At 52.1% G+C, this 121,489-nt stretch overlaps 6 protein-coding genes and 1 long non-coding RNA gene across 19 annotated transcripts; 5 read left to right on the top strand and 2 right to left on the bottom strand.

Annotated features, from left to right (window-relative positions):
• Positions 1–4,644: 4,644 nt before the first annotated feature.
• Positions 4,645–11,383, bottom strand: TMEM221 (transmembrane protein 221). Its single transcript, XM_067730171.1, has 3 exons — positions 10,841–11,383; positions 8,480–8,565; positions 4,645–5,114 (listed from the first exon to the last, which is right to left on the bottom strand). Exons 1-3 carry the CDS (start codon positions 11,158–11,160, stop codon positions 4,645–4,647), a joined length of 876 nt encoding a protein of 291 aa, XP_067586272.1. The 5' UTR covers positions 11,161–11,383.
• Positions 11,384–15,126: 3,743 nt separating this feature from the next.
• LOC137222245 (uncharacterized) lies at positions 15,127–20,411 on the top strand. The gene is made up of 3 exons (XR_010942390.1): positions 15,127–15,186; positions 18,929–19,028; positions 19,566–20,411. It is a non-coding gene; the product is annotated as an uncharacterized lncRNA (long non-coding RNA).
• NXNL1 (nucleoredoxin like 1) lies at positions 16,445–19,899 on the bottom strand. Its single transcript, XM_067733169.1, has 2 exons — positions 19,558–19,899; positions 16,445–16,786 (listed from the first exon to the last, which is right to left on the bottom strand). The coding sequence occupies exons 1-2, from the start codon at positions 19,881–19,883 to the stop codon at positions 16,456–16,458; spliced, it is 657 nt and encodes a 218-aa protein (XP_067589270.1). The 5' UTR covers positions 19,884–19,899; the 3' UTR covers positions 16,445–16,455.
• Positions 20,412–26,956: 6,545 nt separating the features above from the next.
• Positions 26,957–58,544, top strand: SLC27A1 (solute carrier family 27 member 1). Of its 6 annotated transcripts, none has more exons than XM_067733173.1 (13): positions 26,957–27,098; positions 28,925–29,092; positions 44,677–45,071; positions 45,198–45,359; positions 45,455–45,524; positions 46,261–46,376; positions 46,449–46,558; positions 53,360–53,569; positions 54,730–54,856; positions 54,946–55,083; positions 55,161–55,325; positions 55,729–55,875; positions 57,122–58,544. In XM_067733173.1, the coding sequence occupies exons 2-13, from the start codon at positions 28,926–28,928 to the stop codon at positions 57,277–57,279; spliced, it is 1,965 nt and encodes a 654-aa protein (XP_067589274.1). In that variant the 5' UTR covers positions 26,957–27,098; position 28,925; the 3' UTR covers positions 57,280–58,544. The 6 variants fall into 6 exon arrangements, with proteins under 6 accessions (XP_067589274.1, XP_067589277.1, XP_067589276.1 ...); XM_067733176.1 differs by lacking the exon at positions 26,957–27,098 and adding an exon at positions 27,617–27,727; XM_067733175.1 differs by lacking the exon at positions 26,957–27,098 and adding an exon at positions 28,077–28,212.
• Positions 58,545–64,441: 5,897 nt separating this feature from the next.
• PGLS (6-phosphogluconolactonase) lies at positions 64,442–70,504 on the top strand. The gene is made up of 5 exons (XM_067733184.1): positions 64,442–64,911; positions 68,479–68,586; positions 69,044–69,145; positions 69,447–69,587; positions 70,148–70,504. The coding sequence occupies exons 1-5, from the start codon at positions 64,624–64,626 to the stop codon at positions 70,283–70,285; spliced, it is 777 nt and encodes a 258-aa protein (XP_067589285.1). The 5' UTR covers positions 64,442–64,623; the 3' UTR covers positions 70,286–70,504.
• A 135-nt stretch (positions 70,505–70,639) lies between these two features.
• On the top strand, positions 70,640–91,838 carry NIBAN3 (niban apoptosis regulator 3). Of its 7 annotated transcripts, none has more exons than XM_067733179.1 (15): positions 70,640–73,679; positions 74,983–75,113; positions 78,113–78,238; positions 78,867–78,981; positions 80,840–81,007; positions 81,608–81,723; positions 81,807–81,911; positions 82,134–82,296; positions 82,938–83,128; positions 84,575–84,733; positions 85,781–85,897; positions 85,978–86,085; positions 86,883–86,994; positions 88,969–89,052; positions 90,565–91,369. In XM_067733179.1, the coding sequence occupies exons 1-15, from the start codon at positions 73,625–73,627 to the stop codon at positions 90,627–90,629; spliced, it is 1,815 nt and encodes a 604-aa protein (XP_067589280.1). In that variant the 5' UTR covers positions 70,640–73,624; the 3' UTR covers positions 90,630–91,369. The 7 variants fall into 7 exon arrangements, 5 of the variants coding, with proteins under 5 accessions (XP_067589280.1, XP_067589278.1, XP_067589279.1 ...); XM_067733181.1 differs by lacking the exon at positions 90,565–91,369 and adding an exon at positions 91,441–91,838 and having other exon boundaries at positions 73,569–73,679; positions 88,969–89,067; XR_010942391.1 differs by lacking the exon at positions 90,565–91,369 and adding an exon at positions 86,186–86,294 and having other exon boundaries at positions 70,640–75,113; positions 88,969–89,006.
• Positions 91,839–92,498: 660 nt separating this feature from the next.
• COLGALT1 (collagen beta(1-O)galactosyltransferase 1) lies at positions 92,499–113,297 on the top strand. Of its 2 annotated transcripts, none has more exons than XM_067733182.1 (12): positions 92,499–92,804; positions 94,110–94,220; positions 94,937–95,054; positions 100,229–100,363; positions 101,510–101,714; positions 103,154–103,273; positions 108,164–108,240; positions 108,314–108,420; positions 108,688–108,820; positions 110,319–110,446; positions 111,265–111,471; positions 111,700–113,297. In XM_067733182.1, the coding sequence occupies exons 1-12, from the start codon at positions 92,542–92,544 to the stop codon at positions 111,965–111,967; spliced, it is 1,872 nt and encodes a 623-aa protein (XP_067589283.1). In that variant the 5' UTR covers positions 92,499–92,541; the 3' UTR covers positions 111,968–113,297. The 2 variants fall into 2 exon arrangements, with proteins under 2 accessions (XP_067589283.1, XP_067589284.1); XM_067733183.1 differs by lacking the exon at positions 92,499–92,804 and adding an exon at positions 93,083–93,281.
• The last annotated feature ends 8,192 nt before the right edge of the window (positions 113,298–121,489 follow it).

The raw sequence follows: 121,489 nt of genomic DNA on the forward strand, positions 1-121,489 counted from the left end.
CAAGATTTCCATCTTGTTGCAGACTCTCTCTTGTTGGCTACAATGATGCACACTGCCCTATAGAGAGGCCCACATGTCACGGAACTGAGGGCAGCCTCTGGCCAACAGCCAGCAAGGAACCAAGGACTTAAGTTCCACAGCTCACAGGGAATTGAATCCTGCCAACAAACACAAAGTGAACTTGAAAGCAGATCCTACCCTGGTTGAATCTTTTTTTTTTCTTTTTTTAAATTTATTTATTTATCTTTGGCTGCATCAGGTCTTCGTTGCTGTGCATGGGCTTTCTCTAGTTGTGGTGAGCGGGGGCTACTCTTTGTTGCGGTGCGCAGGCTTCTCATTGCAGTGGCTTCTCTTTGTTGTGGAGCACAGGCCCTAGAGCAGGCAGGCTTCAGTAGTTGTGACTCGCGGGCTCAGTAGTTGTGGCTCGCGGGCTGTAGAGCACAGGTTCAGTGGTCGTGGGGCACGGGCTTCGTTGCTCCGCGGCATGTGGAATCTTCCCAGACCAGGGCTTGAACCCGTGTCCCCTGCACTGGCAGGTGGATTCTTAACCACTGCGCCACCAGGGAAGCCCTTAAAGTGTTTTTAATAAAGTGTTCTCTGGGGGAAACGGGCCCCTTGTTTGCTCTGAGCAATCTCCCTCAAGGTGGCATCTGACCTTCTGTTCTAAATGTCACCAGCACAGAGGACCCCAACTCCATCTGCCACTTTCAGAAGATTTTACCTGCAGAAGTAAAGGTGGGAGATCAGTGGGTGTGATGAGGGGGCAAGAGTGGTGACCCTTGTGTGAGTTAGGCAGGGTGTTGGCTCATGGTGGGCATCCAAAAACCAACAGCTCTTCTCAACCACAAATAGCACAGTTAAGTGCTTTCAATATCCCGTTTATGCCTGCTGTTCCAAAAATGCCACGAAGCTGGAGCAGATGCTATCTGTGCCTCCCTCCCCTCCACAGCAAGTACCTGTGACCCTGCCTGGGGCCTCCTGTGACCAGAGGAGCGTGTCTAGCTGGTGCACAGGGAAGGCTAGAAGTGTGAGGGGTCAGTCCCCCTGGGAACAGCTCTCAGCTAATGCCTGATGGAAATAGGAGGATAAATATCCCAGCCCCCTCACCCCTGGGCTGGGACCAACTGCCATGTGTGCTCTATACTGTCTCCCTGGGGTGCCCAGGGGGATCGAGCCCCCGTTGCCCTTAGCGCCATCTGCCCATTGGCGCCCCCTGCAGGGTTCCGGGGCTTCCTGGGGTCACTTCCCAGGTAAACCACATCTTGGCAATCATCTCAGCCTTTGGTTCTGATGACCCTAAACCAAGGCAACATCTTTTTTATAATTAATTAATTAGGTTGTGTCGGGTCTTAGTTGTGGCATGCGGGATCTTCATTGTGGTATGCGGGATCTTTTCGTTGCAGTGCATGGGCTCTTCGTTGCAGCGTGCGGGCTCAGTAGTTGTGGCGCATGGGCTTAGTTGCCCCACGGCATATGGGATCGTAGTTCCCCGACCAGGGATCAAACCTGGGTCCCCTGCATTGGAAAGCGCATTCTTAACCACTGGACCACGAGGGAAGTCCCCAAGGCAGCATCTTTAACAGATGTGTCTACACCTCAAAATGTACCAGGATGCCGACAGCTACTTATGTCGGTGAGGCCCGTGGAGCTAACGGAGTCATTGATGCTCTCCGATTTGGTCCTCACAGCTGTACTATGATGGGATTGGGGGATTAGCCCTATTTTATAAAGAAAGAAACTGAAGTGCAGGTCGCATGACTGCTCCCTGAGCCAGGTCTGTCCAAGCTTGCTCTTGGAACACAAAACCCTCATCAGGTGCCCGGGACAGGGAGCAACCAGAGCGTTTGGCTCCAGCCCTAGGACCAGCCTCTTCCCTGCTCGCCAGATTCTGATCAAAATACGAAGGTGCTCAGCACCCCATCCAGGGCGGTGTCGACAACAGGGCCAGGTTTCAGCAGGGACTGTGGGCAGCGCTTCCAGCCAGCCTCCCACGTTGTAACCTTGCAGACTTTCCAGGGCTCCAGTTCTTGGTCCCAGGAGGACGCGCAGAGATCAGGGATCTCTGATGGGATGAGGCTAGTGAGCACGTAGGGCCCACATTTAAGGAGGTGCTCGCTTCAAACTTGGGGCCCACCTGCACGTGAAGGAACCTGAGAGTGAGTGCCTCCTTAAATTTTCTTTTTTTAAGTTGAGGTGAAATTCACATAACATGAAATTCACCAATTAAAAATGTACAGTTCAGTGGCATTTAGCGCATGGAGGATGTGCAACCATCACCTCTATCTAGTTCCAGAACATTTCCATCACCCCAAAGGAAACGTCATCCCTATTAGCCATTACTCCCCATTCCCCCTCCCCCAGCCCCTGGCAACCACTGATCTACTTTATATCTCTGTAGGTTTGCCTGTTCTGGACATTTCATATCAATGGGATCATTGGCCTTTGTGTCTGGCTTCTTTCAATCAGCATTATGTTTTCAGGGTTCCTCCGTGCTGTAGCATGTGTCAGAGCTTCCTTCCATTTATGGCTGAGTAATATTCCACTGTATGGATGGATCACTTTTTGTGTATTCATTCATCTATTGATGGACATGTGGGTTGTTTCCACCTTGTGGTGATTGTGACTAGCGCTGCTGTGAATCCACGTGTACAAGGATTTGTCTGAACCCTTGTTTTCATCGCTTTAGAGCCTCCTTAAATTTTGTACCCGCACCCTAGTCCTGGCCTTGAAGATTAGGCCTAGAGGTCTAGCTTCTAATTCTCCTGACCAGTCCACCAGGTACTCCTTGCACACAGCCAGCTTGGGTCCTTCCTCCTCAACTCTCTTGCCCACCCTCAGAGTCCCCAGGGCCTCCCCCATTCCAGAGAGTTCTCAGAAACTGGAGTCTCCAGTGTTTCCCGGGCACTAGCTATGTCCCGGTGTCCTACGTGACAGGGTTATGGGGTTCCAGCCATCACCACCGCCGTGTGTTCTCACATGAGTGGCCTTGCTTTTCTGGCCTCAGTTTGCCCATCTGTGAGTGGGGTTGTCCTAAGGATTAACTAAAGCTGGAAGTGCCTGGTGTGTGTCTGCAGTACTAGGCATGGGACACGACATTCATTCTGACTCGATCCTCTTCAATGATATTTTCATGCTCACCGAGAGCCTATGCTTCCTGGGCACCCCTGTGACAGGTGCCATATGGGAGGAGGAGGTCTGTGCAGCCTCCCAGGGGCTCAGGAAGGAGGTGATCCAAGCCAATGGGGCACCCAACTCTGTACCTGCTCATCAGAATCCTTACCCAAGGTCAGGTGTGGGGACCAGCTTCCCTGCTGGGTGCTGCCACCTCTCTGCCCATGGAGATGGGTCCTGGGGGACTTCAAGCCACTGTGTGGCTGAACTTCCTCCACCCCTGAGTCCCTGTGTGGCCCAGGAAGGGACGGCTTGGGAGACTTCCGGGGACATTTGTCCATTTGGGGTTGGAGCAGGGACCAGGCCATCCCCACACCCTGTGAAATGTATATGCGTGAAGATTTGTGGCTCTACAAGGGGCACACTCTCTGCCCCCTGACTCCTGCCCTTTCTACCCCCACTCCTTTCACTCCACCCCTCATCCTGGGTCTGCACTTGGCCACGCAGCACATTTGGACATGGCTCAGATGACATGGAAATAGTGACATGGAGTTTATTTTCAGGTTGTGCAGGACAGGGGTGGGGCCAGGGCCTCTGGAGACCCCCTGAGGCTCTGAGTTATCCACTCCAAGCCCTGTCAGTTCCAAGAGTCCCAGACACTGGCCATCAACCCACCTTTTCCTGCTACCAGGTACCCCGACTGACAGAAGCACAGGTTGACACGCCTTGAGGACCTGCTACGCACAGGCCCCTGGAATGGCTCACACGGAGTCTCACGGGAGCCTTAGGAAGAGGGACCGCTTCCATTCCCATTTTACAGACCAGGAAACTGAGACACAGAGCGGTGAAGCCCTCAGCCACAGGCCCACAGCCAGGAGTCTGGGTCCAGGCCTCCAGGTGCATCCATGGCCCTGGGCTGCTCTGAGCTCCGCACACACAGGTTTCAAACGCTCACAGCCCGGAAGGAGTCGCAGAGTCTGAGACTTGCACTATCAGCAGCATGGGGGTTACAGGACCTGGGTTCGAATCCTGGCTCTGATGCTCAATACTGGCCGTGGGACCCTTGGTGAGTCACTGCCCCTCTCTGGGCCTCGGTTTCCTCATCTGTAAAATGGACGGAGATGTTTAGAGAAATGCTGCCTGAGCTCTCCCCTCCCCTCCTGCCTATACCAGAATCTTATTCATTCTGGGCAGCTACATTTCCTTGTCTCATCTGTATTGAAGTGTGGCCACATGACTCTGTTCTGGCCAATGGGGTATAAGCAGAAGTGTCCCAAGGCCTCCCAGGAAAACTTCCAAAATCTCCTGAGAAGTCCTGGCCCTCTGCCTTTCTCTCTGAGTGAGGTAAAGGTAAAGGTTGGAGCCCTGGCAGCCTTTTTGTGCCATGAGGCAACCTTGAGGACACACGTCAGGGATGCTGTGAACTGAGAGAGAAATCAAGTTATACTGCTACTGTGGTTGAGCCTGGAGCTATCTCTACAAGGGTCCTCTTCCTGCTGCCTGACCCTAGGTCTCTATCCTTGATCTTTGGGCTCACACCAGAGTGGAGTCCTTCCCTGAACCCCCTGGCCTGTGGCTCAGGATGCTACGCATCTCATGAGTGACCTCTTCCCAGTGCCCCTCACTGGCAGACAGTGTCCGGTGCATGCGGAATGCAGGCAGGCTGCCCTCCCGGCCTCCCCCTATGGCTGCAGGTGTTGTGGCAGTAACCATGGATCTGAGGGAGTCCCCAGGTTTTGGGTAGGATGAGTAGGGGGTCCAGTGATGGGTACCCTGCTGGGGCTGAGCCCTGGAGCTGGCCTTGGAGACTTCAGAAGGGCAGACAGGGTCGTCTTCAAAGTGCGGTGGGGACAGCTCATGGAGGCCACGGCGGGTGGCCCGGGCGGCCCGGAGTAGAGTGTGGGTCAGCGCCGCCACCAGGACCAGAGCACCCAAGCCAAGGATGGAGGCAGCTGCCGCACCCGTCTCGATCTCGAAGAGAAGCAGGGCGTAGATGGATAGTGCTGGGGAAGGAAACGGCTCTTATTCAACGTTTGTTCTCTCACCCCTGGGAGAGCTCCCCCACATGGAGAGCAGTTATAGAAAATTGTACATTATGATAGGCACATAGACTAACGCATCTAACCCTTTCACACCCGACAAATACATCATCATCACATCTGTTTTACTATAAAATGGTAAATTGCGTGTTATGTGTACTTTACCACGATTGAAACAACTCAGATCTCAGGCTTTCTGAATCCCTGTGATTGACCTTGAGTGAATCACCGTCCCTCTCTGGCCTCAGTTTGCTGATCTGAACAACAAGACAGTTGGCGGGGACTTCCCTGGTGGTCTAGTGGGTAAGACTCCGCCCTCCCAATGCAGAGGACCTGGGTTGCACCCCTGGTCAGGGAACTAGATCCCACATGCATGCCACAACTAAGGAGCAGCAACTAAAAATCCCGCATGCCGCAACTAAAAAGATCCCACATGCCACAACTAAGAACTGGCGCAGCCAAAATAAATAAATAAAAGTAAATCTTAAAAATCAAAAAAGACAGTTGACGACCTGGCCTTGAGGACCTGTACTGGTTCTCTGTTGCCCTGTCCGATGTCCAGTTGGCACCACCATTCTTTTTGGTGGGGACTGTGCTGTGCATTGTAGGACATTTAGCAGCTTCTATCCACCAGATACCAGTAGTACGCTCCGCCTGCCCTATCGTGACAACCAAAAATGTCTCTAGATGTTGATTGCCAAGTGTTCCCTCAGGGGCAGAATCAGCTCCCATTGAGAAGTGCTGGTCCAGTCCCTACCCCTACCCTGGTCACTGGTCTAGAAGGACTGACCCACCACTCTGGCATCAGTGACATGTATGGTTCTAGGCCAATCAGAGCACTGCTTCCCCTGATTATAGTGATTGGTGCATGGCTATCACATGACCCAAGCTCAGCCAATCAGAGTCAGCCCTGGGACCTTTGCTTGGCCTATGAGGACAGGGTTATTTTCTAACTGCAGCCATTAGGGAATTGGTAGGAGAGAAGCCCAGAGCTGATGAAGGACTTCTTGGCACTTTGTGGGCTGTTTTAATGCTTTCTCCAGCTCTGTACTCTTGCTTTTGAAGATGCCACAATGCATCATGTCTGATATATTAAGGCAAGGCCAAGGACTTTTTTTGCTCTAAACATTTTTTTAAAATATTTTTATTTATGTATTTATTTGGCTGTGCTGGGTCTTAGTTGCGGCATGTGAACTCTTAGTTGCAGCATGTGGGATCTAATTCCCTGACCAGGGATTGAACCCAGGCCCCCTGCATTGGGAGCGTGGAGTCTTAGCCACTGGACCACCAGGGAAGTCCTTGCTCTAAAATTTTTTTTTTTTTTTTGCGGTACGCGGGCCTCTCACTTTTGCGGCCTCTCCCGTTGTGGAGCACAGGCTCCGGACGTGCAGGCTCAGCGGCCATGGCTCAAGGGCCCAGCCGCTCCGCGGCATGTGGGATCTTCCCGGACCGGGGCACGACCCGCGTCCCCTGCATAGGCAGGCAGACTCTCAACCACTGCGCCACCAGGGAAGCCCTAAACATTTTTTTCTTTTTTTGAAAGATCTTTATAACTATTATTTTGGCTCTGGTTAGCAATGAATGAATGATTGGCTGGACATGCTCAGGAATTCTTGCTGAGTGAGGTCACCTATCCTCAAAAAGAATCTAAATGGGAGCTGAACAAATTCTTAATTTAATGCTTAATGAGGCTGACATAGTTACCTTTGTTTGCCCTTTGTGAGTTTTCTTGTATTTTAGAATAAGAATATTTTATTCTTCAAGTCTCCAACACTTTTGTTGGCTTATGAAAAGGCTTGAGGTCATAGGTATTGTGTTGAAAGCGCTTACAGAGACAGGCCTCTTTCTCAGGGCACGGCAGGTGATGAGATGAAGTGAGAAGCATTTCTGAAGACCTCATTGGAGTGCCTGGATCCAGCCACACCTGAGGCCAATAACCCCTGATCTTTTCAGATACACGAGTCACTCCATCCACTCTCCTTTTTAAAAAACACACATCCAGGGCTTCCCTGGTGGCGCAGTGGTTGAGAATCCGCCTGCCAATGCAGGGGACACGGGTTTGAGCCCTGGTTCGGGAAGATCCCACATGCCGTGGAGCAACTAAGCCCGTGCACCACAACTAATGAGCCCACGTGCCACAACTACTGGAGCCCACGTGCCTAGAGCCCGTGCTGTGCAACGAGAAGCCACCGCAGTGAGAAGCCTGCACACCACAATGAAGAGTGGCCTCCTCTCACCGCAACTAGAGAAAGCCCGCTCACCACATCGAAGACCCAATGTAGCCAAAAATAAGTAAATAAAATATATTTAAAAAAAAAACACACACACATCCAGAGCATTTTTGTTTGTTTTTGTTTGTTTTTGGCCACGTGGCACGTGGGATCTTAGTCCCTGACCAGGGATGAACCCACGCCCCCTGCAGTGGAAGCGCAGATTCTTAACCATTGGATCGCCAGGGAAGTTCCACACTTAATAAAATCCAGAGCATTTTATGAAGTCAAACAACAAGAGTTATGCAGAGTTCGCTGCACTGTACATACAAATTCCCACAATGAACCCTAGGCTCATATCTCATGAATAAATCTTTTAAATATATCTTGTAAACTTCTATTTCTCTATTATGGTACTAAGGAAAAACAGTAATAGCAAATCCCTTGTTTTTCAGTCAGCTGATTTTTTTTTCTTCCAGTGAAACAGGTTGTTTATAAGGCTGCCAAGGACCTATGTATGATTCAGCGCTGAGTCTCCAGCACCAGCAACATATTTTTCAAGATTAGAACAAAATATAAGATGTCAGGAGTCTCTCTAAGAAAGGGGATGATTGGATTCCTTTACCAGCATGTTGTGGGTGAGAGAATGTTGATCAAAGAAGAGTTATAAGTCGGGGAAGGAAAGACAGTGCAGTGTGTCCCTCGGGCACTCAGGTTATTAGTTTTTACTCTGCTTCATGTTTTGGGATTTAAAATTGCATTTCTGGTTTATGAAGCGTATTTTTTTTTCTTAAGCCCTTCTTCAGCTGGATTCAGATATTTGTGATCAAAACAGTTTTTGCTAAGGCCAACCTGTGAAACACTATCTCCAGAAACCACCAAGGACTTGGAAACTTTTATTCAAACCAAATGTAGAAAACTGATGAATCAGAGGTGTTCTGAAGACAGCTGCCATTTATGGAATCCCCACTGGGATCAGATGCCAGCCATGGGCTAGAGTGTAGGAGCCAAGAGTGAAACAGGCAGGCTGCCTCTGGAGCTGACCCCAGTTGTGGGGCTATTACCCCCGGTCACCCCAACCCAGGGTCCTACACCCCATGTTCTATCCTGAGCACGTACCTGCTAAGTAGACGGAGACCCCACAACAGAAGAGGCCGAGGGCCACATGTCTGAGGAGGCGGCAGTCATAGAGAAACCAGTCAGACCTGGCAGGGAGGGGGGCAGGAAGAAAATGGGCTCAGGAGGCAGAGCTGGTGGAATAAGGCTGGGGAGGAGAGGTAGGGGGAGTGGTCCAGCTTTGGGGAACTGGAGGTCTATGTGAGGACCTAACCATCCACTCATCTTTCCCCCCACTCATTCATCCTTTACCATCCACCCGTCCCCATCAATTATTCAATCATACAGCCATCCATCCATTTAACCATGCTTTGTTCATCCATCCAGCCATTTATTTAAATATCCATCATTATCCATTCATCCATTTGTCATCTGCCATCCATCCATCCATCCATCCAACCCCCACCCACTCATCCATCCATCGTCTATCTCCCAGTCACCATCCATCGAGCAAACCAACCATCTGTCCATTCATCCATCCAGTCACTAGCCATTCCATTCCCCTCCCCCAAAACCCATCCATATACATCAGTCCATTCGAACACCCAACACTAATGAAGCAGCTATTGTGTACAGACACTTGCTAAACATCTGACCTCCATTATTTTACAGACCATAAGCTTATTTGGGGGTGAGAAAACTGAGGCTAACTTGTTATCAGTGACAATAGAAACAGAGATTCCCAAGAGCTGACATGGATTGAGGACTTAGTTTTGAGCCCAGCCCCTTGCCTTGCTAAGTGCTTCCGCTGGGTGCATGCCCTTCTCCAGTCCTGTGAGATCAGGAAAAGGAGAGCTTCCATCATCACTCACCTCCCACCAATACCATGGAAATGGCCTCCTCCCTGGTCTGCCTTCCAACTCCCCTCCTGACCCCTTTTCTGCACAGTGGCCAGAGTGGGTTCTTTCAAACTTAAGTGGGTTCTTTCAAACTTAAGTCAGATCACATCCCTCCTGGCTCACAACTCTCAGTCAGAGAAAACCCCAAAGGCTTCACCACAGCACAGGAAGCGCTATATAATCCAGTACCTCTTGGACTTCCTTGGTGGTCCAGTGGTTAAGACTCCGTGCTTCCACTGCAAGGGTGGGGGGGCAAGTTCAATCCCTGGTTGGGGAACTAAGAGCATGCATGCCACATGCGGAAAAAAAAAAAAAAAAATCCAGTACCTCTCACTTCCTGGCCCTCATCTTCCTTATCTACCCTTCAGCCACACCAATCACCTCTATCACCTTCTAACGCCCTAAGCTCCTTCCTGCTCCAGGGCCTTTGCACATGCTGTTCCCTCTGCCTGGATCACAGTCCCCCAGATCTTCTGCCTCCTTTCCTCCCTCAAGTCTCAACACAGGCCTCCCCTGATGGTCCCATCTCATCCCCCACCCTGTTCTCCTGCACCACATCACCCCATTTTCATCCATTTCCGGCATTCATCACCATTTGACATTACTGATCTGTTTTGTATCTTCATTATCTGTGTCCCCATGAAGGTGGGTCCAGGTCCGCCTGGTTCCTGCTGGGTCGCCAATACCCAATGCTCGGCTCAGCCCCCCGGCAGGTGCCCAACGCATATTTGTCAACTGACAGAACACATGCTTTTCAGCACCCCTTGAACTATCAGACGGAGGGTGCACAGTTCGGATGGGATCAGATGGTGGAATTTCCCATCCGCTCAGATCCATGGAATCCTGGACAAGGATCCCAGCTCCCCTCCCCCAGCATCCTGGAAGGAAACACTCAGATATGGGACAGCCAAGTCCTTGGCTCAAGGAAGGTTCCGCACTCCACATGCACCCGCCAGCCGCCCTGTCCAGTGCCCATATCCCCGAGCTCAGGTGCCTGACAAGGAACCCCACCCAGGGCCAGGGCACATGTTCTGGCTCTACCAGATTCAAGTTCAAATCCAGTCCACCCCCTTCCAATCCTGGCAGCCTAGAGAGAGCAGACTCTTTTTAACACACTGTTAAAACGGGAGATAATAACAGCGCCAGCCACCCAGGGGGCTTCACTGTGTTAATCCACATTAAGTGGGGGGCACCTAGAGCTTAGGTTTCCATAAATGACAAACGCTATCAACACTGGGGCTAACTGACCCCAGGCCCTCTCTGAGCCTGTTGCCACATCTTTGAAAAGGGGGTCCCAGCTGTAGTTGTACCTGCTGTAAATTTTCAACAAATATAGGATGGAGGGAGGGGATGGGTGGAGAGAAGGAGAAAGAGAGGGAGGGAGGGACGGAAGAAAGGAGGAAGGGAAAGATGGATGGAGGGAGTGAGGAAGGAAAGCTCTCCCCCAACCTGAGGCCCAGAGAAGGGAAGCGGCTCCCCCGGGCTTGTCCAGCCCCCAGCCGGGCAGAGGGGCCGGTCCTCCTACCTGCCGGAGCCCGGTCCCCGCGCCATCTCGGCGCCCAGGTGGCCGCAGAGCGCGGCGAGAAGCAGACAGGTGAGACCCAGCACCAGGGCGAGCGCGGCGAGCGCGGCTGCCAGCGGCAGCAGCGCCCCGGCCGCGTCCTCCGGCAGCCCAGGGCCGGCGCCCAGCTCCGGGCCCACCACGTCGATTCGCGGTCCTCGAAGTTCCGCGCGGCCCGCCTGCAGCTGGAACAGCAGCTGCGCGCCCAGCGCCGCCAGCACGGCCGCGGGGATGCCCAAAAGGATCATCGCGGCCAGCACCCGGCCGCCGTACGACCTGGCCATGGAGGGGTCCTGCGGGCCTATGGGACAGTTGAGGAATCAAAGAGATTTTAGGGGGCAGGGGAGTTGAGGGGCGTCCGAGGCCCTCGGCGGTCCAGAGGGGGCGGGGCCGCAGGGGGGGTTTCTGAATATTGTCGGGGCCGCAGAGGGCTCGGGATGCCAGTCGCGGTGAGGACGAGAAAGCTCTGGGAAAACTTGAGACAAAGTCTTTTCTTTCTCTGTGACCGACAGCTCCTGGCCTCAGAGTTCTGGAGGGGCGGGGCCTGCGGGGGGCGGGGCGAAGAAGGGGCGGAGGCGGTCCCACGTGGGATAAGGGCGCCGTGGAGGGATCCAGAGAGCCTCTCAGATCCATAAACTCATTCAAGTGCCCCATTTTCCCCTCCCGCTGCCCCAAGCACCTGTTTCATTGCTGTCTTTTAAGAAAGAAAAGAAACTTGACCGAATTTTTAAATAATTCGCTCTGATATGTGGTCTCTACCCGCGGATCCGGCAATTGGCTGGAATGTCCCCTCTGCTCACCTTCTTTCAAGGCTTTTCAGAAACGTCAGCCACCTCAGAGAGGCCCTCCTGCACCCCCTCCCCAAGCAGCACACCTGTCCTTCGCTGCTAGCCTTTGTTCTTCCCACGGCACATTTTGGGGGATATTACTTATTTATTTTTAAGTTTTAAAAATTGAGGTGAAATTTACACGACATAAAATTAACCATTAGAGGGGCTTCCCTGGTGGCGCAGTGGTTGAGAGTCCGCCTGCCGATGCAGGGGACACGGGTTCGTGCCCCGGTCCGGGAGGATCCCACATGCGGCGGAGCGGCTGGGCCCGTTAGCCATGGCCGCTGAGCCTGCGCGTCCGGAGCCTGTGCTCCGCAACGGGAGAGGCCACAACAGTGAGAGGCCCTCGTACCGCAAAAAAAAAAAAAAATTAACCATTAGAAAGTGAACAATTCAGTGGTATTTAGTACATACACAACGTTGTGCAACCATCACCTCTATCTAGTTCTGGAATTTCCATTTCCCCCCCCCTCCCCCATTAGCAGTCGCTTCCCATTCCCCACTCTCAGCCCCTGGTAACCACAAATCAATCTACTGTCTGTCTCTATGGATTTGTCTTTTCTGGACGTTTCATATAAACAAAACCAGACAATATGTGGCCTTTTGTGTCTGGCTTCTTTCCCTGAGCATAAGGTTTTTAAGGCTCATCCATGTTGTAGCTCGTGTCAGTGCTCCATTCTTTTTTTTTTTTAACATCTTTATTAGAGTATAATTGCTTTACAATGGTGTGTCAGTTTCTGCTTTATAACAAAGTGAATCAGTTATACATACACAAATGTCCCCTTCCCTCTTGCATCTCCCTCCCTCCCACCCTCCCTACCCCACCACTCTAGGTGGTCACAAAGCTCCTAGCTGATCTCCCTGTGCTATGCGGCTGCTTCCCACTAGCTTTCTATTTTATGTTTGGTAGTGTATATATGCCCATGCTTCATTCCTTTTTTATGGCTGAATAACATTTCATTGTATGGGTGGATCACATTTACTTTACTCATTCATCTTTTGATGGACATTTGGGTTGTTTCCACCTTTTGTCGATTGTGAATAGTGCTGCTAAGAACATGCACATACAATGATTTGTTTGAGTCTTGTTTTCATTTCTTTTGGGTCTACACCTAGAGTGGAATGGCTGGGTTATATGGTAACTCTCTATTTAACTTATTGGGGAACTGCCTGTTTTCCACAACGGTTGCACCATTTTACATTCCCACCAGTAGTGCACCAGGCTTCCAATTTCTTCATTTCCCTTCCAACACTTGTTATTTTCTCTTTTTTTTTTTTTTTTTGTAACCATTCTACAGGGTGTGAATGGGTATCTCATTGCAATTTTGATTTGCATTTCCATAATAACCACTGAAGTAGGGTGTCTTTTCATGCCCTTGTTGGCTATTTGTGTATCTTCTTTGGAGAAATGTCTCTTCATATCCTTCGCTCATTTGGCTTGTTTGTCTTCTTGCTTTCCTGTAGCACTTTACATCTCTGGCAGCGCACCATGTGCATTTTCCCACTATGTGTGGCCCGGTAGTGGGGGAGGGGTGGCTGCTCCAGTCCGTAGAATGTCTGCTTCAAGTGTCCACTGCTGTGTCCCCTTTGTGTCTGGGTCTGCACCTCGCACACAGTAGGCCCTTAATAAATGCTTGTTGCATGCCTGAGTGAACGGATCGCTCTGTACTCCTGCTCTGTAATTCTTGCAAAGTTTGAAATATCAAAACTGAAAATGGTTTCAAAGTTAACACATTCCTGATAGATCCAGAATATAAGAGTGAATGAGGTCAACATGGCCTCCTGCAAGCCATCTCTGTCTTAATGCATTTGGGCCTGAAAGACAGCATAGTCATCACCTAGGCTTTACAGATGAGGAAACTGAGACACAGAGAGGTTAAGTAACTCCCTAGGTCACGCAGCAAACACAGACAGCCTAGCTCCCACCCACTGCTTTATATTGCTTCACAGAAATGTTATAGATCCCACTGGTTTTGAATTTCCAGGTCTCTTCTCTAATTTGGGGAGCCATTTTTTTCAGGTTTCAAAATTTTGGGGTCTTCTGGGAAAAGTTTGTGGGCCTTGAGCCCTCAGCCCAGTGCCTGATGGGTAAAATGACCCCAGGGGAGAGAACAGGGTGACCCTTCAGCAACAGCTGGCTTCTTCCTTTGCTGTGTGGCTTTGGGTAAATCCCTTAACCTCTCTGGGCCTCCTCATCTATAGGAGGAATCAGTTTATTCATTCATTTATTCACCAGGCTTTGGCCCGACACACCCAGCCTTTTTCTTCATCGCCAAAGTTAGAGTGAGTTTTCCATGTTTTACAGGTAAGAAAACGTCTCACATTGGGATAGCTGGGGCTCAGTGATTTGTTTGGAACAGAGTCCTTGCTCTGTTCTGGGTGTTGGGGATACACAGCTGTAAGATAGAGGCATTTATTCATTCAAAAAACATTGATGGGGGCCCGTGCCCCCCTGGCTCTGGGGACCCAGTGGTGACAAAGGCAGGTCCAGCTTGCCCTTCTAGGGAGGAGGTGAAAACACATGCTAAACCAGCCAAATAAAGGGGCAATTCTATGCAATGGCCAAAGGTCATTACAGCCCTCTTTTAGACTTCACAATTATTTGATGGAGGCTGGGCGGTAGTGTCACAGATACCACAACCTGGCACCCCCTTTGAATATGGGGGTGATTCTCTGGTTTGGGGGTGTCTGGTTTCAATTTGGAAATTTAACCCTGCAAGTTGGCAACACTCTGTAGGTGACACTCTGACAGTGATCTTGTCTGCCTTGGCCAGATGCCAAGCTGTCCCTTCCTCACCTTAGCTGTGACAAGCAGGAGTAGAGATGGGGATGGGAGGTTTGATCCCTATCTACCAGGAGGGAGACTCAGAGACGGCCAGTGACCTGCCCACATCACACAGCCTGACAGGACAGGGAGCGGACTTCCCTACCTCACTGCCCGGGGGGCAAAACCTGGCCACTCTCATTCCGTGCTGGCTGAAATAGTAAAGATATTGATGGGATGTGTGTCCTGTGGTTTGCTCTCGGGAAGGATGTTTTTTAACTTCTTTTAAAGGCTGTCGGTGAGCCAGCGACCTAAGAATTTAAGAGCCATTATCACAGGGTTTAACACAACCATTTCACAGATAGGCCTAATTAAGGTCAATAAAGGGCAAGATGTGTCTGGAACCAGAGCAGGTGGCATCACCGACCTGAGCCTCAATTTCCTCAGTTGGAGATTGGGGGTTAGGGGTGAGCAAGAAATGAGGCACTTGTCCAGTCCCTAGGCCTCCAGGGCCTCCCAAATCCCGGAGTCGCACCGCCCTCCTAGCACACCCTTTCCGGAGACTGGGAACAGGTGTGGACTGCACCTCATTTGCATGTTTGGCCCCTCCCCTAGGACGTACCTCCCCATCTCGCCGCCAGGCGGCGCCAGAGGCAAAATGAAGAGGTTCATGCGCGGAGCGAGCTCCGGCTCTGGGTCCTTGGCTGACCTGCCAGGTAGGACCTTGCCTTACTGTCATTTTCCAGAGGAAAGAAAGGAGGCGTAGAAAGGGGAGGTGACTGTCCTACAGTCTCACAGCCGGGAAGGGGCTCCAGACTAGGGTTTTTGATTTCTATATTCTGCTGTCTCCTCGTGAATCCCCAGGGTTCACCAGGGACAGGGAGACTCTGAGCCCTCGCTGAAGGTCCTGGACCCAGCGCACACGACACCAAATATTGAACTGCATCCCGTGCAAACTACAAATCCGTTGTTAAAGGATTACTGTAGTTTTGCGCATGAAGCATGTGAACAACGCCATTTAGTGCACGGCGGGCCGAGGGTTCTCAGCACCATCATTTGATTTTGGTTTGCATTTTCCCATTTTGGAACTTGTAACCACCCCTCCTCCCCAAGTCTTAAAAATATTTCTAGAGGCCCTTGAAAAGCTCTCCCTGCTTCACCACCCCGGCCGCTGGAGAACCAAGACAGGTCCTGGGCCTGCCAGGTCCTGGGGGGGAGGGGGAGGGAGGCCTCACACAGAAACCTCCGTCATCGGCCCTGCGCTAGGTCTCACCCTCCACCTGTGGCGGGGGTGGGGCGTCCGAACTACCTCAGGTCCCGCCCTGCTTCTCCCCCGCCATCTCATTACACAGCCCCTCGCCCCCGCTGAATCCTGAGGGTGTGGAGGGTGGGCCGCAAAAAAGACCCTTCCTGCTCCCCACTTCTCGGCCTTTACTCTGCATCCGGGGAGCTCAGAGCAGCTCCACCCTCACCGCTCCTCTGCTCTTCGGGCTGGGCTCAGAATACAGACCGCCTCCCCAGCCCGCGGCTCCGGCCTGACGCTACGTCCCCTCCCTCCTCCTGGCCTGAACTCAGAATGGTCCCCTCTCTTCACCCCGACCCCACTTCCCGTCCCGCTGGGGCTCATCAGAGATTCTGCTTGCTCTAACCGTCAGCCTTCCACCAGGGGGCCTCAAAACAGCCCCCCGGTCCCGCCCACTACCGGGAGGTCGGGGGGTGGGGGTGGGATGAGGGCTTATCACAGACTCGCCCCTGTCTGTCTGTTCTGTCCTACCGGAGGGTTCAGAGCAGACCCCCACCCCCTAGCCCCACCCACCCTAGGGGAGGGGGAAGGACTCCTCATAGACCCGCCCCTGTCTGTTCTCTCCCACCAAAGGGATCAGAACAGCCCACTTCCGCCCCAGCCCCGCCCCCGCCCCGCCCCCGCCCTCCTCGGGGGTTTCATCATGGACCCCCCCCCCAAGTCCGGTCCACCCCTCCAGGGGTCAGAACAGCCCCACTGACCCGCCCTCGGCCTCGCCCTCCTGCCCGGGGTCGCCCCCTCTACCCCGGCCTCGTACGCCCCGCGCAGCCGGGTCCACTCTGTACTTGCGGCGGCGCAGTGGTTCGGTGAGGCTCCGCGGCGCGGGGTCGTCCAGGTCCTCTGGCAGCAGGAAGCTGCGGTCCAGCACCTCAGACGCCTCTTGCCAGTTGGCGAAGCAGGCAGGGCCCAGGCGCCGGATCTCGTCGGCCGCGTCGAGCGTGAGCACATCCCCATTCGGCTTGAGCACCACGACCGCCGGCAGGCGCTCCACGGAGAACCGGCGCCCGAGGTCCCTGCGGGGCGGGCGGGTCAGTCCGGTCGGACCCTCGTCCTTGACCCTATGCTGAGGAGCCCCACATCCCTCCTCCCAGTACTTACTGAGCGCCTTCTGTGTGCACTGTCCCATGCCGGCCTCTGGGGATGCCCAGGAACCAGAACAGGCCAGGCCACACTGGCCTCCGGGCTTTGGCTCCAACACCCCAGACATGCTCCCACCACAGGGCCTTTGCACTGGCCATGTCCTCTGCCTGGAGCACTCTCTCCAGACATCTGCGGATTAAGACCCTGTATGCTGCAGACACCTAACCTTAAATCTCAACGCCTCTCTTTCTCTCTGCTGATGCGCGGCTCTCAGCATCCAACACACTGCATAGTTTATTTCTCCTGTTTGTCATTTTCTCCCACAATAGAAAGTAGCTTCACTAGGGCTACTTTCTGTCCCTATTCACGAGTGTCCCCATTGCCCGAAACAGTGCCGGGCACAGAGTAGGTGCTCAGGAAATGTGTGTGGGATGAATGAATAAACACTGACAGATTCCATAAAGAGATACTAAACTGAGTAAAGGACTTATAGTCAGAGAGGACCTCTTTAAGGAGGTGACCCTGGAGCTGAAATCTGCAGGAAGAGGAAGGGGAGAACTGGGGAAAGTTTTCCCATGCAGAGTGCGCACAGCTGGTGCAAAAGCCTGAAGGTCAGAGGGAGATTGGAGTGCAGCATTGATCATAAAGGCCCTGCAGGGCCATGGTAAGGAGTTTTTGATTTTGTTTTCTGTATGAGAGAGAGCCAGTGAAAAGCCATCCACAGGAGACCCCCAGACCAAATCTCCCATCTAGGCCAAAGCCCCACACGGTCATCATGGAGTCAAGCAGGCTACCAGACTGGTCCCATCACCCATGATTCTTAACTTCCACCCACGGGGTTCTTGGGTGGCCCTTTTCCAGGCCTCCTTACAGAGACACATAGTATTGATACTTGCAAAATCCCACAGGAGTAGGTTGCCAGACTTAGCAACTAGAAATACAGGACACCCTGTGTGAATGAATTTGAACTTCATGTAAACAACAGATAACTTTTTATAAGTATGTCCCTGCATCACGTGGGACACAGTTATACTCAAAATTTTTTCATTGTTTACATGAAATTTATATTCAACTGGGTGTCCTGTATTTTATCTGGCAACCCTGTGTGTGGGAGGGGTAGGGGGTGGGGACTCGCTCACTCTGTCTGGATACTTGCCTGGGTGAAGGCTTTGTGGAGAGGACCCTGCCTCAAACAAGGTCAATGTTTGGCTATGATCCCCTTACAGCTGGCATTTCTTCCCCCAGGGGAGGGAAATGTTCACCATTTGGGGAAAAGAACCTCCTCAGCTGCAGAAGGCTGTGGGAGTGAGCAAGTGTGCCAACTCTGATAATGTTGGGTGGGGATGAAGGTCTCCATGACCAGAAACAGAATTCTAAGTTTTGTAACAAAATTGATGACATCAGTAGAATGGCACAAAATCTGGAACTCACTTTGAAATGGTTCAGCACAAACTCCACGTGCATGGAGATAAAGCAAATGGCAAAAATGCCCAAGGGTTTCATTGTGTGCTCCTTCCAACTTTTTGGTATCTTTGAAATTTTTCTTTTATTTTTCCTTTGGCCATGCCACACGGCTTGCAGGAAACTTTTCATAGTAAAAAATTGGGGGTTAAAAAGAATGAGGGACTTCCCTGGTGGCGCAGTGGTTAAGAATCCGCCTACCAATGCAGGGGACACGGGTCCGAGAAGATCCCATATGCCGCGGAGCAACTAAGCCCGTGCGCCACGACTACTGAGCCTGTGCTCTAGAGCCTGTGAGCCACAACTACTGAAGCCCACGTGTCTAGAGCCCGTGCTCCGCAACAAGAGAAGCCACCGCAATGAGAAGCCCGGGCACTAAAACGAAGAGTAGCCCCCTGCTCGCCGCAGCTAGAGAAAACCCGTGCACAACCACAAAAACCCAACACAGCCAAAAATAAGGAAATAAAATAGAAATAAATTTATAAAATAAATAAATAAAAAGAATGAAAGTCTCACTGTTGAAAAGGGGAAAGTCTGCAAATAGCCACAAACGATCACACTGTTTATTGGGCAGCTCCTTGGACGGCTGGAACTCAACCATCTCTCTCTCTCAGCTCCAGTGCCCTCCATGGCTCCCAGCTACTCTGAGGATCACATCCACGCTCATTAGGTGGGATTTGGGGCGCTGCTCCACATGCTGCCTTCTTACTCCTGGTATGACTGTTCCCTGAATTGGCTGTTCTTTCCCTGAAATCCTCCGAGCCTTTGTCTGGGTTATGTCCTCTGCCTGGAAACCCTTCCCTTTCCTCACTCTTCACTCTCCTATCCTCCTTGTCCTTGGTGGTGGTGGTGGGGTGTCTCTCTTTAAAGCCATTTCCTCTGGGAAGCATCCCCTGACCCCCAAATTTCAGCAAGGTCTCCCCATGATATTTCCTCATGACATCCTCCCTTTGTCCTTGGGAACTACTGCAGTTCTTTATTATGTATTTATCTGAGTGTTTGAGTCTTTGTTTCACATTTGTGCTCCCCCCTTCCCAGGTTGTAAACTCCCCAGGGAGCTGGATGGAAATGGGCATATGTACCCCTCCCCCACCCCTCGCCCCCAGTTCTCTGTTCTGATTGGCCTACAGAGGGTGCTCATCAACTTCAGATGGAACAGATACCTCAGTAAACAAATACTTCACTTTCAGCAGAAACAGCCCCTCCTCCAGGAAGCCCTCCCTGACCTCTCCTCTTACCTCACCTCTTCAGGTCATCCTCGAAGGGCAAGAAGAGCCACTTCTTGGGCATGTCCCTGAGGAACAGGTCCTGCTGCTCCTCTGTCGAGTCCTGGGACACGTACACCAGAGCCAGCTGGGCTGCCCGCAACACGTAGAACTCATCCGTGAGCCGCACAAAGAAGTCCTTGAGGATGGGTGCAAAGGCCTGGCACTTCGGGCACGAGCCGGCACCAAAGAACAGCAGCACCAGTCGGTTTTCCAGCCGGCGGCTAAGCTCAGCCTCCGTGTCCAACTCATCCTGGTCACTGTTGTTTCGGATCAGGACACGGCCAGAGAACAGGCAGGCCATGACAACCCTGGCTGGGTGCTGGGGACAGGGCGCGAGGACCTTGTGTGACCCCGAGCCTGCTGACTGGCTGCTGTCCCAGGATTAGGAATTTTTAGGAGGCCAGTTTAGAACCTCACTAATCTGCCTAACCTCGACCTGATTCTTTGCTGCCTCTGAGGGCGGGGGGTCAGCTGCTCATGGGCCTGTCTCAGCAGACAGCTGCTAAGGCATTAAAAAAGCAGGCTGACATACTGGTGTGAAAATATTTTGTTAAATTGTGATGTAAAAAGATACGTGCCTCTTTATGAATGCATTCGGTAATCCTAAACCACAGGGCTCGACTAATTAATAACAGTGATTTCTAAGTCGAGATGAGCATAAATGATATTTCAAGGTGACTGCCTGCCATGACCAGGATGTCCTGTGAAATTATCTTTGATTTACACAGGTGACAAAGTCACAGAGCTGGCCAATATCTGCTTTGATAGGACATGAGAAAACAGGCTAAATTCCAGTTAGAAATTAATAAGAATAAACTTTTTTTTCTTCCCTTCGCCCTCCTGAATTCTGTCTGAACAGCCCACCTTAAGATTCCATGGTGAGTAAGGGTGAAAATCATGGTCACAGTATTTTGCGGCCCTCTCCCACCAAGCGCTGGGAACTAGTTCTCCTCTCCTTGAAGCCAGGTTGGCTCCTAACTTGCTTTGACAGAATGTGGTGGAAGGTGTGAGTTCGCAGGATAAGCCTTATTCTCACCTCCCACTTTCACTCTTTTGGAATGTGGCCTCCAGACGCCCCATGTAAGGAAGCTGATCTAGCCCAGAGGTTGGCAAACTTTTTATGTAAAGGGCCAGGGAGTAAATATTTTTGACATTTTAGGCCATAGAGTCTCTGCTACAACTTTGAATTCTCTTATTGTGCAAAACCATCTCTAGACAATATGTAAATTAATTTATGTGTCTGGGCTCCAATAAAACTCTACGTACAGACACTGAAATTTGAATTTCATAGGATTTTCATATGTCGTGAGACATCAATCTTTCGATTTCGTTTTCAACCATTGAAAAATGTAAAAGCCACTCTTAGCCCGCAGTGAGCAGGATTTGGCCTGCGACCCGTTCTAGCCTATTGGTTGAGAGGCCACATGGAAGAGAGCTAGATGCCCAGCCAACTGCCACACATGTGATCTTCCAGCCCAGCCACTGACAGAATGTAGCACAGTGACTGTGCCAGGGGAGACCAGCAGAGGGACGCCCAGGTGTTACTGACCAGGGTTCTTGGCCTCCTTAATCAACAGAAATTGATCAGAGGCCAGACAAGAAGTTCAGAGGAGGCTTTACTGGGGCCCCTGCTGCAGGTCCCTACTTGCAGAACCATAACAGTTTCCCTCGCTGGCTTGCTTGCTGAAGTGGGGGCGAGCTGGTTCCTTATATGGGGTGAGGGGAGGGGTGTGTCCAGGGGTTGGGTCGGAGGGGCGGCTTTGGTGGTTTGCCCACCCCTTTGGTGGTGTTGTGTGCAGGCGGCATGCGCAGTACCCCGCTTTTGCTCCCAGCTCTTCAGAAGTGGCAGTTGGGGTTGTTTGGTCTTTTTGTATCTTGTCCATAGTTTGCCCTAACCGTGCGTGCAAGCAGTTCTTTTTAGTCCCTTATAGTTTCTTTGTATTCATATTTTGTTGCTTGAGGAGATTTTGTCCAGGTGCAAGCACTGCAGCAAAGGGTCCCAGGTCCCAGGTCCCAGGTCCCAGCCTGTCTCACAGGCGACCCATGGGATCCTGAGAAATAGCTGCTTAGCCTTGGATGAAGCCACTCAGTTTGGGGGTGATTTGTTATACAGCAATAGGTACCCAGAACACCAGGTCTTGAGGACTTTTCTGGACCTGGGGAGATGTGAGAGACAGAAAGAAACTTAGTATTGGCTTTAAACAATAAAAAAGAAAACCACAAAATCCTCATTCTCAAGAGTTTAACCTACCTTGTCAAGGCTTTGTGACTGGGCCCATCCCTGATGGGTCCACCTTTCATTCTGATAGGGATAGAGTAAGATACTTACACAGCTAGAAATCCCACTAGGGGAAGATAGAGAAGGACTTCAGGAGGTCACCCGTAAACTAGACACCAACCAGGAAATGCCCAGGTCATCTGGCAGCTAAATCAGAACATTCTGAAACTAAACACTTACTTAGGCCACTACCACGGAAAAAATGGATACAAGACCTGCATTTGGCATTGTGAGGTCTGTAAGATAACCTGCCCTGAAAAACTGCATTCCGGCCTGTAGCTTACAGAGGAATATGGGGGAAAGGTGAAAGAAACTAGGGGAAAGGTGACATTATACTGAAATCTGAGATAAATTAGCATATTTTAGTATATGTTACCACCTTTTTACTAATATATTGGGTTGGCCATAAAGTTCGTTCTGGTTTTTCTGTAAGAGGCTATGGAAAGACCCGAACGAACTTTTTGGCCAACCCAATACATATGATTTAAGTAGCGCTATGACAGTCCCAATTAGACCATACAAGCTTAAAGGAGGAGCTAATGAGGTAAGCCTTGACATCTACCCAAGAATGAGGAAGAAGGGGGTATTCTTCCCTACCTACTTTTTCTTTGATTATGAAAATGTAGCCACCTTTGTTCTCAGGACAGCAGAGCTCCCTTGCCTGCCGGCTTGTATCCTTCACAAGAGTCCTATAGTATTAAATCCACTTCTTGGCATTTCCCTGGTGGTGCGGAGTGGGTAAGACTCTGCTACTCCCAATGCAGGGGGCCTGGGTTCGATCCCTGGTCGGGGAACTAGATCCCACATGGATGCCACAACTAAGAAGTCCGTGTTCTCATGCCGCAGCTAAGACTGGTACAGCCAAAAAAAACCCCACCCCACTTCTTACCTATCACTTTGCCTCTCGTTGAATTCTCTCTGCACCAAGACACAAGAACTGGAACTTCAGTAAGCCCTGAGACCAGGTGTGAAGTTTCAGCTGGGAGATCGTGGGTTCAAGTCCCAACTGCCAGAGATTGTGGGTTGGAGTCCCATCTGAGGTGTGCGGTTTCAATTCCCTTTAAAATTTCCTGGTTAGATTTTCCTCTCTCCACCAGAACCATGGGAAGTCCCAACTTATTGTGAATTCAAGAGATTACTGAGAGCAAAATTATCTCAACAATGGAGAACTCTTCTAAGATATTTACAAGGTATGAAAATAAAGGGAAACCTCACAAAAATGGAGTTGGGAGGCCAGAGGGGGAGCTCTCATGCAGTATTACTCAAGGTCAATTACAGGAAGAACTGTCAATTACAGGCCCCAACAGAAGAATCATCAATAGGAAGGAATCACCAATTACAGGCACCAAAAGAAAGGAGGTACATTGCATCTCCTACAAGAAATCAACTACCCCAGGAACTCAGCCAATGAGAAACTGTCATCACCCTGAACACTCAGTTTTCTCCAGTGGATTTTCCTTCCAAACAGTGCCTCTCAACTTCCTCCTTTTTCTTAAGTAAATTTTTTTTTAAATTTTAATTTTAATTTATTTTTGGCTGCGTTGGGTCTTCGTTGCTGTGTGCGGGCTTTCTCTAGTTGCGGCGAGTGGGGGCTACTCTTCGTTGCGTTGGGTGGGCTTCTCTTGTTGTGGAGCACAGGCTGTAGGCACACGGGCTCAGTAGTTGTGGCTCGTGGGCTCTAGACTGCAGGCTCAGTAGTTGTGGCACACGGGCTTCGTTGCTCCGCGGCATGTGAGATATTCCCGGACCAGGGCTCGAACCCATGTCCCCTGCATTGGCAGGTGGATTCTTAACCACTGCGCCACCAGGGAAGCCCCCCTCCTTTTTCTTTATAAAATAATGTTCCTCTCCTTTTTGTTGTCGTTGTCGTTGTTGGACTTGTCTATGGTTTTCACTGTAGGTTGCTTGTCCTGAATTGTAATTCCATGCTATTTCCCCATAAACCCATCTTTGCTGGTAGAATAACTTTATTTTTCAGGTCAACATAGGTGTCAGGCTTGTGTGTTCAGAACAGCCCTACAAGGCCTGTATGGTTTTACTCCCTTTTGCAGGTGAAGCACAGAGCCTGGGAGAAGTCACCCAGCAAATGACGCCTGTCAGGCTGCAGAGTCCCTTCCAACTTAACTGGGCCTTTCAACTATCCCAGAATTTCCAAACTGTAGCCCCCATGCAGTTGGGGGCAGGTCATTCTCTGCGGTGTGGGGCTGTCCTGAACATTGCAGGACATTTAGCAGCATCCCTAGCCTCTACTCACTAGATGCCATAACACCCCTATCCTCACCACACCCGGTCCCACGTTGTAACAATTAAAAATGTCTTCTCTGGTGGCGCAGTGGTTGAGAGTCCGCCTGCCGATGCAGGGGACACGGGTTCGTGCCCCGGTCCGGGAAGATACCACATGCCGCGGAGCGGCTGGGCCCGTGAGCCATGGCTGCTGAGCCTGCACGTCCGGAGCCTGTGCTCGCAACGGGAGAGGCCACAACAGTGAGAGGCCCGCGTATCGCAAAAAAAAAAAAAAAAAAAAAATGTCTCCAGGTGTCACCAAGTGTCCAAAGGAGCAGGATTGCCCCCTAGTTGAGAATCACCGCTCTAACTGATCACCCTGCTTATATTGGGTTGACTGGTGGCCCTTAAAGAGATATATCCAAGCCCTAACCCCCAGAACCTGTGACTGTGACCTTATTTGGAAAAGAGTCTTTGCAGATGTAATTAAATTAAGGATCTCAAGATGAGATGATCCTGGATTATCTAGGTAGGTCCTAAATCCAATGACAAGTGTCCTTATAAGAGGCAGAAGAGGAGAGGACACAGACACACAGGGAGAAGGCCATGTGAAGATAGAGGCAGAGATAGGAGTGATATGGCCGGAAGTCAAGGAACGCCTGGAGCCACCGGAAGTTGGAAGAGGCAGGGAAGGGTCCCTGGAACTTTCAGAGGGTATGAGGCTGTTGACACTTTGATTTCTGACTCCTGGCTTCAGGAAGAACTGAGAGACAATACATTTCTGTTATTTTAAGCTACTCAGTTTGTGGTATTTTGTTATGGCAGCCCCAATAAACTAATACCCCTACTGTAGTGGGCACTTGAATTTGGTGCAGAGAAATGGCTGCCTCCCACACGGCGCTCATGTTCTTCTGATAGTGCGATTCCCATGCTTTGATCTTCCGGTTATTTTATTTCAACGTGTGCTTCATTCCTCTTGTTCTTCCAGAAAGTTCCAAGAACTCCCTTTGCTGTGGCCTGCAGACCCATGTGGTCAGCCGGGGAAGGGAGATACCCATCATTCTGTGCCCCCCACCTACTGTGTGCCTGCTCCCTCTCCAGACCAGAAGCCCCTCGTGAGCCTTTCTGCACAGCGCGCGCGCGGGAGGTGGGCGTTACCACCCAGAGGGCGAACAGTGTGCTGAGGCGAGAGGTGACCTGCCCAAGGCCACCCAACTGGAGAGGCTCAGAGCCTGCTTTGGCCCTGAAAGCTGAGTTCTGTCCCTCTGTCCAGGCCTCAGTTTTCCCTCCTGTGAAACAGGGATAGGATCGTTCCTTAACCAGTCATCTGAAATCCCTGGGGACAGTTACGTTTTTGGAAATGGAAATTTTTCAGATCTTAGGAAGGTAACAGGGCGAAAGCTGCCATGTGTTGTGTGATGTCCCTGGGGGGTATGGGGAAGCCCCTATGTAAAGGGATAAATAAAGGATAAACAGGGGTAAAAAGGGATCATTGATCACTGAAAACAGCCAGGGTCAGTGCCGCGGAAGTGGTCCCTCCGCCGGAGTACTGGCACTACCTTAAGAAAAAGTTGGGTTTGCAGAGCCTTTTTGGGGATTTGGGGATTGCTGACTGAGGAGAAGAGTATCTCCGTGCACGGCATTTGGGATCTTAGTTCCCCGACCAGGGATGGAACTTGCGTCTCCTACAGTGGAAGCACAGAGTTTTAACCACTGGACCACCAGGGAAGTCCCACGTGTACGATTTTTTTTTTTTTTTTTTTTCCCTTACGTGGGCCTCTCACTGCTGTGGCCTCTCCCGTTGCGGAGCACAGGCTCCGGACGCGCAGGCCCAGCGGCCGTGGCTCACTGACCCAGCCACTCTGCGGCATGTGGGATCTTCCCGGACCGGGGCACGAACCCGTGTCCCCTGCATCTGCGGGCAGACTCTCAACCACTGCGCCACCAGGGAAGCCCCCACGTGTACTATTTAGTCGGGGCTCAGTAAACTTGGTAAGATGGAGGGAGGAAGAGAGAGAAGAAAGGGGGAAGGGGAGGAAGGGAGGGGAGGAAGAAAGAGGAAGAAGGGAGGAGGAGGGAAGGCAGGAGGATGGGGGAAGAAGGGGAAGAGGAGTAGTGGGGAGGAGGAAGTGGGGAAGGGGAAGGAGGAGTGGGTGGAGGAGGGGGAGAAGGTGAGCAAAGGGGAAGTGGAAGAAGGCTAAAGGGGAGCCTTGAAGAGGGGAAGGAGAAGGGGGAGGGGGAGAGAGGGAGGAAGGGGGGAAGTAGGGGGAATCAGGGCAAGATGGAGAAGAGGGAGGAGAAGTTTAAGGAAGAGTGAAAGGGGAGGAGGAGGGTGAGGAAGGGGAGCAAGCTGTCTGCCCACATTTGTGAATGAATGAATCTCAACTCCAGCTAGTGTGACAGTTCCAGGCCTCAGTTTCTTTACCTGTAAAGTGGGGTGATTGCAATAGTGCTACCTGGCAGGATAAGAGTGCTGCTGTAGTTACTGGGCATTGCTGACTCTACTGACCCCCAGTTGAGAAAGTAGGGGATCAGTGACTGGCTCTGGGCCTGTCCTTCAGATCTGCCTCCTCGTCCCCATTTTACCCACCCTATGTGGCCCGCAGGGACCAATGGCAGCATGGGTGCGCTAGCGCACACGCGCACGCACGTGTGTGTGTGTGTGTGTGTGTGTGTGTGTGTGTGTGGAGGGGAGCGCCTGACCGGTCCTGTCCTCTAAATGGTGCTGGAAGCAGGCCCTGGCCACCTCCCAAGGAGAGTGCTGAGAAGGTCGGCCAAGCTGCACAGAAAACAAGCAGGGTGGGGTGCGCAGAGGGGCAGAGGAAAGGGGAGTTTGGAGAGAAGGAGCCAAAGCAGAAGCCCACATGGGCACAATGCAGTCAGAGCAGGTCCCAGGAGTCTGCAGAAGCAGAAGCCCCGGAGAGGAGTCCTCTGTCTTGTACTCACTGTCGCCGCCTAAGCTCTGGTAACCCTCGACAGAGCAGCCAAAGCCTAAGGGTCTGTGAGCGGCTCCAGGTCAGCCAGGGAACAGGGTGGTGGGCAGCGAGGCCAGCACTGGCCCGCACCTGATCAGGGGGAGGGCTTTAGGGTCTCTAGGTTAGCATTTAGGACCTTGGGATGCAAATAAGGGACTGTGGAGTTCCTGTGGAAGGGTGGGGAACTGGTGTGTGGATTTTGCCCTCCCTGGGCTGCTGCGGTGAGACTTAACTGACAAGAATTCGGGATATGGATTTGGGATTAGTTGGGTCCTTGGAATATATCTTTTTTTAAAAAAAATTATTTATATATTTTATTTTTGGCTGCGTTCGGTCTCTGTTGCTAAGCGCGGGCTTCCCCTAGTTGCTGGGAGCTGGGGGCCACTCCTTGCTGTGGTGCGTGGGCTTCTCATTGCGGTGGCTTCTCTTGCTGAGGAGCACGGGCTCTAGGCGCACAGGCCTCAATAGTTGTGTCACGTGGGCTCAGCAGCCGTGGCTCACGGGCTCCAGAGCGCAGGCTCAGTAGTTGTGGTGCAGGAGCTCAGCAGCTCCGCGGCATGTGGGATCTTCCCGGACCAGGGCTCGAACCCGTGTCGACTGAACTGGCAAGCAGATACTTAACCACTGTGCCACCAGGGAAGTCCATTGTAATATATCTTTAAGACTGAGGTAGGGGTTGGATATTTGGGGGCCCCTAGGCTGTGAGTTTAGTACTCCCCAGGTCCCTGGAGTCCGAAGAGGCTTTGGGGATTGGATTTAGAATAAACTGGGGCAAGAACCCAGTACAGGTAGGCCCTGAATGTGAACTGAGAGTTGCTAGTCCCCCGGGGTAGGAATTCTGGTTTCCATCGAAGGCTTGGGCCGGGAGCGCCCGGGAGCCAAACCTCTCTTGGCTGAGGGACGCACGTGTTTCCTAATCGCCGGCAGGGATAGGACGGGGGAGCTGGGAGGCCGGCGAAGTTTGGTTGTCATGGAGACAGCCGCCTTCCTCGCCAGTCGTTCTAGCCCCTGGGTCTCGCTGGCCGTCGTCACTCTGGCCAGGGTGGCCTCTCTATGGTCGTGGCCTCCGGAAGGGGGCGGGCGTCGGCTCTGCGGCTGTGCGGCAGAGCAGTCTAAGCCAGACAGGTCGGAAGAGAGCCGGCCTGGGAGGGCAGGTGGGGCGGGGCCTAGGGTGCTAGGAGTGAGGCGGAGGGTGGTGACTGGGCCAAAGCCTGAGGGCGGGGCCGGTGACCGGGGTGGAACTTGGGCCTGGGAATACGGGCTAGGCCGAGGACTGGGGGCGGGGCTTGAGCTACTGCGGCCCAGAGTGGGTGCGGCGTGTGCTTGTGGACGGGGCCATAGGCCTAACCTACGGGCAGAACCTGGTCCAGGGCGGGCGGGTCTCTGGAATGGGGCCTGTGCTTACGGGCGGGGCCGGAGACCTAACCTGGGGGCGGGGTCAAGCCAGTGGAGGTGGGGCGGATAGAGGTGGGACCTGGGGGAAAGCCCAGGACCTGGGTCTGTGGTGGGGCCAAGGTGGACTCTAGGCTTGGGGGCCAAGTCGTTAGGATGGAGCTTGGGTCCAGCGTACAGCTGCTAAGTCGAGGCATGGGATGGGGCTTGCCAGTGACTGACGGAATGGAAGAGCTATGCCTGGGGGCGTGGAGATACACTAATGATTGGCAGAAAAGCCTGGGCCGGGCTAGGAGCAAGGAGGCCTGTGCCCACTTTGGGATGGGGCGGAGCCTGTCTGAGACATGCCCAATCCCAGGTATGGGGGGGGGGCCGGCTCCAAGCGGGAGCGGAGCGCGACATCTGGGCGGGGTTGGGTTGGCCGTGGGGCAGGGCCCGGGCGGGCCGTGGCCTCACAGCTCTCCGCCTCCCCAGGATGCGGGCTCCAGGTGCGGGTTCGGCCTCCGTGGCCTCACTGGTGCTGCTGTGGTTGATCGGACTGCCGTGGACCTGGAGCACAGCGGTGGCGCTCGGCGTGTACGTAGGCGGCGGCGGCTGGCGTTTCCTGCGCATCGTCTGCAAAACCGCGAGGCGGGACCTCTTGTGAGTGCAGCTCGGGCCTGATACAAGGGCTGGGGTCGGGGGCGGGCTGAGCGCCCAGGGGGGCGAACAGAGGGGGCTGAAAGGGCAGCGTGGGGGACCTTGAGGGCTTGGAGGGGGGAGGTTTTGGAGACTGGGGGCGGGGTTTGGGTGAGGGCAGGGCTAGGGGCGGGGCTTGGACCTGAAAAGAGTGGGTTGGAGGACTCTGAGGGCACCAGCAGGGGACATCTTGAGGGATTCCCTGGAGGGAGATGGGTAGATTTCAATGTCCTTGAGCCTGCGTGGGTGACCTCAGGGTTCTGGACGGCAACTTGGGGGTACTAGGGCAGCGAGTAGGACTTCCAGAGAGCTGAGGCTGCTTGGGAGGCCGTGCGTGTTTGGGGGGGTCTCTGTGGGGCTTTGGTGACTGTGAGAGGGATCTGGGGCGTCTTCAGGGACTCCGGCAGGTCCCTAGGAGTTCTCAGGGGGACTTTCTCAGGGAGAATGAAAGGGCTTCCTGGGGCATGTGTAAAGGGCTTTTAGAGCCTTTGAAGGGTGTTTGTCTCCTCAGGGCCATTTACATGTCTCTCTGTGGTCGGGGTGCTCTTTGAGAGTTTGAGGTCTGTGCGTGACTTTGGGGGTTCAGAGTCTGTGGAGAGGTTGCTGTGTATTCCAAGATTTGCTTAGGGGTCTCTGGTGACTGAGAATCTCAGGGGAGGGGATTCTGGTGGTGTTTGCAGGCATCCTTGGAAGGTCTCTGGGGTATCTCTAGGGGCTTCCTCAGAGAAGCTGTTGGGAGTCCTCCTGGGGTGAAACAAGTGCTTCTGGGCATTACCACCGGAGCAAATCTCAGGAACAGCCTCCATGTGGAAGTCCCTGAGCACTTGCTATGGGTCTGCCAGTCTTGGTGTCCATGGGGAGGTGGGAGGACTAACCCATTGTAAGGGTGAAGAAACTGAGGCTCTGTGAGCAGCAGGGATGGTGTGCAGCTGGAAAAACCTCCACTGCAAATTGACTGGTTCTGAACCTTCTAGAACCTGACCTTTCTTTTCCACGCCCTGGCCCCTGCCCCTGCCCTTGGTTTTCTGACATGCAGATTGGACTGTGTTCTCTGTTCAGACACCCTCCACAACCTCCATCCTCTGCAGTAGAAAAGACTCAGCCTCCAGCTGGGTACTTGAGGGCCTGACAATCTATTCCCTGCCCACTTGCCACTCCCCACCTCTCCATAGGTTCATCTGGCCCCCAGATCAACTTGCCTTGTCAGGCTCAGGCTGCTTTCCTCTGTCTGGAATACACTGGCCCTCCTTTTGCCTGGCAACGCCTTATGATGTTGCCTCCCTCAGGGGACCCTTTGCTGAACTTTCCTGCTCAGCACCCTCCCATGGCTCCTTGTTGCTCTTAGAATCTAGACCACATGAGGTTTCTGACCATGTTCCCAACCTCCTGTCCTTTCCTTTGTCACTCTTCCAGCTACACTGGCCTCCTTGCTGTTCCTAAACACACTCGTATTTATTCCAGCTCCAGGGCCTTTGCATTTGCTATACCCTCTGCCCAGATCACTCTTCCCCTGCTCTTCATTTTCATCATGCCATGGCTTAAATGTCACCTTGTCAGACAGCTCTCCCCTGACCCTATGTCGCTGTAGACCCTCCCACCTTGTTGCTCTCTGGTAGAATGGCCAAGATTTACACAGGGCTTCCTCTGTGTGAGGCACTATGCTAAGCATGACTTCTTCAAGTCCTCCCAACCACCCTGAGAGGTCGGTACTCTCTTGTCCCATCTTACAGATGAGCAAACTGAGGCACAGCATAGTTTTGTCACTTGCCCAAGGTCACACAGCTGGCCAGTAGTGGGGGCAGGATTTGAACCCAGGCAGTGTGTCTCCGGAGCTTGACTTGTAACCGCTAGTGGCATCAGTCACTTGTAATTATCATATGTGTCTGCTTTCTTGCTTTTTAATTTTGGGGTCTCTTTCCCCCCACTAAACTGTGGGCCCTGTTGGGGGGCCAGCACAGATGGAGACCGTGTTGGACTTTGTGCTCCTGTGGCCCTGGTCTTCCGTCAGGGCGGCACACAACAGGAGCACAGGATGTATTTTTTGGATGGCAGGTCTTCACTCCTTCCTTTTTTGGATGGCAGGTCTTCACTCCTTCATGCCCAAGGAAGGGGATATCTGTGACCTGCTCTGTCTCCCCTGGGACAGGACAGAAGCTAGGTCCACTCCGAGTCCCCAACACAGAGCTTGACACACTTTCTGTAGGAGGCAGCCTGGAAGATGGGCCCACCTCCCAGTCTTCCCACCTTTGTATGATCCCTTCCCTTTGAGTGTGGGCTGGACCTAGTGACTCACTTCTAATGAACAGAATACAGCAAAAGCAATGGGATATTACTTCTGAGATTAGGTAATAAAAAAGACTGTGGCCTCCATCTTGGGTTCTCTCTCATGGGTCACTCCCTCTGGGGGAAGCCAGCTGTCATGTAAGGCAGCTCTGTGGAGAGTCTCACATGAGTGAACTTGGAAATGGATTCTCTCCCAGTGAAACCTTGAGATGATCACAGCCTCTGCTGACACCTTGATTACAGCCTCACAAGACACCCTGAGCCAGAACCACCCAGCTAAGCTGCTTCTGGATTTGTGACCCACAGAAACTGTGAGATAATCAGTGTTTGCTCTTTTCAGCTAGTAATTTTGGCTGCAATTTGTTACACAGCAATAGCTAACTAATGCAGCTTATGTAACACCCACCCACCTCTGTACCAGGTTTTGTTCTAGTGTTCTCATAGTCCTGTAAGGAAGGCATGCTTACTAATCCCATTTTGTGGTTGGTGAACCAAAGCACCGAGAGGGGAGGTCATTTGCCCAAGAACACAGAGCTGAGGAGCGGCAGGACTCCAGAGTACGTGTTCTTAGCTGCTGTGTTGTGCTGGGGTGGTGGTGCAGGCCGGCTGCATTTAGAACCTAGGTTCAGAAATATTTAAGCACCCAGCCTCCGTTCTTCTAACTCGTCTTCTGTTTTCCTCATGAAATCTGATCACATTCATCTGTGCTTCTTTCTCCCTGCCCCGGTGTCCTAGAGCTCAGGGTGAAAGCAGGAAGGGGCAGAAGGAGCAGAGGGGCAAGAAGAGGCCTCAGGAAGGGCCCAAAGGTGGACAGTGGCCTCTTTGTCCCCTGGGTGGGGGTGGCCCAGACATGTGGCCCAGACATGTGGCCGGAGCCCAGTGCTGAAGTCCACTGCCCGCCCGTGTGGGTGTGCTCCAGAGAGGCTGGGGGCGAGGGCGGGAGGGACAGGCCGTGAAGACTGGGCCCCACTGTGAATGCTTGAGTGACCTGAGCGCGAGCCACTGCAGCCTCAGTCGAGTTTCTCTGCTGTGCTGTCTGTGGACAGGGAGCACCCCTGCGGGAGCGGCTTCCTGTGCTTCCTACCCCTGCTGATAGCCCTCTCCCCATGGCTGTAACACTAGCACCCCTTCATGGGGTTCTTGGGGTGCTCTGCTGAAGCTCTTAGAGGAGAGCTGGGCACCTAGTAGGCACCCAGACTTGTGGGTGCTGATCGCCTTCACCCAGCAGTGGGTACCTCAGAGGTCAGGTGCTTGGTGGCTAGAGCCGGAGCGTCTAGCTGTGGCCCTCACTCTGCGCCTTGCTAGCCCATGAAACATCACCCTCTGGGCCTTAGTTCCTTCATCTCTAAGAGTACACCTTGTGCATCCTCTCTTCTTTAAGAAAACATGAATTGAGCACCTGTTGTGTGCAGCATCGGCACTTGTTCTGTCACGTGGTACGTGGTGACTGTTTGGGAGCAGGCCTGAGGAGGAACCGAGGGACCCTTCCGGGGGCCTGGTCTGTGTCGTTCTGTCCTCTACTTGCTGTGTGACCTTGGGTGTGTAATTCATCTCCCTGAGCTCCCAGCTCATCCACCATCTGACATGGGGATTTTAGAACCCTACTTTGGAGGGTGGCTGTAAGGTTAGCTCAGTAAACGCTGAGGCTGCTCACCGTAGCAACTCTATTCGTTGAATGGTTGAGATATCAGGATCCGACCAGGGAGGTGGATGTATAAACAGCTAACTTTTAACATTTTACATTTTCAGTTATTTTTTTTGCAACAGTTAATACATAACACAGGTACAAAATTCAAATGTTAGAGAGAGGTTTGCTGTGAATGCTGCCCTCTCTCCACTGCCCCCAGCCCTGCAGTTCCTCTCCTCAGAGGCATCTTGTGTCTCTTTCCCAAGAAATATATGTAGACCTCTTCTTGTTCTTGGTGCTCACAAATGGCCACACATTCTCCATCATATTCTTCACCTCCTGCTTTCTTTCTTCTCTCCACTTTCACTTGAAATTTTTGCTTTTATTAAAGTCATGCAGGCTTCGAGATGAAAGACTCTAGCCTTCTACCTCAAGTGGCAGCTGCTAGCCCCACCCTCTACCCACATTCTCCCTTCCCTTCCAGGAATGATTCTTACCTCTCCTTTGAATCTTTTGGACTTCACCTCCACATCTCTAAATGGCTTATGTGACAAATCTGCATTTTTTCACTTTGAGACTAGATCTGTCATCTCACACCATGGAAGATGAGGATTTGGCATCCCTTTATCGCCCTGTCCTCACTGTCTTCCTGTCCCTGTGCATGGTGTATACATACCCACCCTCATACATACACAGACACACATGTTCTTCCATCTCTTCATTGTCCCAATATTATTACAGTTGATTCTCATTATTTGTGGTAGTTTTCTTCTTCTTCTTCTTCTTTTTTTTTTGGAAATGCTGCAAGGCTTGCGGGATCTTAGTTCCCCCACCAGAGATTGAACCCGCACCCTCGGCAGTGAAAGCACGGAGTCCTAACCACTGGACCACCAGGGAATTCCCTGTGATAGTTTTGTTCTACAAAGTTGCTGCGAACATTGAATTAGCAAATACTGAACCATTGTTCCTAGGGAAAATACAGGGTTAGGTTTTTGCAAGCCTCTGATCACATTTTCATCAACCAGTCAATACATAATCTTGTTTCGTGTGTATTCTGTTTAGAGACACATCATTTAATATATATTGTTGATTCATTACTGTTGAACTCACTGCCAGCAACATTATAACCCATGCCTGAACAAAACTTATCTAATATGTGTATCTTCTCCGTAAGGCACATCACAGCCTTCTTGTACTTAGGAACACTAGACAGCATTTCAGCATTATGCCTGGGGCCCATTTTAAACAGCAAAATCAACAACAAAAAGCACAAAGGCACCAAAAATGTGGCATTAAATAGACTGCCAAAAAGATGCTTGTTTATAATATGAATTAAACAACTTTATGTATTTTTGCCTGGAGTTATTGATTGCCTTTGTATTGGTTAGTTTTCTATGTATTTATCTCTACTTCAAAGCCAAACTCCACAACATTTGTTTCTCTCTCCTCTAATATTTATGGCACCAGATGGGCTTTCCATTTCATCTTTTTGGAGAAGTCTCTCTTTTAGCCTCCAATCTGTCCAGGCTGGTCTAGTTGCTCTCTCTACCTGGTGGGCAGCCATTACACCAGGCTTGCTCCTACCCATCTTCCTGAGGATTAGCATCACTTCTATCTTGGGTTGGATAGATACCCTGTTTCCTGGGTCCCTGATAGTCCTCTTCCTTGGTTTACTCCTTTAATTAGTTGGAACATATCTTCATTAGCTTTGGGAGAAATCATGTATAGAAATTTAATTTTTTGAGACCCTCCATGTATGAAAATATCTTTATTTCCACACTCACACTTGACTGATGGTCTGGGTATAGACTTCTAGGTTGGATATTATTTTCCTTCAAAATTGAAGGCATTTCTTATTTTCTTCTCACATCATGGTTATTGTTGAGAAGACTAAAACTCTCTGATTCCTGATCCTTTGCAGTGACTTTTTTTTTTTTCCTTCTGGAAGCTTGTGGGATCTTTTCAAGATGGTGGGTTATTTCCATCCATTGTATGACTGTTGGTGGGTTTCAGGTCAAGGAAGTTTTCTTGATGTTATCATTGGTGATTTCCTCACCTTTATTTCCTTTGTTCTTCTTCGAACTCCTATTATTGAGTGCCTGGAACAATGTCTAGCTTGATAACATTTATTGAATGAATATGATGTTGGATCTTCTGGACTGGTTCTATAATTTTCACATCTTTTTTTCTCTTAACATCTTTATTGGAGTATAATTGCTTTACAATAATGTGTTAGTTTCTGCTTTATAACAAAGTGAATCAATTATCTTATTATCTTTTTTATTTTTCATCTCTATCGTTTTATCCTACTTTCTATGATATTTCTTCAAATATATCTTTTAGTTCTTCTATTAATGTTTAACTTATGCCCTCATATTTAAAATTTTTTATTATGATTCTTTGTTCAAATTAATAGACTATTTTAATTGATTTTTAATTATGTTTTTTCTTTTTTATATAGACTTTATTTTTTATTATCAGTTTTAGGTTTACAGAAATTAAGCAGAAAGTACAGAGAGTTCCCATATACCCCCTTACTCTCCCCTGCAGTTTCCCCTGTTTTTTTTTTTTTGTTGTTGTTGTTTTGCAGTACACGGGCCTCTCCCTGTTGTGGCCTCTGCCGTTGCTGAGCATAGGCTCAGGACGTGCAGGCTCAGTGGCCATGGCTCACGGGCCCAGCCGCTCCACGGCATGTGGGATCTTCCCGGACCGGGGCACGAACCCGTGTCCCCTGCATCGGCAGGTGGACTCTCAACCACTGCGCCACCAGGGAAGCCCTCCCCTGTTTTTAATATCTCTTATTAGTGTAGTACGCTTGTTACAATTGATGAGTCATTGTTGATACATGATTATTAACTAAGCCCCATTTTTTTTTTTTTTTTTGTGGTACGCGGGCCTCTCACTGTTGCGGCCTCTCCCATTGCGGAGCACAGGCTCTGGGCGCACAGGCTCAGCGGCCATGGCTCAAGGGCCCAGCCGCTCTGCGCGGCATGTGGGATCTTCCCGGACCGGGGCACGAACCCGTGTCCCCTGCATCGGCAGGTGGACTCTCAACCACTGCGCCACCAGGGAAGCCCCAAGCCCCATATTTTTCATTAGGGTTCATGTGTATGTTGTACATTCTTTGTGCCCTCACATTTAAATTTTCCTGGATTGTTTTTTTTTTCCATTCCCTGAAAGCTTTTATATAGCATCCTATTCTTGTTTCATGGATGCAGTATATCTTCGTACATTTTCAAGGATATTAATGACTTTATTAGTTTTTTTCTCTTTGCACAATCTCTTTTTCCTCAAAGATTTTCTTTGTTTATTTTTTTTCTTTTTTTCTTTTTTTTTTTTTTGCGGTATGCGGGCCTCTCACTGTTGTGGCCTCTCCCGTTGTGGAGCACAGGCTCCGGACGTGCAGGCTCAGCGGCATGGCTCATGGGCCCAGCGGCTCCGCGGCATGTGGGACCTTCCCGGACCGGGACACGAACCCATGTCCCCTGCATCAGCAGAGCAAACTCTCAACCACAGCGCCACCAGGGAAGCCCTTCTTTGTTTATTTTAGTCTCCATCATCCCTATTAGAGGAAATCCCCAGGAGTCTGGTAGTCCTTGGCTGTAAAGCCAATTAGAAGCTCTCAGCATGGATGTGTGTAGGGGGTGAGGGGGTCTTGTCAACTGAGCTTCATGATGGGGTCACCTGGCTGGGTGGTGCTTTGGGGAAAGTCCAGTGCAGTGTCTTTGGGTCTTTCCTCCAGGCCTGGGCACAGGCCCCACCAGCAACATCCCAGGAACACAGCGGGGAAGAGGGCTGGAGGCTTGGCATCTGGCAAGTAAACATTCACTTAACACCCATTTGCAGGGAGGTGCCCCACCCAGAAACCCTCCTATGGATGGACTTTCAATCTTCTCCTGGGTGGCCACTTTTTTTTTTTTTTTCAATTGAGATACTGACATATAACACTCTGTTAGTTTCAGGTGGGCAACATAATGATTTGCTATTTGCATAAAGGTTTCTCCTGCTACCCGAAAATAGAGCATTCCTCTGAAACCTTTCATAAACCTAAATGGTGTAAAGGGAAGAAGCAATTACCTTAGGATGCATCTTGCTAATGGGTGCACAAAATAAATTGAGATAAAGTTCAGATGCTCACAGACACAGTTCAAAGTTATGGCAGCTTGATGCTGGGATGCTGAGTGTAGTTCCCAGGGAAGGAGCTTGGCAGTGCCTCTCTCACTGCTTTGGGTGCGCGCTGCCCCTATAACAGCTCCCTGCAGAACAAACACCGAACACTATTTTTACTTCTTGCCTTTCCTTGTAAAAGCGAAAATCCTCTTTGGATTTCTTTCGGTTAGCAAAAACAGGTACTAATTTTGGTCTTTCACAAAAGAGAAGCGGCATTAGAGTGAATTTTTGAAAAGTAGGGGATACTGGTATATTGTGAAATGATCACCACTGTAAGTCTAGTTAACATCCATCACCATACAGAGTTACAAAAATTTTTTTCTTGTGAGGAGAACTTTTAAGATCTACTCTCTAAGCAACTTTCAAATATGCCATGAGGTAGTATTGACTATAGTCACCATGTCGTACATTACGTCCCCATGACATTTATTTCACGGAGGGGGCTTCTTAAACAGATTTCCATCAATCCTCCACCACAGCCCAGGATTCTGCTTTCCCCCTCCTCCTGGGGCCTCCACCTCTCATGTGCTGCTGCCCAGCTTCCCAAAGTGGGGTGATTTGGTCTCCACTTCCATTTTCCCGGTCCTTGTGAGTTCACACTTAAGACCTTTTACTAGCCGTTTTGGGAGGCACTGTCAACAGTCAGTGTCTGAGTGCTCAATCTGCCATCTTTGCCGCATGGTCAGCAGTAACTTTCCCCATTTACCTTTAGGGTCCTTCCTCATCCCTTGCATTGGGGGCGCCGTTCTTTTTTTTTTTTTTTTGGGCTGTGTTGGGTCTTCGTTTCTGTGCGAGGGCTTTCTCTAGTTGTGGCAAGCGGGGGCCGCTCTTCATCGCGGTGCACGGACCTCTCACTATCGCGGCCTCTCTTGTTGCGGAGCACAGGCTCCAGATGCACAGGCTCAGTAGTTGTGCCTCACAGGCCTAGTTGCCCCGTGGCATGTGGGATTTTCCCGGACCAGGGCTCGAACCCGTGTCCCCTGCATTGGCAGGCGGATTCCCAACCACTGCGCCACCAGGGAAGCCCGGGGGCGCCGTTCTTGTGCACAGCCTTTTGTTGTAAGCTTCAGCTCGAGCTGTTGTTCATCTAACCCTGCGCCTACTGCAGGATGTTTGGATTCTTTCCCATCTTCTGCTCACTGGAAGCTACAAATGAATAATGTGCCGTCATTTCCCCCGTGTGACTTTAATGTGCCAAAATCAGTATACCAGTTGGCGGAGCGATTCACTCTGCTTCACTCACTCCTCTCCTCCCGCTGGCCTTTGCTCTCTTTTAAACCTGCCAATCTCCTTCCTGCCTTCAGGTCTTTGCACTCGTGGTGCCCTCCACCTGGAATACTTTCCCTCGAGCTTTACCCGTGGCTGGCTCCTTGTCATCCTTCAAAGTTCAGTGCAAATGCTGCTTCCTCAGACAAGGCTCCCCTGCCCCGTGGGTGAAGTCTGTCCTGGTCGTGCTTGATCACATCATCCTGTTGCTTTTTTCTTAGGAAACGTATAAAACTGTCATTGTTTTTGTTTACTTTCTCCTTGATTATTGACTGTAAACCCATAGCGGCAGGGATCACGCCTACCTTGGTCACCTGTGTGTCCCCATTCCTGTCATGATGTCCAGCGTTTGGTGGTACTTTGTGGAGGTGTGCTGCACTTGTGGATCAGCTCCTCTGGGGAGGTGTTTCTCCACGAGGAGGCTTCAGCTGCAAGTAGTGGGAATCCCAACTAGAAGTGGCATCAACAGTAAAGCACATTTATAGCCATGTGCAATGGGGTATTGGGACATGAGGTGGCTTCAGGCTGATCAATTTGTGTTCAGCATGTTATCATTGGCCCAAGTTCCTTCTGCCTCTCTGCTTCAAAGGCTTGGCGTCTCCTGTTAGTTACCCTCATGGTCTCATATTGGCTGCTGTGGCTCCAGCCATCACATGCTGATAGAAGAAAGTGAACATGGGACTACCAGGCCCCGTGTTGCAGGGAGTGTGAAAGGGGCTATTGTGATGGCAGGAGGTCTATGAGTTGGGCAGTGTTGGAGTTAGAGCCAGATTTCCAGAGCTTTGAACACTGAGCAGAAGACAGTCTTTATGTTCCCAGGGAAGTGTTCTGAGCAGGGAAGCAGCACAGCTAGGCTGGCCTGCATGGAGGAAGAGGGTGGCTTGGTGAGGAGGGTTTGGGGCAGTCAGGCAGGAAATGCACTTGTTCCCATACAGTGTGAATGGAGACACACCCCCTCTACCCCCTTGAATGGGGCACTGGGGTGAGAGCGGTAAGGAAGATAGACAAAGGTTGGAGATGAAGCAGAGTGTGTTAGTTTCTTGTGGCTGTCATAACAATGAAGCACAAACTGGGGGACTTAAAACAACAGAAATGTATTCTGCCATAGTTGTAGAGGCCTGAAGTCTGAAATCAAGGTGTGGGCAGGGTTGGTTCCTTCTGGAGGCTCCGAGGGAGAATCTGTTCCATGCTTCTCTCCTAGCTTCTGGTGGCTTCCAGCAATCCTCGGCAGTTCCCTGGCTTGTGGTTGCATCACTCAGCCCAATCTCTGCCTCCGTCTTCGGATGGCCTTCTTCTCTATGCCTGTGTCTCCTCTTCTGTCTCTTAGAAGGACACTTGTCATTGGATTTAGGGCCCATCCTAAATCCAGGATGATCTCATCTGAAGATCCTCAACTTAATTACATCTGCAAAGACCCTTTTTCCACATAAGGGCTCATTCACAAGTTTGGAGGATCAGGACTCGGATGTATCTTTTTGGGGCCACCATTCACCCCACTACACAGAGAATGGGGCCTGGCCTAGGGTGGAGGCGGGAGACCAGGGGGAGGTGACTGCACCGTTTCAGGCTTGTGACGGTGGGGTCTTGGCCGTGCTTGTGAGATGACCGGATTCCAGCTAGTCTGCATTGGAGAAAGTCATTTGTTCTACCCATCCTTGAGGACCTCCTGTGCCCCACACCCTGTCTGGGCTTCGGGGATGCCATGGTCACCATGACACGCCATGAACGCACCAGATGATGCTTTTCCTGTCCTATGGAGCCCACAGCCTAATGAGGGAGAAGGATGCTCGAGAAGGAAATGAGGAAATAATTTAAACATCAGAAAGTGACAAGAAGAATACAGCACGTGGGGGAGAGGCAAGGATAGTGCATGACTACTGCAGCCAGGGCTGTAGGTGTGGGGCATCCAGCACAGGTGGTCAGATGAGAAGGAGCCAACCGTGCAAAGACCTGGGGGATGGAAGAGTTCTCCAGGCAGAGGGAACAGCAGGTGCAAAGCCCAGAGGCAGGACCCGACCCTCCTGGGCAGAGTAACGATGAATCCCTCTTTTTCAATCCTTCTTCTTGGTTGGGCACTTAATACATTTGACAGGTATTAGGCTGAGAATTGCACTGTTGCCCCATTTACAGATGCACTGCTGTTGTGGGCCCTGCTTCCTCTTTGTAAATAGGACAATGGCAGTACCTACACTTTGCTGAGCTGGAGAACACTTGGAGCTTGTTATGTTCAGTCTCCTGATACTCCAAGTAAGGAAACTGAGGCCCAGAGAGGACAGGGTCTGCCCAAGTGCCACAGCTGGTAAGCAGTGGAGTAGGATCTGAACCAAGGCCATTGACTCCAGGGCACTTTCTCTTTCTTCTGGGCTCTGCTGGGGCTCACAGCTCCGGGACAGACACTTGAGGAATCAGTGTTTGCACAAGGCCCTCAGATCATGTCCTGCCTCCTCCCCTGGACCATTACTCCCAGGGGACCTCCTGGGCTGGCCCCCGCTCTTGGAACTTGCTTGTTCCTCTTTCTTCCTTACAGGGTAGGTATGAGTCAAGTTGCTGGGCAGATAAAATGCTAATTCAACTCTGTTTTCTTACTGACAGTGCATACCTCCCTGGGGAGAGGATAGCAACAGAGTTTATTGAGAATGTAGGACACGCCAGGCCCTGTCCTTAGAAGTCTCCATCCATCTCTTTTGTCCCCTACTGACCTGGAAGGCATGGGATCTTATTGTCCCCATTAACCAGGAGGCCCAGAGAGGGATGTACCCACCCATGCCCACTGTATGAGTGTCCTGGGGCTGCCGTAACAAATTACCACAATCTCGGTAGCTTAAAACAAAAGGAGTTTGTTGTCTCAAAGTTCTGGAGACCAGAAGCCCCAGATCAGCTTCTGGGGGGTCCAGGCGTCCTTGGCTGGGCTTGTGGCTGCATCACTCCAGTCTCTGCCTCTGTCTCCTCAGAGCCTTCTCCCTTGTGTCTTTGTGCTCTCTCTTCTTCTTTTTTTTTTTTTACTTTTTGGCTGTACTGCACAGCACGCGGGATCTTAGTTCCCCGACCAGGGATTGAACCCACGACCCCTGCAGTGGAAGTGCAGTGTCTTAATCACTGGACCGCCAGGGAAGTCCCTCTCTCTTCTTGTAGAGATACCTGTTACTGGATTTAGGGCCCACCTAGGCAATCAGGATGACCTCATCTCATACTTACCTTAATTATATCTGCAAAGGCCCTGTTTCCAAATAAGGTCATAGTCTGAGATTCTGGGTGTACATGAATTTTTGGAGACACTCTTCAACAACTGCAGTCACACAGGCAGAAGAGACTGGGCTGCATTTGAGCCAGCCTGTGGGACACCAGCATCGTCCTTACATTCTAGGCCCTGTTTCTAGTGCTGGGACTACATCCCTGGACACAATAGACAGATAGACAGGGTGCCTGCTCTCATGGAAAAAGACAAAGAATTCAGGAAACCCACAAAGGAAGATGGCAGTTTTAGATTGTGATGATCACTTTGAAGGAAGAAAACGATGGTGGTGGTGGTGTAGGTGCTGGGAATGTATCAGTTACCGATGGCTGTGTAACAAATTACCCCTTTAACTAGGGGCTTAAAAAATGATCATTATCATCTCCTATGTCTAGGCTTCCTTACCGCTCAGTGCTGGGTTCCTAGGGCCAGTGTCCTGAGAGAGAGGGAAAGCAAGAGGGCATGAGGGCTCCTGCGTGCTGGTGTGCTGTCTTTGTGCCCTGGGCTCAGAAGTCACATAGCATCACTTCTGCTACATTCTCTTCCTTAGAAGCAAGCCCCTCAGTCTGCCCACACTAAAGCGGATGGGAAATAGAACCCACCTTTCGAAGGGAGGACTGTCAAAGGGTTTGCAGGGATATTTTAAAATAGCCATACTGATCCAAGCGGGGCAGGGCTGGGAGGACCCCTCTGAGCAGGTGTCATTGGAGCTGAGAGGTGAAGGATGAGAAGGAGCCGAGATGAGGGGCCTGGGCAGAGTATTCCAGGCAGTGGGAGCTGGGCAAAGGCCCTGGGGCAGGAACCTCTGCCCTGCTGAAGATCAGGGAAGGAGGCAAGAGCAAGCTGGGGCAATGGAGGGTGATGAGGTGGCCAGATGCATGGGGCTGGGCCGTGCTGGGCCTCACAGGCCACAGGGAAGGCATTTGATCGAAAAAACAGTGGGAGCCTTTGGAGGGTTAAAACATTATTTAAAAAAACTTTTTTGATTTTTTAAAAAATTTTTTAAAATTTAGGGAATTCCCTGGGCAGTCCAGTAGTTAGGACTCCACACTTCCACTGCAGGGGGCCCATTCCAATCCCTGGTCAGGGAGCTAAGATCCTGCAAGCTGCACGGCGCGGCCAAAAAAATTTTATTTAAAAATTTTTTAAATTAAAATTTTTAATTAAATTTTTATTTAATTTTTTTTTTTTTGCGGTACACAGGCCTCTGACTGTTGTGGCCTCTCCCGTTGTGGGGCACAGGCTCCAGACGCGCAGGCTCAGCGGCCATGGCTCACGGGCCCAGCCGCTCCACGGCATGTGGGATCCTCCCGGACCGGGGCACGAACCCGTGTCCCCTGCATCGGCAGGCAGACTCTCAACCACTGTGCCACCAGGGAAGCCCAAATATTTTTTATTTTTTAAATTTATTTTTTTATTTTATTTTTTAAAAATCTGTGTTAAAAACATTTTACTATGGAAAGTTTCAAGCTTACAGAAGTACAGAGAATAATGTAATAAACCCATGTGCCCATCCCCCAGCTTCCGTGATCTTCATATGATTGTTTCCTCATCTCCACCCACTTCCTCCTGTGTCTGAATCTCAGTGGCACATCTTTCTATCTGTTGGTTTTCCAGGGTGTACATCTGGAAGGTAAGGACTCCTGTTTTTAACCTTGCCACAGACAGTCTTCATGAGTTTCATTCATTCATTCATTTTTATTGTAGTAAAACACATATAATATAAAATTTACCATTAGCGACACTGAGTACATTCACAGTGTTGTGCAACCATCGGCTCTATCTAGCTCCAGAACATTTCCATCGCCCCAAAAGGAAACCCTGTCCCCATTAGCAGTTACTCCCCATTCTCCCTCCCCCAGCTCCTAGTAACCACCAATCTGCTCTGTCTTCATGCGTTGTTTTTGAGGTGTAATTTACATATAATAAAATGCACCTGTTCTAAGTGTTCATTTAGGATTTGGGGAACCACACCCAGGTAACCTTCCTGGGGGCAGAGTGAGGACCACCTGTCTCGGTCAGGGCAGAGCAAGCTGCTGTAACAAACAGGTCCCCACTTGACAGTGGCTTAACCCAGCACAAAGTTACCTCTCAGAGTCAGGTGGCAGGGCAGAGAGCCAGGTAAAGCCAGAAGACCACTTGTTTCTTGAGCTCCTGCACTGAGAAATTCTAGCTTTCTTGGTTCTGTGATCTAAAGCCATTTCTGTTTGCTTAAAACAACACAAAGAAGTTCATGTCTCACTCATGTGACAGCCTGGCATCATCAGTGATGGCTGCTCATCTCCACAGGGTCATTCAGGAACCTGGCTCCTTCCTACTGGGTTCTATCTCCCCCTGGGGCCTCTGATCTCCTTGTCTCTACTAGCAGGTGAAGACAGAGGAGCAAGACACCTGCCATCAGGGCCTCTCGCTAGCCTGTCTTCTGGCCTCACCTGGGGCAGAGGCATCTCCTCCCCTGGGTGGGGGCACACGTGCTGGATGGCTCAGCCACCTGTGCCTAGTGCCATTGAGTAACTTGGGAGTGGAACAGCCCCCCAGCTCAGGGGGTGGACCCCAGGGCCCGGTTGAGGCAGGCGGGGCATGAGGAGTCCAAGCTGGAGGCAGTGGGGGTTCAGCATGGGGCACTTGGGCTGCCCCAGAAGAGAAAAACAAGGTTAGGCCTGGGCCTGGCTCCCTCAGGGTCACCAAGCAAGCTGTGGCGGAGGAGGACAGGGTGACTCTGACTTACACTGCATGGCCTGGCCAGCTGTGAGAATCCGCCTACTTCTGGGCTGACTGGTAAATGGCCCTTTGCCCTTAGTTTCTCCAAGAGACCCAGCAACCCAAGGGTCCTTCTGAACACTTGCCACCCTTGGGAACACAGGGACCTTTTCCTCCGCTTTCTCCACGTGGGGATGCTGAGGCTTGGGGTGGTCTCCTGGAAGCCGGGCAGGACACTCAGTGACACCGTCCCCTCGTCCCCCCTCCCAGCGGCCTCTTCGTGCTGATACGTGTGCGCCTGGAGCTGCGGTGGCACCAGCGCGCCCGCCACACCATCCCGCAGATCTTCCAGGACGTGGTACGGCGGCAGCCTGAGCACCTGGCGCTGGTGGACGCGGGCAGCGGCGTATGCTGGACCTTCGCGCAGCTGGACGCCTACTCCAATGCCGTGGCCAACCTATTCTGCCATCTGGGCTACACGCCAGGGGACGTGGTGGCCATCTTCCTGGAGGGCCGGCCTGAGTTTGTGGGGCTGTGGCTGGGTCTGGCCAAGGCGGGCATGGAGGCCGCGCTGCTCAATGTTAACCTGCGGCGGGAGCCCCTGATCTTCTGCCTGGGCACCTCGGGTGCCAAGGCTCTGGTCTTCGGACGGGAGCTGGCAGCGGGTGAGGCCGGGTGTGGGCAGCATCTCGGTGGGGGCCTGGGGCCGCCCAGGGCAGGGAGATGGTGCTTCCCTGGCCCTGGGAGGGGACCTGCCCGTCCTTGACCGTGACATATGTTTTGGGCCGCAGTGGTGGCCGAGGTGAGTGGACAGCTGGGCAAGAGCCTGGTCAAGTTCTGTTCTGGAGACGTGGGGCCCGAGGGTGTCTTGCCGGACACCCAGCTCCTGGACCCGCTGCTGAAGGAGGCCTCCACAGCCCCCCTAGCCCAGCCCCCTGGCAAGGGCATGGATGGTGAGTCCAGGTGGGATCCCCCCTGCCGATGCCCACCCAGTCCCCTCGCCCCCCTCACGCCAGCCTCCGGTCCCCAACACCCACATCTCTCTTAGATCGACTCTTCTACATCTACACATCAGGGACCACGGGGTTGCCCAAGGCTGCCATCGTCGTACACAGCAGGTGAGGGGCCCGTGGGCATTGCCCCCAGCGCAGGAAAGCCACTCCGGTTCCTCTCTATGGCCTGATCCCCCCAACCCCCAGCTCCTTTTGGGGTCTTGTGGGCATCTTGATCCCAACTGGGTAAAACCCACAGCCCATCTCAGGACACCGTGCTGCCCTCTGCCCCTCCTCAGTCTCCTCCTGTCCCCACTCCTGCCCCCAACGGCCCCCTTCTCATCAGTGACCATAGCAAGGTTTAAAATCCTAAGTCAGACCTCCTCTGTGCCAAACCTCCCCGTACCCTCCTTGGCCCTCAGAATAAAAGCCGTATTTGTGTTGTGCGGCACCCGCCACTTCTCTGATGTCATTTTCCTCCTCTCCACCTCTCGCTCGCTCCCTCCTCGACCCCTCACACTTCCTCAAACCTGCCAGACTCCTTCTGGCCTCAGGACCTTTGCATATGCTCTGCGCTTCACCTGGGTGCCCTTCCCTAGCTCACCCTACAGCACCTTCTTGCCGGGCCTTAGCTCATGTGTCACCTCCCCAGGCAGGTTACCCCACCCTCCCTGGCTTTGTCCCCTTCAGCCTCTCTCTATCCCTTTGCTCTATCATATCCCTCGTGGGAGCAAGCACCATTTTATTTGTTGCATGTTCCTCTCCTGCCAGCCTGTAAGGCCCCTATGAGCTGGGCTGGCTCTGCCTCAGTACGCAGCTCGCTCCCCCAACGCCATGCTTTTTTCGGGGGTGTGGGTCCCAGCCCCTGCACTCCTTGCCCCTGCAGGTACTACCGCATAGCGGCATTTACCCACCACTCCTACAGCATGCAGGCGGCAGATGTGCTCTACGACTGTCTGCCCCTGTACCACTCGGCAGGTACCACAGGGAAGCTTGGGCGGGGGAGGGGGCGGGGGATTGGGGACCCCTCATTGAGTCCACTCTCTGCAGGGAACATCATTGGCGTGGGTCAGTGTCTCATCTACGGGCTGACTGTGGTCCTCCGCAAGAAGTTTTCAGCCAGCCGCTTCTGGGATGACTGCGTCAAGTACAACTGCACGGTCAGGCCCCGCCCCCTCTCGCACCTCCAGCCCTCCGCCCACCCTCCCAAGTATATGGCTCTGAATGGCTGCCTCCCAGGGACTCGGTGGGGCTGGGAGGGGGCAGTCAGTGCTTCTGTGCTCAAGGCCCAGCCCGAGGCTAAACCTTCAACATGTAAACTCATTGGAACCTCACAGCTGCTTGGGAGCGTGCAAAGGCCTCATACCCGTTTTGCAGGTGGAGAAACTGAGGCTTTTAATTGGACACAGACTGCCTGAGATCCTTAAGGTGCTGCCTTCCCTACTCCCTGTGCCCCGAAGGTCTTCCCTGCTGGTGGCTGCAGGGAAATGGGTGCAGTCACCGTGCTGGGCTGGTTAAGGCCACAAAGCCCAGGGCTTCCTGGTGGGATAAGCATGAAGCAGAGGTGGAGGGCATCCACTGTCCTGCAGAGCAGGTAGGGGTTAAGACAAATCCCTTCCTCTCCTCTCCCCTCCACAATGAGAGGAGAGCAGGCCGAGGATTTCAGTGCTGTGATGGGGGTGGAAATACAGGTGCCTAGTACCTTCCTCCAGGTGGAAGAAGGAGTGAGGAGGGGAGGGAAGGGGGTGTGTCCAGGGACTGGCAAATTGGCAGGTGCTGACCCCACCTTGAACAGGTGGGGCCCAGAGACGTTCAGCCACTTGCCCAGATCACACAGCTGGACAGGGTGGGGGCTCTGGGCCGGGCATCCTGGGGGATCTCTCGGGGCGATGACTCTGCCCTGCTGTGCTTTTGAGGATTTTATGTTCTGCTTGGGGTGGTGGGGGTGGTCTGGGGAAAACTGCTAATCTGAATCTTGAAATAGAAGACAGTCCGTTTATTAACTTAACTCTTGAGAGTTGCAAATATACATAAATGTGGACAGAAAAGCTTAGGGGATTCCCAGGTATCCATCACTCGGCTCCAGAGGACATCAGATACCCTCTCCTGCCCCCTCCACGCCCCCAGCACATCCCTCCTTCTGTGTTGTTGTGAAGCAGCCCCAGATAGCAGCGTGTTTCCTGCATAGATATGTCAGTAAAATCTCTGAAAGCTGAGGATTGGTCTTTTTTTTTTTTCAATTGAGGTGAAATTCACGTAAGATTAGCTTTTTTTGTTTGTTTTCAATTTTTGAACTATTTAGTTTTATTTATTTATTTATTTATTTATTTTTTGGCCACGCCTCACGGCATGCGGGGGATGGAACCCGTGCCCGCTGCAGTGGAAGGGCGGAGTCTTAACCACTGGATCGCCAGGGAAGTCCCCAAGATTAGCTGTTTTAAAGTGGACACTTCAGTGGCACTTAGTCCATTTACAGTGTTGTACAGTCACCACCTCTATGTAGTTCCAGAACATTTCCGTCACCCCCAAAAGAACATGCTGTCCCCACTGGCAGTCTTTCCCCGTCCCCCTTCCCCCAGCCCCTGGCAATGAATCTGCTTTCTGTCTCTATGGGTTTGCCTGTTCTGGACATTTCTTATAAATGGGATCTCTGTGTGGCCTTTTGTGTCTGGTGAGGGCTGATTTTAAAACAAAAGATTTGGGACTTCCCTGGTGGCGCAGTGGTTAAGAATCCGCCTGCCAATGCAGGGGACACGGGTTCGATCCCTGGTTCAGGAAGATCCCACATGCCATGGGGCAACTAAGCCCGTGCACCACAACTACTGAGCCTGCACTCTAGAGCCCGGGAGCCACAGCTACTGAACCTGCGTGCCACAACTACTGAAGCCCGCGTGCCTAGAGCCCGTGCTCCATAACAAGAGAAGCCACCGCAGTGAGGAGCCTGTGCACTGCAACAAAGAGTAGCCCCCGCTCACCGCAACTAGAGAAAGCCCCCACACAGCAACAAAGACCCAACACAGCCAAAAATAAATAAATTAATTAATTAAAAAAAAATGAAACAAAAGATTTGAAAGCAGGGTCTCAAAGGATATTTGTACACCCATGTTCATAGCAGATTATTCACAATAAATAAAACATGGAAGCAATCCAAGTGTTCAGCAACAGAATGAATGGATAAGCAAAATGTGGTTCATCCCTACAGTGGAATATTATTGAGCCTTAAAAAGGAAGGAAGTTCTGACACAGGCTACAACATGGATGACCGTTGAGGACATTATGCTGAATGAAATAAGCCAATTGCAAAAAGACAAATACTGCATGATTCCACTTATATTGGGTACTCACAGTAGCTAAAATCATAGACAGAAAGTAGGATGGTAGTTGCCAAGGCCAGGGGAGGGGGGAATGGGGAGTTAGTGTTTACTGGGTATAGAGTTTCAGATTTACAAGGTAAAAATATTTTGCGGGGGGAATTCCCTGGCAGTCTAGTGGTTAGGCCCCGGCACTCTCACTGCTGAGGGACTGGGTTCTATCCCTGGTCAGGGAACTAAAAAAAAAAATCTCAGAAGTCACGTGGTGTGGCCAAAAAAAAAAAAAAAAAATTTATGGGGATGGATAGTGGTGATGGCTGCTCAACAATGTGTATGTATTTAATACACTGAACTGTACCCTTAAAAATGGCTAAGATGGAAAAGACATGGCTAAGATGGTAAATTTTATATTGTGTGTATTTTACCCCAATAAAAGATAGAGTCAAAAAGAAGGAAAAAACCCCACAAACACATAACCTCAGTATCATTATCCCAGCCAAAAAGTGCCAGTGATTTCTCAATTATCAGGAATCCGGACAGTGGCCTGATCCCCAGTGTTTCTACCATGTCAAAATATGGGGGGGGGGGGTTTGTTTCTGTATTTTTTTAAAATCAGTGTTTAGGTAAGACCCACACATTGCAACTAGTTGATGTTTCCTGTAAGAATCCTTTCATCTGTAGGTGCCCCTTGTCTCTCCCTCATTCTCCTCCCACCCCTCCTTGTAATTTATTTATTGAAGAAATGAAGTTTGGCCTGTAGTGTTTTCCCAGTCTGGGTATTGCTGGGAGGTCCTTTGACATGCTTCTCTCTCCCTGGCACCTCCTGTACCTTGGGAGTAGGGTCAAGCATAGCGGGTTTTTTTGTTTAACTACTTTTTAAAATTGACATATAGTTAATTTATACAATGTTAGTTTCAGGTATACAGCAAGGTGATTCAGTTATATATATATATATATATATAAACATTTTATATATATATATACTTTTTCAGGTTATTTTCCATTTTCCATTATAGATTATTACAAGATATTGAATATAGTTCCCTGTGCTATACAGTAGGTCCTGTTGTTTATTTTATATATAGTAGTGTATATATGTTAATCCCAGACTCCTAATTTATCTCTCCCACCCATCCCCTTTGGTAACCTTAAGTTTGTGAGTCTATTTCTGTTTCATAAACAAGTTCATTTCTATCATTTTTTTTTTTGGCGGTACGCGGGCCTCTCACAGTTGTGGCCTCGCTTGCTGTGGAGCAGAGGCTCCAGACGCGCGAGCTCAGCGGCCATGGCTCACGGGCCCAGCCGCTCCGTGGCATGTGGGATCTTCCCGGACCGGGGCACGAACCCGTGTCCCCTGCATCGGCAGGCGGACTCTCAACCACTGCGCCACCAGGGAAGCCCCATTTCTATCATTTTTAAAGATTCCACATAGACGTGATATCACATGATACTTGTCTTTCTCTGTTTGACTTAGTTCTTTTTATATGATAATCTCTAGGTCGGTCCATGTTGCTGTAAATGGCATTATTTCATTCTTTTTTATGGCTGAGTAATATCCCATTGTATATATATGTACCACATCTTCTTTATCCATTTCTCTGTCAGTGGACATTTAGGTTGCTTCCATGTTTTGGCTACTGTAAATAGTGCTGCTATGAACATTGGGGTGCATGTATCTTTTCTAGTGAAGAGTTTTGTCCAGATATATGCCCAGGAGTTGGATTGCAGGATCACATGGTAACTCTGTGTTTAGTTTTTTGAGGAATCTCTATACTGTTCTCCGTAGTGGAAGCACAGCATCTCTCAGCCACAGCAGTGTGGCTTTGGAGCTGCATCATTCTCTGTGGTGAGGACTGTCCTGTGCACTGTACGTTATTTAACAGCATTTCTGGCCTAAGATCACTGGATGCCACTAGCACCCCACCTCCCAGCTGTGATAATTAAAAACGTTTCCGGACATTGTCAGGTGTCTTGACTGTGGTTGAGAACCACTGATCTAGATACTTGATCGCTTCAAATTCTGCTTTTTTGGCAAGGGTTCCCTGTGGGTGATGTCATGTCCTACACGAGGAGGCCTGTGGTGTCTGGCGGTCCCTCTCTTTGTCTTTGACATGCTGTGTTGCATCGGGCTTTGTTCACTGTCTCCGGGCCCCTGAAATTCCATTCTGTTTCCTTGAAGGGGTATTTCTGTGACCAAGAGAAGGCACTGAGGGGCTCTTTAAGGAGTAGAGGATGGAATCCTCAAAGGTCAAGTTTAACAAGGATGCCAAAAAGACTTAAGAGCGTGCGTTTGGGTTTAGAAATCCCATCTCATGGCTGGCTGTAGGATGGGGGAAACTGCGTGGCTGTTTTATTTGCAGCAGTGGGCATGGCCCAGATCAACTGCCCAGCCATCCTCATGGGAGGCAGCAGGCTGTAATCTAGAACTCCCCTTTTTTAGCGCATAAAGCAGATGGGCAGGTGACGGGTAAGTCAACCCATCATCCATCCATGGGTGTATAGTTCCTGTGTCTCCCCGTACCCACTTGGGTGTGCACGTTTGGTGTACGAGGTCACCCTGACTCGGGAGTTATAGTGGGGGTCCCAGGTTGACAGTTCACTGCCAGCTTCTTTCCAGGTGCTGCCCTGCAGGCAGGAGGTCTCGGCTGGTGTCTGCCTCTCTGAGCTGAGCTGAGTTGTCTTCCCTTCAGCCCTGGGTCTGTCCGAGGGTCCAGGCCAGAGTAAAGATCAGCTGTCTGGCTCTCAGTATGTAGATGTGGCCTCAGGGCCACAGGGTCATTGAAACCTTCAGCGGCCTCAACTGTGGCTGTGTTGTCCCTTCCCCAGCCTGGTTTCTGAAGAGGACATCTGCGAGCTGCTCAGAGTGTGGCTGTGTCTACCTGTGATGGTCTGGAGGGCAGCTATGTATTTAGGCAGGACTTTGTCAGTTGACAGGTAAAACCAAAACCCTAAACCCAGCCCTAACCTAAATTCTGGCTTTCTTGAGGAAAGGGATTTATTAGCTTTTGGAACCGAGGAGGCCACATGGTGGACAGCTTCAGGCACACCTTGATCAAGGAAGGCCCCTCTCTCTCTCTCTCTCTCTCTTTCTTGTTTTCCTCTTCCTCTTGTTTTCTTCTTTCCTTAGTGGGTGGCTTCCTTCCCAGCCCTGCTTCTCCAGGAGTGTCCCCTGCAGTTCTAGTTGAGAAAGAGCCTGTCTTCCCACCAGTCCATTAAAAGTCTCAGGGCTGATTCTCATTGGCTTAGCTGTGGTCACATGCTTATCCTTGAACCAATCAGTGTCTGGGGATGGACTGGAATGATTGGCCAGGCCGTATGACTTGTTCTATCCTGGAGATGGGGTGGGCTGGGCCACACCCAAAGCACATGAGGGAGCCTGGGGGCAGAGGGAGAGAAACCATCAGGGTCTCTGATCTTGCCTTGCCTGGGGCTTGCTTCCTGGTCAGCAGCGGGTGATCTTGGGCCACCTGTGTCCCCTCTCTGGGTCTCAGTACCTTCCTCTCCAACATGGAGTCTCAGGAAGATGAAACAGATGAGCTCTCTGCTTGGCTGGTAGTGAGTGCTCAGTGCACTCGTATTTATCAGATACTTATTAAGTCCTGCTCAAGGAATACCTCTCAGTGACAGTGACATTTGAGCCGAGACCTGAGGACCCAGGTGCATCTGGGGGAAGATTGTTCTAGGCAGAGGGCACAGTATGTGCAAAGGCCCTGAGGAGGAGACCCACGTGGCAGAGCCGAGTGAGCATAGGAGTTAGAAGGACAGGGGGCAGTGAGGGCGGCAGGGTCACATGGAATTGATCACAGGTCGAATTTTGTACTTCATCTAGTGAGTACTTTGAAGCTGTACTGATGGCCATGGTGGTTAATTCTGAACATGTAACTGCTTCATTGAGACTCTGGAGCCAGGATGCCCAGATACATAACAAATTTTACCACATTATCAGCCTTGGTGGTTACTTACTGTCTGTGAACCTCAGTTTCTCCATCTGTAAAATGGGGAGGGTATCATTAAGAAGCCGTCCTGGAGATGAGGACTCAAGGGCACCTGGGGTATCTGGGACTTGACCCCAGGGGGTGGAGCCACAAGACAGGGAGAGAAGGAGCCCAGGGGGTGGTGCGGGGTGGGGGCAGTGAGTAGGTGACTCCATGGGCAACTGGGGCTGGGTCCTTGCCGTGACTTCAGGGAGGCAGCGAAGAGCATGCATCTGAGAGTGGTCCCACCCCAGGATCAGGACTGTGGGCGCCCCGAGCTCAGATGGTTGGGGCTCTGGGGAACAGTGTAGAGCACATCGCCTCTGGGCTGAGGGTTGCCCTGTGGAGTGTCAACGCCACGGCTCACCTTCCTGCCTGCGTGCACCACACGTGGTGTCCCAAGAAAGCAGCTGAGGGGATAGAGGGACCGCTGGAGGGGCATGGGGGATGCGATGCATCCACTCAGGTGGAAGGAGTGTTGGGGATTGAGGGAATGGATAGGCCTGGTCTGTTTCCTTGCTATTATCATCTTTAAGGCCGTTTTGTTCCTAGCGCCCAGGTTGGAGTGGGGGAGGTCGCTGGGTCTGGGGGTCTCTGGCCCGCGGCAGCCTCCACCCCCAGCCGGCTCCTCTCTGCTCCAGCGCAGGCGCCCACTGCTCACTTCCCACCCACCTAGGTGGTCCAGTACATCGGGGAGATCTGCCGCTACCTGCTGAAACAGCCGGTGAGCGAGGCAGAAGGGCGGCACCGCGTGCGCCTGGCGGTGGGCAACGGGTTGCGGCCAGCCATCTGGGAGGAGTTCACGGAGCGCTTCGGCGTGCGCCAGGTCGGCGAGTTCTACGGAGCCACCGAGTGCAACTGCAGCATCGCCAACATGGACGGGAAGGTGGGCGCGGGCAGGGCGGGGCGGCCCGGCCCGGGCAGGTCTCGGGGTTCAGGGATCGCTGCTCCCTATGCCTTGCCGGCCCCGTGTCCCCAAAGAACAGCCTGGATTGTGGTGGGCAGTTCGGCCAGGGCACTCGGATGCTTTCTTCTGGCTTGTCCAGTCATGTGACTGTCGCCCCTGAGTTCAAATTCACAGCGTGACTGTGTTGCCCTGGGCAATCACCTCAGCCTTTCTGAGCCTCAATTTGTAGCAGTGGAGGTGGCAGGGGAGAGCAAGGCTCTGGGGGGTCCAGGGCCAGAAATGGGGTGCTGATCTCCTCCTACCGGGCAAGTCACTCAGTCTCCTTGGGTCTTCGTTTCCTTCTCTGTAAATGGGGTTAACAACTTATTAGGTTTGTTCTAACCACCCAACATCACGAGCTCAGCACAGCACCCCTTCCCCGTGCAGTAGGCACTCTGCAAACAGATGCTTTTATGATTAATAATTATTATCTCCACTCTGCCCTCTCAGGACCCTCCTTCTCCCTTATTAAGCCCTTCCCATCCAAAGTCAGGAACAGAGAACGAGAAGAATAATACATCGCCCTAGGGGGTAGGGGTTCTTTCTGTCTCTCGCTGCTGGGTCCCCAGCACCCGAGGACAAGGCACAGTCCCCACCACGCACGTCTGTTGAATGGACAGCCCCAGAGCACACTCTGGCCGTACCAGCAGAGGTTGCCGCTCTAACAAATACACCCAACCGTGTGCAGCGGCAGGAACCCGTTAGGCCTTTCTGCTCATAGAACTGAGCCAGGCAGGGTGACATGCAGTGGGCAGCGGGCAGAAGCTCTGCCAGCGTCCCTACATGGCTTCAGGATCACTTTGGCCATCCACTTCCTGCCAGCCTGGAAAGTTTTAAGGACCAGGAAGTGGCGGCCGGCTGGCAGGTCTCCTCACATGACTGCAAAGGAGGCTGGGAAGGTGGGAGAGGGGGGCACGATTCCTGGCAGGATGCTGCACTTAATACCCCCCTCTCTCAGATCATCCAAGGTCACAGAGTTGGGTGACACTAGGGAGTGCTAATTGCAGGCCCTGGGGCAGGAGAGGCAAGGTGTGTGTGTGTGTGTGGAGGACACCGTGTCACCCCGGGGCTCCTCGTTGACTCGGCTGGCCGCATCCCAGGTCGGCTCCTGTGGCTTCAACAGCCGCATCCTGCCCAATGTGTACCCCATCCGACTGGTGAAGGTCAATGAGGACACCATGGAACTACTGCGGGATGCCCAGGGCCTCTGCATCCCATGCCAGGCCGGTGAGCAGGGTCCCGCCCAGTCCCCCGGGGAGCCGGGGCCCCCCGCCTCCTGCCCGCCCAGCACAGCCCGAGCGCCGCCTCCTCCCTAGGGGAGCCCGGCCTCCTCGTGGGCCAGATCAACCAGCAAGACCCTCTGCGTCGCTTCGATGGCTACATCAGCGAGAGCGCCACGAGCAGGAAGATCACCCACAGCGTCTTCCGCAAGGGGGACAGTGCCTACCTCTCAGGTGTGCAGACCCTGGGGGCCGGCCACAGGGATGGCAGGTCGCCGTCTTACCTGCCCATCTCCTCTCCTCTCTGCCAGGCGATGTGCTGGTGATGGACGAGCTGGGCTATATGTACTTCCGGGACCGCAGCGGGGACACCTTCCGCTGGCGTGGGGAGAACGTCTCCACCACTGAGGTGGAGGGCGTGCTGAGTCGCCTGCTGGGCCAGACAGACGTGGCCGTGTACGGGGTGGCCGTGCCAGGCAAGCTGGGGGCTCTGGGGGTGGTTCTAGGGTCCTGGGAGCAGCCCTGGAGGAGCCCAGCCAGGAGGAGCTTGGAGGTACAGGTACCCTTGTAGGCAGGACCTAAAGCAGTGCACAACCTGGACAACTGCACCCGACAGGGTGGCGGCCTGGGTCTGGAATCTCTCCTCGTGCCTGATGTTGAGCCTCAGTTTCCTCATCCAGAAAATGGGCTCATGAAATCAGCCGTGGCTCAGGGCTGCAGGGAGTGCAGCAGGATCTCCATAAAATGTTCGCTGTTTTGGCGAGCATTATTCCGGGTGGAAGGGACTGGAGGTCAGAAGCCAGGGGCCACTGTTGGAGGGTGGATCTGGTCCCATGGAGGGGCGAAGGGTGGTGGTCTCAGCCAAACCTCTGTCTCCAGGGGTGGAGGGCAAAGCAGGCATGGCGGCCATTGCGGACCCCCACGGCCAGCTGAGCCCCAATGCCCTGTACCAGGAGCTGCAGAAGGTGCTGGCACCCTACGCACGGCCCATCTTCCTGCGCCTCCTGCCCCAGGTGGACACCACAGGTGCGGCCCCCTGTCTCTTCGTGTATCCATCTGTCTTTTAGTTCCTCAGTCATCTACTTACTTGCCCTAGTTCAGTCCCTGTGCCAGGTCCGACGTGATGGTTCATGGCCAGCCGGCACTGTGGGCCAAGCCCTTTTCTTGTTTTATTTACATACTTCTTTCTGTTTCTCACTCGCACTCCCACTGGGTATCCTGCAGTATTGGGTGCATTTCTTTATATTCAGCATTTTTTCTGATGACTAGGAAATTTGAGCAAATCATCTCACACCTCTGAGGTTTCCTCTGCTGTAAATCACCCTTCGTATCTTTGACCCGTCTTTGTGTTGCCTCATCTTTCTTTGTGATTTACGGAAATTTCCCGTAATAGTCTAGATGTTAATTCCTTAGTGGTTTCAGACCTTCTACATCTCTTCTGTTTTGGAATCTCTTAACTCTGTCCATGGTGCCCTTTATTGAAAAGAAGCCTCTAATTTTGATACAAACTTAAACACCACCGCCACTACCGCCTCTGCTTTTTCAATTTTGTGGTTTGTGCTTTTGGAAGGCAGCTATGCTCACCACTCTGCCACCAATGCACACAGGTTTGTGCTTTTGAAGTTTCATTTGAAAGGAAAAAAAACTTTCCCAACTCTAGAGCACACAGAGATTCTCCCTCCATTTTTTGCTACCAACCCTAACCCTGTCTTTCACAAAACCCTTCTTTAATAGTCTACCGCAGGGAGTGCAAACTTTTTCTTAAAGTCCCAGATGGTAAATATTTTCAGTTGTGGGCCACAGCCTCTGCAGCAATAATTCAGCTCTGCAGCTGTAGGGCAAAAGCAATAGTAAACAGTGTGTACGTGAATGGGCGTGGCCCACCTCGAATGGTGGGCCGAATCTGGCCCGTGGGGTGGGCCATGGGCCTATAAGTTGCTGACTCCTGACCTACTGTGTGACAGAGCCAGCCCTGTCACCTTCTTGGTCTTGTGGGGGGTCGGCACGTGACCAGGCAGGGGGTACACAGAGTTTCAGGCCATGATGAGGGTGGTCAGGGAGGCCTCCCTGGGGGAGAGGGCATGAAGCTGAGATGCAAAGGCCAGGGGGGAGTCAGGCAGGCAAAATGGGGAAGAATGTTCCTAGCAGAGGCCTCTTCAGAGGCCTGGAGGTGCAGGACAGGATGGCGAGTTGAGGGAGGGGGGATTCCTGGGACCCCCCCTGCCGAGTCCCCATCCCACCCCCACTTCCACCCCCACCCCCATCCCCACAGGCACCTTCAAGATTCAGAAGACGAGGCTGCAGCACGAGGGCTTCGACCCACGCCAGACCTCAGACCGGCTCTTCTTCCTGGACCTGAAGCAGGGCCACTACCTGCCTCTGGATCAGGGTGTCTACACCCGCATCTGTTCGGGCGCCTTCTCCCTCTGACGCTCTTCCTCGGCCCACCAGAGACTTTGCACCAGGCCCAGCAAGCGAGGGGGGCTTGAGCCAGACAGCCCTGCCCTGTCCTGGGGGCAGAGAAACTGGATCCCAGGAGGAGCCTGTATTTCCCGCCTTCACCCTCCTCCTCTCCCCCTCTGGTTGCCCCCCTGCCTGTCCTCCACTCCTGTGTCTGTGTGTCTGTCTCTGCGCCCTGCTTCTCAGCCTCCCTCCTGTCCCTGACTGCCCTCACCTCTCTCCTCCATCTTTCCTCCCTGCCCTCTTCCTGCCGAAAGTAGAACAGACGTTTCCTGGGAGCTGGGGTCTGTGCGGAGGCCCAGCTGCCTTGGGGGCCTCCGCGGGTCCTCCCCACTGGGTGGTAAACCCGAGTGGGGCCTCTCCACCTCCCTCTCAGCTGTGCCTTAACAAGGCCCACCCAGCCCAGACCTCCCTAGGCTGCTAGATTCCTGGACGTTGTAGCACTGCATGAGCTCCAGGCAGGCCCTCCACTCTCCTTGCTGAACTGAGGAGCCGGGGGTGTCTGCCTGGCCAGCCCGGGAGCAGGGGGGCCTCGGCCAGGGGTGCAGGTCAACGGGAAATTTCTCCCTGGCCGGACCAATTGCCTTTTGCACTTCCTATCCCTGGTGGGTCTCCCTTGCCTTGCCTGCCCTTCCTGATACCCCAGAAACTTCTGGAACTGACTGTGACCACTTGGATGTTTCCCCTGCCCAGATGTCCCTGTTCAGGCGTCTCCACGGAGCTTCTGCTGGAGGGGCCCTGAAGATGGCTCTGGGGGGCTGCTCGGCCCACTGCTCAGACGCTCACCCTGGCAGAGGCCTCTTGGGGATCCTACCTGGTGTGGCTGCTGGAGGGACACACGGGGGTGGCAGCAGTGGGGTTGGGAGAAGCCTCCAGGCCAGGGGTGGCGTCTGAGATGGCCTCTTGGGCCTCAGGCGTTCCAGCCTATTGAACGTCCCGCTAGCCTTGCTGGTGACAGCTCGGACCCTGGGTTGGTGACATCCTGAGACAACCCTGCCAGGATGGCTCGGACATCCCCATCAGCTTCGTCGATGGCTCAGCCTGGACACCCACCGTTGGGGCCTGCCATCCAAACTGCCCCTCTGTCCCTGCCTCCGGCAGCACCGTCCCGCACCTAGAACAGCAAGGCCAGTAGCAGGTGACCCCATGCTGTTTTGCACGGGCCTTTCTAAGCACTGAGATTTTGCTTCCTAGCTGAGTTTAAGAAATAAACCTGCAGAGTGTCTGGTGCCTGATGGGAACTCAGTCACTCACCGTTTGTCCCCACGTGGCCCAGAACCCTGTCAGTTTTAGGCCTCTCACCGCGGAACACACAGTCACCAGACATGAGCAAAACACACACTCAGCCTTTACTTACAGCTCCTGTTGCCTCTTCTCCAACCTGCAAGGCTTCAGGGGTCTGGGGATGGGGGGCAGGGGGGGCACATGGGTTAGCGTTCTTGCCACCTCCCTGCAGCCTCCGGGTCCTCCCATAGCCCCGTGCTGACCTTGGTGGTCCCGGGAGAGGGACAGCCTATCTGCCTTGGGTTCCGGCAGGTGCACAGGATGGCCGGGGACAGAGGGTGTGTCCTGGCATGTCCGGCTGCCCCAGGAAGGGAGCCCCTCTGTGTGTGGGGTCAGCACGTAAGGCCATAGCTCTGGGCGAGAACCACTGAGCCTGCAAGGGTAGCTGCCTGAGATGGGATTTGAACCCAGGACATTGAGCTCCAGAGTTCATACTCTCAGCTCCCACCATCAGCTGTCCCCCCTCCAGAATTATAATGTCTGTCTCGTCTCCATTTCAAGGGACAGAGGAAGAAAGTCTTATGACAACGGAGCATTTGCTAGCAGGGAGCACCCAGGGGGCGACCCTGGGGTTGGATGGGGGGTGGATGAGTCCTTGGCCAGCTCAAGGATGGATGAACCATTGATGTGTGGAGCTGGTCCTTGGCTGCCCACACTGCAAAGAGGGGGATGTAAGGTATAGCCTCTGAGATGCCCAGTGAGGGTGGGAGAAGGATCTGGTGCTGGTGGGGATGGAGCTTCCCTGGTGTGTTGATAAGCAAGTGTATTCTGGGTAACATCCCTTCAGACATCCAACCACCTCCAAAGGTATCATCGTGGTCCCCGTTGTACCGATGAGGAAACTGAAGGCACAGGGAGGGGAATGAACTCATTGTCAGGGGCTCTGGTGAGAAAGTGGCCCAGTGGGGACCTTTCTCATTGCAAAGCCTGTGACGCTAGTTGCAGCAGTGTAAGAAGTTCTCTCCAGACCAGCAAGAAAATAATCCTGATGTCTCTTAGGATCAGGGTCTGCGTTTGTTTGCTTTTTAATAGGGGACTTCCCTGGTGGCATAATGGTTAAGAATCTGCCTACCAATGCAGGCAACACGGGTTCAATCCCTGGTTCGGGAAGATCCCACATGCCGCAGAGCAACTAAGCCCGTGCACCACAACTACTGAGGCTGCGCTCTAGAGCCCGTGCTCCGCAGCAAGGGACGCCACCACAATGAGAAGCCTGTGCACCGCAATGAAGGGTAGCCACGGCTCGCTGCAACTAGAGAAAGCCCGAGTGCAGCAACGAAGAGCCAACGCAGCCAAAAATAAATAAACTTATTAAAAATAATAAAATTAATAGATTTTACTTATTAGGGCAGTTTTAGGTTTACAGGAAAATGAGTGGAAAATACAGAGTTCCCATATACCCTCTCACCTCTGCGCCACTGTTTGCACTATAATTAACATCTGGCATTAGTGGGCTACATTTGTCACACTTGATGAGCTAATGTAGATACATTATTATTAAGCCAAGTCCGCAGTTTACATTAGGGTTCCTTCTGTTATACATTCTGTGGGTTTCAACAATTGCATAAAGACATGCATCCACTGTTACAGTATCACAAAGAGTAGTTTCTCTTGCCCTAAAATTCCCATGTTCCATCTCTTCATTCCTCCTACCCCAACCCCTGATCTTTTTACTGTCTCCACAGTTTTGCCTTTTCCAGAGTGTCATGGACTTGGAATCACACGATGTGTAACCTTTTCAGACTGGCTTCTCTCAGCAAGATGCATTTGATGTTCCTCTATGCCTTCTCGTGGCTTGATAGCTCTATATTTTTTATACCAAATGAGAAGCTCTGTGACTTGCCCCCGGGACCCTCGGTAAATCAGGAAGAGAGCTAGGATCCGAAGGTGCTGTGCCCTGAGCCTCTCCTTTTTGGAGGGGCCCTGGAAGGATGTGCACAGAGGGGATGTCTTTATTTGTGATGTGGGAAGAAAAACGCCCCAGCCTGGCATTGGCAAGTACACTGTGAGAGGCAGGGGCTGAGAAGTGCATGAAGGACCAGGAAGGAGCAGCAGCTGCCCGAGAGGGCACATGGAGGAGGAGAGTTGGGGGCCAAGAGCTTCCTGAGGACGGGCGGCTGCAGGCTGAATCCCTGCCCCACACCCCTTGAGGGTCTCCATCACTCTGGGGAAGATTCCAGGCTCTGGCTAGCACTGTCATCCTGCAGGCATTTTTCCTTGTACCACAGATGGTTGTTTCCAGCCTGTGTCTGGCCTCAGTGCCTTTGCTCCTGCTGTCTCATGTGCCTGAATCACTGGTTTATTTTTTAAGTGAGCTATTATTCATATACCATAAAATGCACCCTCTTAAAATGTGCAACTTAGGGCTTCCCTGGTGGCGCAGTGGTTAGGAGTCTGCCTGCCAATGCAGGGGACATAGGTTCGAGTCCTGGTCGGGGAGGATCCCACATGCCGCGGAGCAGCAGAGCCCATGCGCCGCAACTACTGAAGCCCGTGCTCCACAACTACTGAAGCCCGCGTGCCTGAAGCCCGTGCTCCACAACAGGAGAAGCCACCGCACTGAGAAGCCCGCGCACCGCAACGAAGAGTAGCCCCCACTGGCAGCAACTAGAGAAAGCCCACGCACAGCAATGAAGACCTAACGCAGCCAAAAATAAAAATAAGATGAAATAAATTTAAAATATAATTAAAAAAAACATTTAAAATGTGCAACTTAGTGGCTTCTAGTATATTCACAAGGTTATACAACTGTCCCCTCTGTCTAGTTCCAGAATATTTTCATCACCCCAAAAGGAGATCTCATGTCCCTTAGAAGTCACTCCCCGTTCCCCTTCCCCAGCCTCTGGCAAGTACTACTTTCTGTCTCTACGGATATGTTTTAGACATTCCATAGAAATGAAATCATATATGTGGCCTTTGGCGTCTCACTTATTTCACTCAATATGTTTTTAAGATTCATCCAAGTTGTAGCTCATTCCTTTTTATGGCTAAACAATATACCATTGTAAAGAGAGACCACATTTTGTTTAACCATTCACCAGGTGATGGACACTGAGTTATTTCCACTTTTTGGCTATCGTGAGTAATGCTGCTGTGACCATTCACACAAATGTTTTTTGTGCGAACATGTCTTGAATTCTCTTGGGTATAAACCTAGGTGTGGAAGTGCTAGGTCACACGGTAACTCTATGTTTAATCTTTTGAGGAACTGCCAGACTGTTTTCCAAAGTGACTGCATCATTTTATATCCCCACCAGCAGCAGTGTGTGAGTTTACAATTTCCCACACCCTAATCAGCACTACTTGTTTCATTATTGTAGTCATTCTAGTAGGTATGAAGTGATATCTCATTGTAGTTTTATTTTAATTAATTAATTAATTTTTTTGCGGTATGCGGGCCTCTCACTGTTGTGGCCTCTCTCGTTGCGGAGCACAAGCTCCGGACGCGCAGGCTCAGTGGCCACGGCTCACGGGCCCAGCCGCTCCGCGGCATGTGGGATCTTCCCACTCAACCACTGCACCATCAGGGAAGCCCCTCATTGTAGTTTTGATTTGCATCTCCCTGAGGGCTAATAAACAGGACATCTTTTCATGTGCTTATTGGCCATTTGTATACCTTCTTTGGAGAAGTGTCTATTCGGACCCTTTGCCCAATTTTTAATTCGGTTGTCTATTTGGAGTTGTAAGAGTTCTTAATATATTCTGTATACTAAACCCTTATAAGATATATGATTTGCAAATTTCTCCCATCCCATGGGTTGTCTTTTCACTCTTTTGGTAGTATCCTTTGAAACACAGAAGGTTTTCATTTTTATGAAGTCCAGTTTATGTATTTGTCTTTTGTTGCTCATGCTTTTGGAATCATTGTCTAACCCAAGGACAGAAAGGTTTTTTGCATTTGTTTTCTTCTAAGAATTTTTTAGTTTTAGCTCTGATATTCAGGTCTTTGACCCATTTAAATTTTTGTATATGGCAGGAGGTATGGATCTGTATTCGTTTTCTACTGCTGCTGTAACAAATCACCACAAATTTACTGGCTTAAAATAATGCCAATTATAGCTTTGAAGGTGAGAAGTCAGAAATGGATCTTACTTGACTAAAATCAAGGTTTGGCAGGGCTGCATTCCTTCTGGAGCTTCTGAGAGAATCCATTTCCTTGCCTTGTGCAGCACTTAGATACCGCCAATATTCCTTGGCTCGTGGCCTCTTCCTCCATCTTCAAAGCCAGCAACAGTGGGTTGAGTCTTTTTCATGCTGTCAATTCTCTGGTCCTCCTTCTTTTATTTTTAGTGACCTCTGTGAGTACATTATGCTCATCCAGGTAATCTCTTTTAAGGACAGCTGATTAGCAACCTAATTCCATCTGCAACCTTAATTCCCCCCTGCCAAGTAACCTAACATATTCACAGGTTTCGGGAATTACAGTGTGGACACCTTAGCGGGGGGACCATCATTCTGCCTACTACAAGGTTCAATTTCATTCCTTTTTTTAAAAAAAATATATTTTTTTTCTTTTTTGCCTGCACCATGCAGCATGTGGGATCTTAGTTCCCTGACCAGGGATCGAACCCATGCCCCCACGTTGGGAGCAGGGTCTTAACCACTGGACCGCCAGGGAAGTCCCTCAACTTCATTTCTTTTGCATATGACTGTCTAACTGTCACACCATTTGTTGAAAAGACTATTCTTTTCCCATTCAATGGTTCTGGCACCCTTGTTGAAGATCCACTGACCAAAGACATACAGTTTGTTGTTGCTGTTTTCCATCTCAGTTCTATTCTATTGATATATATGTCTATCCTTATGTCAATACCACACTGTTTGGTCACTGTAGCTTGCAGTAAGTTTGAAATCAAGAAGTGTGAGTCCTCCAACTTAGTTCTTTTTCCAGATTGGTTGGCTATTCGGGGTCCTTGCAATTCCATGTGAATTTTGGGGTCAGCTTGTCAATATCTACAAAAAAGGCTCTCAGAATTTTGATAGGGATCGCATTGTATCTATAGACTAATTGGCTGAGTGTTGCTATCTTAACAATATGAAATCTTCCAACCCATGAACATTGGATGTTTTTCCATTGACTTAGATCATCTTTCAACTTTTTTCAGCTAAGTTTTATAGTTTTCAGTGTACAAGTCTTGCACCTCTTTTGCTAAACTTATTAAGCATTTTATTCTTGTTGATGCTACTGTAAATGGAATTGTTTTCTTGCTACTTCTTTTAAAGATGCACTACCTATGCAAATCTCATTGCACTTACTACACTCTCCTAAACTCTCTGCTTCTGAGACGTGGTCCAGCTGCCTTGACCCACCAGGCCTCCTGCCCCTTCCAGTCCTCCCTGCCCATGTTATTTCCTGAATATTCTATCTTATCAGCCAAGGCCCATTTGCCTCAGTCTGGTAGCTTCTCCAGGCAAGAGCCAAGGGTGGAGGCCTCTCTGAGTCCTCAGAGAGACACAGAGGTCTCCAGAGAGAATATGCAGGAGAAATTCAACAAGTGTATTTTCAGCCCCTACACTGTGCCATAATTCAGGGGGCTTTGGAGGATTCGGTGAACATAACAAATATCCCTGTCCTCATCAAGTCTATATTTTAATTAAAGAGAGAAACGACGAATACCAGCAAGACAAACATAAGTTCAGGAATGCAAAGTCCACCAAAATGCGCCCTCCTCCAGGAAATCGCCTCCCTCCACCCGACCCCAGGTCCCCCTCTTCCCGAGCCTGGAAGCTTTGAGCTCCCTCCTTTGGCCCCGCCCTGATACGGGAAGGTTGAGCGCAACTGCACCTGCTCCGCCTGCCGCAGCCCAGGAAAGAGTTCGATGAGCGCGCAAAGAATCGATGAGCGCGCAAAGAGTCAATGAGCGCCGCCGGACCGGCTGCCCCACCCCGCCGGGATTTCACTCGTGGGACTGCGCATGTGCTACAAGCAGCCGCCCAAAGGCACCGAGCGCTGTGTAACAGGACCAGGCTTCGCGCAGGCGCACTGACGGCTGCCGGGAGGGCTTCCGCCTCCCTGCTGCCGCCGTCGCCATGGCCGCGCCGGCCCCCGGCCTCATCTCGGTCTTCTCGAGCTCGCAAGAGCTGGGCGCGTCGCTGGCACAACTGGTGGCGCAGCAGGCAGCGTGCTGCCTGGCGGGGGCCCGCGCCCGCTTCACGCTCGGCCTGTCAGGCGGCAGCCTCGTCTCGATGTTGGCCCGCGAGCTGCCCACCGCCGCTGCCCCCGCCGGGCCCGCCAGCCTCGCGCGCTGGACGCTGGGCTTCTGCGACGAGCGGCTCGTGCCCTTCGAGCACGCCGAGAGCACGTACGGCCTCTACCGGGTGAGAGCTACGGGGGCCGCCGGGGGTCACGTCGAGAGGGCCGCACCCATTGCCTGAACCCGGCTACGGGGGCCACCGGGGGTCACTTCGAGAAGGCCGCGCCCACCGCCTGAACCAGGCTACGGGGGTATTGCAGGGTCACACCGTGCCCTCTGCCTCTATCTGGACTGGATCCGGGAATGGTCTGCTGGGTGCCCTGAGGTCCCATCTGGGCTGCACCTCCACTGCCACCCGGGTGGAAAGTGGGGACCTTGAAGCCTCTCTTGATGCTTTATCCGGTAGCCAGGTAGAGGGAATGGCATGGGCAAAGGCGTGGAGGTGAAACAGAGTGGTCCGTTCCAGGGACCTAGAGAAGGTCAGGCGCCGCAGGCTCATAGCGTGCAAAGGCAGTTAGGGAAGAGCCAGCTGGGAGGGATCTGGTGTGGAACCTGGGCCTCAGATTCCCCGTCTGTAACCTGGACGAGTTCTCGGTGGTCTCCACACAGCTTGTGGCGCTGATGACTCCGTGACTGGTTATCTTTGGCCTGGGGCCCCAGACTCCTATAGAATCAGGGGACCCCCTGCCCGCCGTTTTACAAGCAGGAAAACTGAGGCTTGGAGGATCTTTGGTCTGAGCTGGGTGCCTACGCCTCCCCCCCAGCCCCCCGCGTCTCAGTCAACTCTTCTTGCCATGGATGGAGGAGGAAAACCCACCCAGGGAAGTGTGGGAGGTGCAGGTTTGGCCAGAAGCCTCAGGTCGCTCAGGTCCTGGATGTGTTAAGTTCTCTTCACAAAGAAGCTTGAGGTGATGGGTTTTTGTTTGTTTTGTTTGTTTTGGTAATAAGCAGGAAGGTTTACTGATTACCAAGCGCTTTATCCATCATCTCATCATCTCATGAAACCCCACAATAGCCTATGAGGCGGGGGCTGTTAGTACGTCCATTTCATAGATGGAGAAACTGAGGCCAGAAGAGGAGAGTCACCTGGTAACCAGTGAGGGAGCCGGGGTATGAACCTGCCTGGCCCAGCCCCCCAGATAGCACCTGGGACCCATAGCAGGGACAGGGGCCACCCTTAAGTCTGCTTTCCTGTGTGTCTTCCCCCAGAGCCTAATTTAAAAGTGGGCTCTTGTTTCTTTTTAGTGACTTTGAAAGACTTTTAATTAGAAAAGCCGTACTTCCTCAAGTAACAGAATTCTAACAGAACCGTCAAAGAGAAAGTTGCACGGATATTCAATGCGTGTCCATGTATCCAGCACTAGGGACAGGTCCCTCGCAGGGCTCATTGTGGGGCAAGGGGTACCAACACACAGGGCAATAAATAAGGGAAATCCACCCGGAGCCATAACGTAATGCAGTTTGGACAAAAGATAATAGTGTAAGATGAAAGAAAGTGCCAGGGAAGAGGGGGGAGCATCTTTCAGCCAGGATGGTGGGCACTGGGGGGCTCTGAGGAGGTGACGTTTGGGCTGTGACCAGAAGGTGTGAGGAGCCCGCCAGTGGGGAGCTGGGGCAGAGGGTAGAGTAGAGGCAAAAGCTGTGCGGTGGGAACAAACGTGGGGCGAGGATTTGCTTCTGCCAGTTTCCCCGTGAGGGGAATCATATTAGTTCCCTGGGCCTGCCGTAACAAAGTACCACCAAATGGGTAGCTTAAAACAACAGGCGCTGATTCACAGTTCTAGAGGCCAGAAGTCCAAAATCAAGGTGTTTTCAGCAGAGCTATGCTCCCTCCAAAGGCTCTAGGGCAGGAGGCTTCCTTGCCTCTTGCAGTTTCTGGTGGCTCCAGGCGTTTCTTGACTTGTGGCTGCATCACTCCAACCTCTACCTCTGTTTCTACATCATCTCCTCTGATTTTCTCTTTGTGTCCTCCTCTTATAAGGACAGCAGTCATTGGATTTAGGGCCCATCCTAATGCACTGACTTCATCTTAACTAATGACAACTGCAAAGACCCTCTTTCTAAATAACTGAGGTTCTGGGTAGACATGAATTTGGGGGGGGCACTAAGCGACCTGGTACAGGGGTGCAGAGGTATTCCTCTCCTTGAGGATGGACCCCGGCCACCTTGGGGCTCTCTAAGCATGAATGGCTCACCCTGTTCTATGGGCCTTCTGCTGTCCAGGCTGGGAGGATTAGCTGGGGCCACGTTCCCGGGGATGGTTCCTCAGCACCTACAAAGTGTTCAGAGAGAGCCCACCCGATCAACCAGCAGTTCCACTTCCAGGAACCTGCCCAACCGATGCCCAGCCTTGGGCTCCCTGGAAGCCCAAACTGAGGAGGAGGGAATGGCTCTGACCCTGTGGGGGAGGGCAGCTAAGGAGGGGACTCAGGTGACAGAAATGGGGCACCCGTACTCCATCCGGCTTTGCTCAGTACAATCCCCAAGGGTGTGTATAGATGGGGACCTTGGACAAAGCAGGTCTTTCCAACGATGGATCTGATCGTGCCCCTCCCCAGCTCACACACCCTCCTTGGCTCCCCATTACCCTCAACACAGAGCCCACACTCAGGCCAGCATTCAGGGGGGGTCAGCGCCATAAGGTCTGGCGGGTTTGTCCCATGTCCCTGCCGCCTTCCCCCACTGCTCCAAAAACTGTATTGTTTACCTGCTTTTACTCTGTGGTTCAGCTCAGCAGTGCCTCGGCTGAGCTAGTCCCTGCCTAAAAGGAGGCACCGAGGTGGGGGTTGCCAGCATCCATCCCAGGGCAGATCCAAGGCTCTGGGGCTCATCTCCATGGGCGAGGGCTAGAGCCCTCTGCCTTGCGGGAGGCCTGATTCCAGGTGCTTCTGCATTAAACCCACGCATACTAGGTTGGGGTGCCTGCTATGTGCTGGGCACGCTCACCCCGTAGTGGCAGCCCAGAAGACAAATCAGTGCTTTTCACAATTATATGTCATGCCACCAGGCAGCACGACGGGGGAGGTGCAGGCAGGGGTGGCTGCTCAGACGAGGCAGCTTGAGGGATGTGTAAGTTTCCCAGGCAGGGTCAGCAGCTGGTGTACCCACTGAGGCAGGAAGGTCAGCAGGGGCTCGTGGAGGGCAGAGAGGAGCTAGGTTTTATCCTGAAGGCCAAAGGACCCTGGGGGTTTGTTTGTTTGTTTACTTTTATTGGAGTATAATTGCTTTACAGTGTTGTGTTAGTTTCTGCTGCACAGCAAAGTGAATCAGCTATAAGTACACATATATCCCCTCTTTTCTAGATTTCCTTCCCGTTTAGGTCACCACAGAGCACTGAGTTCCCTGTGCTATACAGTAGGTTCTCATTAGTTATCTATTTTATACATAGTAGCGTGTATGTGTCAATCCCAATCTCCCAATTCATCCCACACCCCCCTTTCCCCACCCTGGGGGTTTAGAAACAGGGCTGTGGCATGGCCAAACAGGTGCAGGCTGGAGCCAGGAGGCCCCCAAGCACCATGGACTTGAAAGACCCCTGGCGGAATGCCACTGGGATCCTCACTCACACGGGAAGTGGGTATAATGACAGTCATGTCCTCACCTGGAGGATCCAGGTAGTCATAGGTGCAGGTCCCATGCCACCACAAACTGTGTGTTTCTGTTGGTGACACTGTGCCTCCGTCTGCTGCAGACCCACCTGCTCTCCAGGCTGCCGATCCCCGACAGCCAGGTGATCACCGTTAACCCCGAGCTGCCCGTGGAGGAGGCAGCTGAGGACTATGCCAAGAAGCTGAGACAGGTGAGTCCCTCGGAGTAGCTGCAGCAAGACCTCATCCATCCGATGGCCTCTCCCAGAGTGCCGGAGCCACCCTGCTGGGGGCACTGTGTGCTCAGCACTGGCAGAAATTCTCCCTGGGGGCAGTCAGCAGACCCAGCCTCACCCTGCAGAGCCCCCTTTGAGGATCCCCCCTCTGAGAGGCCACAGCCCTGCCCTGGGGGACCCCAAAGGTGGCCTGGTCTCTGACACCCTGGTAGTGGGCCTGGGTCTTCACATCTTGGGGACAGTTGTATACCCACACTGTCAGCCAGGTGGACAGTGAAATGTGGAACCTTGTAGATTAGAGTTCCTTTTTTTGCAGGTGAGGCTGAGCATTTCTCACTGGGTTACAGCGACCTGTTTTTCTGACAACTGTTTCTTTGTGTCCTCTGCGCCCTTCCCTCACAACTTCTTGGGACTGTCTTCTTTCCTCACCCAGGCATTCCAAGGGGACTCCATCCCGGTTTTCGACCTGCTGATTCTGGGTGTGGGTCCCGATGGCCACACCTGCTCACTCTTCCCAGACCACCCCCTCCTGCAGGTGAGCACACCCACGAAGGCCCTGCTCATGTCTGAGCCCCAGCCTCTGCCATCTGGGGCTTCCAGAGCGCTGGAAGGTACCTACAGCGTGGTGTGAGTCAGCCTCTGCCAACAGGCATGCCCGCTGGGCTTGACCCTTCTGAGCCTCAGTTCACCCACCTTAAAACAGGAGCCTTAAATCAAGTACCACAGGATTAGTGGGGCGGGATGGAACGATGGATGGACAGTGCTTGGCATGTGTGAGTACTCAAGAGGTCAAGTGACATTGTCCTCCTGTCTCTACCTTGGGCCTCCCTCCCCAGGAGCGGGAGAAGATTGTGGCCCCCATCAGCGACTCCCCGAAGCCACCTCCACAGCGCGTGACCCTCACACTTCCCGTGCTGAATGCAGCTCGAACTATCATCTTTGTGGCAACTGGAGAAGGCAAGGCAGCTGTTCTGAAGGTAACAGCTGAGGGCCCCCTTCCCAAGAAGGTTGTAGGCATAGAATATGGCCCTAGACACTACTGTGCTGAAAGCACCAGATCCCAGGATATTTCAATAATTCTTGGGTTGAAGGGGAAATGAAAACTGCAAATACAGGCTAGTTAGGAGTTAACAATTATGAAATGAAATGGATGAGATGAGGCCAAAACTGCTCAGAGGTAAATTCGTAGCACTTATTGCATATACATATATATTTAATTGTTAAATAAAAAACAATTGAAATAAAGAAATCAAGCAGTTTAGAAAGCTGCTTTTGCCCTGTAACAGCAGAGCTGAGTAGTTGCAACAGAGACGGGGTGTGATCTGCAGAGCCGAAATAGTGACTCTCTGGTCTTTGTAGAAGAGGTGTGTTGACCCCCATATTAAACAGTCACATGATAAAAAGGAAGAGACCCCATCCCTCCTGATTGCTTGAAGCTAGGACATCCGGCATGGGCGATATCACCTCTTGAGGGTAGGAGAGGTCCAAGGGTGCTGGGGTGTGGGCAGGGTCCCACGCTCCTGCCCTCTCCACACAGCGCATTTTGGAGGACAAGGAGGAAAACCCGCTCCCCGCCGCCCTGGTCCAGCCCCGCACTGGGAAACTTTGCTGGTTCCTGGACGAGGCAGCAGCCCGACTGCTGACCGTGCCCTTCGAGAAGCATTCCACTTTGTAACTGGTGCCGAGATGCTACAGCTGGGACCACGCACAGCCCGAGTGGGCCGGGATCTTCCCAGTCTGGGCCCCGCTGCAAGCCCACTCCAGGCTTCATTTTAGAAAAGCCGAGTGGTGCCACTGGAAGCCGATAGGGTCTGGCCACCAGCCCTGCCCAGGGGCTCAGCCCATGGGCCGTGGCTCTGGGTGACTCAGTTATTAAAAGGAACATCTCTTTGAAGTCTCCGCTGTCTCGTGGTCCTTGGTGGGCAGTGGGACTGTTGGTCCCCGGGTGGAGGGCCTGACCTGCAGCCCTCATCCCAGCACGTGGAGGGCAGGGAAGGGCCCCCTGGATGAGTGTCCTGGGGCTGCCATAGTGGAGTACCACAAACCAGGTGGCTTCGAACAACTGAAATTTATTGTCTCACAGTTCATGAGGCCAGGAGTCTAAAATCAAGGTGTCAGGAAGGTTACATCCTTCTGGAGGCTCTGCAGGAGAATCTATCCCAGGTCTCTCTCCTGGTAGCTGCAGGCAATTCTTGGCCTTCCTTAGCTTGTAGACACATCACTCATCTCTGCCTCTGTTGTCACATGGTCTTCTCTTTGTGTGTTTCTCTGTGTCCTGTCCTCCTTTTTTTTTTTTTTGTCTGTTCTTTTGTTTGTTTTCTTGGCCATGCCACTCGACTTGCAGGATCTCAGTTCCCAGAGCAGGGATTGAACCCGGGCCACGGCAGTGGAAGCCCAGAATCCTAACCATCAGGCCACCAGGGAGCTCCCTCTTGTCCTCTTCTTTTTTTTTTATAGATAAGATTTTTAAAAATATTTACTTTATTTATTATCATTTATCTTTGGCTGCATTAGGTCTTCGTTGCTGCGCATGGGCTTTCTCTAGTTGTGGCAAGCGGGGCCTACTCTTTGTTGGGGTGCGTGGGCTTCTCATTGCAGTGGCTTCTCTTTTTGCGGAGCATGGGCTGTAGGCGTGCAGGCTTCAGTAGTTGTGGTGCGCAGGCTCAGTAGTTGTGGCTTGCGGGCTTAGTTACTCTGCGGCATGTGGGATCTTCCTGGACCAGGGCTCGAACCCGTGTCCCCCTGCATTGGCAGGCGGATTCTTAACCACTGCGCCACCAGGAAAGCCCTCCCTCCTGTCGTCTTCTAATAAGGACACCTGTCATTGGATATAGGACCACCCTAAATCCAGGCTGAGCTCATCTCAAGATCCTTAACTCATTTTGTCTGTAAAGATGTCTATTCCAAATAAGATCACATTCTGAGGTTCCAGGGGTTAGGATGTGGACATATTCTTTTTTTTAAACTGTGTTAAAATACACATAAAATTTACCATCTTAACCATTTTTAAGTATACAGTTCAGTGGTATTAAATACATTTACAGTTTTAAGCAGCCATTACCATCATCCGTCCCCATAACTCTTTTCATCTTGTAAATCTGAAACTCTGTACTTATTAAACACTAACTCTCCATGCTCCCCTCTCCCCGGCCCTGGCAACCACCGTACTATTTTCTGTCTCTATGATTTTCACTACTATTAAGTGCCTCGTGTAATTGGGATCATACAGTATTTGCCTTTTTGTGACGGGCTTATTTCACTCTGCATAATGTCCTCCAGGTTCATCCATGTTGTAGTGTGTGTGAACTTCCTTCCTCTTTAAGATATGATGTACCACAGTTTACTTATCCACTCACCGGTCAGTGGACAGTTGGGTTGCTTCTGTGTTTTAGCTATTGTAAATAATGCTGCTGTGAACACGGGTGGATGAATCTCTCTTCGAGAGCCTACTTTCAGTTCTTTTGGATATACGTCCAGAAGTAGAATTGCTGGGTCATAGCGCATATGGTAGTTCTATTTTTAATTTTCGGAGGAGCCTCCGTACTGTTTTCCACAGCAGTTGTATCATTTTACATTCCCATCAACAGTGCCCAAGGGTTCCAATTCCTCCTTATCCTCGCTAACACTTGTTTTCTGTTTTTCGTTTGTTTTTTTTTGTTTTTTGTGGAACGTGGGCCTCTCACTGTTGCGGTCTCTCCTGTTGCGGAGCACAGGCTCTGGACGCGCGGGCTCAGCGGCCATGGCTCACGGGCCCAGCCGCTCCACGGCATGTGGGATCTTCCCGGACCGGGGCACGAACCCGTGTCCCCTGCATCGGCAGGCGGACTCTCAACCACTGCACCACCAGGGAAGCCCCTGTTTTCTGTTTTTTTGATAGTGACCCGTGGACATATCCTTTTGGGGGACACAGTTCAATCCCCTGCCCACTCACTCGGCCGAGCTCCCGTTGCACACCCAGGGCCAGTCGTGACCTCTGCACCTGGCCATGCTGCAGTCCTGTTCAGAGCCTTGAATGCTCCGAGGTGCTGCTGCTTTGTGTCAGGACTGCAGCATTGGCCCAGAGTGCATCTGCTCATGTCCCACCCATCAGCTCTGCCCGGCTCCAGGGACCAGGGGAGGCTGGTGGGAGAGGCACGTGGGAATTGAAACCTTAAAGGTGAAACCACAGAAAGCGAAGTTTCCTTCAACGTCTTGTCTGGGTTGATCACTCAGATGTGAGAGTGAGGAAGTGGGGCGGGGCTGAGCGGAAACAGATTGAGAAAAGCAGAGTAGAGGGTTGGAAGGAAAGCAGCCTGGCCGTGCTTGGGCAACAGCAGGTGCCACTAGTGGGAAGACCCAACTAATCCGATCCAGTCCAGGGCTTTGTGCGCCGATAGAGAATGGACTGGCAAAGCAGGAACCAAAGGGAAACAGCCCACGAGTCCACGGCACAGCAGCGGCTCCCCACCCGCTCCCACGACCCCGGCACTGACCCCAGGGGCCCGGGGTGTCAGTCCGCTTCTGTCTTCCCAGCCTGGTGCTGGGCCTGGGCTGGATCCTCTTGGGATCCAGAGTCACCCGGCAAGGGGTAGGTACAGGATTTAGCTGCCTCATCTCTGCCCAGCCCCCCTTCCCTGCCACCCCACACCAACTGCTCTCAGGTCCTGCCAGATATCTGCCCTGCATCCGTCCTCCGAGGCCAGCTAGGACTTTTGTCTCCCACCACCCCGTGCCCCCCCAACCCGGGGCAGCCCCTACAGAAACCACCAGTTTAGGGCACTTTGCCACAGGGGAACTGGGAGGACACAGGTGCAGGGTGGGGTGGGGCAAGGGGCGGGGCGGGGTGGGGAGCAGGCATCCCACACCACACCAGGACCATGCTCCGGCTTCTGACCCCAGGCACTGGTCTCTGCAGCATCCAGGCCCCTCAGGTCACCTTGCTCCCAGGGTGCCCCTGAGCTGAGGAACTGGGGGGTTGTGGGGAGGAGGGGGGTGTTTACTTCACTTTCAGGGGAGCCCAGGACACAGTAGCAGGATGGGTGGGCGGCCCTCGAGCCCCTTGGACAAGCGACAGCAGCAGCACCTGAGGGGTGAGTGGACTGGGAAAGAGCGAGATTTTGGCGGGTGGGGTTTAGGGCTGGGTTGTCAGGTACACAGGATGACCTATTAATGTGAATCCTAGAGAGGCAATGAATACTTTTTTTAGTATAAGTCTGTCCCAAATTTTGCAAGAGGGCATACGTATGCTAAAAATGTACTCGTTATTTACCTGAAATTCAAATTTAATTGGCGTCATATACTTTTATTTGGTAAATCTGGTAAACCTACTCAGGGCATGGGTTTGGGGTGGAGGGCATAGGGCCAGGTGGGAAGTGCCCCAAACCCAGCCAGATCTTGTGGGATGATCCTCCCAGGTGGGCAAGGACCAGTAGGCCCCTCAGTGTGGACCCCCAGGGACTAAGTCACAGTTCTTGATTTGAGACAAAGAAGGGCCAGTGTCCTCCATCCTCCACACACACAGTTGAGCACTTACGGTGTGCTGGGCACTGGGGATATGGAGGGGGGGGCTCATGATCTAGACTAAGAAACAAGGCCAAGTTGTCATTACGTGAATGGATTCAATAAGCTACTCTGCAAAGTGTTGGAATTTTCTTTTTCTGTAGTGGCTTAAACGAGATAAAGGTTTGTTTCTCTCTCCTATAGAGGGGAACAGTGGCAGGCAGCCTGATAAAAGTCAGACAACCCGTCCCCTTCCATATTATGGTTCTAACATGCGTGGCTTCTGTGCCTGAGGTCACCTCATGACTCAGAATGGCTGCTGAAGCTCCAGTCATCGGATCCACATTCCAGGCAGCAAGATAGATGTGTTTTACACACAGTCAAGTGCACACATATTAGGGGAACAGCTTGAAGAACTTTAACACTTGTGTAATCACCTCCTAGATCAGGATACAGAATACTTCTGTCACCCCAGAAAGTTCACTTGTGCTGGGTGAGGTTTTTAAAAGATTTTGAAAACCTCCCTCAGTAAGGGGCAGAAGGAAACGTTCAGGTACAATTGATCTGTTCTTTATCTGGGTCACGGTGATGGTGTCACGGGTGTGTACATGTGTCAAACTCATTCATTTCTATGCTTTATACATTTAAGGTGTGTTGTACATCGTTTATAAATAAAGCCTGAATCCTTTAACTCCCCCACCCCCCACCAACCCCCATGTGGATAAAAACAGGCAATGGAGGGTTAAAGGTGAATGGAATTGGAGCATGTCTTCTGGGGCAACTTTGGGGTGCGGATAGGAATCCGTAAGTGGCTTCTCTGCCTGTTCTGCCCCCACCTCCGGCAGGTTGGGGGGGACCTGATTCAGCCACTTCACCATCCTTTTGTCCCTGCAGGCCAGGTAGACACCTTGCTGAGGAACTTCCTGCCCTGCTACCGCGGGCAGCTGGCAGCCTCGGTCCTGTGGCAGATCTCCCGAGAGCTGGGCCCCCAGGAGCCAGCCGGATGCCAGCTGCTGCACAGCAAAGTGGGTGCCGCAAAGGGGGAGGGGGTGCTGAGTGGGTGAGGCTGGGGAGGCTGTTCGTTCGTTTGAGGGTCCCTCCTTACACCTTTGTCCTTGCTGGTGCCACGACCTGGGGTGACTATTAAAAATTCATTCTGGGACTTCCCTGGTGGTGCAGTGGTTAAGACTCCGAGCTCCCAATGCAGGGGGCCTGGGTTCGATCCCTGGTCAGGGAACTAGATCCCATATGCACGCTACAACTAAGGAGCCCGCCTGCCACAACTAAGACCCGGCGCAACCAAATAAATAAATAAATAAATAAATAAATATATAATATATATAAAATAATAATAAATGCTTAAAAATTTGTTTTTAATTCATTCATTTTTTGTTTTTTGGCCATGCTGCGTGGCATGCTGGATCTTAGTTCCCTGACCAGGGATCGAACCCGCACCCCCTGCAGTGGAAGCGTGGAGTCTTAACTACTGGACCACCAGGGATGTCCCCAAAATTCATTCTTCGAGCAAACATTCACTGGGCATTTACCGCGTGCCACACCCCTGGCTGGATGCTGGGGACACAGTAGTGACTGAGACAGATCCCGCTTTGCCCTCCGGGGCTCACAGTCTAATTGGGGGAAATGACCAGTTTGTTGTCAAGTTAACATATCAGGATGCAGGATAACTTCTGACAGGTGCTAGGAAGACAAAATGAAGGGCGGTGTTGGGGGCTGGAAGCTGGGGTGTAGGAAGGTCCTTCTGAGCTGAGACGTGAAGGATGAGAAGGAGCCAGACCTGAAGCCCAGAGTGGGAAGGGCATTCTAGGCAGAGGGCACAGGCAATGCGAAAGCTCTGAAGTTGGAAAAGGTGTGGCCTGGCTGAGTGCATCACCCAAGGGCACAGCATGCCCACTGGACGCCCAAGCCTTTGCATGTGCCACCCTCCCCATTCTATCCCATACTTCGTCTGCTACTTCTTCCAGGAAGCCTTCCTTGACTACTGTTCCCCCCACCTGAGTTGGGCACCTCCTCTGGAACCCCTGTCTGTCTGCTCCTCCGACGCAGCCCGGGCTCACACGTCTGCCACCTCCATCTGTCTGCTTTGTGAGGACAGGGTCCAAGCCTTATTTCCCCTTCCCCCTGACCCCATTGTGCCCACATGGTGCCTTCACTTGGTAGGGGCTCAGGAAGGGCTTATCGATGGAACAAAATAGCCTGGAGCTGCCCAGCCCCAGCTCCAAAGGTCTCCTGAGCTGGCAAATGGTGTCCAGGATCTCCACGTGCCCTGTACAACTTAGTTCTCACTAGCCCAGGGGATGGGTCTTTGACCAATGAGGAAACCAAGGCACAGAGAGGTGAAGTGACCTGACTGAGGTCACACTGCCAGCAAGATGCAGAGGCGAGATTTGAACCCAGAGCCCAGACTCCTTACAAGGGATACTGGGTCCCCTGTCCTGATCAGGGCTCTGAGATTTCCTCTCTTGGACACCCCTTCTCCCAGCTGTGCCTGCCCTGGGGTGGGGGCTCTGTGACGCCATGGACAGAGCCCCCTGCCACCTGGGACTCCCCCTGTCCCGCTTGGGGCATCATGGGGCCTGGGCATCGCCTCCACCTGCACCTTCTGTCTCCTGCTGGTCCCAACCCCCTGGGCCAGGGAACAGCTGACATTGGGGTTCAAGCAGCGTGGAGGGATTTCCCCTCGCTTCAGTTGAAACATTTTCTTTAATACTAGTTTTATCTATTTGCATTATGTATATCATTTCTATTATAACATTTTAACACTATTACTATGAAAAATCTCAGACTTAGGAAGAGAGATGGAGAATCATTTAATAAACCTCTGAGTTCCCACTACCCGCTGAAGAATCAGAACATCACAAATGCTGTCTATTTAGTCATCAGATATTTACCGAGCACCAACTGTGTAGCAGGAGCTACTCTGGGACCATTGGTGAAACAACCGCACACAATTCAGGTGGCCAGGAAGTGAGAAGAGGGACAAAGAAAACGAAACAAGGTGATGTCCCATCTTGCCTGAGGGAGGGGTCTGTGGGCAGAGGCCTGGCCATTTCTCATAACGTTAAACTACACCTGAAAAAAAACAAAAATAAAAAAACTACACCTGCTCCACGACCTAGCAATCCCACCTGTATCAGTTAGCTATGCTGTGTAAAAATACACCACCAAATCAGTGCTTCAAACAACACGTTTGTCATCTCAGTTACCGTGGGTCAGGAATCTAGATGGGGCTTTGCTGGGTCCTTTCTTTCAGGGTCTCTCACAGGCTGCAGTCAAGATGTTGGCCAGGGCTGGGGTCTCATCTGAGGCTCAACTGGGGAAGGGTCCGCTTGCAAGTCAATAAGAGATAACAAAAGTGTCTGCCTCAGTTCATAGTTGGAAGTGCAGGCTGTGAGCATGCTTGATAAAGAATATAACACCACACCAGCAGTGCCCAAGCACCTGTACAGTAAGTCCCCTACATATGAACCTTCAAGTTGCAAACTTTCAAAGATGTGAATGGGCGTTCCATCAGCGTCAGGCGTGAGTCAGATTGCAGCTTGCCCTCCATCTCCTGTTGCTGACGATCCTTCAGCTCTACCATCTCCCACCTCCTCTCCCTCCTCCAGTCAGTCACTCTTCTTGCCTGTTCACTCGATGCCAGCCCCCGTATGCCAGCTGTTGTACTGTACTGCTGTACTTTTCAAGGGACTCTACTGCAAGATTAAAAATGTTTTATTTATTTTTTGTGTGTTTGTTTTTTATGTATTATTTGTGTGAAAAGTATTATAAACCTATTACAGTACAGTACTATATAGCCGATGGTGTTAGTTGGATACCTAGGCTAACTTTGTTGGACTTATAAACAAATTGGACTTACAGACTCGCTCTCGGAACGGAACTCATTCGTATGTAGGGGACTTACTGTACTTGGTGGCACCTGGGACACAGGAGGAGCTGTCCAGGTGGTCTGGACACCGGGAAACTGGCCCATGTTCTTGACATCCGCCCACCCCTCCTCCCACAGAAGCTGCCCCGAGTCCGGGAGCACCGAGGGCCCCTGACCCAGCTGCAGGGCCACCCACCTCAGTGGCAGCCAATCTTCTGTGTCCTGCGTGGGGACGGCCGCCTGGAGTGGTTCAGGCACAGGGAGGTGAGTGAGTGGCCTGCAGCCCATCTACCTCTGGCGTCTCCATCCCACCCTCCCCAGTGTGGGTTTGGGGTCCAGTTCCCAGCATAGCCCCCCTCCTTTCTTCAATCATCAAGTAGGGCCAACCTGTAAGCTTGGCCCTGGGTGGGCGAACATCTCCTGCTGTGCCAGGTGGATAAACTGAGGCCCAGGCCAGGGGTAGGGGCTCACTCATGGTCATCAGCAGAGCTGAGGTTGAAACCATGCAAGGCCTTTGCACATGCCGCCTGTGCCCTGCTTTCCAGCTGAGGAATTCAGGCAGGTCACTTGTCTCTCTGGGATTCAGTTTTCGCATCTGTGAAATGGGATGATGATGGTCCACGCCACGTGGGGCTGTAAGGATTCAATGGGTTAGTCCTCATATAGCACTTGGGACTGGCCTAGCGCATAGCAGGTGCTGGGTGCTCCACTATGGGGAAGGGAAGGAAGGAGGGATTGAGGGAGGGGTGGGCAGAAGGAGGGAGGGTGGCGGCATGGAGGTAGGGTGGAGGATTTCCCCAGTTAACCCAAAACCTTCCCCTGATCCCACACTGGGATATGGAAGCCACAGTTTAGACCTGTCCCAAAACGGTTCTTTGGATGCCTTTTGCAGGAATATGAAAATGGGGACCGTCCCCTGGGCTCCGTGGTCCTGACAGGGTACACAGTCCTGACTTCCCAGAGTGAATACCTCCACCTGTTGGACACTCTCTGCCCAGAACCCTCAGGTAAGGCTCCCGGGGACCCCAAGAGCAGGTTTCTCTACTTCAGCACTGTTGACACTGGGGCCAGATCATTCTTTGCAGTGGGGGCCACCATGTGCTTCACAGGTTGCTGAACAGTATCCCTCGCCTCCACCCACCAGATGCCAGTAGCACTCTGCATCCCAAGAGCGACAACCAAGTATATCTCCAGACATTGCCAAGTGTCCCTGGGGGCAGCATTGCCTCTGGGTGAGCAGCCTCGCTCTAGAAAGAGAAACACCCATTCTTGTCAGGGTGAAGGAGTTAGGTCACCGGACCAGAATCAAAGCAGCAAAGGGTAAAAACGATAAAATATGGTGTCAGTAAGCATGTGGGGAGATGGACAGTGGTGGGCAGGAAAATTGCACAGACTTGTTACAGCGTGTAATTGGTCCGTCCAGTGTTTCCAGGATGGTTCTCCTCCCTTCCCCTTCCTCCCCTTCCTCTTCCTCCTCTTTCTCTCTCTGAATAGGTAAGGAGCAGCGTAAGTGGGCTGGCATGCATCTGATGAGGGCCTGCATCATCTCCTTGAATCTGCCCAGGAGGCAGCCCCATCACTAACCACCCCATTTTACAGAGGGGGACACTGAGGCCAAGGGCCGTCACACAGTTAGTAAGGGACAGAGCCAGAATTTACACCTTTTGCTTCACTGCAGAGCTATCCTGCTGTTTAATCAGGCGAAGATGTAGCAACAAGAACCGTCTGCAGAAATGCTGATGATGTCGAAAACATGGGAATCCACCCACATACGCATCCTTTGGGGTTGATTAAATAAATTACAGCCGACCCTCAGGAAGGAAAGCTGTGCAGCCTCTGAAGGTGTCCCAGACATATGCAGGAGCCCAAAGGCCAGTTATAAACCAGAAAACTCCACATTGTTAAAAAAAAAAGCACGTCATACAGCTTTGTGCAGATTTTAAAATCTGGAATAATGTCCCCCAAACTGTTAACAGCTATTATCATCTCTGGGGGCTGTGATCGAAGGGCTGGATGACAAGGGACGTCCACCTTTTTCTGCATTATTATTATTTCTAAATTTATTTTGGCTGCATTGGGTCTTCGTTGCTTTGTGCAGGCTTTCTCTAGGTGCAGCGAGCGGGGTCTGCTCTTTGCTGCGGTGTGCGGGCTCTAGGCGCGCGAGCTTCAGTAATTGTGGCACGTGGGCTTAGTAGTTGTGGCTTGCAGGCTCTAGAGCGCAGGCTCGGTAGTTGTGGCGCATGGGCTTTGTTGCTCCGCGGCATGTGGGATCTTCCCGGACCAGAGCTCGAACCCGTGTCCCCTGCATTGGCAGGCGGATTCTTAACCACTGCACCACCAGGGAAGCCCTTTCTGCAGTATTGCATTTTACTGCAGTCTGTATGTATCACTCTGGAAATCTGAACAAAACACTGAGGATTTGGGAGACTCCAATTTAATTCATCAAAATAAATTCACTCATTTTTGTCCTCCCAACAGTTCTAGGTCATTGGTATCACTTTTTAGCCCATTTTGCAGGTAGGAAAACTGAGGTTTTTTCAGGGAGATGAAAATCTGTGCAAAGAGCTAGAAAATGGTCTGGCCAGGTTTGAACCTGGGCCTAGCTGACTCCAGCACCCCACAGCAAGCAGGGCTCAGACCACATGCCAGCTAGGAGAGATTGTTGGTGGCTGCCTAGGGCTGCTGTGTTAAGCATGTTGCTGAGGCTGGGAAACAGTGCTGGGATGGATTACTGATGTCTGCCCTGGGCACACCTCCTCCTGGGACTGAGCTGAAGTAAGGGTTCTCTACACATTTCATGGTTATTGTCTCCTAGTGAATGAATGATTTTAGAGTGAATGAAGATGCGACCTCCTCTGCTTTCAGGACACCATGCACAGGAAGAGCCTGACCGCCTCTTGGAAATGCCTGTCAGTTTCCCCCTGTTCCTGCAGCACCCCTTCCGCCGGCACCTCTGTTTCTCTGCAGCCACAGCGGAGGTGCAGCGTGCCTGGAGGCTAGCCCTGCAGGGCGGCATCCGGCTTCGAGGCACAGGTGGGTCCTGGGAAAGGGCAGGCAGTGGTGGAGCACAGAGTCTGGAGTCGGAGGGTTCCGCTCCTGCTGCCTGTGGGATCCTCTCCAAGCCTCAGTTTCCTTATTTATAAAATGGATCGTGGGGGAGGACAGAGGGGAAACAGGCAGGTGTGCATGGCCCGGGCTGTAATGAGGGCACAGCACCATGGGAGCTTAGCCTGGGGGTTCAGGGAGGGGATGTCCAAACTGGGGTCTAAAAAAGATGAGGGGCCAGCCAGGTGAAGAAGAGGAGTTAGGACTGACACATCTGGGCAGGTTGTTGACTGAACAAACGTACCTAACTGGAGAGGCAACTGGAGACCGCAGTGGGATCTGGGCTGTGACTGCCTGCCCGGGATGCCTTTTCCAAAGTGGTACACAGGCCCCTTATGGGCTGGTGATAAACGTAGGGGAGCGTGTTCCCGGCGGAGGGCACTCCTTTGCGCAGAGGTCTGGAAGTGGGTGAGACTTAGCTGTTTGGGACCTGGCGAGGAGGCGGAGGGCTTCCTTCTCAGGCGACGGGGAGCCAGGCAGCCTGAGAGCAGGGGAGGGGTGGACGGGCACTGAGGAGCCGCCCCTCAGTCCTGCAGCGAAGTCAAGCCCCAGCCGCCCGTGCCTTCCTGGACGCCATACGGCTCTACCGGCAGCAGCAAGGCCACTTTGGCGACGACGACGTGACCCTAGGCTCGGACGCCGAGGTCAGTGCCGCGCAAGGCCGCACCCGGGACCCCCCTGACCCCTTCTCGGCCCACCGAAGCACCCATGGTCACCTCTCCCGCAGGTGCTGACTGCGGTACTGATGCGGGAGCTGCTGCCTGCGCTGCGAGCCCAGACCCTGCCCGGCCTGCGCGGGGCCGGCCGCGCTCGGGCCTGGGCCTGGGCCAAGGTACACATGCGGTGGAGGAGGTGGGGCAGGGACACGCGGGAGGCCGCGGATGGGGATAGGAGCCGGACCGGGGTGCTCAGCTTCGCCCTCCCTGCGACTGTCGCCCAACCTCTCCGCCCATCTCTGTGCGTCTGTCTTCTCTCTGTCTTCCTACCCTCGCCCCATCTCGTCTCTCTACGGCGTCCCTGGCCCGTGTGGGGTCCCCTCGGCTGATCTGGGCAGCTACTGGACGCCGTCCACGCTGCAGTCCTGGCCGGGGCCTCCACTGGGCTCCGCGCCTTCCAGCCCGAAAAGGAGGAGCTGCTCGCCGCCCTGGAGAAGACTATCCGCCCAGACGTAGATCAGCTGCTGAAGTTGCGGGAGCGCGTGTTAGGGAGGCTGCAGGGTGAGGTCCGGGGGCGTGGCCTGGATGTGAGGGGCGGGGCCGGGAGCGTGAGAGGAAGAAGGGGAACAGCTTGGGTGTAAGGGAAGGGGCCCAAGGTCTGGGACCCGGTGGAGGCAGGGCCGGAGAAGAAAAGGGTGGAGCCTAAGTGGGAAAATGGGCGAGGCCTTGATGCTTTGGTGGTGAGACTAGATTTCTAGACGGGGTCAAGAGGGAGGACGGCGGAAAAAAAAAAAAAAAAAAGAGGGAGGGCGGGTGCTTGGGAGGCGGGAAGGCCAGGGATGGAGCTGGTGAGCCCGGAGACCAAGACTGGGTGGGGAGAGGGGCAGAGGCCTTGGCGGTATCAGGCCTGACTCCAGTTGTGGGTTGTCCAGTCAGACAGCGGAGATAGCTCTCACTCAGCTCAGTAACAAAGAGAACAGAGTTGGAATCTTAACTCTGCCTCTGTGTGCAACTTTGAGCCGATCCCCATGGCACTTGGCCTCGGTTTTCTATTCTGTATAATGGGGTAGAGGAGGGGGCTCAAAGTCAGGGCTCCCGTCTACCTTACCCTGTTGAGCCCATGGCCTCACTCCGTACCCTCCACCTCCCAATTTGCGGAGCACCTCGAGGAGGAGATCCAGGCCAGTGTCTTCCACTCGCAGCCAACGTCCAGGGTCCCCTCGAATCGTGCCTGCGCAGGAAGGTGGATGCGCAGCTGCCCCGGGTCACGCAGACGCTGCTGAGCACCGTGGAAGCTGAACTCACGGCAGTGCAGACCCTCCTAACCCAGGGCATGGACCGCCTGTCCCGCCACCTGCGTGGGAGCCCCTCCAGCACCCGGCTGCGGAAGGAGGTGAGGTCCAGTGGGTCGTGTTTCATCGGGCCTATGGGCAGTGTGTTAACTTTATAGAAGAGTTGTATGCACCTTGAATCTTTCTTGTTTGAAAACCTTCTCTTAAAAATCTCTGAACTTTCTTCTAAGCTGCATTTTACTTACGGTGGTCCACTATGCTATGGTCACTGGGGCACGGTTTATAACATGGGGGGAAGGAGTAAGATGACAAGATTAGCATTTTAGTGACATCAATCTGGAGTCACCTTCCCTACAAATTGTTCCTCCTCCCATTGCCTTGTTTGGCCACAGCCCACCCCATTCCCTGGGACAGAATTCTGCAACACGCAGGTCAGCTCTTTTCTTCTGATATTAAATGAGAGCATACTCTGTGCCAAGAAACCTTCCACTCGTTAAGTGTCTGTTGACCTTTAAAATGAAACAGCCAGTTATTTTATCAGCAGAACATTTTGGGAAGGGAGGTTAGCATGAGAATTGCAATTCGGGACGTGCAAGCTATGGCAAAACCAGAGGCAAGTCTGGCAAACGAAGGGGAGGAACATTACTTTATAGAGAAGAAGGAAAAAATTGGGAGGGGCAGCTCTCAAGGAAAGTCCATTGAAGAAAAGCGAGAGTTCAGGGTGGTGACAGTTTCTCATTGGCTGAGTGGTGGTAGTTTCTCATTGGTTGGGGCTGTTACTGCATAAGGAGAAAATCTTCCTCCTGCTGGAGTGGTAAAGTAGTAACCTTCTTCCAGTTTGGGATCTGCAGAGGGCAAGGAGTGGCAGTGCACGAGAGCGCCCCCCCCCGCCCCTTTCAGGGCTTAATGATTTCATATTTATTTATTTAGCCACGCAACTTGTGGGATCTCAGTTCCCCGGCCAGGGATTGAACCTGGGCCACCGCAGTGAAAGCTCCAAATCCTAACCACTAGGCTAACAGGGAACTCCCATGACTTTATTTTAAATGAGGTTTCCCTTTATTAATCTTCACATCTCCATTTCATAATCACCTCCTCCAGGAACTTTCCCTGGTCCTTTCTGCATCTGCAGCTGCGCGTGCTTCCCTCCTCACAGGAGTATTAACTCACCACTACTGTTGTTTGTCTACACTCTGTCTCCTCCAACTTTTCTGTGAGCAGTTTGAGGGCAAATACCTTGGATTATTGCACTTCTGCAGCCGCAGGATCCAGCGCAAAGAGAACATCAGGTGGGACAAGGGCTGAGTGTGCCCATTTCCCCTCAGCCACGCCAGCACCACATGTTATCATTTGTTCCAAGTTTTACCATTTTATGTCCATCACACCATACCTCACAGTTACTTTTATTATGCATTATTTTGGTGACAACTGAGGCGGGATGTGTTTCCATTTGTGTTTCTCCTTCGATGAACTGTCTATGAGGTCCTTAGCCTTGCTCTTCCATGGGCTGGTGGTATTTTTCTTACCTGACTGCTATGGGAACACAGGTTTACTCATTTGGGGAGATGCCATGGGACCCAGAGCTGATGCAGACCTGCTACCGAGAGGCGGAGCGGAGCCGGGGGCGCCTGGGGCAGCTGGCAGAACCATTTGGCTTCTTTGGAACTCAGAGCCTGGTGTTTGGGGCCCAGGATCTCGCACAGCAGGTAAGGGTGAGTGGGAGGCTGGGAGGAAGTGAGGCAAGGATGGCAGCCTCCAATGAGTAGGTGCCGAGTGTGTGCCAGGGAGACCACGATGACCCAGACAGACCTGGCCCTCCCTCGCTGGACTCCCCAGTGTCATGCAGACATGAGCTCATGACCAGGCAGGCAGTAATCACACATGATGGACAGGGCTGTGATGGGGACACGCAAGGTGCTACGGGAACCCTGAGGAGGCACCTGATCCATCTCCAGGGTTGGGAAGGCTTCCAGGAGGAGAGGACTGCCAGGCTGGGGCAGCTGGGGGAGGAATGGGAATGGGGCATGTGCTGGATGGAGGGAACAGTGTGGATAAGCCCTGGGAGGTGTGAGAGCGTGTCCACATTTGGGGAAAGTGAAGCAGTTTAGAGACATTGGCTTGTAGATTTCAAGGCAGGGCATAGATGTGGGAGATATGCCAGCGAGGTGGGGGGGCAGATGGGTCAGGGCTTTGAGTGTGGGGCTCAGGGGGTTGGGCTCTGTCCAAGGGCAACAGGAGTCACAGCAGGTGTGTGAGCAGGGGCGGGGCATGGCCAGATTCAAGGTTTTTTAGAAAGCCCTGCCTGCCCTGGGGAGCAGGGGCTGTCGGGGGCAGAAGTGGAGGAGGCAGGGAGGAGGTCTGAACCAGAATGGGTTGGTGGAGAGGAGCAGGGTGTGTTTTGAAAGCCAAGGGGTTGGGACGTGCTAATGGACATGGTGAGTGAAAGAGACGGGGACTGAGAAGACCCAGTGCTGCCCGGCACGGTTGTTCAGTTTGTACACTGCACAAGGGTGCTCAGCCAAGGAGCCTGGACTGTGGACAGCTCTCTGATCCCCGTGCTGGGCATCCTGGCACTGAATGGATGACCCCCGAGTCCTGAGAGGAAGAGAGTGCTGTTTCTTGGGACAAGAAGGAGGTTGGAGCGAAGTAGTTGGTCAGGGCAGGCTGGATGCTGAGAAGGGTTCAACCGAGCAGGCGTAGGGCCCAGAAAGAGCATGGATTCCCAGGGTTCATCCCAGCATCTCTTCCCACAGCTCATGGCTGACGCCGTGGCCACCTTCCTGCAGCTGGCTGACCAATGTCTGACCACGGCTCTGGACTGTGACCAGGCTGCCCAGCAGCTGGAGAAAGTCAGGGGGCGCGTGCTGAAGGTGAGGTCTGCGGGGAGGGCATGGCAGTGGGCCTGGGTGCTCGGGTGGTTGTGAGACCAGTTGCCGTGTGTGTCATGCAGAAATTCCAGTCGGATAGTGGCTCAGCGCGGAGGCGGTTCATCCATGGCTGGCTGCTCTGCATCTTCTTGCCCTTCGTGCTGAGCCAGCTGGAGCTGAGCTGCAAAGCGGTGAGCTGATGGGGACGGGTCCTATAGAGCAACCAAGCATCTTTCTGTGAGGCTCATAGAGCCACCTTGATGATTAGAGACTTTTGTTCCCTGAGCCCAGGGGCTGGGTTGGATGGCTCTTCTGGGACTTCATGATGCCCTCTGCTTCTCCCATGACAATGCTGTGTCTGCAGAGCTGGCGTGGGGTCCCATGCATCACATATCAGCAGGTGATACAGGCTTCAGAGAAGGGAGGAGGCAGAGGGGGAGTGTATGTGTGTGTATGGTGAGGGTGCTGAGTGGTTAGGGGGGCTGTCTCTGAGAAGATGATGCTTGAGAAGCAGTGAACTAAAGGCATGAGCCATGTCCTGGGGAAGAGTATTCCAGGCAGAGGGTACAGCATGTGCAAAGGTCCTGAGGTAGGTCTGTGCCTGGTGTGTTGGAGAAACAGAGAATAGGCAAGTGTGGCTGGAGCTTACCGAACAATGGGGTAGGAAGTAGACGAGGGGAGAGGTCCCAGGGGCCTTGCTACGCAGGCTTAGGGGCACCATGAAGGGGTCTGCATCAGGGGTCAGGCAGGAAGTGACTGTGAGGGGTCCCAGCAGAAACACCTGTATTATTCCCATTGAGGTGTGATGTGCTTTGTTTCACCAGTTCTCACAACAACCCGAGGGAATAATGAGTCAAGGAGTCCATTTTAAAGATGAGGAAACTGAGGCCCAGGTTTTCCTAGCTAATCAGTGACAGAGCTGGGGCTCAAACCCATGTCACACAGAGCCCACCCCTCCAGCCCAGCCCCTCACCTGCCTCGGTTACAGGAGCTGCCTGAGTTCGAAGGGGACATCCTTGCTGTGGGCAGCCCTGCTCTGACCATTGAGGGTATTTATGAGGATGTCATCCGGGGGGTCCTGCTGCAGAGGATCAATCGAGGTGAGCCCCACCCCCTATGGCTCAGGGGAGCCTGGTGACCCCTGGCTGTGTATACTGAGCCCTACCAGGGTCCCCATCACCTCTCACTACCTGTGAACACTAGTCCTTTGACTAAGGGCCAGGACTGGGACAGAGGGGGTCTGGGGTGGGCGAGCCTAGAGGGGCAGTGATGGAAGCTCCCTGAAGGAGGGGGCATTGGAGTGGGGCTGTGACGGATATGCAGGAGTTCTTAGGATGAGAGAAGGGAGGCAAAATTTAAAAACTGGGGATAGACATTTACATTTACTCATTCAACAACCTCTCCATGTTTTATTCTGGGCTGGCATTGAGCCCTCAAGAGTACGTGGACTTGGGGTAGGCCTCTTAGGATTTCCTGGGCTGGAAAGAGGCTCCTGACTGTCTCTTCTTCCTCCTGCCTTGTCTGTTCCTTCCTGACCCAATGCCTATGACTGCTGAGACGTGTACTAACAGGGGAATGAGCAATGTGTAATGGTTATTCAGGGAATGTCACAGCTGACACAGAAGGAAGGAGAGGAAGCTGCAGGCTGCCAGGGCAGACGTGCAGGGCCTTGAATGACAGGCAGAGGAGTTTAGACATTTTGTGGCAGGCAATAGGGAGCCACGGAGGGTGTGTGAGCAAGAGGGCAACAGTGGCTAGACTGGAAGCCAGGGAGGAGGCTGAGGGCCTGGTCCTGGGGGGCAAAGGATGGACTCGAGCAGGGGCAGCAACCAAGGGGACGGAGCCCAGGCATGAGGATGAGACGGAAGTCAGAGGTTGTTGTTGGCCTGGGGTGTCACTGGGTGCATGGGAGGGACCACAACCCTGGGGATGGTGTAGAGAGAAAGGAGAGGAGTCCCAAAGAGCCTGGATTTGAAGGACACAAAGAGGAAGAAGGGATGCAGAAGGAGTAGTCAGAGAGGTGGGAGAAACCCAGAGATAGCAGTGTTCTGGGAGCCAGGAAGTAAGGGTGAGAAGTGTCCTTGAGGCCAAACAAAAAGAACCGAGTTCCTTTAGAATAGGGGCCATTTTACATGGAAAAAGACTAATCTCTGATTGGAAAAAATTTTTCAGAAACAGGTTTCCATTCCTAGAAGTTCTACTTGTACTGAAGGTGGGGTGGGGGTGGGGTGTTTCCATCCTCAATTGATTTGTGATGTCTGCTTGAAGCATTGTCCTGGAAGGTGGGGTAGGTAGAATCCAGGCTCAGTGAAGGTGTGGGGATCGGCTAGCAATGTCTGCCATGGGCACAGGTGTGGAGAGAGGCTCATGTGAGCCACTTGTTTAGGGTTCCTGGTTGAGACATTTCTTCCATGCTTTGCCCTCTTGTGGCCTCTCTGGGAAAATTCATGGAAGCCCTGGGATTCTGGGGCTTATCCAGGTGTGTCCGGGGGTTTAACTCTTTATTTTTATTTATTTATTTATTTATTTTTGCGGTACACGGGCCTCTCACTGTTGCGGCCTCTCCCATTGCGGAGCACAGGCTCGGGACACGCAGGCTCAGCGGCCATGGCTCACGGGCCCAGCCGCTCCGCGGCATGTGGGATCTTCCTGGACCGGGGCACGAACCCGTGTCCCCTGCATCGGCAGGCGGACTCTCAACCACTGCGCCACCAGGGAAGCCCTATCTCTTTATTTTATTTTTAAATTTATTTATTTTTGGCTGCATTGCGTGTTCGTTGCTGCGTGCAGGCCCTCCCTAGTTGTGGCGAGCAGGGGCCACTCCTTGCTGCAGTGTGTGGGCCCCTCACTGTGGTGGCTTCTCCTGCTGTGGAGCGTGGGCTCCAGGCGCGTGGGCTTCAGTAGTTGTGGCACGCGGGCTCTAGAGTGCAGGATCAGCAGCTGAGGCACGCGGGCCCAGCTGCTCCACTGCATGTGGGATCCTCCCAGACCAGGGCTTGAACCTGTGTCCCCTGCATTGGCAGGCAGACTCTCAACCACTGCGCAACCAGGGAAGTCTCTATCTCTTATTTTAGAATTGAAAAAAGCCCTTGGTGCCAGCAACATGTCCTGCACTCTGGATGGCCGCTCGGAGCTTCCATGGGGCCAAGGAGAAACAGGTGGGGACCTCACAGGTTCTTGGCCCATGCCAGTGAATTGCCAGGGTCGGGGGGCCTGTGTGGGGTATACAAGAGAATTGTGAGTGTGGGTTCCTGGATGGAACAGTATGCACCTTGTCTCCTGACTTGGCCCGGTTGGCCAAGCTCATGGTAAACTAGGGCAATGGGGAGCCAAGGAGTGTGCCTGAGTGTCAGAGGTATCCTCTGACATGCATATGAATTTGTATCCCATCTCTTCTTGCCAGGGCTCTATAGGGCCTCTCCCAACGGCTACCAGTTCCCAGCACTGGTGGGGGAGATAGTGGTGATGGGAGCCTTGGGTTCACCTTAACAATGGGTGCATGGAGCTGTGCTCAGGGCCAGGGCAGCCTGGCCTCCTACTATAGGACCCTACAGAGACCTCCTTGTTGCAGCAGTAAATGTGTGTAGGGCTGAGGCTGTCGCTGCTGGTGGTGCAGGGATCCTGAACTCCATCCCTAAGACTGAAATGTTTCATGAACATTTCATGAAATGTTCTGAAACATTTCACTGAAATGGGACAGAAAGCAACTGGTCCAACTAGAAGCGGACCAGCGGGCAAGATGTTTATAATCTGGATGTTCAGGACCCAGGGCAGATGCCGGTATTCTGGAGCGGCTCTCAGCTCCTCAACCCCCTTGGGTATCATTGTTATGAGAGCTTTGTGAATCCACCCAGCTAAGCGGCTCCCACATTCTTCAGCCACAGAAACTCTGAGATAATAAACGTGTATAGTTTTCAGTGGCTAACTTTGGGGGTCGTTTGTTATGTGGCAATAGCTAACTAATACACTCCCTAGCTGATTGGGGGCAGCATCTCCTAGTCAGTTGCTGCAGATAAACTGATGAATATCCACACTCACTGGGATACATGAAGATTAAACAATCTTAGAAAGACTTCTGGGTGTCATAATATTTGGGGATTTGCAACTGGGGATGAAGGATTGTGGATGGGCTCCTTAATCTATTTAACCAGAATCTAATTGATGATGGGGTTTTGCTTCTAATCTTTTGCACTAACAGCTAACACCATAGCGAACGACCTTTTACATACTTTTCATGCAAGGGGGTAAATCCCCCAAGGTGAAATCTCAGGGTTTAGAGCATGCATGTTTGTCATTTCAATAGCAGTCTTGAGAGTGCTCTCCATCAGAGTGGTCTCACCTGGTGCCCACTCATCTGTGTGGAGGTGGCCCATTTCCCCACAGGCTGTCAGCCGACTTGGGATTTCCCAGATCTTCTGGGTAAAAAATGTGGTCTTGGCATCATTTTAATGAGCATGTCTTATTGGGGATGAGGTGGAGAGTCTTCTCATGTGTTTAGGAGCTTCTCTGTGAACCTCCACTTCTCTCTGTGGCACACTTATCTTCTGGGTGCTTTTATATTTCTATTAAATTATTCTCGCTAAGCTTCCAATTACTGGGTATTTATTATGTGTCAGGCATTTGATGTGTCCAAATGTTTTGGCATCCTTATGACACTTTCCATTTTACAGATGTGGAAACTGAGGCTCAGAGAGGCACTTGCTCCAGGCAACCAGGCTCCAGCACCGAGGTCTAGCCACTCTGCCCACTGCCTCCTCCAGGGACGTTCCAGAGCTGAAGCTTTGCCCACATTCATCGTCATTCTCAATGGATAAATGTCTACTAGTGGAATTTCTGAGTCAAAGCATATGTACCAGTTCAAGGCTTGTATAATCCCCACACCTCTGCCTTACTCCTCTCCAGAAAGGCTATGCCTTTTAACACTCTCACCAGCAGCATTTATACATATTCTCCTTTCCAAACACTAGAAATTTTCATAAAAGGAAAAACTGCCAGTTTGATAGACACACACACAGAGTGCATTGTTTTATTTAAAATTTCTTTGATGACTACATTGAACCTGAAAATATGTTTATTGACCATTAATATGTTTGTGTGTTTCTTATTTATTTATTTATTTTTGGCTTTGTCGGGTCCTAGTTGTGCCATGTGGGATCTTTTGTTGTGGCGTGCAGGTTTCTCTCTAGTTGTGGCATCAGGGTTTTCTCTCTCTAGTTGAGGCGCCTGGGCTTATTTGCCCTGTGGCATGTGGGACCTTAGTTCCCCGACCAGGGAACGAACCCATGTCCCTTGCATTGGAAGGTGGATTCTTTACCACTGTATGTGTGTTTCTGTGTTTTCCTTTCTTTTCTTTTCTTTTTTACTGAATTGCCTGTTCATAGCTTTTACCTACTTTTCTCTTCAGGAGAATTTATATTTTTCTTAATGATCTCTAATAACTCTTTGTATATTAAGGATAGTAACACTTTCTGATATGCCACAGATTTTTTTTTTCAGCTTGCTGTGGGCCTTTGGGTTTGTTTACTTGCTCCAAATTCTTACCTTAGTATCAAGTTTCCCAGCTGAGAGTAGAGCTTTTACTGCCTTCCTCTGTTTGCCAGAAAAGCCATCTGTCCACTGGAGCCTGGCAGCTTCACATCACAAGACTTCCAGCTGCTTCCGGAGTAGGTTCTGGGAGGGACTTCCCCAGTGTTTTTCTCAGTTCAGCTTTCAGAGGGGGGTAATGCACACTCCATGGTTTCCTTCCCCAAGAGAATGAGATTTTCCTCACCTTTACTTCCTAACTTTTGCCCTACTGTCTCTTGCACACACTGAGGACACACGATCTGTCCCCTGAATTTTACTTAACAATATTGAGCCCCCACCCCCACCACTCACGTTAATAAATAGATATCTGAGCATCACAAAAACGATGAATTAGAAAACACATTAGATTACTGGAAAACAGCCCCCTCGTAGCATTTCTTTGGAAACGTCCACCTCCCTCCCGTTCCATCTACACACAAGCCTGCGGGGTCGTTGACTCCATTTTACAGATGGACAAACTTAGGCTCACACAGACGGCCCACTTGGGGACTGGATTTGAAGCCAGGTCTGGGGACGCCAGGGCCCACGCGCTTGGTACTCAACAACCCTTGAGGGCATCCCAGGGAGGTCGAGAACTAGAGTGGTAAAACTCATGTTGCAGCAGAGGAAACTGAGGCTCATATCTTGAGTCCCAAACCAGATCCTGACTATCCAGGTTCGACTCGTGACACAGCCGGTCTTATACAAATGGAAGTTGGATGTCGAATCAGGCTGGGATCCTGGCGAGAGCAGCTGCTCGGTGGCAGGGCAGATTCTGAGGTCTGACGGCTTTATCGCACAGACCCAAGTTCTGAGCGCTCGGCGTCTTGGGGTGGGGGGTCGGGGGAGGCTGGGCTTCCCGGGCAGGCCTGCAGATTGACGTCTCTTCGAGCGGGCCGCTGAGGAGGGTAGGAGGCACTTTGTGTCTTTAAGGCCGTTTGGAGGCGGGCCCTGACGGCTGACTCCGCCAGGAGCTGTCCTCCCCTTTAAGGCGCGCGGCAGGGGCGGGGTCCCCACGGCCCCTTTAAGGCGCCGTCCGCGTCCGCCGGCAGAAAAGCGGCTTAAAGGCGACGCGTGGCGCGATGGCGGCGACCCCACGCGCATGGCGGGGGCACGGGCGGCCCCTCCCGGTGCTGCTGCTGCTGCTGCTGTTGGCGCTGCCACCTTTGGAGGGCCCGCCGGGCGCCGCCGCCTACTTCCCAGAGGAGCGCTGGAGCCCCGAGTCGCCGCTGCAGGCGCCGCGCGTTCTCGTCGCGCTGCTGGCGCGCAACGCGGCCCACGCGCTGCCTTCCACGCTGGGCGCGCTCGAGCGGCTGCGGCACCCCCGGGACCGCACAGCTCTGTGGTGAGCGCGGCACCCGCGGCCCCGCATCCTGCCTGCTGTCCCCATCCCGGCGGGTCCACGCCGCGCCCCGCTCGCTGTCCTGGCACCGGGCGGGGCGGGCCAGCCCTACGCGTGCCTTTTGCTTGCTGTCCCCCATCAGGGCAGGCCAACCCCACGCGTGCCTTCCTGCTTGCTTGCCCCCTGCCGCATTAGCACCAGCCGGAACGGCGCTTTGCCTGCTGGCCTCTTTGGGGTGGGGCGGGCCACAGTTCTGCCTTCTGGCCCCCGCATTAGGGCATATCCGGGATCACCCGTGCGCACTGCCCGTGCACACACAGCTTCAAAGGGAAGCCTGAGAACCCGCCCCCACTACCAGTTGGGGCGTTGCAGCGGCCCACATTGCACTTCTACTGACTGAACGTTTTTACGCTCCTGCTGCCGTATTGCTCCCTGAACCCAGCCTGAATCGGACCTCCTGCCTTGTGACTACTGGAGTGGGTGGGTGGGGTAAGGGACGGAAGGCGGAAGGTTGCGGGGAGTGGATTCTTCCTAGAAGCAGAATGGGGCAGGGCCATGAACAAGCCTGACTGGTGACTTACCGCTTCCTACCTCAGTTTCTTCATCTGGAAAATGGGGATACTAATATAATTCTAGTTGGGTTGTCTCTGAAGATGAACAAGTTACTGAGTGTGAAGCCCTTGCGCCTGGCATCAGTGACCAGAGCTGTGGTTATTATTATCATTACTGTTATTATTGTCATCGTTGCTATCCTTGTTGTTGACTAAATAACAGTTCTTTTGGGAGAATAACTCTCAGCTGATGGTCAAACTAGACTTCCAAATATTCCTTTTCCCTCCAGGCCGGATAATCCAAGCACACAGTTGGTGTTTAAGAAATGTTTGTTGAATGAACGAGTGACCACAGCCCACTCCAAAGTGGTATTGCTCACAGGAGAGAATTGAGGAAGGTGGGGCAGGGCTGCATGATATATATATATATATATATATATATATTTTTATTAAATCTCACATATTTAGTAGCGAATGTGGTTATAAGATCCTTGATGCCCCATAGTACGAACGTCATCTAATGTGTTTTTCCAAAATTAGCTTGTTTTAGTCCCCTCTGCAGCCCCGTGAAGTGGGCCCTGTCCTCACCCCGTGTGTCACAGATGAGGAAATTGGGGCACGGAGCGCAGAAGTGTCTTGCCCAGGGCTGTGTAGCTGGTGGGAGGCCCAGCCAGGTCGTGGGAGCCCTTGTTGCCTTGCTGCTGCTCGTCCTGCCTTGGTCTCCCTAACTTCACTCACTGGCCCGTTCTGTCTGCAGGGTGGCCACGGACCACAACTCAGACAACACGTCAGCCGTGCTTCGGGAATGGCTGGTGGCCATGAAGAGTTTGTACCACTCTGTGGAGTGGCGGCCGGCAGAGGAGCCGAAGTGAGTGCCAGGCCTTGCCCTGCCCCCTGCCCCCAGCTGGACTTGGCTGTGCCCCTGCTCACACACCCTCCATGACTCCCCGTCACCCTGGGCCAGCCCCCAGCCCCCAGTCCCTGATGCTGTAGCCCAGCTCTGCAGCCTTCAGCGCTGGCTGTGGCTACTCTCACCCCACCTCAGCTTCACCAGTGGGTCATAAGCCTCTCGTTGGACCTTTGCCCCGCCGTTCGCTCCACTTGGAATTCCTTCATTCCTTGGTCTTTGTGGTGGACGCCCACTGCTTTGTTCCCTGTGTCACTCAGCTGCAACATCAGCTCTGCTGCTTAGCGTCCCCATGAGCCCCTGAGTGATGTGGACTTCGGTTCCTTTCACTCTTTCAGGATTTATTTCTGTACCCACCCACTGCCCAGACCAGATTAGGAGTCTGGGGGGTCTTTGGGTCTTCTCTCCTAGTGGCTCCTCTCACCCTCAGGAATGTCTCTGCAAGGCAGTAGAGGCCCTTTCCCCTCCCCTCTGGGCCTTTGCACATGCTGTACCCCCTACTGGGGACACACCTCCATTCTCCTATTTTCTCCTTGCTTCTTCCCAGCCTTCAGATCCAGCTTACACATCCCCTCTTCCAGGAAGCCCTCTCTGACCACCCCACATTCAGCCAGCTCAAACCTCTCTGGGCTCCAAGAATGCCCTGTGCTTCCCACATCACAGCTGCCTCTCCACAGGTCCTACCCAGACGAGGAGGGCCCCAAACACTGGTCTGACTCACGCTATGAGCACATCATGAAGTTACGCCAGGCAGCCCTGAAATCGGCCCGGGACATGTGGGCCGATTACATCCTGGTGAGTTTCTTGGCCAGCCAACCCATGGGTCCCTAGCTGAAGGTCTGGGGTATCCAAGGGGAGGCAGAGTGGCGGGATTTGGAGACCAGCCTTGACCTCATTTTACAGAGGGGAAACTGAGACTCTGAGAAGGGAAGTGAGTTGTCAGAGGTAACATAGCAGGTTAGTGGAGGAGCTGGGATTTGATCCTCGGCCACCTGGATTCTTAATCATCAGGAACAAGTGGGCTTTTGTGTCCCCAGCCGACCCCTGTAGTTGCACACTTGGGTCATCTCCACTTTTATCAGCATCACCAGTGATGTGAGTTCTCTCTGCAACCACGATGATGACCTCTGGGTCACTCCAAGAAGCAGGAGGATGGGGCAGGGGCTGGGGGATGCTGGCGACACTGAGCTGCTGAGCCCTGACTTTCACTTCCTCCTCCTGGGCCTCTGGGAAGAGGGGGCCGGTTGAGGTTTTGAATGCAATGTTGGGTTACGTGCCCACAGATCACGGGTCTCCTGTGAGCTCCTTCAGCCTGGCTCCTTGACCTGGGCATGGTCCTCTCCCCTGGTGCGATGGGCAGGGCATTGACAGCTGAGCCTGGTTCGCCATGGAGGTTGAATGCAGTGATGCCAGCCTGACAGTGCCCGCGGCGGGTTTCCATCTACGTGCCAAACCTCAAGCTTTGGCCTCTACCTTCTTAATTTATTAATCAGCATATACCTATCGTCCACTCCCTATGCCCTCCTCGTGCCGGGCCCTGGGGACACAGTGAGGATCACACAGGCTGAGCCCCACCTTCCTAGCGTCCCAGGAAAGGTGGATGTGACCAGAAAACAAACAAAACTGCATGAGGAAATACCAGAAGGCGGCCAGCGCTGTGAAAGGCACTTGATGATATATCAGTGTTCTGGGGCTGCCATGACAAAACACCAACACTGGCGGGCTTAAAACAATAAATAAACACCAACACTGGCGGGCAATAAAACAGTTTATTGTCTTGCAGCTCTGGAGGCCAGCAGTGTAAATCAGGGTGCAGGCAGGGCTGCACTCTAGGGGAGGATCCTTCCTTGCCTCTTCCAGCTTCTGGGGGCTCCAGGTGTTCCTTGGCTTGTGGCTGCATCACTCCAGTCCCTGCTTTTGTGGTCACGTGGTCTCTTCTTATAAGGTCACCAGTCACTGAGTCTAGGGCCTACCCTAATCCACTATGAACCCCATCTTTTTTTAAAAGTAATTATTGTTTTATTTGTTTATTTATTTTATATTCTTTCCCATTATGGTTTATCACAGGATGTTGAATATAGTTCCCTGTGCTAGACAGTAGGACCTTGTTGTTTATCCATCCTATGCATGATAGCTTACATCTGCTGATCCCACACTCCCAGTCCTTCCCTCCCCCATCCTCCACCGGCTTGGCAACCACAAGTCTGTTCTCTATATATGTGAGTCTGTTTCTGTTTTGTAAATAGGTTCATTTGTGCCGTATTTTAGATTGCACGTATAAGTGATATCATATGGTGTTTGCCTTTCTCTTTCTGACTTACTTCACTTAGTTTGGTAATCTCTAGTTGCATCCATGTGGCTGCAAATGGCATTATTTTTCTTTTTTATGGCTGAGTAATATTCCACTGTATATTTATACCACATCTTCTTTATCCATTTATCTATTGATGGACACTTAGGTTGTTTCCATGTCTTGGCTATTGTAAATAGTGCTGCTATGAACATAGGGGTGCATGTATCTTTTTTAATTACAGGTTTGTCTGGGAATATGCCCAGGAGGGGGATTGCTGGGTCATATGGTAATTCTATTTTCAGTTTTCTGAGGAGCCTCCACACTGGTTTCCATAGTGGCTGCACCAATTTGCATCCCCATCAACAGTGTAGGAGGGATGAACTCCATCTTAATTTACATCTTAATTACATCTGCAAAGACCCAATTTCCAAATAAGGTCACGACCACAGGTACCAGGGGTTGGGGGGCCTCCCTTAGGAGGGGGTCTTAGCAGAGATCTAAAGGAGCCAAGGAGCCAGCCTCAGCGGGAGCTGGGGGCCAGTGTCCGAGGCAGAGGGAACAGAGCAGAGAGCAAGCCTGGGGCATTCAAGGACTGGCGAGGAGGCCAGTGTAACCAGAGTGGAGTGATGGCGGGGGTAATGCTGAGGTGGTAGGTGGGGGCCGGACTATTCAGGCCAAGGGAGGGATGTGACTTTTACTTTGAAGGTAATGGGGAGCCATGGACGGTGTGTGAACAGGAGAGGGCTAGGTTCTGATTTCTGATTTCCTGAAGTCCCTGTGGCTGCCGTGGGGCAAGAGGAGGGGGGCAGCAGGAGGCCAGGGTGGGGGCCTGTATGGGGCTGTGGGTTCAGGATGCGTTCTGAGGCCAAGGGGACAGGCCCTGCTGGATGTGTGGGTGCCGGAAGGACCTCACGTCCTGGCCTGAACCTTGTGGGGAGGACGGAGCCATCTCCTGGGAGGAGGAAGGATGGAACAGGCTCCTCCTGGGATCCCCGTGAGTTGGCTTCTCAGACTGTTTTATAGATGGGAAAGTGGAGGCTTGGAGAGGGAAGTGACAGCCTGCTGGGTGGGGTCTCAGAAACAGTGAAGACAGAGGTGGGGCTTGAACCTCCCAGAACCGTCCAGCCCAGGGCCACCTTGTCTGCTTCCCTGGGTTTTGCTTACATTATTTGACATTGAGTGGTTTTCACTTTTTTCTCTCAGCAAACCCGGGTGGAACTCAAGGCTTTGGTTCCGAACTCAAAGCAGCTTTTGACATACCGTATAGTTTTGCATTCGGGGACTTAAGTAATCCATATTGGAATGTGAAATCATTTGTCTCGTGTTTTTAAATTATTATTAAAATGGCCTCTTTTTTTCTCTTTTTACAAACACTGTGGGTCTTACTTGTAAGAAAATATACAAGAAACAACAAGAAGCTTGGAAAGAAAGAAAAAAATCATACCTTGTAGTCGTACCTCCCAGAGAGGCTCGCTCTCTGGCTGTGTGTTTACATGCTGTGTGCTTCCAAAACTAGTTTCCATCGCCCCAAAGGAAACCCTGTGCCCGTGAGCAGTCACTCTGCATCCCCGCCCCCAGCCCCTGGTGACTGCTAATCTGCTGTCTGTTTCTGTGGGTTTGCCTGCTCTGGACATTTCACATAAACAGGATCATACGCCATGTAGCCTTCTGGGTCTGGCTTCACTCAGCCTGATGTTTTCAGGGTTCATCCAGGTTGTAGCGTGTGTCAGCGCTTCACTCTTTCTGGCTGAGTGATATTCCGTTGTATGGATGGACCACGTTTTGTTTATCCATTCATCCGTCAGTGGACGCTTAGGTTGTTTCCACAGCTTGTCTTCTGTGGATAAGGCTACTATAAACATGGTGTGCAGACGTCTGTTCGAGTCCCCGTTTCCAGTTCTCTCAGTCTGTACCTAGGACTGGAATTGCCGTAACTCCATGTTTCACTTTCTGAGGAACTGCCAGACTGTTCTGGTTGTTTTCACTGCATCTTATTCCAAGGTCACCAATTCAAATGTCCACAGGGGTCTGGGCAGGAACATAACAGGACCGCACGGCTTGTCCCAAGGGGCAGCCACCTCCCGTCTCCAGCAGGGGCTTGCCGCGTGGGAATGCCCTTCCCACGTTGCTGGAGAAGGCAGGGATTCTGGGTTTTGCTCTTGTTTGTGGCAAGTGATTCATACGTTCTAAAAATCCTGCATGGGGAGCTTTCCTGGCGGCGCAGTGGTTAAGAATCCACCTGCCAATGCAGGGGACACGGGTTCGAGCCCTGGTCCGGGAAGATCCCACATGCCGCGGAGCAGCTAAGCCCGTGCGCCACAACTGCTGAGCCTGCGCTCTAGAGCCTGGGAGCCACAACTACTGAGCCTGCGAGCCACGACTACTGAAGCCCACACTCCTAGAGCCTGTGCTCCACAACAAGAGAAGCCACCGCAGTGAGAAGTCTGTGCACCGCAACGAAGAGTAACCCCCGCTCCCCGCAACTAGAGAAAGCCCGCGCGCAGCAACGAAGACCCAACACAGCCAAAAATAAATAAATTAATTTAAAAAAAACACAGAAAAACCCTGCATGGGTAACAGAAAGCATATCTGTGGACCAAATGCATTAAAAAAAACCCCACATCCTAATAGTTGTATAATATATCATGCTGGGTGTGTTTTCACATCCCGGTAGACAGGAACGTCCTTACCTAATTGTTTTCTGTGGCTTGATTTTTCAGTTGTCTCGACACATTCTGCAAAGGGACAGCAGGGCAGGGCCAAAGTTTCTGTAGCTGATTCTCCACTGCTAGACTCCTGGGTCGTTCCCAGTTTGTGTGATGAACAACCCTGCCATGAATATTCTGGTGTGGCCTTTCTGGAAGGTGTTGGTGACATAACGGTTTTGGGGGGACAAGCAGGCACCCCCCACCATGATGACCCTGTTCATGGGTTGGTGAGTTTCCTTCCAGGCTGCAGCAAACAAGTTATCATCTTTTTACCCCAACATTCAAGGTGTTAAAAAAAAAAAAGCCTTATGTAAAGATCCTATTTTTAGGAATTTTTTTGTTGGCCCTTCACTTACATAGAAAAAAGTGTGGTCCTCCCAGCCCCGACTGTCCTCCTCACTGACCAGTGCTGCCCATCTTAAAAGTTCCCATAAAAGGAGCCACGTGGGCTTCCTTGGTGGCGCAGTGGTTGAGAGTCCGCCTGCCGATGCAGGGGACACGGGTTCGTGCCCCGGTCCGGGAAGATCCCACATGCCGCGGAGCGGCTGGGCCCGTGAGCCATGGCCGCTGAGCCTGCGCGTCCGGAGCCTCTGCTCCGCAACGGGAGCGGCCACAACAGTGAGAGGCCCGCGTACCGCAAAAAAAAAAAAAAAAAGGAGCCACGTGATGCACCCACTGTCACTTCCCGTGGCTCGCCAGCACCGTGTGTGGGACCCATTTGTGTCGCTTCGTGCTGTGTGGTCCGTCCCTTCTCTTGCAGTGTCGTGTATTTCATTGTGTGAACGTAACCCTGCTGGTGACTTAGGGCAGAGCTGTCGGTTGAGGAGCAGGTGGCTTCCAGGGCCGCACGTGCTATTCCAGGTGCCCCCCTCCCCAGGGCTCCGGCCTCTGCCCCAGCTGTTCCACGCTGTGGCCTAACCCGGCTCACTCTCGCGGCCCACACTGATGCCATGTCGGGTGTTTTACAGTTTGTGGATGCAGACAACCTGATTCTCAACCCTGACACGCTGACCCTGCTCATCGCTGAGAACAAGACGGTGGTGGCCCCCATGCTGGATTCCCGGGCTGCATACTCCAACTTCTGGTGTGGGATGACCTCCCAGGTCAGGGGGTTACCGTGGTAGGGCAGGGGCCTGGGGGAGCTGGGGGCTGGATTTGGAGTCTAACTTAGCCTCACACTGCCTCAGGGTGAGCATTTGATAAACACTATTGTGATAATCCTTAAATAGACATTGAGGGAGGGTCTACGACTGTGTGCCCCCTGCCCCTACACCCATTACTGAGGCAGAAGCACAAATGCAGAGAGAGGAAGTGACTTGCCTGCGCTCACATAGCTATGACATGATGATGCCAGGACAGGACTTCAGGCACAGCTCGATCCAGGTGTTCAAACAATATTCCTCTTCCTCCATCCCTTGCGTGGCTTCATTTTCAAACTCCTGGGGAATGAGCTCAGCAGCATTCAGCCAGAGTCTACTCTGATTGAACCTTGTCCAGTCTCTTCCTACCCCTGAACCAATTACTGAAGTCAGGAAAATGTCAGGCTCTGATTGTCCCACCCAGTGATGAGGGTGGGGTTTTAGGCAAAGCCAGGGAGAGTGAGGGGCCGGTGATGGAGCAGGGCTGTGCCAGGGGAAGGGGGCTAGGTGGCTAGAGCCAGGATGCTGACCCATCCTATCTCCTCCTATCTTTTTGTTTTGAATTGATGTGTAATTCACAAAATATAAAGTTCACCATTTTAAAGTGAATAATTCAGTGGTTTCTATATTTTAAAGTATGTCATAGAAATCTAAATGTCATATGCTAACAATTCCAGTTCGTAAAGGATAGGAGGAAGGGAGAGGACTGTTCCAGAAGCTTTTAAAACTTCTAAAAGATTGCCCCCCCGACTTTCTTGAAGTCCCACTTCTGATGTTTAATTTTAAAATCAAAGGATCTCAAATATCCAGTCCCTTTTTCAGTTTTTTAATTTCCTTTCTCAAATGCTGCTTTTCTGATCAGAAGTATTGAGCTGGGTCTGCAAATGACTGACTGTTTCCCTGGGTTTCTGTGCCATTGCCCAGCAACTGAGGCCCTGGGGTTGGAGACTGACAGGCCCTGCTCAGAGCCCTGTGCTCAGGGAATACGCACCATAGCCACAAACTGGCACCCAATCTTAACTCTCCGGGTGTTCTGTGCCTCCTGTTGTCCTGGGCCTCCAGCCTCACCTTTAGGAACCCCCGTGCAAAACTCTGCCCACCTCCCCACAGGGCTACTACAAGCGCACGCCTGCCTACATCCCCATCCGCAAGCGGGACCGCCGGGGCTGCTTTGCAGTCCCCATGGTGCACTCGACCTTCCTGATTGACCTGAGGAAGGCGGCCTCCAGGAACTTGGCGTTCTACCCTCCCCACCCTGACTATACCTGGTCCTTCGATGACATCATTGTTTTTGCCTTCTCCTGCAAACAGGCAGGTGAGCCCACAGGGGATTTGCCATCATGGGGTGTCTCTCTCTGCTTCTTTGGGACCAGTGCTGAGCCCACAGAAGGTTCACAGAACCAGAACTGCAGGGTGCAGCGATGACTTCAGGTGCAGCTGTATCCAGGTGTTCAGATGATATCCCCAGGACCCGTTCTCTCTCCAGCCCTGGCTTTGCTGGGTGGCTTCACTCCCCAGGTCTTTAAGATCTGCTTATTGAAAGTTATTTCCATCTTGATATTTTCCTGTATTCCCCCAGATATCTGTGGTTGAGCATAATTGTTCCCTAGTTGTATACTTCGGGCAAAAAAAAAAAAAGTTTAGAGAGGAAGAAAACATAGCCATATGCTGACCTGTCATTTATTTTTAAACCACGGGTCAGCAAACTGTATGTCCCACGGGCCAGATCTGGCCCACTATCTGTTTTCGTATGGATGCAAGCTAAGAATGTCTTTTGGGTTCCTGGATCCAATTCCTATGTGTGTAGGTTGGAGGTGGGGGTGTATTCCCCACACCGACAAGCATTTCTGGGACCCCAGCAGGGTATCTGAGAATTCAGCTCAATTCCAACTCGGTTCTGGCTCTGTCTACTTGGAGATAGCCTCAGATTCCACAGGTTAAGGGCCCAGTCCCACAAAACTATGTCCCCCACCCTGCTTCAGATGCTGATTGCAAGTCCAGGGTGTCACCTGTGCTTCTGACCAAATGGCCAGAAACCAAAGGTTTCCGCGACTCCTTCCTTGGGTTCTGCTAATTTGCAAGAGCGGCTCACAGAACTCGGGAAACCTGTTTACTCACTAGGTTACTGTTTATTATAAAAGGATATAACTGGGGAACAACCCGGAGGAAGAGACGCACGGGGCAAGGTTTGGGGGAAGGGGTGCAGAGCTTCCACGCCCTCTCTGGGCACGGTCCAAAGGCAGACTTGAGTTGTTGAGACAGAACTGTTTGGCCCACAGACCTAAATACTTACTGTCTGGCCCTTCAGTGAAAATCGTTTTCGTTGGGTTTATCACTTTAGAAAAAGATACATACTCATTATAAAATTTGAAACCATTCAGAAAAGGACTAACACAGAGATAATGTAACTCATGGTTTGTCCAACCGCATCTCATTTTTCTGCATAAATGTGCATCTTTACTGTTCACCCGCAGTTTTGTGGTTTGCTTTGTCATGGAATCCTGCAGGGACTGAGTCAGTACTGGTGCGAGGCGCTCGTTAACAGTTCTGGAGTTTTTTGGCACTGCGAACCCCTGTTCTGGCTCCAATTCCCAGATGGAGCGCCAAGGGGTTCTCTGCCGGTTGCTGGGAACAGCTGGACCCATTTACGCCCTGGCCCCATGCTGGGCTGTGAGGCTTATGCTCTGTTCAGAGGTTGCCTCCACTGCCTTACTGCTCTGTTTTCAATTTTGATTGTTGTTTCCTTGGCCCCAGAGGTCCAGATGTACGTCTGCAACAAGGAGGTGTATGGCTTTCTGCCGGTGCCACTGCGGGCACACAGCACCCTCCAGGATGAGGCCGAGAGCTTCATGCACGTGCAGCTGGAGGTCATGGGTGAGTCTGCCTGCGCCAACCTGGGAGGGCTGAGTCGCCTCCCTCTCACTGCCATCTTGCATCTGTGAACACTGACTGAGTGTCTGCTGGGCGCCAGTCTCTTTGCCGGGCACTGGGAACCCAGCATGAACAAGTGGACGGTTGTCCCCCCTCTCACAGAGTGCTGGCTTGCAAGCAGCTGTGCATGGCGTGCTCGGGGAAATGAGGGTGGGCTTTCTGGCGGAGGTGGCATTAAGATGCAGGGTAAGTAGGAGTTAGCCGATAAGAGGATTGCAGCCGGAGGGAGCAGCACACGCGGAGGCCGGGAGGCTGGAGGGGCTGTGAGCTCAGGAAACAGGTGAGGTCGGCGGGACAGAAGTGGGGCTGGTGAGCTGGGCAGGGCTGGCAGGCAGGGCCAGGACGGGGGCCTCAGACATTCAGCTGAGGAGCGGGCCTTTTCCCCCGGGGCAGTCAGGAGCCATGGAGGGTGTAGGAGCAGTGAGGGCAGCAGGTTTCACGGATGACTCTGCCTGTGCGTGGCAGCATCTAGGACACAGCCATTTCGGGCCATTTTGTCACTCATGTCCCTGCCAACGTCCAGACCCACTATTGTTTGTTTAATATCTGTCTTAACGGACACTTTTTTTTTTTTTTAACTTGAATACATTTTAAAAAGGAGACTACATATTTTTACCGCGGTTGCAAACTCACGTCTCTCTAACACGTATACAAATAAATCCGCAGACTATTAAAGCAGCAGCTGTCCCTCAGGTGAGGTGGGCTGAACGCCTGGGGCCGAGCTGCCATTGATGCTGCTTGAGGAGGGGATTCTGCCCCGGCTGAGGGTCTCTGAAGCAACCGGACAGTGGTACGGCGTCCTCTTCCATGGGGGCCTTGCCCTGTGCTGACCACATCCCTGTGAAGGCCTGTGAATCAGCATGGCTGTACCTCCCACTGCACAGATGGAGAGGGCCTTGGAGGGCCAGGCCCCTGCCCTGAGGTTCAGTCCGTGCCGCCCCCCCGCCCCCCACCGCCCGGCTCTGATCCGTTTCTGGCTGTGGCTCCCCCTTGTGGCTGAAGGTGGAATGACACCCAGCCTTTGTTTTTGTGGGGGCTTTGGGGTCTTTTGAGGTGACACCTGGAGGCTGCAAGGTCATCAGGGTGAAGACCCCCGCAACCCCCAAGTGTCTGTCCCATGTAGTTGCCCACGCTCAGCCTGGCAAACCCACCGGGCTGTAGTCTTAAGAAGTGGGTCTCTGCCTCTTGCCAACTCCTGTGGGCGAGCAGACCCCGAGAAGCTTCTCCAGGCTGCCATAGTTTTCCTAGTTTAACTTTTCACATATATTTCCGTCGTTATTTTTGGCCAGAAGACTGTTTACGCTGCCGTTATAAACGGAAGGCACAACAGAAGCGTGAATATTTTCCTGTTTCTCAAGCACCAGAGCAAATCACACAGAACAGACGGAAGGAGGGTCTGGAGGTCTCAGATATTTGTGCAGATCCTTCCTTACAGTTCTAGTGAAAACCACCTTTTTCTCCACCTCTGTGTGGGTACCTGTCCCCGGGCTGTGTATGTGATTTCTCATGTGTTCAAAAATCTTTCGGGACTTCCCTGGCGGTCCAGTGGTTAAGACTCTGCGCTTCCACTTCAGGGGGCACTGGTTTGATCCCTAGTCAGGAAACTGAGATCCCGCAAGCCACGCGGTATGGCCCAAAGAAGAAAAAAATCTTTCTTACAACGAAATTTCAGGCTTACAGAAAAGCTCAGAGTGCTGCCCTCTGTGTGTGGGGAATCCAGCAACTTCCTACCCTACCTGCTCATGGACTATGGGGTGTCTTTCCCAGCTGGCCCCATAAACTTGGCTCAGTGTAAATCCTGTTCTTTGAGTTTTAGCATACACAGCAATGACAGGTCATATGTGGGCAGCGTGATGATTGTTTTTATTTTATTTTTTAATTTTTTTATTAAAATTTTTTTTCAGTGTTATCATGTTTTTATTGATCAATCTGTGCCCAATTAAAAAATAAACAACCAAAAAATACCCTTATCTAAAAGCAAACAACTCAGAGACAGGCAGATGCAAGAGGTGCGTAGGGCAAGGTATGTGGAAACCAGCGAGGAAGCCTGCATTCCTTCTCGGAGCTCGCCGTTCTCTGCTTTTAATATCCTTGTCACCAGACACGGGCCAGGCTCTGGCCCTCCCCGGGGTTCCCCACTGTTGTGATTCCACCAGCTGACGGGTTTTTCCCCTTTTTGTGCTTCACATCAGTCAAGCTGTGCAAGTGCGGTGTCTCCTGCCCAGTGTCCGCGTCTGTGCTGTCACCGGCTGCTGCGTGTGGCTCGTTCTCTCGTCTTGCTGCGTAGTGTTCCATTTAGATGTTCAGCCACAGATTTATTCACTCTTGGCTGTGTCATGTGTCACTTTACCAGTCTTCTCCTGAGCGGCATGGGGGGCATTTCCCATTTTCCCCAACATTGCCATGTGCGAGAGAGTTCTAGACATGCATCAGTGGGTGCAAAGTTAGGGAATATCCACAAGGTTGCCCTCGCTTCTTACACCAGTTGCAAAATCTGGGGTCCCTAAGACCATGTTCAGGTTTGATAATTCACGAGAGGGACTCAGAACTCACTGGAAGCTGTTATACTCACAGTTACAATTTCTTACAGCCAAAGGACACAAATTAAAATCAGCAAAGGGAAAAGGTGACGGGGCAGCATCCAGGAGCGTTCCAAGCACAGAGATTCCTATTGTCCCTGTCCCTTCCCGTGGAGTCATATGGACAGTGCTTGCTTCTCCTAGAACTAGTATGTGAAAACGTGCATGGTGTACTGCCAACCAGGGATGCTTCCCAAGGCTCCATGTCCAGGGTTTTTACTGGGGCTCCTACACACAGATACAGATGATTGCCACATGGCTAACCTCCATCTCCAGGCCCTGCAGAAACTGAGCCAATACCAAGTAGCCCAAGACCTCCACCCTGAATCAGACTGTTGGCGTACATACCCGGTATGGCCCAAGCCCTGAGATAAACAAAGACATTTCCAAGGGCTCCAGCCTCCCAGGATCTGGGAGCAAAGGCCAGACCTCTCTGTGGTCAAGTTTAATTCTTCACCCTATGATGGGTCTAAGGGGTGTTATTTTTTTTATTTTTTATTTTTTGTGGTACACGGGCCTCTCACTGTTGTGGCCCCTCCCGTTGCGGAGCACAGGCTCCGGACGCGCAGGCCCAGCGGCCATGGCTCACGGACCCAGCCGCTCCGCGGCATTTGGGATCCTCCCGGACCGGGACATGAACCCGTGTCCCCTGCATCGGCAGGCGGACTCTCAACCACTGCGCCACCAGGGAAGCCCATGTTACATTTTTTGACGTGGCTCTCTGGAAAGGCTGCATTGTGTTGCTCCTTCTAGACCTAATATGCTCCATTTTCCCAGAACTGATAAGAAAGAATGAAAAGATACCCCCACTTCCCATCAGCAGGTCCTTTCACCATCCACACCCAAGCGGGCAGGCAGAGGCTGAGAAAGAGAGGGAAAGGGCACCTGGGATTTGAATTTGAGTCTTCAGATCCCAAAGCCTTGCCCTTGGGTCCTAGGCTCCCCTGAGGAGGACAGGGGGTGGCAGGGAGCTGTGACGGGCCCTGGATAGGAAGAAACCCCGGGGCACAGTGTCCCTGGAGGAGGCCCAGGCTGCGAGGTGGGAGGTGCCAGGTTGACCCTGGGCCTCGCCCAGGCTTCTCCCAGACAGAGGGGCCTGTGTCTGTCCTTTGAGCTCACACAAGGCCTTTGTTCTTGGGGAGGCGGATGCCACACTCGCCTTTTCTGGGCCAGCCTGGTAGATGACCAGGAGCCTCACCAGGCTCACAGTCCCCTTGAATCTGATCCTTCTGTGGGAAACCGTCAGGGATGTACCAAGACAGGGCCCCGGGGATATGGTCTGAGCACTGCTCACAGCAGCTAAAAGGGGAACGATCGCGAACACCCTGAAATTCTTGGCATACCTGGGCTCGTAGCTGTGTCACTCCAGTCACATGGCCATCTTCTCCCTGTATGTCTTCACACCGTCTACCTTCTGTGTGTATCTCTGTATCTGAATTTCCCATTTTTATAAGGACCCCAGTCAAACTGCTTAGGACCCACGCTAATGACCTCATTAAAGATCCTATTTTCTAAATAAGGTCACATTTTGAGGTACCAGAGTGTCAAGATGCCAAAGTATCTTTTTGGGGAGGATACAGTTTAACCCAAAACAATGTGTGTGATTTCATGGCAACTTATCATGACATAAACCTCTGAGAGACTTATTAGCCCATTTTATAGATGAGGAAAGTCATTCCTTTGTTCAGTTTATGAGTTTGTGCCGAGCTCTGTGTGCTGGGCGTAGGGAGCCAGTGTGAGTGGACGGACCTGGTATCCGTCTGGCAGAGCTCATGGGAGATAATCAGGGAGCCGGGGAGGTAGGACAGCAGAATCAGGCTTTGACGGAAGCCCAGGCGCTGTGGGGACCCCCAAAGAGGTACCTGACAGCCTGGGGAGGTCAGGAGACTCCTCTGCTGCCACCCACCCACCCCCCGCCCCGTCCCAGAAGTCCTCTTAGCTGATAACTCAGGGGGAGGAGGGGAGGAAGGAAGGGTATTTCAGTAGAGGCCCAGCATGTGCACAGGTCCAAGGAATGGGGGATGGGTAAGTCTGGAGCAGTGCCAACAGCCAGAGTGGGTAGGAGGCGGAGGAGAGAGACTAGCACTGATGTTGTGAGCGGGGCTGTGTCGGACAGGGTTTCCAGCACCAAGCTGAGGAGCTCGGGATGGCAGGGAGCCCCGCAGAGGGTGGGGAGGGGGCGTTGTAAAGAGGCTGGACACCCCCCGACTTCCCAATGACCCCCGTGACCCCTCGGCTTCTCTCTGCCGCCCAGTGAAGCACCCATCCGCGGAGCCCTCGCGGTTCATCTCGGTGCCCACCAAGACGCCAGACAAGATGGGCTTTGACGAGGTAGGCTGGGCCTTCCCTCAGGGGTGGGGCCGGGGGCCGACCTGGAGGGTCCAACCAAAGCTCTGGGCCACAGGTCTTCATGATCAACCTGAAGCGGCGGCAGGACCGACGGGAACGTATGCTGCGCGCGCTGCAGGAGCAGGAGATCGAGTGCCGGCTGGTGGAGGCTGTGGACGGCAAGTGAGTCCCACCCCGGTGGGGGAGGGGCGGCTCCACGTGTGGGTATGTGGACCTGGTGGGTGGCGGCTGTGGAGCGGATGTGAGTCTGACCCTGCGCGGGGTGCTGGCAGGTCTGCGCACATAGTGTAGACCACGCCCTGGCAGCCCACATTGGGTCCAAGAGGGGTGTGCAGGTTGGGGGGCGGGGTGGCAAGGGGGAATGTCGCTAATGGTGGAATTGTGGGCAGAGAGAGTCTTCCACTGACCCGCTCCTGTCCCCCCTTGCAGAGCCATGAACACTAGCCAGGTAGAGGCACTGGGCATCCAGATGCTGCCCGGCTACCGGGATCCTTACCACGGGCGGCCCCTCACCAAGGGCGAACTGGGCTGCTTCCTCAGCCACTATAACATCTGGAAAGAGGTGGGTCCCGCAGCGGGGCAGCCCCCTCCTCAGCCTTCTTTACAGCTCAAGGAGGGAATCGCCTGCATCCCAGACAGTCCTCTCTCTTTAGTGAATGTGTCACCTGAACCCTGGGTGGGTGAGCTGCTGTCCTTCTCCTGTGCAGACGTGGAGCCTGAGTCCGGGGAGGGTTAAGCCTGACTCTAGAAACAGGTAGGGTCTGAGGCCCAGGACCTCCAGGAGAAACCTCTTCATGTGCACCCACTGTCAAATAGCTAGAGCCCGGGCACCGTGCTCATAGCTTACTAGTAGGAGTAATAGCCATGGCGACGATCACTAATGCAGACCCCACACGTTGGTACCCCGTTAGCCCCAGAGGCTCATCACATACCCTTGGAAGGGAAGGTTATGATGGGCGAGGATGCCAGGCACGGACTGGAACCTGGGACCAGCAGGCGTGAGGCCAGATGGGGCATTTGGTGTTTGAGGCGACAGGTGCTCAGCCAGGTTGCCCTCCTTTTCTGATATTCATCATGGAGGTCATGGGGCAGGGATTGCGGTGTCCAGGTAGCTGTAGAGCCAGAGGGAATCCAGGTTCAAGTCCAGCCCTGCCTCTCAGAGGGGTGAGCTCTGTGAGCAAGGAAGGCATTTCCCAATCTGAGCCTCAGATTCCCCAGATGATGGAGTCACAACTTCAGGGGCAGTTGTGAAGATTCGCTAGTTCATTCATTCTGGGAACATTTGTCAAGGACCTACTGTGTGCCCAGCCTGATGCTGGTGCTGGGGACACGGCAGCCACCAAGATAGACCCAGCCCCCTTCAGGGTGCTCACAGCCCTGGGAGGTGGGGAGACTGATGAGAATCCACAAAGAAATGAATGGCAATGAAATAAGTGAGAGGCAACTACAGGAGAGGCCCAGGGTTATGAATTATCCTCAACTGGCAGCTTTGGGTGATAGTCAGGGAGGACCTCTTGAGTAGGTGACAGGTGAGCTAAGGCCAGAAGGGTGAGAGGGAACCTACCTGCTGCTGTGTGGGGGAAGGGTGCTCTGTGTCAAAGGCACAGCGTACGCCCAGGCCCTGGGTTGGGAAGGAGCAGCCAGGCTGAGGTGAGGCTGTGGATTCTGCTGCCAAGTTGTGAGGAGGAAGTTTGGGCCAGGAGGTAGATCCAAATTGGTGGTGGTGGGCTTCCCTGGTGGCGCAGTGGTTGAGAGTCCGCCTGCCGATGCAGGGGACACGGGTTCGTGCCCCGGTCCGGGAAGATCCCACATGCCATGGAGCGGCTGGGCCCGTGAGCCATGGCCGCTGAGCCTGCGCGTCCGGAGCCTGTGCTCCGCAACGGGAGAGGCCACGTACCGCAAAAAAAAAAAAACAAACAACAATTGGTGGTGGTGGTGTGTGTGTGTGCGGGGGGTAGTTTGCTTTTCTCCTGATGCCCCAGAGCTTTTAAGCAGAACTGGCTTCAGGGTCAGGCCTGGCTTTGATCTCTCCAAGATCTCAGCAGGGCCTCCTCCCTCAGGTTGTGGACCGCAGGCTGCAGAAATCACTCGTGTTCGAGGACGACCTGCGCTTCGAGATCTTCTTCAAGAGGCGCCTAATGAACCTTATGCAGGATGTGGAGCGGGAGGGTCTGGACTGGGACCTCATGTGAGTGGAGCCTGGGAGGGGCCAGAGCTCAAAGGTGTGGCCCAGAGCCTCTAGGTCGGAGGGCCTTTGCAGGTTAATATGTTGGGCCAACTTTTGGGAGCTTGGCAGGAGGACTTGTTCTTGACCCAGAAGTCTAGGGACCTGGTGGAAGCCTGCCAGCTCGTCCAGGGGTTGGAGACTTGACTGGAGCCTGTGGGGTAGAGAATAAGGCTAAGGTTTGACCCGGAAGACTGGGGACGTGGCTAAAGAACTTGGAGTGTGGCCTGCGGTGGGTTTGATCCGAGCCTGGGGGCTTGGCTGCGTGGGCCACGCCCACGGGAGCCTGGGTCTCAGAGCAGTGCTAGGTAGAGTACGGCCAGCCTATTTCTGGAACTGTCCCTTGGAGTCTCATGTAGGTGGGTTGGTTCATCCTCGCCACCCCACCCCTGCCCCTAGCGCCACGTGCGGGGCCCTGACCTGGGTTCTGGGCCTGAGACTCAGGACCGTGCTGTCGATAGGAGCATAGCTTCTCCCCTTCACTCCTGCCCGCCTGCCTCACAGCCCTCTGAACCCAGAGCAGCTCCCCTCTCAGCTCCGCTCTCCTTCCCGTGGCACAGCCTCCCCAGCTCCAAATCCTCCCTCGTGCCCTCAGAGAAAGCCCACTGCCCTCCCTGTGGCCCCAGGCCCCTGTGGGCTGCTCTCACCCCAGTGCAGTCACGCCGGCCTCCTCATCGCTCCCCACCCCCCAGGGCCTGACAGGGGCTCCGGGGCTCTCTGCGTCAGCATTCTTGCGTGGGCAGGCGGGAGGAAGGTGACTGGGCCCCCGTTCTGCACCCCAGCTATGTGGGCCGGAAGCGGATGCAGGTGGAGCACCCAGAAAAGGCTGTGCCCCGCGTGAGGAACCTGGTGGAGGCCGACTACTCGTACTGGACGCTGGCCTACGTGATCTCCCTGCAAGGCGCCCGCAAGCTGCTGGCTGCCCGGCCACTCTCCAAGATGCTGCCCGTGGACGAGTTCTTGCCGGTCATGTTCGACAAGCACCCAGTGTGAGAGGGGGTGGCGGTGGGCAGGCGGGCTGGGGTCTCGCTGTGGAGCTGGCCTGGGTGGGGGCGTGAGGCTCGTGGATCCCAGGGAGGTGGCTTTTCTTCTGCCTGCTTCTTCCTCCATCTGGTCCCTCGCCATCGCCCTCCCCCCACCCCTGCCACCCACTTCTGTCTCCATTCGCCTCTTACCCCCCAACCCACCGCGGCCCCCGTGCCCCTCCTCCCCTGCAGGTCTGAATACAAGGCCCACTTCTCCCCTCGGGACCTGCGCGCCTTCTCCGTGGAGCCCCTGCTCGTCTACCCCACACACTACACAGGGGACGACGGGTACGTGAGCGACACGGAGACCTCGGTCGTGTGGAACAACGAGCACGTCAAGACCGACTGGGACCGGGCCAAATCCCAGAAGATGCGCGAGCAGCAGGCCCTGAGCCGCGAGGCCAAGAACTCTGACGTGCTGCAGTCCCCCCTGGACAGCGCTGCCCGGGATGAGCTCTGAGAGCTCTGAGGGGCGGTGGCCATGAATCCAAAGCAGCCTGTCGCTGGCCCGGCCCCCGCACGCCTGCCGGGGACGACCCCTGGCAGGCCAAGGAGGGCTCCCCACACAGGGCGGCGTCCAGCCAGCCCATGCTCAGCAGTCACGTGCACGCAGGCAGCATTAACGGAGGTGCCTACTGTATGCCAGGAACAGGTGGATCGGGTGGTAGCAGTTCGTGCGCCCAACACTTTAAGCGATTACTGGGTACCAGGTTCCTGTGTTCTGGCAGTGAATGAGGCATGATTATTCCCTCCCTCGGTGATGGGTCCAGTCGTCAAGCGTTATTGATCCCCCATCAAGAAGCAGGCGCAGGTGATACACATTCACTGTTTGAATTCCTTCGAGTATTTATTGAGTGCCTACTGTATGCGGGGCACCATTCCAGGCTCTGGGACTAGTGAGGTAAACTTTCACGTATTCAGACACGTACTCTGTGTCTGGTACTTGCGACACAAAAGTCCTTACTGACTCGGTGCATTTGCTGAGTGCCTGCTGTGTGCGGGGAGCTGAGCTTTGTGTTAGGGCTGAAGATAAACAAGGTGCTTTTCACTCCTAAGTGGTTTCTTCCCCACACATCCAGAGAGCATCTCCTGTGTGCTGGGCCCTGGTGATACAAAATAGGATGACAGCTGTTCAGTCAGCTTCTGATCACCAACAGAGATGAAGGAGTCCTTTCGTTTCTTCATGCAGCAGGCATTTATTGAGTGCTGGCTGTGTGCCTGACCTCGTGGACTCCCAGTGGGGTTGACTGAGTTTGATTCCTCATTTCCCCTCGCCCCCCCGTCGCCCGAGCCGTGTGCAGATAACATCCCCTGTCCACCGCCCAGGAGAGGGGCTGGCTCTTCCCTTGCCAGGGGCAGCCATGGGTTCCAGCAGCCTCATGTCCTCATGCAAGGCCCCCCTGCTAGACCCGGCCCCCCTGGAGGGGGTGAGGGGTGAAGCTGGGGGCGGGGTCTCCCATTCCCCCTCCTGGTCTCAGTTGTTTGACCTCCCTGCCCTGCACGTCAGGTGTGGTCTCTGCCTGCTCGGTGGGGTTCCTCTGTCCAAGCCTTTGGTGGGATCATGCGTCTGGGGCCTCGCGTGGGCTCCGCTGCACTGGGGCGCTACCCACGGCCTGGGCAGAACGTCCCCCGGCACAGGCTGGAGGACTCGCTGTGTCTTCAGCCTGAAACGAATGTCAGAGCCCACCAGTAGTGCCTCATTCTCTGAGGGATAACTAACTGCTGTCCGGGTCGGGTCCCGGATAACTTGCTTATTTTTTTATTAAATGTTGCTGGTTGGTTTTCACATACATCTGTGTTCCCTTCTTGGCCCAATGCTCTGCTCACAACCTATGTACCACCCACATTCCCCACCCCTCCGCTTCAGGCCAAGATGTGGGAGGAAACCAGGTGCGGCGGGGGGAGTGAGACCCCGGGATTCCAGTGTGCCCCATAAAACTTCCCCAAAATAGCCCGGGGACGACAGATGGTCAACCTCACTCTATCCTGCGGGGTCAAATAACAGAATGAAGAGCAGGGCTGTCATAGTTTGGAGTCTCCAGAAAACAGACCCCAAGATGAGGATTTGAATTATCCGAGAGGTGACCCCAGGAAACCCTGATGGCAGTGGGGACGTGAGGCAGAGGGAAGGAGCCCTCCAGGGGGTGCCAGTGAGCAATTGACTCGGCGGGGTGGGGGCAGCATAGAGCGTGCACCTCAGAGTGGTCCCACCCCAGGGGCGAGGGAGGTGGGGCATTTATCCACCCTCAACAGCATTTGAATTTTCTGCATCAAATAAGGGTTCTCAAGATTCTCAAGCCCTTTTAGGGTGTGCAGGCATATACCCTAGGCTCTTACAAAATAACAGATGGTGTGTGATCCTTGGGGAAACATGAGAACATACAGCTAAGCAAACCAAAAAAAGCAAAATTAAATCACGCGTCCTGAGAGACAACAACTCCTAACTTTTTAGTGACAAACCTTTCAGTCTTACCCATTTGCCTGGTACAAATATATACATGTTTTGAAAAAGAGGATTCGTGTTACATAAACTCTGTTACAACCTGCTTTTTTCTTTTTCTCCCACACAACACATTTTAATTTCATAAACACGGGATCAAATTGTACCCGGATTTCTTTCAGCAATTTTCTTTTTCAATTTAACAACATATTGTAGACATTCTAATCAGCGCAGATGTCTACCAGCTCTTTTTGGATTGTTACATACACTAAAATAGGTTGTGATCAGGATGGACCAGCATTTATTCAATCATCCTGATGGAAGAATATCACAGCCTGGCAATGAGCAGTATTATAAAATCCATCTTTCCTCCTGGAGTTTTTATTTCAGTTGGGTAAGTTGATATAGGTGGGATTGCTGGGTTAACAGAAATGCGCCCTTGAAGTTTCAGTAGAGGCTGCCATGTTTTCTCTTCTTGTTAAATCTTAGTTATTCATCATGTATCCGCGAGGGTGGATGATCCCAGTTCATTAGCCAGTCCCCTCTCGTAGAACACTGGAGTCGTTTCTCATGTGTTACCGTTACATGCCATGTTTCCAAATCTTATTTTAACCTGGTGGATCTCAATTTGGTGGGGGGGGGGGGGGGCGCGGATTTTGTCCCTCAGGGACATTTGGCGATGTCTGGAGACGTTTCTGGTTGTCATGACTGGGGTGGGTGCTCCTGCCATCTAGTGGACAGAAATTAAATTCCCTGAGTGCACGGGGGGGACCCATAACAAAGAATGATCCGGCCCCAAAAGTCCACAGTCCCTACACCCAATTCCATTCAGCCCTTTGGGGACAGAAGTCTCTAGAAGAGTCTTCTTCGTAGCACGAGTGAAATTTCCTTTGCTATGAAATGTCTCTGATTCAAACGTAGATTCTCAGGCTCTGCCTCCAGACTGAAGGGGTCAGAAGCTTGGAGGTGGTGCCTGGGAACCTGAGTTTTCTTTCGATGCCCCCATCCAGTTACCTAACTCTGATCTCCCCTTTGCTCTCTGCACATCCGGGAGAACCGCATCCTTCCTTCCAGAACATTCCTACAGGAATGACTCCACAGAACTGGCTCACCGGGGGAACGGAGGCACCCCACGCTCACAGAAGGTAGAGAGTCGGGAGGTCCTTGAAACCTCCAACTTGGGGCACACACCCTGTCTCTGTGATTCAGGAATACGATGCTACCTTTGCCTCCATCACAACTGCTTTGCAGTGCCCTCCAAGCTTGTCACTGGACAAGGGAATTTGGATTCCAAAATATCAGATGCTTCCATGCCCTGCTTCCGGCAGAGGGAAGAGGAAGCGAAACCAAGACAGCTCCGGTTTCTTCTGCCTTCCCAACCGCCCCCAGGTCACCTCTGGCCGGTGGACCGGAGCACAGGCACAGCTGCAGGGACTTCTTCCAGCGTGGTTGCGGCTTTGCAGCTTCTGCCCAGAAAGGGGTTGGGTGGGAGTGGGTGCCGATATCAACCCACCACTCCCCCTCGTTTATGACTGTACGTTGTGGTGATGGTAAGAATGATTGTGTAATTGCAGGCTGCGTAATCATAGCAACCATTCCATGTAATTGCAGGGTTAGGAGCAGAATAATGATAATGCAATATAACAAATTATGGAATGAAATGTAATCTTACGTAGGTCGTGAATCACATAATTGTGTTACAACCTCCAGGAACTGACTGCGCATTTTGTTGACATTCCCTGGGTGGTCCTGCCCTGCTGGCAGGTGTTGTGACAAGGAGGCTTGGGTAAATAGTGGGGGCGGGATTACGGTAGTTTAAGGCGGGTGGGGGAAGGGGGGGAGGCCGAACCGGAGGGTTCAGGTGAGACTGGAGGGTGGGGTGAGCATAAGGGCGGTGCTAGAGTTTAGCTTAAGGTTGGGAAAAGTGGGGAGAAAGAGGAGGGGAAGTTGAAGAAGAATGGATTAAGTCAGGGGTTGGCAAACGATGGCCTGAATCTGGCCAGCCATGTTTTGTTGTTTAAAAAAAAAGTGTCTTTTTTATTGAGACGAAACTCAGGTAACGTAAAATTAACCATATCAAAGTGGGCAATCTCATGGCAGTCAATGTACTCACACTGTTGTGCAGCCATCGCCACTATCCATCTCCAAACTTTTTCATCCTCCCAAACTGAAACCCAGCCCCCAGTAAAGACTAACTCGCCGTTCTCCCCTCCCCCAGCCCCTGGCAATCACCACTCTACTCTCTGTCTCTGTGAATGTGATGGCTCTAGGGACCTCATATAAGTGAAATCATACAGTAATTGTCACTTTGTATGTAGCTTCTTTCACTCAGCATAAAGCCCTCCAGGTTCAGCCATGTTGTAGCAGGAGACAGAATCGCCTTCCTTTTTTTTTTTTTTTTTTTTGCGGTACGCGGGCCTCTCACTGCTGTGGCCCCTCCCGTTGCAGAGCACAGGCTCCGGACGCGCAGGCTCAGCGGCCATGGCTCACGGGCCCAGCCGCTCCGCGGCATGTGGGATCTTCCCGGACCGGGGCACGAACCCGTGTCCCCTGCATCAGCAGGCGGACTCTCAACCGCTGCGCCACCAGGGAAGCCCTCCTTCCTTTTTAAGGCTGAATAATATTCTGCTCTTGGGTGGCCTCGGCCGCCAGTGGCTTGAAGCAGGATCTCAGTTCCCCGACCAGAGACTGAAGCCAGGCCACAGCAGTGAGAGAACTGATTCCTAGCTACCAGGCTACGAGGGCCAGTGGCTAGTGACAAGGCCCTGGCTTGTCTGCTTTGTAGAAATTAATTTCAATAATGGGATGGAAAAAAGTGAAGTGTTTACTAGGAGGAAAAAAGAGTACATGTGAATAGACACACATGGGTAGGCTCAGAGGGAGAGTTGCGCCTTCGTGGTAGTTCAAATCATTTATACAGGGCGTTTCTTCTGGGTTTCCTCTGGTCAATCATCTCGCTTTGCCTGGCTCTGAGTCTGTATTTGGTATAACTCAGGGTTCTCCCCTGTGTGCACGCGCATCTCTTAGCCAAGATGGATTCCAGCGTAGAGGCCTGTGGGAAGGTTGACACCATCTAATATGGGGTGGCGCCCCCCCTCCTTTTTTGGCCCCCGAGGAGCCTTTCTGCGCATGTGTAGTCGGGAAGTTCTCCCTGACCTCGAGAATGAGAAATATGTGGTCTCTTTATCTTTTATCCAGGCAGGACTCAGCTCCTCTCTCCCCCTGCCATTATCTTTATCTTAGAGTATCTGTCCACAGGGGACAGACTTCAGCTGCTCAGCCTGGGGCCCGTCTATCTCCCGCCTCAATTCCACTGCATGTAAGTATAGATCACATTTTGTTTATCCATTCATCTGCCAGTGGACACTTGGATGGCTTCCACCTTTTGGCTCTTCTGAATAAAGCTGCTATGGACGTAGGTGTACCAGTGTCTGTTCCATATTTGCTTTCAGTTCTTTTGGGTATACACCCAGAAACGTATTGTTGGAGCATATGGTAACTCTATGTTTAATTTTCTAGGGAACTCTCATCCAGTGTTCCATAGCTGCTACACGTCTTTTTAAAAAAATATATTTATTTATTAGTGTTTATTTTGGTGAAATTCACATAATGTCAAATTAACCAATTAAAGTGTACAATTCAGTGACATTTAATACATTCACAAAATTATGCAACCATCATCTCTGTCTAGTTCTGGGATATTTTCAGCACCCCAGTGGAAACCCTGTACCCATTAGCTGTCACTCCCCAGTTCCCCCTCCCTGCAGCTTCTGACAATCTGCTTTCTGTCTCCTCCTCTGAACATTTCATATGAATGGAATCATATACTATGTGGTCTTCTGTGTCTGGTTTCTTTCACTCATCATGTTTTTGAGGTTCATCTACATTATAGCATGCATCAGTGCTTCGTTCCTTTTTTAAAGCCAAATAATATTCCACTATACGGAATGCACTTTGTTCATCCACTCATCTGTTGATGGACATTTGGGTTGTTTCCAACCCTTGGCTATTGTGAACCGTGCTGCCTTGAACATGTGTGGACAAGGATTTGTTTGACTATAGCTGCTTGTTTTTCCAGGTAAAGTTTTTTGGGCACTGAGCCCCGCCATTCATTTATGTGTGGCTGCTTTCATGCTACAGCGGCAGAGTTGAAGAGTGGTGTCAGAAACTGTATGGCCTAAGATGTTTACTATTTGGCTCTTTGCAGAAAAAGTTTGTTGACTCCTGGTTGGATGAGTTTGGGAGCTGGGTCGTCTGGCAGAAACGTCTAGTTTTTGTTTTTTAATCAATTTTTTTTTATTGAGATATAGTTGACTTATAATGTTGTGTTAATTTCTGCTGTACAGCAAAGTGATTCAGTTATACATATACATATATATATATATATATATATATACACATTCTTTTTAGAAAAATATTCTTTTCCATTGTGGTTTATCCTAAGATATTGAATATAGTTCTCTGTGCTATACAGTAAGACCATGTAGAAACTTCTACTTTTGCCCCAATAAACATTCTTTTCTCCTATAGAACTGTAACTTTGGTTGGGAAAATGGCTGCTCAGAGCAAAGAGTACATTTCCCAGCATCCTTTGCAACTAGGCACACGCAGTAATGAGGTTCTGGTCTGACGACCCCTAGTGCAGGTGATGGTCACAGCCTCTCAGTCTTACCTAAAGGGACAAGATTTGCCCCCCTCAGACCCTTCCCTTTTACCGCCAGCTGGAGCAGCCATCTTGGACCCTGAGGTGGAAGAAGCAAGATGGAAAGATGGTCCCATACGGCCACGTCAGCCCTGGTAATACAATTTCACTGTGGCTCTCATTTTCACTCTCTGATTACCAGGAGTGTCTTTCCATATTTTTATCAGCCATCAAGTTTTCCATTCAGGAAATGCCTATTCATGCTTTAGCCCATTTTTCTACAGGATGTGATCTGCCCCTTGTTGATTCAGAGTTCTTTACAGATACTATTCTTTTCTTGGTCGCATGTGTTGCAAATATCTTCTCCCGGTATTTGCCTTGTCGTTTCACTCTCTTCACAGTCTTTCGATGAACTGAAATTCTTCATTTTAATGGTGTTGAGTTGATCATCTTTTCCTGTAGTTTTCTTTTATGCTTTTTGTGTCTTGTTTAAATGTTTTTCCTTGTGTCAAGGTCATGAAGCTATTCTCTTACATTGACTTCTAAAATCTTTATCATTTTGCTTTTCACATTTAAATCTTTAACACGCCCAGAGTTGGGTTTTGTGTATAGTTTCATGTTGGGTAGGCCAGGATCCTCAAATGCTTTCCTTTTATTTTTTCACACAGAAACCCCATTTCTTTCTTTCTTTCTTTCTTTTTTTATGAAAATCATCAGTGGAGCCCTTGTAAACCTGTAGCAGGATTATCTTTCCAATTTATTTCTGATGGGGGTTGTTCTCTATTGTCATTCAATTCCAATGCATTTGTTCCAGCAGAAAAAGCAGGCCAAAATGCCGCAGACTCAGAAACCAAACTCCTGTAAGCTTCAGGGTTAGGGCAGGAATTTGAAATCAAGGGGAATGTGGCCATAATTAGGGAACCCCCAAGATGGCCTCCAATCATCTCTGCCTGGTTTTCAAGCCCTTGTGTAATCTTCTCCCCTTGACGTGGGCTAGACTTTGTGATTCCCTTCTAACCAATAGATGATTACAAAAGTAATGGGATGTCACTTCCAGGATTAGGTTACAAAGGACTGGGATTTCTCTCTCTCTCTCTGTCTCTCTCTGTCTCTCTCTCTCCCCGATGAAGCCAGTTGCCATGTTGTGAGCTGTCCTGTGCAGAGGCCCACATGGCATTGTGTACTAGGCACTAGATCTTCATCAATATCATCACACACACTTTCCTGCTCCCTATTCCCACCTCCCTGCCTCCCCCACTCCCCGAGGCAATCACTGCCCTTGGTTTTGTGTTTCTTTTTTTTCAATCCTTCATTTTTAAAAATTGTGTTAAAATACACATAACCTAAAATTTACCGTCTTAGCCATTTTTAAGTGTACAGTTCAGTGGTATTAAATACATTCCAGTGTTGTGCCACCATCACCCCCATCCATCCCCAGAACCTTTTCACTTGTAAAACCGAAATTCTGTACTTGCTGAACACTATCTCCCATTTCTGCCCTTCCCCCAACCCCTGGAAACCACCATTATACTTTCTGTCTCTATGATTTTGATTACTCTTGACTACCTCGTCTGAGTGGAATCATATAGGATTTGTCTTTTTGTGTCTGGCTTATTTCACTAAGCATAGTGTCCTCAAGGTTCATCCAGCTGTAGCATATTGCAGATTTCTTTCCTTTTTAAGGCTGAATAATATTCCATTGACCACATTTTGCTTATCCATTCTTCTGATGATGGACACTTGGGTTTCTTCCATGTTTTAGGTATTGTGAATAACACTGCTATGAACATGGGTGCACAAATATCTTTTTGAGACCCTGCTTTCTATTCTTTTGGGCATATACCCGGAAGTGGAATTGCTGGATCACTCGCTAATTCTATTTTTAATTTTTTAAATTGAAGTATAGTTGATTTACAATGTTTCAGGTGTACAGAAAAAGTGATTCTGTTATATATATATATTCTTATATATATATATATTTTTCAGATTCTTTTCAGTTATAGGTTATTACAAGATATTAAATATAGTTCCCTGTGTTATACAGTAGGTCCTTGTTGTTTATCTATTTTATATCTAGTAGTGTGTATCTCTTAATTCCAAATTCCCAGTTTATCCCCCCCCTTTCCCCTTTGGTAACCATAAGTTTGTCTTCTATGTCTGTGAGTCTATTTCTGTTTTGTAAATAAGTTCATTTGTGTCATATTATAGATTCCACATATAAGTGATATGATATGGTGTTTGTCTTTCTACTTCTGACTTACTTCACTTAGTATGATAATCTCTAGGTCCATCCATGTTGCTGCAAATGACATTATTTCCTTCTTTTTATGGCTGAGTAATATTCCATTGTATATATGTACCACATCTTCTTTATCCATTCATCTGTTGATGGACATTTAAGTTGCTTCCATGTCTTAGCTATTGTAAATAGTGCTGCTATGAACATTGGGGTGCATGTATCTTTTTGAATTAGGGTTTTTGTCTTTTCCAGATATATGCCCAGAAGTGGGATTGCAGGATCATATGGTAACTCTATTTATAGTTTTTAAAGGAACCTCCATACTCTTCTCCATAGTGGTTGCACCAATTTACATTCCGTATTTTTAATCTTTTGAGGAACCACCATACTGTTTTCCACAGCAGCTATATCCTTTTACATTCCCACCTACAGTGCACAGAGGTTCCAATTTCGCCACATCTATGCCAATGCTTGTTTTCTGTTTTATTTTGTTTTTTGATAGTAGCCTGATGTGTATGAGGTAGAATCCTCAATTTTTTAACCGTTAGTTTTATGCTTATTATTTTTTATTAATCACACAATTATCCTTAAACAAAATCTCTGTGGATGTATCTTGTATGTCTTTTGAGCTTTATAAACGTAGTGTAATGCTCTTTGAAGC

This window comes from Pseudorca crassidens, chromosome 3 (assembly GCF_039906515.1).
Source record: "Pseudorca crassidens isolate mPseCra1 chromosome 3, mPseCra1.hap1, whole genome shotgun sequence".
Classification (NCBI taxonomy): Eukaryota; Metazoa; Chordata; class Mammalia; order Artiodactyla; family Delphinidae; genus Pseudorca; species Pseudorca crassidens.

Coding starts and splice junctions, on each gene's coding strand:
- TMEM221 (XM_067730171.1), bottom strand. CDS start 11,160: ATGGCCAGGTCGTACGGCGGCCGGGTGCTGGCCGCGATGATCCTTTTG. Junction 8,566..10,840: donor CGGGGACCGGGCTCCGGCAG/GTAGGAGGACCG, acceptor CCTCCCTGCCAG/GTCTGACTGGTTTCTCTATG. Junction 5,115..8,479: donor GGTCTCCGTCTACTTAGCAG/GTACGTGCTCAG, acceptor TTCCTTCCCCAG/CACTATCCATCTACGCCCTG.
- NXNL1 (XM_067733169.1), bottom strand. CDS start 19,883: ATGGCCTGCCTGTTCTCTGGCCGTGTCCTGATCCGAAACAACAGTGAC. Junction 16,787..19,557: donor TTCGAGGATGACCTGAAGAG/GTGAGGTAAGAG, acceptor CCCGCCCCGCAG/GGACCTCGGGCGCCGGTTCT.
- SLC27A1 (XM_067733173.1), top strand. CDS start 28,926: ATGCGGGCTCCAGGTGCGGGTTCGGCCTCCGTGGCCTCACTGGTGCTG. Junction 45,360..45,454: donor CCCTGGCAAGGGCATGGATG/GTGAGTCCAGGT, acceptor CATCTCTCTTAG/ATCGACTCTTCTACATCTAC. Junction 54,857..54,945: donor CTGCATCCCATGCCAGGCCG/GTGAGCAGGGTC, acceptor CCTCCTCCCTAG/GGGAGCCCGGCCTCCTCGTG.
- PGLS (XM_067733184.1), top strand. CDS start 64,624: ATGGCCGCGCCGGCCCCCGGCCTCATCTCGGTCTTCTCGAGCTCGCAA. Junction 68,587..69,043: donor ATGCCAAGAAGCTGAGACAG/GTGAGTCCCTCG, acceptor TTCCTCACCCAG/GCATTCCAAGGGGACTCCAT. Junction 69,146..69,446: donor CAGACCACCCCCTCCTGCAG/GTGAGCACACCC, acceptor CTCCCTCCCCAG/GAGCGGGAGAAGATTGTGGC.
- NIBAN3 (XM_067733181.1), top strand. CDS start 73,625: ATGGGTGGGCGGCCCTCGAGCCCCTTGGACAAGCGACAGCAGCAGCAC. Junction 81,912..82,133: donor GGGCCTGGGCCTGGGCCAAG/GTACACATGCGG, acceptor TGATCTGGGCAG/CTACTGGACGCCGTCCACGC. Junction 84,734..85,780: donor CCCAGGATCTCGCACAGCAG/GTAAGGGTGAGT, acceptor CTCTTCCCACAG/CTCATGGCTGACGCCGTGGC.
- COLGALT1 (XM_067733182.1), top strand. CDS start 92,542: ATGGCGGCGACCCCACGCGCATGGCGGGGGCACGGGCGGCCCCTCCCG. Junction 92,805..94,109: donor CGGGACCGCACAGCTCTGTG/GTGAGCGCGGCA, acceptor TTCTGTCTGCAG/GGTGGCCACGGACCACAACT. Junction 100,364..101,509: donor GGTGTGGGATGACCTCCCAG/GTCAGGGGGTTA, acceptor ACCTCCCCACAG/GGCTACTACAAGCGCACGCC.